The following is a 144,179-nucleotide window of genomic DNA, read 5'->3' as shown; positions in this document are numbered from 1 at the left end:
AGTGCACATATATTACTCAGCACTTTACAGAGAATATTTGGCCATTCACTTCAGTCCCTGCCCCAGTGGAGCTTAAATTTTATATTCCCTATACACAGAAACAGAGTTGCAGATGCACTATGCGATCATTACTGTTTACAATTAAATGTATTAAATAGAATTTCAGAGGTAGTTTGCATATCAATGGCCAATGATACGGGCCTGCCCACCAGCGTCAAGGTCACCTCATTGAGCAGGTCCCTAACACTCTGGGGTTTACATCTGGGACGCAAGGCACCCCAAAAGACAGTCCAGCCAAAGACCTCCCCAGTTCATCACACGAAAAGAAGGGTGACAGTGAAGTGTTAAAGTATCAAGTGTGTAAAAGTAACTGAGTGTTTAGATAATAATAAAAGTAGAATATGTGTAAAAAAATACATAAATAATAAACAGACATGAAAGTGATATACAAAGTGACTATATGTATTAAATGGTGATGCCCTGAAGGGGCCCAGCCAGAACAGCTCAGGGGGCCCCATGTCCAAACGCTCACCCCAAATAAACTGACACTAACAATATAAATAGGACTTACTTAAGGTTATGCCTATTGCCTGGTGCAGTTAAATGCTAGGTCCCTGCTTAAAAACATAGAGTGTGGGGGAAGGGGTGCAAATCTAGACTGGAGCAATCTCAGGCTTCAGATGTGTGTATAAATACACAATATGGAGTATAGCGAGGGGCTCTAGACTGCACACCCTACTGGTAATGAAAGGTGCCATCATGTTGAGATTTAATAAATTTAAATGTAAACAGTAATGATCACATAGTGCATCTGCAACTCTGTTTTTGTGTATGTTACTTTAAAATCTCAGCATGATGGCACCTTTCATTACCAGTAGGGTGTGCAGTCTAGAGCCCCTGCCTATATTCTATATTCCCTACCACATGCTCACACATACACACTAGGGTTAATTTTTGCTGGGAGCCAAGTAACCTACAAGTATATTTTTGGATTGTGGGAAGAAACCGGAGTACCCAGAGGAAACCCATACAAGCACAGGTAGAATATACAAACTCCACAGTTAGAGCCGCAGTGGGAATTGAACCCACAACCTCAGTGCTGTGAGGGAGTAATGCTAACCATTACACCGTCTGTGCTACCAGCAGCGTTTTAGGCAATGATGCAGACTCTCATCTTCATAGGTCTGTCCTGGTTTCCCATAATCTATATAATGCATTGTATGTGGGGGATGTAGTCGGGATGGTCACCGCCGGTCACAATATCGACAACAGAATCCAGACAATGGTCACATCACTGGCAGCAGAATACTAAAGGATCAAAATACAGATGAATCCTGGTGCTGAGGATTAGGGTTAGGTATAGGGTTAGGGTTAGGCACTAGGGTGAGGACCGCCGACCAGGTGACCGATTTTGTAGTGTGTAGACTGTGGAGACTGGAGCTGGTGACAGATCTCTGGTCCCGGCAGCCCAACACACCATCACTGCTGTGGGACGTGGCCGGCATGGTGGCGATGGGAGGCGGCAGCAGGCGATGAACTCTATGCAGGGTTCTGCAGTGGGCAACAGCGTGACTACCCATTTTTTAAATTCAAGATGGCTGTGGTGAGCCAATCACGGCTCACTGTGTCATCGCTCTGTCCCCTTTATGCCGGGTTATATAAGCCAGCGCAAGGCAGCAGGTGTCAGTCCAATGGCGGAGGAGGAGCGATGAAGAGTTCCTGAAGATAGAAGACGCCGGGGAAATCCTGGATGGGCGGCGGCTGTGTAAAAGAGCTTAAAGGCTGCCACCCCCCAGGTGAAGGAGCAGCAAAATAAATTATTAAAACATTCAATATTTCATTTTTATGTTAATATTTCTTTTACAGGGGTACTATAGGTACCAGCGGGCCCTTAATGCTCCGCCTGCTGGTACTTGTGGTTCTCCAAGTACCAGGTTTGCTGAGACCTGTAGTTCCTCCTATAAAAGACAATATTAAACTTTTACTAATGGACTATTGGGCTTCAGTCCTGGCTTTGGGTGCCCTGGAGAGGGTGGACCCCTTTATTGGGGGGTCCCCATTTCCTCAGGAATCCCTGGCCTGGGCTGACTAGTTAGGGGGATGAATGCTTTGGACGGGGGACCCCGTCAAGTGTGTCCCCTGGCTGTGGCATTACCTCCCACTGCTAGTGGAGCCCGGTGCTGGTTTTGACAATAAGGGGGATCCCTACTTGTTTTGTTCCTCGTATTTTTGAACTAATGCTAGCTCCAAGAGCCTGGTACTGGTTCACCAACTATGGGGGACTCCTACATGTTATGCTCCCTGTATTTTTTGAACCAGGGCCAGTTTAAGAGCCAGGGACTGGTTATGTTTCTGTGGGGGAACCCCACGCCATTGTATTTATTTATTTTTGAAAGCCTGAAATCCTGTCTCCATCCAATAAGCAGGTTATTAATTCTCAACCTCCCCCTCTTCACCATTATAATGAATTTAAATCCTCATTAATAAATCCCCTTTCCTGCACAGCCAAATGTATTTTCAACACAGATTGGAGGTCTGGACAAAACTTGGGCAAGTGAGCAGCAAGGATTGGATGTAGAATCTGCAAGCAGGTCTGCAGTAGGGTTGTATAAACAGGCTGATCTACCGTCTGATCTGCCGTGGATCGGACAAGTGTGTACCCAGCAGTAGGGAAGGGTTAGGGTTAGGCTGCCGAATGGGGATGGTTAGTTTTAGGCTACCAAAGTGGAAGGATAGGGTTAGGCTGCAGGAGGGGTTGGTTAGGGTTAGAATATTCATCAAAATTCATCTCGATTGTGACAGTCAGGTTTTGCTGCTGTTATTGTGACTGTCAGAATGGTGCCCGCAGGGATATTGTATCCAACCCACATGTGATATTAGCCACTTTAACTTGCCCATTTTATTGAGGCTGAAAAGTCAGTGGGTTACATACTCTCTACCAGGACTTTAAAATGGAAGAGTTGCACTAATTGCAGATGCTAAGTAATCCAGCAGTCATGATTCTGATCCACAAAATGAGGAATTTGTTTTATGATTGGATAGTTGACACTCAAAGTTTTATATAACGAGGACACAGATTAGTTCAAATAAGTTATAACAGTTAGGGGGAATTATCAAACCTTCTATAGAGGACAAGTGGAGGGGAATCGGTATGAAATAGCGGCAGTTCAAATCCTGACAACGGCATCCTGATATCTGAAGATCCCTACAGGGGTGGTAAGTATTCCAAATTCCAATGAGTCATTGAAAAGCAGGTGCCCAACACTTCTATTGGCAAGAAATGTAACATGCTGCATAGACTAGCTTGTACTTGCCTTCATACAAAAAGCACATTTTAGTTTTACTTTCCTTACCAAATTACCATCCCCAGTTTCAGGGTTACCTATTGGTCACACATACTTTGGATTTCTTCTTCTTTCTCCTTTCTTGGTTTCTTTGACCATGACATGATGAAAGTGAAGCTGTACACAGCACAGCTAGAATCCACAGACAATGCAATAACCCTACAAGTAATATAATAAATATATATCTATACAATTAATGCAGAAGTCCAATATATCCCAGCATTATACATGTTATTGTATATTTGCTCCCACATATCTTTATGAAACATAATTAACATGCAGTAGCTCCAAGTGGGCTAACAATTTTACAATTCTTTTTCACTCCCTTAGGGCTATAATGGGTACTATCCTACCGCAGTGGTCCTTTTCACAATCAGGGGAAAGACTTCCAAATTATGTATGGGTATGTGTCCACGATTACCAGTCTCTGTGTTCATGGCTATAGAGGGCTGGCCGGCCCTCCTCACAAATGAAAAAAGAAACAGTATCTGCGGCGTCGGACGCTCCACTGCATATTTACCGACTTTACCAACCTTTTCTCCAGGCTGCTCCCAGAGAGGAGGTTGGTAAGTATGCACTGATCGCCTGTGAAGCTTCGGGGGGGTGGGGCGAACTGTAGTCATCATTAGGTCCTACCTCTTCATGGGAAAAGGCAGCGATTCATGCCCTCCCTACGGACCCTGCAAATTCCATGTTAAATCTCCCCATCCTGCCCACTTTAATAGGAAGTGGGCAGGATGCGGGAGATCTGCTTACACTTCCGGGGGGTGTGGGGAGCTACCGGTAAAATCGTGAGCCTCCTGCAACTTCCGGGAGAGTAGGCAAGTATGGATCATTACAATTAGAGATGAGCGGGTTCGGTTTCCAGAGATCCGAACCCACCCGAATTTAGCAGAACCGAGTCTGATCCAAGCTGGCTCAGATGTTCCCGCCTTACTCGGATCTCTCAAATCGAGGCAAAACCATAGAGACGAAATCTCGCGGTTCGCAAGCTTTTGTCTCTATGATCAATGTACTGTAGTATTTAAGGGACCACGCGAAGGACGCCATTTCACTCCGGCTGTGGAGACTGAACAGGGGAGGTGGGTAGTGTAGGGCTGGGAGAGGTGCTTTTGCTGTCTGCTGTGTCCTGGGCTGGTGACTGCTGATCCATTCTGGGCTGGTGCCTGTGACAGCTGTCACTGTGTTGTCTGCTGTGTCCATCTGGGCTGTTGCTGACCCATCTGGGCTGTCTGTGCTGTCTGCTGTGTCCTGGGCTGGTGTTTTTCATGTCTGCTGTGTCCATCTGGGCTGGTGCAGAACTGTAGATACATCTGGGCTGGTGCTGTGTCCATCTGGGCCCAAGTTCTGGACACAAACAAAAATATATAGTCAAAATAAAAAATTAAAGTGTCTTTTATATTTTTCTGTGTGTGTGTGTGTGCGTGCGTGTTAGGCTTAACCGCAGTACCGCACAAGATCCAGCCAGCAACGCAAGTTGCCAGCTAGTGCTGCCCGACTCCATTCGTGATCAATCTGTGCTCTGGGAGCAAGTTCTGGAACATAAACAAAATTTAAATCAATTGTCTTTTTTTCTAATAATTGTCTATGTGCCTGTGTGTGTTAGGCTTATCCGCACAAGATCTAGCAAGTTGGCAATGCAACCTAGTGCTGCCCGACTCCAGTCATCACCAATCTGTGCTCTGGGCCCAAGTTCTTGACCCGAAAAAAAAAAAAAGGTAGTCTTTTGTATATTATTTTTCTGTGTGCGCACCACTGCACTTGTGTGAATTTAGTAACCGCACATTGGCTACACTATTGGTGCTTGTGACACTGCTTCAAGACAGCAGAAAATATGGAGGGCTGTCACATGACAGGAGAGCAAGGCCAAGAACCACATGTTGTAGCTGCCGCCAGAAGTCTTCATGATAATGCAAGACCGTCAACTTCCTTGTCCTCTATGAAGGCCCATGCCTTCAATCCTCAAGGGTAACCCAACCATTATCTTTTGCACAGTCCTCAACTCTATTAATAATTATATCAATCAGTTTTGAGTAGGGGTGTGCACCGGCCACTTTTCGTGTTTTGTGTTTTGGTTTTGGATCTGGATCTTTCTTCGTGTTTTGGATCTGGATTGGTTTTGCCAAAACCACCCTTCCGTGTTTTGGGTTCTGGGTTTTGTGTTTTGGATCTGTATTTTTTTAAAAAAAAGCATAAAAACAGCTAAAATCACAGAATTTGTGGGTTTTTCTGCTCCTATGCTATTATTAACCTCAATAACCTTAATTTCCACTCATTTCCAGTCTATTCTGAACACCTCACACCTCACAATAGTGTTTTTATATCCAAAAGGTTGCACCGAGGTAGCTGGATGACTATGCTAAGAGATACGAGTGGGCGGCACAAACACGTGGTCCATCTAGGAGTGACACTGCAGTGGCAGACAGGATGGCAGTTTGAAAAACTAGGCCCAAAACAGTACATAATTCAAAGAAAAAAAAGAGGCGCAAGATGGAATTGTCCTTGGGCCCTCCCACCCACCCTTATGTTGAATAAATAGGACATGCACACTTTAACAAACCAAACATTTCAGCGCCAGGGTGTGCCACACGACTGTGGCTGAAATGATTGGTTCGTCTGGGCCCCCACAAAACAAGCTGGCAATTAATCTGTCCCTGCACAAACTGGCTCTACGGAGGCAAGATGTCGTCCTCATCCTCCTCATCCACCGATTCCTCACCCTCTTCAGTGTTGTGTACATCCTCATCCTCACAGAGTATTAATCCACAACCACAGGTCCCTCTGTACGTTCTGGAGGCTGGTCTCCCTGGAAGAGTTGATAATTCATTTTATGAACATCATCTTCTCGACATTTTGTGGAAGCAACCTCCTACGCCTTTCGTTGACAAGGTTCCCGGCTGCACTAAACACTCTTTCGGAGTACACACTGGAGGGGGGGCAACTCAGGTAAAATAGAGCCAGTTTGTACAGGGACCTCCAAATTGCTTCTTTTTCCTGCCAGTACAGGTACGGACTGTCTGACATGCCTACTTGGATGCTGTCACCGATGTAATCCTTTAACAGACAGACGCACGCTTGTACCTGCTGCTTTAAGGATGCAGGTGCGGCTACAGCCCACACATTTCACAAAGACAGAAAAAAAAAGAAGAATTTTTTTATTGTTTGTGGAGCGCACTTTGAGGGTTACACCACCCTTTAACAGACAGATGCACGCTTGTCGCTGCTGCTTTAAGGATGCAGGTGCAGCTACAGCCAACACATTTCACAAAGACAGAAAAAAAAAGAATATTTTTATTGTTTGTGGAGCACACTTTGAGGGTGTCACCACCCTTTAACAGACAGACGCACGCTTGTCGCTGCTGATTTAAGGATGCAGGTGCGGCTACAGCCCACACATTTCACAAAGACAGAAAAAAAAATAAGAATTTTTTTATTGTTTGTGGAGCGCACTTTGAGGGTTACACCACCCTTTAACAGACAGACACACGCTTGTCGCTGCTGCTTTGCGGATGCAGGTGGAATCTAGACGGGATTTGGAACTGGGGACACACTACCTCCATCAATTGTCTAAATCCCACTGCACTAATGGCGGATACCGGACGCACATCTAACACCAACATAGCAGTCAAGGCCTCAGTTATACGTTTTGCTTCAGGATGACTGCTGTCGTACTTCATCCTCATCGCTAGGGACTGTTGGAGGGTCAATTGTTTAGTAAAAGTGGTGGTGTTCCTACTTCCTCTCTGGGATGATGAACAACTCCCAGCAGCAGCAACAGCACTAGGAGGAAGTGGTTCTTGATCTTTCCCTATTTTATTTTTATCGGAGAACGTTTGGTCCTCCATTTATGTTATATTGATATATACGTGCGGCTAAGGCGCACACAAACACAGAAAATATTTTTTTATTTTTACTGGAGAGTAGTGCACTTTTTGGGTTACACCACCCTTTAAGAAATGAGCCAGCCAGCTCTTTACTTATGGGACACAGGCGCACACTTGGCGCTGCTCCTTTGTTGATGCACGTGCAGCCACAGTGCACACAATTCACAAACACAGAAAATATTTTTTTATTTGGTTTGGAGTGTACTTTGGGGGTTACAGCACCCTTTAACGGTCAAGCCAGCCGGCCCTTTACTTATGACACAGGCGCACACTTGTCATTACTTTGTTGATGCACGTGCGGCTACTGCGCACACAATTCACAAACACAGAAAATATTTTTTTTATTTGGTTTGGAGTGTACTTTGGGGGTTACAGCACCCTTTAACGGTCAAGCCAGCCAACCCTTTACTTATGACACAGGCGCACGCTTGGCACTACTTTGTTGATGCACGTGCGGCTACTGCGCACACAATTCACAAACACAGAAAATATTTTTTTATTTGGTTTGGAGTGTACTTTGGGGGTTACAGCACCCTTTAATGGTCAAGCCAGCCGGCCCTTTACTTATGACACAGGCGCACGCTTGGCACTACTTTGTTGATGCACGTGCGGCTCCTGCACACACAATTCACAAACACAGAAAATATTTTTTTATTTGGTTTGGAGTGTACTTTGGGGGTTACAGCACCCTTTAATGGTCAAGCCAGCCGGCCCTTTACTTATGACACAGGCGCACGCTTGGCACTACTTTGTTGATGCACGTGCGGCTACTGCGCACACAATTCACAAACACAGAAAATATTTTTTTATTTGGTTTGGAGTGTACTTTGGGGGTTACAGCACCCTTTAACGGTCAAGCCAGCCGGCCCTTTACTTATGACACAGGCGCACACTTGGCACTACTTTGTTGATGCACGTGCGGCTACTGCGCACACAATTCACAAACACAGAAAAAAAATATTTTTTTTTAGCACTTGGGGGGAGCACCCCTGACGGACAGAGCACCCCCTGGACAACACTACACACCCCTTTAGGACTGGGACACTGCACAGGACTTTGGAGTGGACACAGCCCCTATGGACAACTGACTGCACAACACAGTCCAGCCAGCCCTTATGGACTTTGAAGTAGTGGACACAGCCCCTATGGACAACAGCAGCACAGCACAACACAGCCAGCCCCTATGGACTTTGAAGTAGTGGACACAGCCCCTATGGACAACAGCAGCACAGCGCAGCACAGCAAAGCACAACACTACTCTGCACTATACTACACTACACAGCCCAGCCAGCCCTAACTCCCACCCTCCCTCTTCACTGCCCACAGCCGAGTGAGAAAATGGCGCCGACGCGTGTACCTTATATAGGATCCAAAACCCGCGAGACTCGGTAGGCAGGATGATGACGTTTTGCCTCGATTTCAGATCCGAGTCAGACGGGAAAGGTCGAACCTGACTCGGATCGGCCTCGGATCGGGGGGGCTCGGGGGGGTTCGGATTTCAGAAATCCGACCCCGCTCACTCCTAGTCATGGCACATGTGACATGGGAGGTTTTTACACTGACATGATCGTAGAGCTTAAGAGAGGGTATGGTCAACCTTAAGCTCTATGACCAGTTCCGATGGTTCCCGATGGTCTTGATTAATCCTTATATGCCCGGAGATGACGTACAATGCGTACGAGAAGTGGGGGTATTTTTTTGTCTTCCGGCCGCTTCCTCCCCTTGGTCGGCCAGCTACCGATCCGAACTTAGGGACGCAACTTGCGAGGGAATCATTTGCATATCCGGCCCCTTTTCCTGTACGACCATGCGGCCGCTTCGACCGACTCTGAATGAGGTCCATAGTGTCCCTGATTCACATTACACCACATAGATGTGTCCCTTATTTATGTTACGACACACAGTAGTGCCCCTTTTACACAATGCCCACAGTAGTGCCCCTTTTACACAATGCCCACAGTAGTATGCCCCCCAGTAGTATGCCCCCCCTGTAGTATGGCCCCCCAAGTAGTATGGCCCCCAGGAGTATGGCCCCCAGTAGCAGTCCCCCCCAGTAGCAGGCCCCCAGTATTATGCCCCCCAGTAGCAGGCCCCCCCAGTAGTATGCCCCCCCAAGTAGCAGCCCCCCCAGTAGCAGCCCCCCCCCCAGTAGCAGGCCCCTCCAGTAGTATGGCCCCCAGTATTATGCACCCCAGTAATATGGCCCCCCAGTAGTATGGCCCCCCCAGTAGTATGGTCCCCCAAGTAGTATGGCCCCCAGGAGTATGGCCCCCAGTAGAGGCCCCCCAGTAGCAGGCCCCCCCAGTAGCAGGCCCTCAGTATTATGCCCCCCCAGTAGTATGCCCCCCAAGTAGCAGACCCCCCAGTAGCAGGCCCCTGCCAGGGCTCAGCCGGGGATCGGCTCCCGCTTACCGTGCCGCCGGCTTCCCCTGTCATCCTGGGTGGTCGGGCAGCTTGCGCGATGGTGGGGGAGAAGCTGAGCATTCTCCCCGCATGCAGTGGCTTCCTGGTGGGCTGGTGTCTGGCATTGCAAGTCCGGACATGGGCGCCGCCATGACAGTCGGCCCATGTGACTGTATCCTCCTTCCTGATAGGTCTGTGATCAGCTGATGCTGTGCACCTGTCTAAGGGTTCCCCTGGGTATATAACTGTTTCACAGGTTACAGGAAGTTGTCTGAACATCGGTTGTCTCCTAGCGTGCCTTAGTGAGTTCCCAGTCCAGGTTCCTATTTTCCTTACAGCAGCAGTGTTACCATCTCTACCTGTGTGCCTTAACGTCTCTGGTGAATATCCATGCAGCAGTGTTACCATCTCTACCTGTGTGCCTTTACGTCTCTGGTGAATATCCGTGCAGCAGTGTTACCATCTCTACCTGTGTGCCTTAACGTCTCTGGTGAATATCCGTGCAGCAGTGTTACCATCTCTACCTGTGTGCCTCTCGTCTCTGGTGAACATCTGTGCTACAGTGTATACCACCTCTACCTGTGTGCCTTCTATCTCTGGTGAATTCTCAAGTAACCGTGAGTCGCTCTCCACTTGAAATCCTTATTGATATTTGGTCCTCGTGTCAAGGTGTATTACTGTACGGTTAGGGTATTGCTTTGTGCCTAAGCAGGCATAACCTCTCTGGGCCACAGGTGTTGTGTCTCTATCCCTGCAGGGCTTGGGTGCCTGGTCAAAGGACTGCGACCTGCTCACGGGGTGCAGCTAAGCCCAAATCCCAATTGGGGGGGTCACTGGTGAACACCATCCTGTGGGTTAGATTCCGCACCTTTGCCCAGGTCTCGCCAACACTCAAGACCTGTGGATGAGGAGAACATATATCCAGGCCCCTCGTCTCCGCTTCCTCCCCCAACTTAGGCCCACCACGTCCTCTACTCCAGTCTCAGACGTGACAGTTTGTTCAGGCCCAATGGAGGCTGCAGGATCCCAAGGTACTGGGTCACTACAAGAGTTGACCTCTCGGATGGACAACCAAGAGGCGCAACAACAACAAGTGGCTCAGTATTTACAGGAGCTCTCGAGGCAACTGGTTTCTATTCAAACCACATTGGCTTCTATTCTCCCGGCTCCTCCGGCTGCAGCCCCTGTATCCTCTCCATCAGTTCCATCACTGGTGGTTCCTACCCCCAAACCCCGACTCCAGTTAGCCACTCCGGAAAGGTTTGACGGTGATCCCAGACGGTGCCGCGGATTCATCAACCAATGTGAGATCCAATTTGAATGTCTTCCCCAGAACTTTCCCACGTCTCGGGCAAAAGTGGCATATGTGATATCACTGTTAACAGGAGCAGCGTTAGACTGGGTCTCCCCTTTATGGGAACCTGCCGACCCCATCGTATCTACCGACGAGGAATTTGTTTCAGCATTTAAGAGAATTTTTGATGAGCCAGGCCGTTCTGCATCTGCATCTTCTGACCTTCTCCGAGTGCGTCAGGGCACATGATCCGTGGGGCAGTATGTAGTCCAGTTTCAGACCCTGGCATCGGAATTAAAATGGAATGAGGAAGCTCTTAAAGTGTCCTTCCTTCATGGACTCTCTGAGAGGATGAAGGATGAACTTGCCTCCAGAGATTTGCCAGAATCTTTCGCTGACGTTATCTCTCTCTGCATCAAAATTGACCTTCGCCACCGGGAAAGATGGGCTAGTAGGGGAAGAGGTGAACACCTACCAGCTCGTTCTACTGCTGTTAATCCGCCTATGCCCACCTTAGCTAGTGAAGAGGAACCGATGCAGGTCAATAGAACCAAACTCACCCCGGCAGAGCGCAATAGACGCTTCCAAAATAAATTGTGTATTTATTGCGCTGCACCTAACCACATTCTGAAAAGTTGTCCTTTACTTGCGGGAAATGCGAGACCCTGACTGAAGTAGTGAGCATTCAGTTGGGGGTTATTCTCAAGCCATCCCAATTATCAGAGAGTCTTCTAGTAGTGTCGCTTTCCCATAAGTCCAGGACAAGAAAGGTCCACGCTTTAATTGATTCTGGAGCCGCTGGTAATTTTATTGCGGAAAAATTGATTCACATCTTGGGTGTTCCAGTCGTTCCCCTACCTAATAAATTGTTACTGTCCGGCCTAGATGGTAAAACTCTGGTAGGGCTACCCATTTCTTCGCTCTCTCATCCTGTGACTGTTCGAGTTGGATGCCTACATCAGGAAATGCTGGAATTTTTTGTTTTACCCGAATCCTCCTATGAGCTGGTATTAGGGCTGCCCTGGTTGAAAAAACACAATCCTGTCTTCGACTGGGATGCTATGCAAATCCTATCCTGGGGTTCACATTGTTTCCAAAATTGTTTGACCAAGGTCGTTCCAGTATGTAACCAAGCGACGGTTTCCAACCCAGCTAAGAAGTTCCTCCGTCCTGAGTCTCCTAAACATTCCCCCCAGCCGGGGTTGCCCGAGGCTTATCAAGACTTTGCTGACGTATTTTGTGAACAAGCCACAGATGAACTTCCTCCGCATCGACCTTGGGATTGTGCTATCGATTTATTTCCCGGGAAAAGCCCTCCACGTGGCCGTGTTTACCCCTTGTCCGTGCCAGAAACCGCGACCATGGAAGAATACATTAAGGAAAACCTTGCTAAAGGATTAATTCGGCCTTCTTCTTCTCCTGCAGGGGCAGGTTTCTTTTTTGTAGGGAAAAAGGATGGTGGACTCCGCCCTTGCATAGACTACCGAGGCTTAAATCAAATCACCATAAAAAATCGGTACCCTTTACCTTTACTTTCGGAACTTTTTGACAAGGTTCAAGGGGCTCAGGTTTTCACCAAGCTGGATCTACGTGGTGCGCATAATTTGATTCGAATTAAAACTGGGGATGAGTGGAAGACCGCGTTCAATACCAGAGATGGACACTTCGAGTACCTCGTAATGCCCTTCGGTCTTTGCAATGCACCAGCTATTTTTCAAGGTTATGTCAACGAGGTCTTCCGGGATATTCTTCATAAATTTGTTGTGATTTATCTCGATGACATCTTAATCTTTTCCAGAAATTTACAGAGCCATCGTCTTCATGTACGGGAGGTATTGTCCCGCCTTCGTACTCATCACCTCTTTGGAAACTTTCCAAATGTATGTTTAACCAAACTTCAGTACCTTTTTTAGGTCATGTAATCTCCAGGAGGAGTCTCCTGTCGAAGCTGAATAATTGAGTAAGACAAGTTCAGTTTAAAATTCAATCACAGCGACGCCATCTTGCGACTGGCCGCAAGACTCCATTTTAGAAATGCGATCGCAAGACGCCATTTCGCGAATGGCCGCCTAAGCGCCATTTTAGATAAACTCACATTTTAGTACATGTGGCGATAATACCATTAGCATCATGCGAAGGCATCTGTGACCATTATCATATGAAGCAAGTGGCCAGGTGACAACTGGCTTGGGTAGATAAGTTTCCTGCATAGTGTTTGTTCACTACGGGTGGTCTGGCTAGAATAAATAAGCAAGCTTCCTGCAATGACACAGGAAAGGTGGGAGGGCCTGCTGACAGGAGATGTAGAACTATCTGGCCCAGCATGCTAAAATGTTAGAGACAAGGCACTTATCCTCACACACACATTAAATATGTCTTTATATCAAACCCCGAATACTCACACATTTCATATTCACATATAAGGTTCCATAAGCATCAAAATGTATGATTCAAGTTGGTTAAGTTAGTTTAAATGCTAAGAAATAAAGGTTTTTGATAACTAAGGTATTATACATGATAAGCAAGGTGTGTTTGGTCTCGTTCTGATGAATACACTTTTTACAGCATCCCGGTGTTATCGGTGGAGAGATCACATCATGCAAACTCAAGTTACGGATCGCAGAACTTACAAGCAACAAAATGTTTAGCTGATTAAATGTTACAGGAGGCGTTACCAGAAAGACTCCGGCTGTTAGAGGCAGGGAAAGTCTATTTGAAACAACCTGTTAAATGTGCCGTAACATATGCTTCTCCTCTGGGAACCAATGATATCAGCAGGAAATTTCCCCTTTAGCCTGGGGGGAATAAATACATGTGCCCATATACTGGTTTAGGAGTCCATGCTGAAGGTTGTATGTACTAGGGGTCTCTAGTCTGAGGTCTATCTCTGGGTCCGGAGGCGCAGCGTATGTATACTGTACTTGGGTCTGTATTATTTCCTTTTTACGCCTAAATTATGTATGTATAGATTGCGTGTAACTGACTGAATTACCTGAATAATAATTATTATTATTATTATTAGTAATTATTATTACCTGAATAATACTTGTGCGTTGGAACCACAGATTCCACTCCTGTCTTTATTTGCGGTCATACTGCATACGCAATTAGCATTGTGTTTAGAGGTTTATAGGAAGGTTTTCAGAAGGTATAGGCAGGGGTATATAGAGGTTCATTTCTAATATTGTTAGTTGGGGGCTCGTGAAGAAGTCACTTACCTGCTCACACGGTACATACGGTCATCGATATTTCAGCAAAGGGTGGAGTGGCCACATACAGGGTTTGCCTGCAACCGCTTTGTGCTGAAAGATCGCTATCCGTCTCCGTGTGAATTAAGGAAGCTGACTAGAATCCAGGGACAAGAGAGGAAAAAGTTTGTTTTCCTCTGTTGATAGAACCTTGTGTTTAGAGGGGTGCCGCATTTTTGCGTACGCAGTTAAAAAGTCATTATACGGTTGTGTGGTAGTCGCACAATAGCGTATACGCACTTCCGGTTCTGCTGCCACGTGTTTGAACAAAGCCATTGAGGTTTACATTTTTTTTTCTATTACCAATATCTGGGTTAAACGTGTATTTTTCTGCACAGGAAAAAGTGTGTAACAGTGAGTGTATTGTTGGTAGGGGTAATTTATTCCCTAAAGTTAAGGGTATCGTATGATCCTTAAGGGCTAGGTGCAAGGGTTAGCCTAGTCGCTCGGTAAGCAGCTTTGCCGTTCTAAACACAGTAGCAGGTGTACATGTTGTCTTTGTTGTATAGAGGTGCGTGAGAGTGGCCGACATATAAACTCTCATAGGTCTGGAAGTTACCTTACTAAAGCTTATCCGGGTGTGGAAGTGGCCTGCTTCAAATCTTATCCAGGTGTGGAAGTGTCTTGAATGTCTTTCACCGGTTTAAATTTTTATTGAAAAGCGTAGGAGTTGTCTCAGAATGGGAGCCACGCAAACAGTAGAGATGTTAAGCAATGATGTGCTGCTAATGGAGGCGCCAATCGGATCGGCCCGTCGTATCATGCATACCAAGTACGGTACTTATGCAATAAGGTATTGTGATATATGGTTTAATATGACGAGGAAGAGTGTTAGATCGTTTCACAGAATTGGTAGTTTTGACAAAAATGTGTTAGATAATGTCCAGGATCACATCAGTATGGTGCGATCCCGAGAGAAAAAGATTAAGTATTTTGAATGTTTAAAACTATGACAGCATGAAGGGGATGCTTGGCTTAAAAATGTGCAAACTACGCAAACTAGCGTTGCGAACGCATTGCCAGAAAATACATCCACAACGCTGAATTGCAATACGAGCGAACCGCAAATTGGCGCACACGTGCGGCAAGGTAGCGTCGTGGAGAGTATTGCCAGCAGTTCACGCTCACCTCCCCCACCTTATGTGGACGGAGGTGCAAGTACAGTTACCAAAAATACCAACAAAAATGTAACAAGTAATTTGTACCCCCTCTTAAGTAACCATAAAGAAAATGTTTATGACGTAGATGATGAGCCTATTGTAATGTCTGCTATTTCCCATGCTGTGCAAATGATAGATGCTGCATCACCACAATCACGGGTGGTGCCGCCATCTCCATCGGTAACAGCAAGGGAAGTGTTAATACACTCTGCACCCATTGAGGAAGTTGTTAATACCATACATAGCAGCAGCAGATTAAACCCCCAGCCAGGTAATCAGGTCAGAGGTAGCAACGCTGCCGGTCTGCATCCCATTCGGACAATAACTGTTCCGAATGGAAATGCGGATGCAAACGGTGTAGTGCCCACTAGGGAAGTAGTAATGCATTGTCCATGGACAAGGGCAGAACTAAATTCCATCATAAATGATTTCCCTGATCCAAAAAAGGAATTAGCCAAATCTCAAAGATTTTTGAGAAATTTGGGTAGTTCTCATGAGCCCACTAATAAAGATTGGCGTGTAGTGTTAAGGGCCTGTCTACCACGCAATACCGACGTGACAAAATTTATCACGGATTGTGTATTGGATGGCGACGTTCCCTTAACAGACCAAGTAAACCAAGGTAACATGTGACTCAATTGGGTATATATTTTCCGGTAGTAGTTAACTGGAACAAAATCTTCACAATCAAACAAAATCTCAACAACAAACACAACTCTATCCTACTAACCCAATGCAACCACAGGTCCCAGGATATCCACCTACTTCTTATCCCCCACAATACCCTTACCCTCCCTATCCTTACCCATATCCACCATCTTTACCCTCTGCTCAAACTCCACAATAACACATGCTTTCACCTGAATCACGGACATGTTTTAATTGCAAACAAACAGGACACTTAAGTAGAAACTGCACAGTAAAAAGAGTATGGACCCCACACCAAGGGAAACCTGGATATCCCCATAAGGGATATGCACAGAGATCAGCAAATATTCAGCAAGCACCAGCTCCAATTGTAGCCGTAAATGCTTTATTGGAGAATGGTAGCCAACGATAGGGGTCAGGTCATACCTGTAGTCTACAGATAGTCAGGTTAATGGGAAGTACTAGGGAAGAACCGGTCTTGATGGTTGATGTAGCTGGTACTGAATATCCTTTTCTTGTAGACACAGGGGCGACCAAGTCAGTGATGAAATCTCCCGTTAATTTACAGGTGACCAACGAGACAATACCAACAATGGGTGTGACAGGTAGAGTGGAACGTTATCCTTTAACAAAGTCCGCAGAGGTTAGTATTGGGCCGTTGCATACCAGACATTCTTTTCTCCTGGCTGCCGCGGCTCCTACTAACCTGCTGGGCAGAGACTTGTTATGTAAAATGGGATGTGTCATATATTGCACCCCTGATGGTGTATATTTAGATATCCCAGAGAGAATGGTATACGAGGTGCGGGATATGTTAGACACTCCTCAAAGGATAATGTATCACTCTACCGTTTTAAAAGAAAATCCATCACAAGTAGGTGAAATGTTGTCCCAAAAGATGGACAGGACACTGGATTAATGGCAAACGTAAGCCCGGTAATGGTAAACTTAAAAAGCGGTAGGCAAGCTCCAAAAATTCCCCAGTACCCACTAAAACAGGAAGTAGAACTAGGGGTGTTTCCTATAATCGAGTGATTATTGCAACAGGGAATTTTAGTTCGTACAGCTAGTGTAGCCAACAGTCCCATCTTTCCAGTAAAGAAGAGTGGTGGGAGGGGTTATAGGCTGGTGCAAGACCTTAGAGGTGTTAATAAGGTAGTAGAGAGCCAATTCCCTGTAGTGCCGAATCCAGCTGTCATCCTGATGCAGATCCCACCAAATGCAACCCATTTCACTGTCATTGACCTCTGTTCTGCTTACTTCTCTGTGCCTCTCCACCCTGACTGTCAGTACCTATTCGCATTCACATACAGAGGTGTGCAATATACATGGACACGATTTCCCCAAGGTTTCATAGACAGCCCCAGTATTTTCTCCCAGGCATTGCATGACTGTTTACAAGCTTTTCAACCTGCCAATGGATCAGTTCTAATTCAATATGTGGACGATTTATTGCTATGTTCTGACTCTTTTATGTCATGTGTGAATGATACTAAACTTTTGTTACTTCATCTCTCGCATACAGGACACAAAGTGGCTAAGGACAAGTTACAGCCGTGCCAGCCCAGAGTAAAATATTTGGAACACTGCCTAACCCAGGGGTTACGACATCTCACAAATGATAGAATCCAGGCCATACAAAACATGACACTGCCGCAGAATCAACAGCAAATTCGTACCTTCTTGGGAATGTGTGGATATTGTCGAACGTGGATCCCTGGTTTTTCTATTTTGGCTTTGCCTTTACAGGAACTAGTCTCTTCCTCAAAGCCCAATAGCGTCACACACACTGAGGAATCAGAACAGGCTTTTCTTAATCTTAAGGATAGTCTGATAAAAACTCCTGCATTGGGAATACCCAATTATGAAAAACCTTTTGATTTATATTGTACGGAAGCCGATGGTTGTGATGCAGGTGTCCTTACACAAAAACATGGTGATGCCAGTAGGCCCGTAGCATACTACAGTGCCCAATTGGACACGGTAGCAAGATCACTCCCCACCTGTTTGAGAAGTGTAGCAGCTACCGCTTTATTGGTGAGTAAAAGTGAGGACGTAGTATTGGGCCATGATATGATTGTCTACACTCCCCATGCTGTATCTGCTCTGTTGAACTCAGCTCAAACCAGACACATCTCCTCGGCTAGGTTCACCAAATGGGAACTAGCCCTAATCGCTCCTGCAAATATTACTGTTAAACGTTGCAGTACGCTGAATCCAGCAACATACCTACCATATGTACAACATGATGTACAAAGGGTGGAAGGAGAGGAGTTGCTGGCGGGAGGTGAGTTCAGCAGACATGATGACACTCACGATTGTATGACATATCTGAATCAGACCTTTACTGCTAGACCTGACATACATGACACACCTTTAGAGAATGTGGATGTGACTTTCTATATGGATGGGAGTTGTCATAGACAAACAGACACAGGTGAATTATGTACAGGTTATGCTGTTGTAAATGACACAGACATCATGGAAGCTAAACCTCTCGGTCCTCCTCACTCAGCCCAAGTGGCAGAGTTAGTAGCACTGACTAGAGCATGTGAACTGGCAGCAGGCAAATCTGCTAACATTTACACTGACTCGAGGTACGCGTTCGGGGTGGTGCACGATTTTGGGGCTCTATGGCGTCTGAGAAATTTTATGACAGCAGCAGGCACACCAGTTGCACACTCCCGACACATAAAACATCTCTTAGAAGCAATCTAACTGCCCAAGGCAGTGGCAGTAATTAAATGCAAAGCCCACACATGTGAGGATGACCCGGTGTCACTGGGCAACAACAGAGCTGATGAAGCTGCAAAATGGGCAGCAGGGTTAAAAATGTCTTCCCCGATTGAAACAATTATGTCATTCCAAACCATTGATATGCTGAAATTAATTGAGATGCAAAATTTGTGTTCAATTCAGGAAAAATCCATATGGAAGTCCAAGGGGTGTGAGCAAGAGTCCTCTGGGCTCTGGAGGGACGGACATGGTAAGCCAGTAGCCCCCAAGGCATATTACCCCAGCCTGGCTGAGGCAGCACACGGTCTGACTCACCTGGGCAAACAGGGTATGTGCAAGTTGGTGAGGGCATACTGGTGCGCACCAGGTTTTTCTTCACAAGCAGAGAAGATAGCAATGTCCTGTCTGACCTGCTTGAGAAAGAACATAGGGAAAGCGATCCCTACCGAACCATCCCACATTCCTCCAACTGATGGACCTTTCCAGGTGATACAAATTGATTTCATCCAATTACCACCCTGCAGGAATCTTAAGTATGTACTAGTGTGCACAGACGTATTTTCTAACTGGGTTGAGGCCTACCCAGCGGCCACTAATACTGCTGTGTTTACTGCCAAGAAAATAGTTCAGGAATTTGTATGCAGGTACGGTATCCCTAGAATCATTGAGAGTGATATGGGTACCCATTTCACAGGTGATGTTTTTCAAAATATGTGTAAGCTGATGGGTATTAATAGCCGACTTCACACCCCCTACCGACCGCAAGCCAGTGCCAAGGTAGAGAGGATGAACGGGACTATTAAAAATAAGCTAAGTAAAATCATGGCAGAGACTGGACTAGGATGGCCAGAAGCGTTACCTTTGGTCCTACATAGCATAAGGACCACTCCTAGGTTTCCTCTGAATCTGTCCCCATTTGAAATACTATTCGGCAGACAACCTCATTTGATTATAAGTCCCGAGGAAGACTTGAAGGGTTACAACGAGGTAACTGTAAAGTATCTTATATCAATGAGTAGGCAGTTAAAGCAACAGCTAAATACTATTCGGCAGACAACCTCATTTGATTATAAGTCCCGAGGAAGACTTGAAGGGTTACAACGAGGTAACTGTAAAGTATCTTATATCAATGAGTAGGCAGTTAAAGCAACAGCAGCAGAAATTGAAATTGTTGTCTAATGATATGCCTGAAACTAACTGTCATGATGTTGAACCAGGAGAATATGTAATGATCAGAAATTTCTTGCGTTCAGGTTGTTTGACTGATCGGTGGGAAGGTCCATACCAGGTGCTGCTGACGAGTACTACATCTTTGAAGGTGGCCGAGAGAGATAACTGGGTCCATTCCACTCACTGCAAAAAGGTCAATCAACTGGTGGAGAAACAAGTCGGAGACAAGGCTGATAGTGTGGACCTGTCGCTCGCGAACTTGTTCCGGGAGATTGAAAAGGTCGTAGTGAGATACCTGAACCGAGAGAAATTTTGCAGGACTTGTTGTTAAAATGGACAGGCCTGCTGTGTTCATTCTCATATTCTCTTTTAGAGTGTTCACCATCCTGGTCAGTTCGGGAATATCCAGTGTCTGTGATGGGGGACCGATTGAGGAAACAGGAGCTGATGGCAGTGCTGATGGAGTGGAGAAAGGAAGAGTGCAATGCCAATCAGGGGAGTGTCTGACCAATCTTAGTACTGTTATTGTTAAGAGAGCTGTCATTCCGGATACTCGGGGAAGGTGTGGAAGTTTATCGTCTGAAGATTCCTGTATTTGTGAGTTTTGTGGGTCCCTAGTTGATGAGAACTGTATCCAACAGTGCCAACCTAAATATAACCCGTACTGGGGAGGGTATCCTTTAGAGGATTATCACAGCATGGTAGGCAAAGTGTTAAATCAAACTGATTGCTGGGTGTGTTCACATGTGCCACAGGTACTGCATAATGTAGGGTTGGTGCCATTTCCGCTGAATACCACGGAAATTTTAGATTTACAAAAAGGGAAAACTTTGGATGGAAAATTCCTCTCATCCAAACCACCTCATTTCAAACTCTATCAATTCCAAGTAGATAGATCACTTTTGTGTTTAAACATAACCAACCCCAATAAACCCGGAGGTTGGGAAGTGACGGGGAATAACCAGATGATGACCTTCTCACAAAGAGCTGATAATAAGTCCATAAACTATGATCTGTTACGCTCAATTAAATCAAGTGGGAAACATTTTAGGTACTGGTATACATTGAGTTCCACCAAAGAAATGATTGGTAAAGTACCAGATGGTTCTTGTGCTAAAATAATACAACCCAAAACTTGCATAAACCAAATGGAAGAGCTTGAGATAGGATTGTTTGCAAGAGAAATGTGTTTAATGATAATGATGCATACTATTCCTTATGTTCTCCCTGATAATGTATATTTTATATGTGGAAGAAAAGCGTATAAATGGCTCTCCCCGAGTTCCGAAGGTTTGTGTTATCTGGGAAGAGTAGTCCCAGAAGTTATGACCCTCACACATGTTGAAATGTTGGGAATACATAAAAACACACCGTCACCATATCTTCACACGCAATATGAACACAGAGGCAAGAGAAATATACCTGGTGATATGCATAAAGCCGCTCAGTTAATCAGTGAGACAACTGGCTTCCAAGTTTTAGTCGCCCTGGATCCCACCAGAATTGCTAGGGGTACATTAAATTTTAGATATATCCAGGAACTTGCTAAATTAATAGATAATATCACCGAGATGTACGATGACACATTCAGGTACACGGGGAGAGAATTGCAAGCGTACAAGAAAGAACTAGTGCAACACAGGCTAGTGTTGAATTATTTAACCGCTGTTACTGGAGGGTATTGCGTAACGTTAGCCACCCAATTTGGAGTAAAATGTTGCACTTATGTCACCAATGATACCAGCGACCCTAAGGAGGTGATAGACCAGAAGATGGATGAGATTCTGCAGCTAAAGTGGGAATTTCGTAAGAACCATAACGCATCAGTGGCTGAAGCAGGGGAAAAGATAGAAGGATGGGTGTCATGGCTGAACCCAGTTAAATGGTTCTCGGGTCTAGGGGAATGGGTCCAGGAAGTGATCGCCAGCATAGGCAAATTCTTGATCCTTATACTGACTGTCATCATAATAATTGGCATATGCGTCCGGTGTGTTCCTATTGTGTTGAAGTGTGGAAAGTGTAAAAACAGAGTAAAACGAAAGAATGAAATTATGATGGTGGTCAGAAATGATAATATGTATACCGAGGTAGATACAGAACTGCATTACAACCCGGAGCTAGGAAGTACCATCATTTAAATGTATAATATTTAGACATGCATAGAAGATATTATTGAAATGTTATTTATAGAACACCTCAGATAATGTAAAGTCTCAAATTCCCCTTCAAGACTGCTGTTATAAGACTGGTGCATTCCCACACCTGTCACATGATCTCCCAAGATCCGCGGTGTGCGTATAATAGTAGTTTTATGTCCCCACCCAGAGACACATTATTGATGGATTAAGGAACACCTTGTGCCATCCCAGAATAACACTAAATAATATGTAAATGTAAGCCTAAAATAAATTTATATAACAGATTGTGATAGCATGTTGTTTGCTATCAAAGGGTGGACTGTCGAAGCTGAATAATTGAGTAAGACAAGTTCAGTTTAAAATTCAATCACAGCGACGCCATCTTGCGACTGGCCGCAAGACTCCATTTTAGAAATGCGATCGCAAGACGCCATTTTGCGAATGGCGCCTAAGCGCCATTTTAGATAAACTCACATTTTAGTACATGTGGCGATAATACCATTAGCATAATGCGAAGGCATCTGTGACCATTATCATATGAAGCAAGTGGCCAGGTGACAACTGGCTTGGGTAGATAAGTTTCCTGCATAGTGTTTGTTCACTATGGGTGGTCTGGCTAGAATAAATAAGCAAGCTCCCTGCAATGACACAGGAAAGGTGGGAGGGCCTGCTGACAGGAGATGTAGAACTATCTGGCCCAGCATGCTAAAATGTTAGAGACAAGGCACTTATCCTCACACACACATTAAATATGTCTTTATATCAAACCCCGAATACTCACACATTTCATATTCACACATAACGTTCCATAAGCATCAAAATGTATGATTCAAGTTGGTTAAGTTAGTTTAAATGCTAAGAAATAAAGGTATTATACATGATAAGCTAAGATAAGCATCATGCAAACTCAAGTTACGGATCGCAGAACTTACAAGCAACAAAATGTTTAGCTGATGAAATGTTACAGGAGGCGTTACCAGAAAGACTCCGGCTGTTAGAGGCAGGGAAAGTCTATTTGAAACAACCTGTTAAATGTGCCGTAACATATGCTTCTCCTCTGGGAACCAATGATATCAGCAGGAAATTTCCCCTTTGTCCTGCTTTAGCCTGGGGGGAATAAATACATGTGCCCATATACTGGTTTAGGAGTCCATGCTGAAGGTTGTATGTACTAGGGGTCTCTAGTCTGAGGTCTATCTCTGGGTCCGGAGGCGCAGCGTATGTATACTGTACTTGGGTCTGTATTATTTCCTTTTTACGCCTAAATTATGTATGTATAGATTGCGTGTAACTGACTGTACTTTTACCTGAATAATACTTGTGCGTTGGAACCACAGATTCCACTCCTGTCTTTATTCGCGGTCATACTGCATACGCAATTAGCGTTGTGTTTAGAGGTTTATAGGAAGGTTTTCAGAAGGTATAGGCAGGGGTATATAGAGGTTCATTTCTAATATTGTTACTCCAGATGGATCCTGATAAACTAAAAGCAATCTCTGAGTGGCCCCTGCCTACTTCTTTAAAAGGTACTCAGCGCTTCTTAGGATTCGCAAACTATTATAGGAGGTTTATTCCACACTTTTCTACGCTGGTAGCACCCATTACCTCCCTCACAAGGAAAGGAGCCAATCCTTCTAAATGGTCTGTTCCAGCAGTACAAGCCTTTCAAAACCTAAAAGGTGCCTTTTCTAGAGCTCCAATTCTCTGCCAGCCTCAAATAGACAAACCATTCATTGTGGATGTGGACGCATCCTCTGTTGGAGTAGGGGCGGTATTATCTCAGTCTGCTGAAGATGGGAAGATGCATCCCTGTGGATTTTTCTCCCGTAAATTTTCTCCTGCAGAAAGGAATTATATTATAGGCGACCAAGAACTTCTAGCTATGCGTTTAGCCTTGGAGGAATGGCGGTATCTTCTTGAAGGGGCTAAATTTCCTGTCACGATTATTACAGACCATAAGAATCTGATCTATCTGCAAACTGCACACCGGTTGAATGCCAGGCAGGCACGATGGTCACTTTTTTTTTCTAGGTTTAATTTAAAACTTCAGTTTTGTCCTGGTGTATTGAACAAGAAAGCCAATGCATTATCTCGCTCCTTTATGACTAACTTGGAGGAGGAGGAGTGTTCTCAAGTTCGTTCCATTTTGGACCCAATTGTATTTGCTCCTACTCAAGTAGTGTCTCTGCCACCTGGGAAAATTTTTGTACCTCCTAATTTACGCAAAAAGCTACTGGTTTGGGCTCATGCATCCTTGTTCGCAGGTCACACTGGAATCACCAAAACCTACCAGTTTTTACTTCGATCTTACTGGTGGCCGACCATGAAGAAGGATGTCACGGAGTTTGTCCGGTCCTGTATCGAATGCGCCCAAAATAAAACTCCGCGTAGACAGATGGTTGGTCCTCTTCGTCCCTTGTCTATCCCAACTGCTCCATGGACCCACATCTCAATGGATTTTATTTCTGAATTACCTCGGTGCAAGGGGCATAACACGGTATGGGCGGTCGTGGATCGCTTTTCTAAAATGGCACACTTTTTCCCGCTCGTTGGCCTTCCTTCTGCTCCTCAATTAGCAAAAATTTTTATTCGAGACATCTTCAGATTACACGGTCTCCCCAAGGAATTAGTCTCTGATCGAGGTGTTCAATTTACAGCCAAATTCTGGAGAGCCCTATTTAATACTTGTGGAATCAAACTGAACATTTCCTCAGCCTACCACCCACAGTCGAATGGTCAAACGGAAAGGGTCAATCAAGAGCTGGAGACCTTCATTAGGCTCTTTGTGTCATCCTCCCAGGATGATTGGGTGGACCTCCTACCATGGGCAGAGTTTTCTCATAATTTTAAAATCCATTCTTCCTCTAAATCCACTCCTTTTTCTACAGTTTTTGGTAGACACCCACGAGTTCCAGATTTCCAGAAGCTTCCATCTATAGATGTTCCGGCTGTGAACCAAGAGATCCAATCCTTTTCAGTTTTATGGAATAAAATTAATCTATCCCTAAAGCAATCTTCAAGGAATTACAAGAAATTTGCGGGCAGAAGACGTTTGGCTGTTCCACTGTTGAGAGTTGGGGACAGGGTTTGGTTATCCTCCAAGAATATTCGCTTAAGAGTCCCGTCCATGAAACTCGCCCCATGTTTTGTTGGGCCATATTGTATCCTTAAGATAATCAGTCCAGTAACTTATAAATTGGAACTTCCTCCTCAAATGAAGATTTCAAATACTTTTCACGTTTCTCTCTTACGACCTCTGGTGCTCAATCATTTTCAGAGTTGTTCTCCTAAATTGCCTCATGTTAAGACATTACAAGGCACTGAATTTGAGGTGGAGAAGATCCTGGATTCTCGGCACAGATTCAACACCCTTCAATATCTCATTGATTGGAAGGGCTACGGCCCCGAGGAAAGGGCCTGGATCAGAGCCTCTGATGTGCACGCTCCGCGACTAATCCAGAGTTTTCATAGGAGATTTCCAGATAAGCCTGATGGGTGTTCAGTGCCCACCCTTAAAGGAGGGGGTACTGTCAGGGCTCAGCCGGGGATCGGCTCCCGCTTACCATGCCGCCGGCTTCCCCTGTCATCCTGGGTGGTCGGGCAGCTTGCGCGACGGTGGGGGAGAAGCTGAGCATTGGCAGTGGCTTCCTGGTGGGCTGGTGTCTGGCATCGCAAGTCCGGACATGGGCGCCGCCATGACAGTCGGCCCATGTGACTGTATCCTCCTTCCTGATAGGTCTGTGATCAGCTGATACTGTGCACCTGTCTAAGGGTTCCCCTGGGTATATAACTGTTCCACAGGTTACAGGAAGTTGCCTGAACATCGGTTGTCTCCTAGCGTGCCTTAGTGAGTTCCCGGTCCAGGTTCCTATTTTCCTTACAGCAGCAGTGTTACCATCACTACCTGTGTGCCTTTACGTCTCTGGTGAATATCCGTGCAGCAGTGTTACCATCTCTACCTGTGTGCCTTAACATCTCTGGTGAATATCCGTGCGGCAGTGTTACCATCTCTACCTGTGTGCCTTAACGTCTCTGGTGAATATCCTGCAGCAGTGTTACCATCTCTACCTGTGTGCCTCTCGTCTCTGGTGAACATCCGTGCTACAGTGTACACCACCTCTACCTGTGTGCCTTCTATCTCTGGTGAATTCTCAAGTAACCGTGAGTCGCTCTCCACTTGAAATCCTTATTGATATTTGGTCCTCGTGTCAAGGTGTATTACTGTACGGTTAGGGTATTGCTTTGTGTCTAAGCAGGCATAACCCCTCTGGGCCACAGGTGTTGTGTCTCTATCCCTGCAGGGCTTGGGTACCTGGTCAAAGGACCGCGACCTGCTCACGGGGTGCAGCTAAGCCCAAATCCCAATTGGGGGGGTCACTGGCGAACACCATCCTGTAGGTTAGATTCCACACCTTTGCCCAGGTCTCGCCAACACTCAAGACCTGTGGATGAGGAGAACATATATCCAGGCCCCTCGTCTCCGCTTCCTCCCCCAACTTAGGCCCACCACATCCTCTACTCCAGTCTCAGACGTGACAGCCCCCCAGTAGTGCCCCCCCCAGTAGCAGGCCCCCCCAAGTAGTATGGCCCCTGAGTAGTATGGCCCCCCCAGTAGCAGGCCCCCCCAGTAATATGGCCCCCCAGTAGTATGCCCCCCCAGTAGCAGGCCCCCTAGTAGAATGGCCCCCCAGTAGTATGCCCCCCCAAGTAGCAGACCCCCCCAGTAGCTGTGCCCCCCAGTAGCGCCCCCGGCCCTTACACACATAAAAAAAAAAACTTACCTGAATCCCCGCTCCCTCGCTGTCCGCTCTGCATCCACGCGCCGAGGAGGGGGCCGGAAGACGGAGCTAATGAGTGAGCTCCAGCCGGCTCCCTCCATGCAGCACACAATGAGAGTTTGTGTGACTCTCATTGGCTGCTGTAACAAACACACAGCTGCCGCTGGCGGCTGTGTGTTTGTATCTGTGTAGGGCAGACTGCTATCACAGCGGTCTGCCCTACACAATAGGAGCCCTGATGTCGGATTCTCTAGCGAGAATCCGACATCAGGCGGCCGCCGTTCGGCCCCGAACGGGGATCCGAGTCAGGCGGGGAACACCCGAACAGCATTCGGGTGGACTCAGATCCCCTATGTTCGGAGCGGTTCGGATTCCACAGAATCCGAACCGCTCATCTCTAATTGTAATGTAATGTTCTATGTACCCTTTACAGTATGTACGGCGCTGCGGACCACTTGTGGCGCCCTATAAATAAAATGTAATAATAATAATAATAGCAACCAATCAGATTCTAGCTATTATCTTCTAGAAGGTGCTAGATAGATGTTAAGTAAAAGCTGATTGGTTGCTATGGGCAACATCTCCACTTCTAAAAACCTGCATGTTACTAAATACATCCTATATTGTGTACATTTTGCTTTTCGACATTTTGACTATCTACATATTTTCTCAATGTCGACAATTTGACTTTGTCTACATTTTAACTGTTGACTTAATGACCATCACACCCATGTCAACAATTTGGTTGCCAAACTTTTGACAATGTCGACATTATGATTGTCCAGATTTTCATTGTTAACATTATGACTAAATACCAGCCAGGCCGCATGCTCTAAGTCACTGAGTCTATGACTGATATGCTGTAAGGTGTATGCTATAACGAATCCGGTCCATCCTACATGTATATGCCAAACTGTAGCAGCGGGCATCTGTTTAGATGATATATAGTAGGTACCAGGAATATGATGACACTTCCATTTTCCATGCGGCTGGCTCTATGCCATCGTAACCCCTCTTCAGTGATTTTCAAACTACAAATTCCAGCAGTAATGCTTTGTGGTTCCACCATGCTGGAGAACCAAGGACACTTACAAAAGTAAATGATAGTCATTAATCAAAATCACACCTACCTTGCTTACAGTTTGTAACTGTGTCCTGTTTCTTCTTCAGTGCAGTGCATCTGCCTAAATGTTTATGCGTCGACCCACATGGTATACAACAGAATACACTAGCTACTGTAAATACACATTAATAAACAAGGTAAGGGAGCTGCCTAGAAACAATATGGCTCCCTGTTTTGTGCTGGGCTGCACTTCGGGATCGGCGGAGAGGTAAGTATAATTACCTATGGGTGCAGGGTGTGCGGTGTGGGTCCTCCTGGACCCAGAGGCCTGTGTGCACCGCACACCTTGCACCCATTATAAAGACGCCTATGTGTGTCAGGCGTTAGGTGGTCAGGCAATAGTTGATACAAAGAATATATATACTCGACGCGTCATATATCTCCAAGGCATTTTCTTTTAGTATCCAACGCATGTGTTAGTTTGTTAAAGGTTTCTTATCAGTATTTAACCAATAGTGTAGTTGGAAACAGAATTATACCCATATTTGTAAGTTGTTTCCAGAGCCCATTAGCTGGATGGTATAAGAGTTTAGGACAAAGCAAATTCTAATCAGACTTTGCTTGGCACTGACCTACATATAGTGCCAAGATTTCCAGCTCCACAGATGTTGGAGGGGGCCTCCTGGAAACAATGAACCATTTATATCCTAAGCAGCTAAGTGACAGTTTTTTTTATATATTTTGTTTTACTTTGTAATGGAGCATACACACGGTCAGATCTGTCAGATGAACGATTGAACGATTTGAACGATTTTACCAAAGATTTGAACGATTTGAACGATTGAACGATTTTTTACTGCATTAAAATGAATAGAATCGTACAAGTCTGACTGCAAACACATCAGATGTCAGATATCGTTATCTGACCATCGGGAACGCGCATCGTTCAGGCATGTCAGATATTTCAGATTTTCCTTCAGATACGAACGATTGACCGATTTTTTAAATCGTTATCGTTCAGATTTGAAGAAAAATCTGACCGTGTGTATGCACCATAATAAATATCTTTTTAACTGCTATATTTGTTTGTGTGGCTTAATTAACGTTTTTGTATCCAAAGTACCTTACAAAGGACGACAGACCAATCTTATAGATGCACTCCAGCCAATAAGATCAAATTCACAATGCAGACCCGATTTCATTGGCTGCTACAAGTCTGCCAGCCGTTAATAATTGGTCCTATCCAGCTTTGATGAGTTTAGCCTGACCCCACTCACCCACCTCATACCCTCCACCAGGTGGAAAATAAATTATATTTAAAATTGGAGGTGAAAAAAAGTGTACCAGCGATCATGGGGGTGGGTTTCTGCGCGACCACAAACCCCCACTAAGAGTTCACCTGTAGAGAACCCCTTGTCATTGCTCTGACCAATGCTAGAAAACAACATGCCATCAACAAATAGAACATGCCACACATTGGCAAAACTGCTGCAAATGCAAACATAACAAAGCCTTTCTCAGGGATATATATGCCTTGTTATGTTCTATAACCCACTAAGGTTATGATTATGAATATACTATGGTTCACATATTTCTAAACCCTGTTTTTTTGTCTGCAAAGTTTGGCTACAAATCTCTTATGGATATTTTTCTTTTCACAGTAGATCCATCACTTTTTTTTATTGTTATGGTATTGCTGGTATAGGTATAATATAACTTTGTGCATCATCCCATGACATTAAAGAGTAAAATGATTACAAACTATTTTAATTACAGGGAAAGTAATATTTTGGGGTATACAAAATGTGAGTTGGTGATGTGTGGCTGTGCATATCACCGCTAATTACGGTAACCAGAGATCTCAGACTTTCCTCTGCACCTTTATAAGGTACAAGGAAATATCTGTGATACTGATGGTCACTAGATGCTGGAGAAGCAGTAGGAACGCCGACACCTCACCGCATCACTGGTAATATCCCTCTAATGATGTTGGGAAACGATATCTACGTGATATAATCAAATATAACACAAAACAAACACACATATTGAGCATCAGTGCATATTCCTCTAGTTGTTTCGTGCTGCATGCAGATATTATGTATTTGAAAAGGAGGTTTCATCAGCCCAAAACTTCATTCTGCTGTTGACAGCTACAGTGGATACTTGCAAGAAACATCCAGCAGAAAGAGATACAAAATTATGGACATTTACATATAAAACAACACAGTTAATAAAAAAACATACATGCATAATTATTCTGTCAGGTGGACATGTGGGTTTTGTGGGTTTCTGATGGGGTATGAATGGTGGAAGTGATTTGGATATGGCAGCTGTCTGTAAAAAGCTACTGTAAGTACAAATTGTGGAGAGTTCCTTAGTACATTAGTGGTGTATCTATCAGTTAATTATCCCCTTCGTCCTAGATTTTGTTTTCATACTCATCTGTGAATTATTTGACTCATTGGTGATCCCACTGTGATGTGTATATGTGTGTGTATTGTTAAAGTGTAAAGATAAATATGATTAATGGAACTTTGACTGTGAAATAATTATTTTTTATTTACCATATCTACATGTATTACAATGAATGTATCTGTCACCAATACTAATGGGCACATAAGTCCATGGGTTGTGCTATGGACAGGATGTTGCTCCATTATAAGACAATTACTTCCTAACATTTCTAGCAGGGGCGGCTCAAGGGGCTGGGGGTATGAGGCTGGAGTGACAGGAGGCTAGAGTAACACAGGGGGTAGCAAGCTGGAGAGACTTGGGGGCAGTGGGCTGTAGAGAAACAGGGCAGGAGGTTGGAGGGGATACGGGGCAGGAGGTGACACAGGGGACATGAGTCTGGTTGAATCTCTGTTGCACGATGATGACATTGGTTATATTCCTACATAAACGGGCATCTTCCGGACCATGTGATCTCCTACATGAAATGAATAGTGAACACTGACTGAAGACACTGTCTGCCTAGGGAGGATCAGTTTCTTCAGAGGTTTCCCGTTGCAGAGAAACCACCATTTAGGTAAGATGTATTTTTATTTAGTACACACACAAAAAAAAACAATAGATTTTTTTTCTTTAAGGAGGGCGCCAAAGGGACTTTTTGCCCTGGGCTCTACTAGGTCTAGAACTGGTCCTGATTTGTAGGTAACAAGATTCAGAGATACACACCTCCCCCCGCACACACACACACACACACACCACACACAACCTTTGCCATAACAGGTGTGCCAACCAGAGAGGATGGATGAGGGTAATAGACATCTCCTGTCTTCAGCAACCTTCATCAACCTCATACAGCAGCAGATTTGCAGATTGCTTATTTGGATGATTCAGAAATTGATTTAATACACTATAACTAGCTAATTGTAATAACATTGTTGGCTATGGTTTTGCAACAGCGAGAAACATTTGCTCATATTAATTAATAAGGTTATGGCATTATAACCAATTATAACTACCCTTTTTATTTACAGATTAGCCAAATAATACCTCTGTATACTGTATTTGTGAACAGCCTGGAACTGACCTGCAATGTCATTAAAACTAGTAGACGCAGTAATCTGCAGGGCGGATTAATACAGTGGATCCCTTACAGTTCCCAGCACAGAGTCCTTGCCAGTGAATGGCATTCTTGTTGTTGAGCTTGGAAGCAAAGCAGGCAGCATACCACCAGGCACCGCCGTAGCTGGCAGCACAGTTGGCGCTGTAAATGTCCTGGTCTTTGTCCTTAGTTGTGAACTTCATGTTGTCATGTGTGGTACCTGCCAGGACTGAAGACATGGCGTCCCCAGCTGTGCCTGTGTAGCTGCCCAGCCTCAGCCTGTAGCCATTAGCTTCATCTTCTACGCCGAAGAAATTGTAATCAGCATATTTTTCCTCATTATTATTGTCAAGGAGGACAAAACGCACCTGATAGACTTTCTGCTTAGTGATGTGGTGAAGATATTCTATACCCAGCCAGTAGTCCTTCTCTACATTCCCAAAGCCATATTTATAAGTGGTCCAGGACTCATCCCAGGTGATCTCTGAGTTGAAGGTGTTACGCTGGATGACAATCCAACCACCGCTATTTGTAGTCATGTCACAGTATACAATGAGGGGGTGTAAATCTTTGGGCTTTATGGCGTAGACTCCACTGTCTTTGTACAGCGGGATTTCACTGCAGTCTTTTGGTAAGTCTAAAAAAGAAGAGATACAGGTTCATTAAATAATTGTTGTATGCAGAAAATACAGAAGGGATTTCAGGGGCCCATAATCAATGTTAGTTTTGCTTATCACAAAATATAAAAACACGGAAAAAATAGAACAAAAACTCAGTGACTACATCGGGTCTATATCACGTCACTGAAATGCAATTTGTGGGGTGATTCATCTCAAAATTAATTTTTTTTAATTGTGCAAGTGCAAATTTCAGCAATCTGCTTTTTTTTCTGTCGACTTGAAACTGTGGGCCTGATTCAGACCTGGTCGCAAGTGCTGAGAGCTCGCAACGAGTCGATGGTGACCCACAGCGCATGCGCACGACGTAGCCGGCTCCGTCGTGCGCATGCGCGAGACCCATGCAGAGATTCGTCTGAAATGCTGCATCCAGCTGATTGGAACGTCCTGTCTCACAGAGTGGAGAGGGGACATTAGTAAGAAATTGAGGGCCTGATTCAGACCCGCTTGCGAGCGCTGAGCGCTCGCAAGCGGGTCGATGTTGGCCCAGTGCGTATGCGCACGACGGAGGTGACTCCATCGTGCGCGAATGCGCGAGACCAGGAAAGCAACGGGCAAACCGTCGCTCCGGGTCTCGCATCAAAGGGGGCGTGCTATCGATGTTGAGTGACAGCTTGCCCCCTTTGGTGGGCGGGCTGGGGGGGTGGCTGCCCAAACGGAGGTGTTCCCATGAGAACACCTGCCATTTGGGGGTGGCCCCACTGACATCACGAGTGATGTCAGTGGAGAGATTCTGGCTCTGTTAGAGCTGAAATCTCTCTGGGGCTTGCGGCCATGAGACCCTACCACAAGGGTCTCGTCGCAAACCCGATGTTCGCGATGGTCTTGACCATCGCGACCATCATCATGGCCGCTCGCAATAGCTGTGGGTGGTCACTCACAGCTATGCGAGGTGCCAAGAGGCCGATCCCAAAAAAAAAAAGCCCTGCCCTGATTCAGAGCGAGCGCTCTGTCAGAGCGAGCGGCTCTGAATCAGGCCCTGTGTGCGACTAGCGGGCCGAGACCAGGGCTGGAATGGGTGTTCAGTCGAGAGAAGTGGGTATTTAATTGCGGGCAGTGGGTGTACAGTAACAGCCAAAATACAGTAGGGTCCCATGTAGTGGCGAAGAGCAACTAAAATTGCAATGAAAAGTCTCAAACTCAATATCCTGTAATGGTCTTATTGTGTGTGTGTTATGACACTAATGTAAGTGTAAACTAAAGTTGATAATGGTGACAATCAGGGCCAAAGGGAGGGGTGTGCAAGTGGTGCCGCAGCCCAGGGCGCAACACCATCACTGCCACATGGCCCCTGCATCTGGCTAGTAGGGTGCCTGGATTGCACCCTGCATTCAGTTGGGCTGCTGAAAGAAAATGCAGGACTAATTAATTATAAAGCTCCTGGAATAGCAAATGTCCAGGAAACAGTTACACCTCTGATTGGAATGAAGTTCTACAGTACATCTAATAGGGGAGATGTATCAAACCTTTGAGAGATAAATTGGAGGTTGCCTATAGAATCTGATTGGTTGCTATGGGCAACTTCTCCACATTATCTGTCTTGAAGGTTTGATACATCTCCCCTACTATCTCCATAGATCCTGACAGTACTGTACTCACCACCTTTAATGACAACTTACATCTGCCACAACACACAGTCCCAAATGGGTCTGGAAAGGATAGCATTTATTCTTGGGCAACTGGATAGAGATACAGTCTAAATCCCAAATGTGGCAGAAGAACAGCCATACAAGTAGGCAAGTCAACAGAGATGCAGGATGTAACATTATTATTATCAGTGGCATAACTAGGGTATTTGGAGCCCAGGACAAGTTGGAAAAATGGGCGTGGTCACATGCCACAAGGGGCGTGGTTACTGAAAAATGGGGTGTGTCAACATGACACACACACACCTTTCTCATCACTCTGGGAACATTCCTTTCCATATGCATCTTAATGTAGTGCCCCTTATACAGTGGCCCCAGTAGTGGTCCCCCTTATGCAGGTGCCCAGTAGTGCCCCTTATACAGTGCCCCCAGTAGTGGCCCCCATTATGCAGGCCCCCATTAGTGCCCCTTGTACAGTGGCCCCAGTAGTGATCTCCCTTATGCAGGCCCCCATTAGTGACCCCAGTGGTGGTCCCCCTTATAAAGGCCCCCAGTAGTGATCCCCCCTATGCAGTGCCCCTTATACAGTGCCCCCTGTAGTGTTCCTCCCTATTCAGTGCCCCCAACAGTGATACAGTGCCAGTAGTGCCCAAAACATAACACAAAAACATAACACACACAGACATTCACACACAAAACAGAAAACACTTTAAATGACTTACCTGAATCCCCGCACCTGCTGCACACGCCGCTGTCTGCTCCTCTGTCCTCCCTCTTGGTCCCGCTCGGTACTATGGGAGAGACGTCATGACATCTCTCCCATCACCCACTGCCGGAGCCGGAAGGCGGAGCTCATGAGTGAGCTCCAGCCCGGCTCTGGCAGTTGGTGCAGCAGCCCATGAGAGTCTGTCTGACTCTCATTGGCTGCTGAAACACACACATTGCTGCAGCGCCTGCGGCAACGTGTGTGTAACTGTGTAGTGCGGACTGCACTCACTGCGGTCTGCACTACACTGGCTGACTAGGGTGGGCCTGTACCGTGGCCGGCAGCACCCCCCCTGCTCCGCCGGTCCCACAGCGCCCAGGGCACAAGCCCCGGTCCTGCCCTCGTTACACCACTTATTATTCTCCTTTATTTATATGGTACCACAAGGGATCCATAGCACCTTACAAAGCACATAGACAGAAACAGTGTGAGCAAAACAAGAACAATGTCAATTACAGTACAGAATACTGCAGGAAATGGACATGGTTTACGAAAATTGCTGCATCAGTGGTCATATTATGCAAGGGATAGGTTTGGTTGTAGGCAGTGCTTGTAAGAACTTACGGTCTAAAAGGATAGTAATGGGAGCTGGGTGGATTTGATAAATAAGTGGGTCTTGAGAGCCCAATTGAAGTATTGTAGAGAGGTGGAGAGTCTGACAGTGAGAGAGTTACAGAGGAAAGGAGAAGCAGGAGCAAAGTCTTGGAGGCGAGAGTGGGAGGAAGTAATCAGTTGGGTAGAGAGGTGGCATTCATTTGTGGATCAAATTGGCCGGGGGATTGTGAAGGGAGATAAGGTCAGAGTTGTAAATAGGAGAGGATTGGGTGAGGGCTTTGTAAGTGAGTGTGAGGAGTTTGAATTGGTTTTTGAATGGTAAGGGGAGCCAATGTAGGGCTTGTTAGATAGGGGAGACAGAAATAGTACCTTTGGAGAGAAAGATGAGCCAGGCAGCAGCATTGAGGGCAGATTAGAGAGAGGTGGGAGTCAGGAAGGCCAGATAAGAGAAAGTTACAGTAGTACAGTAGGGAGATGACCAGTGAGTGGATGAGAGTCTTAGTTGTCTCCAGGGTAAGAAAACATCTGGTCCTGGAGATATTTCTGAGATCCAAATGGCAGGACTGTGAAAGGTACCAAATGTGTGGTTTGATGGAGAGGGAGGTGTGAAGATTAAGACAGCACATTTGATGGTGCCGCTATCAATAGTTAGTGAAATTGTGGGAGGTGAGTTAATTCGGCAGGGTGGGAATATTATCAGTTTAGTCTTAGACGTTTTAAGTTTAAGAAAGTGAAGGGACATTAAAAAAATGGCATAAAGACAGTTGGAGATATGAGTGAGGAGAGACGGGAAAAGGTTAGGGGGCAGAGGTAGATTTGAGTGTCATAAGCATAGAGATGAGATTGGAGTCTAAAGGAGATGATGATTTTACATAAAGACATATAAAGGAAGTATAGGAGAGGTCCAAGAACACAACCTCGGGGGACACCTACTGGTAGAGGAAGTGGTGGAGAAGTGGAGTCATAAGAGAAGACAGAGACAGAATGGTCAGAGAGGTAGGAGGATAGCAAGGAGAGGGCACTATCACGCAGACCAAGGGAAGGAAGGATTTGCAGGAGGAGAGGGTGGTCCACAGTGTCAAAAGAAGCACAGATGTCAAGGAGAATGAGCAGAGAGTAGTGGCCCTTGGATTAGGCAGCAAGAAAGTCATTGCTTACTTTATTGAGGACAATGTCTGTGGAGTGAAGAGGATGAAAACCAGACTGAAATGGGTCAAGCAGGGAGTGGGAAGAAAGAAAGGTGGTAAGATGGTTGTTGACAATCCGCCCAAGAAGTTTGGAAACAAAAGGGAGATGGGGCGGTAATTAGAGAGAGTGTCAGGAACAAGGGTGGGTTTTTTTAAGAATGGGAAAGACAAGGGCGTGCTTGAATACAGAGGGGACAGATTGTGATGAAAGGGAGAGATTGAGGAGGTGGGTAAGATGGGAGCAGGCCTCAGTAGAAAGGGAGCAAAGGAGTCGGGGTTGGGTCAAGGGGGTAGAGGGAGGAAGGGGGTGGGGACCAGATTAGGGCTAGGACTTCATCTCCTGACACTGACTAAAGTCAGAGTTGGCAAAATGGATGGGGAGGATAGGGATAGACAGGCTGGGGAAGAAAGTGATGAAGTGGTGAGGGTCTGGTGGGATTTGATGTCCTGGTGTAAGGATTCAATTTTATATGTGAAGTGGGTGGTGCAGGCAAAGGCAGAGAGTGAGGAGGGGGTGCGAGGAGTCAGGGCAGAGGAGGGAGTTGAAAGTGGCGAAAAGAAGACCGAGGTTGGAGTATAGAAAGAGATAAGGGTCTTGAAATAAGACTGTTTAGAAAGGGAAAGTGTAGAACTGTAAGTCTACAACATACAGTTGAAAAGTCTGCATTGATTTCTCCCAGTGAGACTCGGCGATGTGAGCACATCATTTTGTTGTTGAGAAGTCAAGCAAATGCTGTGGACATGAGAATAACAATTACAGTATTCTTTATTGAAAATATGAGTTTTTGTAGAGATATGAGTAAAAGTCCAAAACCAAAACTATAGACATGGATGCAACAAATTTATAGTCATCAAGGCACATGTTATAGCTGGAACTAGGATGGCCAATGACAGACTGTGGAGGTTTTCTATGCATCAAATCTATCTGGAGTCTCCCCAAGAATCTTGGTGTGTAGATGCTGAATAATGACACAAGACTCCAATTCTATACTCTCCTGTGGATGAAGAATATAAGGTAGAGGAGTATAGGGTTACATTTAGTGAATAATAATTGTAGACAGGACTGAGGCAAGGGCATGAGGTATGGGTAGACACTCATGTGGTTGAACATGGACAAAGGCATGACCCCCTTCCCCATTCTATTAATATGGTATAATTAAGTAAATTATAAACTTATACACATCTTTTTTTATTAAAATACAAGATTAACCAAAACCCCTTCTATAACCATTTATAAAACAAAATTTTCTTACTTCCCCTTGTCATAGTCAGAGGAGAAGTTGCGATCCAGTTGGGAAAAATAACAGACAGAATACAACGCAAGCTGTAAACTGGGGGGTAAATGTAATAAGAGTCTGTGGGGTCTATTTACTAAGCAGTTTTAGGAGACAGAGTGAAAAGTGATATGGTGCCAGCCAATCAGCGTCTAACTGCCATCTCACAGGCTGTGTTTCAAAAATGACAGTTGGGAGCTGATTGGCTGGCACCTTATCACTTTTCACTCTGTCTCCTAACACTGCTTAATAAATAGACCCCTGGGGTGATTGATGACCCCTGAAAAGTGAAGTTCTGCAGTTACTGCTTCCCTTCATGTAATAATGCAGGGAAGCGGGCAGAATGACGCGGCGCAATGCGCCCGTCATTATCGGTGCTTCTATCTTCAAGATAGGGTGTCGATGTGCAGGCAGATGTATGAGCAGTCAGTGGCACTGACCGTTCCGACAACTGCAGCTACTGATTTCAACTGTCGTTGCCACATGCATAGCACTGTCCCTGGCTGACCGTTCCAACAGCCAGGGATTGTGCATTCCATTAACTTCAATGGTGGGATTGAACTTGAATAACTCAGTGGTTCCCACAATTGAAGTCTATGGGAGGAAAGTGTTTTTGGCTGAGAGAGCTGAGGGCTTGCCTCTCTCAGCCAATGAACGGTCAGCCCATACATTTCAATGGAAATGCTGTGGCTGACCCGTCATTCGGTAACTACTGTCCTTAGAGGACAGTATTGTTTCTGTGGGCTCTGCAAAATTGTTTTTTATTTTATTTTACCCAGACCATGGATGCCTCTATGGACCGTAGAGGCAGGGCCGTAGTTAGGGTAGTGCGGCCGGTGCCATCGCACAGGGCACCACAGGTCAGGGGGCGCTGTTTGAGCCTGTCAAATTTCTGTTTATTATCATTCTTGCTTGTAGCTTCCTCTTATTTCATCCACAGCATCTCCTGGCCTCTCCTATCTCTTCCCTGGCTCTTCCCCATGAAGCCATGGCCCTTTTTTGGGTGCATTATGTCCCTTTGAAAAGTGAGGGGGGCGCCAATGCTCTTTCTGGCACAGGGCACCAAAAAGTCTAGTTATGGCTCTGCGTAGAGGACCTGAACCAAGGGCTGGGTAAGTATGGACTTTGGCCCTGATTCAGAGCCGGACGCTCTGACCAGAGCGCTCGCTCTGAATCAGGGCCCACCTCCATTAAAATGGAGCGACCTCCTGGACGCTCGTATAGCTGTGGGTCACCACCCACAGCATATACGAGCGTCCAACAAGATGGTCACGATGGTCTTGACCATCGCGACCATCGGACTTGCGAGTGAAACCCTGTGGTCGGGTTTCTCAACCGCAAGGCCAGGAGTGATTTTGGCTCTATCAGAGCCAAAATCACTCCCACTGACATCACTAGTGATGTCAGTGGGGCCGGCTTCAGACGGTAGGCGTTCCCATAGGAACGCCTCCCTCTGGCAGGCACGCCCCGGGCCCGCCCACCAAAGGGGGCGTGCTGTCAATCAACATCGACAGCACGCCCCCTTTGGTGAGAGACCCGGAGCGATGGAAAGTCCTTCGCTCGCCGGGTCTCGCGCATGCGCACGACGGAGCTCCCTCCGTCATGCGCATGCGCAGTGGGGAACATCGACCCACTTGCGAGCGTACTGCCGCTCGCGAGTGGGTCTGAATGACCCCCTTTGATTTTTACCTCGAACTTGGATTCTGCTGGAAAAGTGGACAGACCGGCGCAAAGGACAAGGTAAGTATGTAGTGTGAGTGCAGGTGAGTGTGAGTGAGTGTATGTGTAATAAAATAATACAACCTATGGTGTGTGTGTTATGATTTTAATATTTCTTTTGCAGGGGGACTAAAGGTACCAATGGACCCTTAATTCTCTGCATGCTGGTACTTGTGGTTCTCCAAGTACCGGCATGCGGGGGAAGCTTGCTGGGACCTCTAGCCCCCCTGTAAAAGACATTATTTGTTTAGATTCATTATTTAACCCTATCAACCCCGCATCCACAGGCCAGAGATGAGAGGGATAGCCCCGGGCTCCAACCCCGGCCTGGGGTGATGAATGCTTTGATCAGTGAAGCGTGTCCCCCGGCTGGGGCATCACTCCCTTGCTAGTAAGAGCCTGGTGCTGGTTTATGAAAATAAGGGGGACCCCCTACGTCTTTTTTCACTCGTATTTTCACAATCAAGACCGGCTCACAAATCCATGTGCTGGTTGTGATTTTTGGGGGGACCCCACGTAATTTTTTATCAGGTCTTTTAACACTCCTTTTCATTCCCTTTTAACACAATGAAGTCTGCACGGATCTCACTGATCTGTGCAGGCTTCTTTAAACTCACACCTTGTAATGAAACTTCACATTACAAGTTGCGAGTTTCACCCACAAAAACTCGCATGGACTCGCATTTGTTTGACACTACAATTTGCAAGCTATTACATAGTGCGACTTTAAGAACAAACTTGCGTCAAGCTCGCTGCAAAATAATCCAAGTCCATAGTCGCACAAAAACTCGGACTTTATTACATTTCCCCTAAGGTGCTGGATAATAGTGAGCTACATTCATCTCGGGGTCTGATTCAGCAGCCGATGCAATGGCGACTATGGATGCAGGCAGAGAGATTGTTTGCCATTGCACATGTGTATAAGCCGCACTGTGCATTTGCAGCGATCTCACTGCGAATCCGGACACAGAGGGGAATGTGAGTGACAGGCAGTCAACGTTGAAAGTGGTGACAGGGGGGTGGCCGGAAAAACACAGGTGTGTCTGTCCGTTTGAACGCCGGTTTATGGGCGTGCATAAATTAGCCACTCCGATTACATACGCAGCATGAGAGATCTCTGAATGCGAGGAGACTTGCAGTGTTTGCGGCTGGTTAGATTTGCTGTAAATGCTGCGTGTCTGGCCGATGTACGTAGATGATACCGATGTCTATGCAGAAGAGCGACATTGGACGGTTATGAGAAAGCAGCAGTGGGCGTCTGTATGCCGGCTGAGCTGTGGCAGGTATTAGCATATTTTCGCAGCTGCGTTCCATGCGTAATTGCAGCTGCGGTCACAGTAGCGTCCTCTGCTGAATCGGGCCCTCAGCCGATTAGCCAGTCACAATGGCATATGAGAAACTGTAAGTGATTGACTGAAGAGTGAAGGATTGTCTGGATCAACTCAGGGCCTGATTCAGAGCCGCTCGTAAGCGGCCGCTCGTTCGCTCCGAGCGATGTTCGCGCAACTGCGCATGCGTATGGGTCGTAATGCGCATGCGCCAACCAGTCATTGCGGTCAGAAATCGAGTGCTCGCAAAACAGCGAGTGCCTGCTAATTTGAGTGACAGGATGAGGCGTCTGTGGGTGGTAACAGGGGACGGTGCTTGAAAACGGGGAGTGGTGATCCGAACGCAGGCATGCCAAACGGTCAAAACGGGCGTTTTAAGGGTGTGCATAATTAACAAAGCAGCGTCATCGACCACGTCACTTGGTTGTTTCTTAGCCTGAACTGTTCACATGATTGCGGTAGGAAAATCCAACCACAAGCACTGCGAGCAGTTCAGACGCCTTTCGATGTACTCGATTAATCAAATAAATAGCGGAGATGACGTAGGATTCGAGCGGCCAGGGGGCGTCTTTACAAAATAGCGAGCGCATGTTTCGTTCGCTCGCTCAGACATAGAGGCGTCAACAGACCGCAAAGAGCGAGCGCTCAATTTAAATATCCAGCCCCTTTTTCTGAACGAGCGAGCGCAAATAGCGTCCGGCTCTGAATCAGGCCCTCAGTTCACAATCCTTCTGTGGTTGGATTCCTAATAGTGAGCAGTTTGCAAAATCTCTTTTTATTTAAAAAAAAAAATAAAAAAAATTAAGATTAGATTTTCAACTTTCCCATTAGACCCATTAGACTACAATGAGACATACTGTAAGAGAGACGGAATGCATTTTACATGCAAGTAGTTAATTTAACCCCCAAGTCTGTTGGTCTGCCTACGGACAATCAGGGGTTAAGGTTTTTAGTGAAATAATGAGGGGTAGGGTTAGGAGGGTTTTCAGCCTATTGAATTCTGTTGGGGGAGGGGTTTCAGGGCCATTTTGTAAAATTATTGCAGCATCCATTTTAGTGTGTTCTGGCTGTGAAATCGGTTCCTGCCCTCCCTCCCTTGTATTTTTGGTTTGGTTGGTGTCGGCTTTGTTTTGGCAGGAAAGAACGGTTGCAGTTGCTATCTGTCTCTTGCAGCTTGAGGTGGTCTTCCTTCCAATACATGGCTTAGGCTGATTCTACCCTACTGGGGTCAGCGGCAACCACCTTACCAGGTGGGCCTTATGTTATGTCATTGGGGTGGGAGGCGGATACCTTGAGGATGGTAATAAAGAGGTTAACAAATGGAATCATTTACTGTATTTTAATAAAAATGTATTTAATGCTTGCATGTCAAGATATAACATACTTGATTATAAAGTATATAATAATATAATAGGGATGTGCGTTAAAGAGTCTCAACATTTTTCAGTGAGGTGCTGGTGTTCTCTAGGAGGTGGAGCCCAATCGTATTCTGTTCCCCCCAGAAGGCCTCCAGCCACACGCTGAACAGCTATGGGGGAGATGTACTAAGCCTTGAAAAGTGATAAAGTGGAGAGTGATAAAGTACCAACCAATCAGCTCATAATTGTCACTTTACATGAAAAATGGCGGTTAAGAGCTGATTGGTTGGTACTTTATCAGTCTAAAATGTATTTCTCTCCACTTTCAAGGCTTAGTACATTTTGAAAGCAAAGCCCACACTATGGGCCTGATTCATTACACAACTGCGATTATACGCACGCAATCGTCAGATTGTTGCATTCTGTGCATGCATCGCAGTGCACGTGTGCGAACTAGCCACTGAGAACGGGACTGCGATCACAGAGACTATGCAGACCCATCGCAGAATGATTGACCTGTGTCATTTGTGGGAGGTGATGGGGGGATAGACGGTGGAAGGCAAGCGTGTCAGGCATGCATAAATTATCCACTGCGATGGCATACGCAGCTCAAGTGCTCAGTACGTGCGATGAGGTTAGCAATTCCTGAGTAAGGTCAGAGCTTGTGTAAGTGTGTGTGAAGCTGCGATGGTACTCGATGTTACCGACGGTTTTGCATTCTTGCTAAGTATTACAGATGTGTGTAAGGTAAGGTGGGCGTTCCTGTGTAGTACTGTGAAGGCATAGCGATCGCAATGGATTAGCATATCATCGCAGTCAGACTGTGTGCGTAATCACAGCCGCGATCGCAGTTGCGATCCGTAGTAAATCAGGCTATATACTGTGTTTCCTTGTTATAATATGATTGGCTCAGCCTGTCCAGTCTGTCTAGTCTGGTGCTGGTTTCTATTCTAGCAGTTTTCCTTCTAACCACTGCACCTGAATGTAAATCTATTATCTACCATACTAAGTTGAAAATAAGAAATGTAAATTATATCAGGTCAAGGTATGGAAAATTGTACATAATGTCTGTCAATGGCTTCCTTATGTAAGGTAACTTGGGCAAAATTTACAAAGCGGCGGTTTGGTGGCGGTTTCTATTCTATTCTAAACCCCGGGTGTTTGGTTTTGCAGCAGTTTCTAAATGACAGCCCTGTTCTATTCTATTCTAAAATGTGTTTTGATGGCAGTTTTGCAGAGGTTTTGGCCTTAGTAAATCTGCAGATAGCAAAACCGCCGCCAAACCACAGTCAAAACACATTTTAGAATAGAATAGAACAGTGCTGTCATTTAGAAACTGCTGCAACACCAAACCCCCGGGGCTTAGAATAGAATAGAAACCGCCACCAAACCCCCGGGGTTTAGAATAGAATAGAAACCGCTACCAAACCGCCGGGGTTTAGAATAGAATAGAAACCGCAACCAAACCGCCGGGGTTTAGAATAGAATAGAAACCGCAACCAAACCGACGGGGTTTAGAATAGAATAGAAACCGCAACCAAACCGCCGGGGTTTAGAATAGAATAGAAACCGCAACCAAACCGCTGAGGTTTAGAATAGAATAGAAAACGCAACCAAACCGCTGGGGTTTAGAATAGAATAGAAACCGCAACCAAACCGCCAAGGTTTAGAATAGAATAAAAACCGCCGTCAAACCGCTGCTTAGTAAATTTTGCCCCTTGTGTTTTACGTTTAGTGGTTTGGAGGTCCATAAAAAAACTAGTTAAAACATATACCCCAATGATTTCAGTTGTTAAATCATAAAAATATATTTTAATTGATTTTTCCTAGAGTACACTAATACACAATACATACGTTTCTGTGCTTCATTGTCCTCATCTCTTGGTTTCCTGTGACTGTGACGTGTTGAAATTGTGCCCACCAAGGCAAAGATCCATAGATAGGGAAAAATATCTAAAAGTCAGACAACAAAAACATGCATGTATAATACAGTATGTGGAAAAGATAAATCAACTTATGAGAAATATGGTTATGTAACGGCATAAACAGTCTCCTTAGTTGTAACAATTGATTCATTATTCACATCTATTATGTCTGACCTTATATATTTTTGCGCTATCTTTCACCAATGAATACAAGGAAACATATGGCTTATGTCACTGTGTAGGCCGTAGAGAATGGGGAGGTAATTTCTTTGATAGGCTCTTCCCTTTCTCGCGGCCTGTCTATCATCCGCCGAATGGAATTATGTGCTATACATGTATTGTTGCATTGAGTTGTTTGAAAAGGAGGGCTGTTTGTGAGACACAAATACTAATTAATGTGGTACAACACAGGCATGGGAGGGAAATGTGTTAGTACAAATGTGAGGGAAGGCAATGTGTTAATACAGAGGTGAGAGAGGAAAATGTGTTACAACAGCAGTGAGAGGGGAATGTGTTACTATAGATAAGAGGGAAGGGAATGTGTTACTAACGAATCGGTATGTAATACCGCCGGCCGCATAGGCGGCAGTTCGAATCCCGGCAGCATAAGGCCGACAGCGCTGGAAATCCCGATCGTCCCCTAGCCTACCCTAACCCTTCCCAAGGGGGTTACTAACCCTAAGTCCCCCCCGGGAGCCCTAAACCTAACCCTCTCCCCCCCCGCAGCTGTCTGCTCGCGGCGCCTGGCATCTCTTTCATCGGGATGCCGGGTGCCGGTCTTCCGGCGTAGGGGTAATGACAGGCGTCTAGATTTCAGACGCCTGTCATGTAACCTTAGCTGGGATTGAGGAGTCGGGAAGCCGGTGGTCGGCTTTGCGGCCGCCGGCTTCCTAAACATATACCGTTACTACACAGATGAGGGAGAGGAATGTGTTACTATAGAGGTGAGGAAAGGGAATGTGTTACTACACAGCTATAGGAGGGGAATGTGCTGATACATAGGTAAGGGAGGGGAATGTTAAATGTGTCACTACGGGCGGAAGGGAATGTGTTACACCACGGGTGAGGGAGGGGAATGTGTTATTACTGGGGTGAGTGGGGGTAATGTGTTACTACAGAGGTAAGGGAGGGGAATGTGTTACTCCAGAGGAGAGGGAGAATAATTTACTGTAGGTATGAGTGAGGGTAATGTGTTACTACCGGTGTGAGGGTGGGATTGTATTTCTACATAGGTGAGAGAGGGGAATGTCAAATGAGTTACAACATGGGCGAGGAGGGAAATGTGTTTTCTACAAAGGTGAGGGAAGTTAATGTGTTACTACAGAGGTGAGGGAGTGGACTATGGGCCTGATTCAGACCCGCTCGCAAGCACATTGCGCTCGCAAGCAGGTCGATGGTGACCCAGTGCGCACGTGAGCCCCGTAGCGAGTGAGACCTTCACTCGCTCCGGAGCTCGCAGCAAATCGGGGCAGCTGTCAATGTTGATCAACAGCTCGCCCGTTTTGTAGGCGGGTAGGTGGAGTGGCTGAAAAATCTGAGGCGTTCCCGAAGGAACGCCTGCCGCTTGTGGGTGTCCCTACTATCATCATTCGTGATGTCAGTAGTGGACTTCCGGCTCTATTAGAGCTGGAAGTCCACTCGGCATTGCGAATGCTGAGACCCTACCTTAGGGTCTCCTTGCAATGCCGATGGTTGCGATAATCACAACCATCTCCTGCCCGCTCGCACTAGCTGTGGGTGGGCACCCACAACGTAGCGAGCAGACAGGAAAAAAAATTAATAAAATACTCCCCGCCCTGATTCAGAGCATGTGCTCGCAAATAGCGAGCGGCTCTGAATCAGGCCCTATGTTAGTAGACAGGTGAGTGAGGGTAATGTCTTACTATAGCAGTGAGGGAGAGGATGCATTACGATACAGGTAAAGGCTTAATGTGTTACTAGAGGGTTGAGATGGAAATGGAATCAGTAAATATCTAAGGTCTACCCGGGTGAAACCGGGTACATCAGCTAGTTAGTAATAAATCTACAATTTTAATATCGGAATAAGTTGGCTGGAAATAATACTATTTATTTCAGGACTTGGCTGGTTGCAGGTGGGAAGGGCGGTGTCTAATTATTAAATGTTCTTTTTAACCTCTTCGCTGCTGATGTTTTTTTTTCTTCCCTTTGCTGAGCATGCTTTTCTACGTCTGCATTCATGAGATTAATCCATCTTTTCAAAAATGTCAAAAAGCAGGATTCTGTGGGGAGGTTTTCACACAAAAAAATCTGCACTTGTATTTTTATTGTCTCGGTTTAAATGCTTACAATGTTGTCAAATAATATGGTAGCCCAACAAAGGCTACCATTTTTTAATGTCTAAAAACTACCACATTCAAAAGAATTAGGGGACCCTTTTTTATTTGACTCAAGATGGGGGAGTTCAGGTAGTTAGATAAACCCCATTTGTGAAAAATATACTGTATATATTTGTTATGTATGGTACTCACCACACAATAACTTCTGTACCAATAAATCACATCATATGAAAGAGGGAATGGTATTCTTTCAAACTAGAGTGCCCCATGTGTCTTGGCATCACGTGGAACATTTCATTATTCTATAGCACAAGTCATCACCAGATCATAGCAAGTAAGGGACCACATTATTTGAAAAAGGGGGCCCCCTACTTTAAATGTCGGTGCCCCTGAATGTACACAATGGATGCCATTTTGGTGGCGGTCTTGCCCCATTTATGGACTCCATTATTTTTGTTTACCGGTCATCGGACATTAGCTTTAATAATAAATACACATATTTTTAGGATATCTTTGTTCTTCTATTTTTTAAAATGTAGCTATATCTTCACGAGCGCAGTTTACTAGTTTAATCCATGATAAAATTATTTCTTTCATTACATAAAACTTGCGTCCCCGTTGGGCTCGTTAGTATATTTTAGTGGCTCCTGATAGATTTCTAGTGAGTACAGTATCACAGATGTGAAACCACAAGAAGGAGGGAACGGCAAGGGGTACAAACATTTACTCTTCCAGATGGGAGGAATAGGGCAGATCAGGTAGTGCTGTCCTTGCATGATGCAGGCTAGGTAACAGAATACACCTCATACTGCACCCATGGGCAAAAAGTGAGATATTTAAATGAGTGTAATGGATAGAAAAATTAACATTTTGAAAGGTTCCTTCTTCCTAAGATACCAGGTGGTTACAGCGTCTCCTACCCCCAAACAACATGTTTTGTGCATTTCCTTAGATGTGCTATGCTATTAATCACATATTAACCTATGTAATGCCTTTGGTACTATACAGAAGCATTTTATGTAGTCCTATAGGGGTCCTGTGGACCATTCTCCATCGGCGCCCACCAACACATGCACAAGCTGACTGCCCATCCCCAAAGGGGCCTTTTACGTTAAATTCAGAATTTTGACCTATTGATGTTAATTATGCCCTAATACATATTTAATGGACACATATTTCTGGTTACAAAAATACTCTCTTTACACTACAGTATACTTATAGCAATCATTGCAGTATGAAATCGCTCTTTGGTTAGTTTATCTCATGCACTCACCCATCTTGCTCTGTGCTGTTGTCTCTCTTCTTTCGCAGGCTGATTAAGCACTAGAAGTCCCAGTGCAGCTCTGTATTCTCCACGCTGCGTTATCAGATAGATATGGGAGCTGTGCCTTAATAAATGAAGTGTAAAGTCCTTATATGTTTTGAAAGTTATTGTGCAAACTGCAAAGTAACATGTTAACTCTTTCGGTTTGCTCTCATGCTGGCAGCCTGTGATTTATAAGCAGGTAAGCTGTTCTCTGACAAGACACATATAAATGTACTTGCTTGCTCCCTAATATGGCCGGGAGACTTCTGAATTTGGGAACATTTTCATGGGCAATTTAGAGGCACCAAAATGAGTATGAGTATCTTGACCCCCCAAACTAAAAACGTTGTGGCGCCTCAGATGGCAAACAGAAACTCTCGTGTGCATTGACAAAATGCACAGTGCAACCTAACCCAGTGTACCTAGTGCAGTGGCGGAACTAGAGAGTTGTGGGCCCAGGTGCAAGAATATGCTTTGCTCCCCCCCCCATTCCTGGCACCCCAACATCTGACACAAACCCACAGAAGAAAAACTGTACGGGACCCCAGGGTCCATGGATGGCACCAACGCAACAGTTATATTTGCAGGGCAGGGGTCGCTATTTGGGCTTGTCAATTTTCTGTATATTACCATTCTGACTTGTAGCTTCCTCTTATTTTATCCCCATCATCTCCTGGCCTCCCCTATCTCTTCCCTGGCCCTTCCCTATGCTGCCAAGCCCCCCTTTTCGGGTGCGTTATGTTCCTATTTGAAAAAGGGGGGGCGCCATTTCTCTTTCTGGCACAGGGCATCAAAGAGTCTAGTCACAGCTCTGTACAGTGGTCGAAGTGGGAATTTTGAAGTGGGGGTATGGAGGAACACTATGTGCGCTGAAGGCACGCCCCAAAATGGGCGTGGTATATGTCATGAGGGGCATGGCCATGTATCATGAGGGGGCATAGCCACTCAAAACGGGTTGTGCCAGCATCCATCTCTTACTCCTTCCTTCCATCTCTCACTCTTTGCACCTCTTACTTTCTCTTTCCTTTCTCTGCTCTGCAACTCTCACTCTCTCCCCTGTAATCTCCTGCATCTCTCACTCCCTGCTTCCTTTTCTTCCTTTGCACCGATAAAAATTAAAAAACAAACACATAGGCCCTCACAGGAAATAAATAAATCACATAGGCCCTCATTTATTAATAATCGCAATTGCAATGCGATCTGGGCATGACATTTACCACATTGCAACCTGCGATCATCCCGCCGGAATGTATCATCTGGCATCCGCAGGTACAGGGGCTCCAAAAGGAGCCCGTCTCTGAAATGTGCCCAGAAAGCTGCGGGGGCTGCTGCGCATGCGCATTCCCGCTGACTACACATGCATGGCCGCCATTTGCCGAGGAGGGTTCCGGAGGGACCCTCTGCCGGCTAATTATGCGCAGTGTAGCCCATAGGCTAAAGCAGCTAGCACCATCTTCAGATGGAGATAGCCGAGGGGCCAATATCCGGAATGCATTGCATTCTGGATGTTGGTAAATTTGGCAGCATTGCATCCCCCATAGAAACCTATGATGGATGCGGCTGCCGGCAGTAATGGAGGGATTGCAGGAGGTATCGGAGATATCTGCTGCGGTCCCTCCTTAATACATCTGGGGGAAACTTAATATTTGCGGTTAATTCAATTGCTGCTCCTATGGGCACCCATTACTGTGGGAGACACGTCTTCTTGCAGCCTCCTGAGGTGGCAAAAACAAAAGTGCGAAAAGTCTGTGGATTGGATACCGAAACAGCAGTTTGAGTGAAACCATGACTAAACCCAGCGCTTCTGGGTGCTTCAAAGTAATGGGCGTCCAAACAATTACATTGCTCCATTGGGCGCACATTACTTTAAATACCACCCAGAGGAATTGAACTCCCCCAATTGGCTTGCATGAAAAAAAATACCCACCCACATATTTGCATGAAAAAAAGCATACATTGTCTATAGGAAAATAAAGAAATACATAGGCACCCACAGGAAAAAAAAACACACATAGGGGCATATTCAATAGGCTGCGAGAATAGCAAAAAACCCGCACCTGCGAGGTTTTTCCTGCAGGTGCGGGTTTTTTGCTATTCTATTAGGTGCGTGTTTTGTTTTAAAACACGCGCCGGGAAGTTTTTATTTATGCACCTCCTGAGCAAGCGTGATTTTTCATGAAATCGTTGATTTTAGGAGAAATCACCGGGACTTGCTCTGACACCCCGGTGGCACCCCCCTGAGGACTAATTAAGCAATTGGAAGTATCCAATTAGCTTAATTAGTCCTTAATTACTTACCTTCTGCAGCGCTGTCTTCTGCATCTACTTCTTCATCCAGCGTCGGAAGTCGGGTCTTCTGCAGCAGCGGTGAGCATGTCAGTGTGTGTACTGGTATACAATCGGGAAGCCGGCTGCCTTAATACCGGCAGCAGGCTTCCCGACTGTCATATCCCGGCGAGGGTAAAATGCTGGGCGTCTATATCTAGATGCCTGACATTTCCCCAACGCCGGGAGATAGGCGCCCGGCATCCCGATCGAAGGGATGCCGGGCGCCGCGAGCGGACAGCCGCGGGGGTGGGATGGTTAGGTTTAGGGCACCCGGGGGGGACTTAGGGTTAGGCACACATCCGGGAGGGTTAGGGTTAGGCTAGGGGGAGGGAGGGTTAGGGTTAGGCACCCCCAGGGGGAGGGTTAGGTTTAGACAGCGGGGAAGGGGGGGTTAGGGTTAGGCACTAAGAGTGGGGATTAGGGTTAGGCACTTGGGGGGGAGGTTAGGGTTAGGCACCCTTAAGGAGGGTTAGGGTTAGAGAGGTTAGGTTAGTAGATACTTACCTTAGGACGATCGGGATTTCCAGCGCTGTCGGGCTTCCGCTGCCGGGCTCTGCTGGTTTGTCGGGCTGCCGCTGTTGGGATTCGACCTCCCGGCCATGCGGCAGCCGGGATATCATACCGATTCCATGTGTGCTGTATGTAAGTGTGTATGAGTGTGTGTGTCTATGAATGTTGTGTGCGTGTGTCCCGGTGTCAGTATGCACCCCCCCCCAGCCTCACTGTGGTCCCCCCGGAATGGGTGCTGGGAAACTACATCTCCCAGCAGCAGTGGCGTAACTTCACCCCAGGTGCCCGGAGGCAAGATATATGTTGGTGCCCCCCCCAAACTAAAATGTACCACCCCCCTCAGCACCTATGCCAGCCCCAGCTGCCGTCGTCCCCCTTATGCAGTTCCTTTTTCATAATGCCCCCAGTGGTGGTCCCCCTATGCAGTACCTGCCTATATAGTGCCCCCCAGTAATGGTCCCCCTATGCAGTACCTCCAGTAGTGAGCCTCCTGTAGTTGCCAACAGTAGTGAGCCCCCAGTAGTGAGCCCCCAGTAGTTGCCCCCAGTAGTGAGCCCCCTGTAGTTGCCCCCAGTAGTGAGGCCCCCGTAGTTGCCCCCAGTAGTGAGCCCCCTGTAGTTGCCCCCAGTAGTGAGCCCCCTGTAGTTTTCCCCCAGTAGTGAGGCCCCTGTAGTTGCCCCCAGTAGTGAGTCCCCTATAGTTGCCCCCAGTAGTGAGCCCCCTGTAGTTGCCCCCAGTAGTGAGGCCCCTGTAGTTGCCCCCAGTAGTAAGCCCCCTGTAGTTTTCCCCCAGTAGTGAGGCCCCTGTAGTTGCCCCCAGTAGTGAGTCCACTGTAGTTGCCCCCAGTAGTGAGCCCCCTGTAGTTGCCCCCAGTAGTGAGGGCCCCCCCCCACACGTGCACACACACACGCAAAAAAAAACCCAAAAACAAATACTTACCTTTATCCCTGCTCCAGTGCTGCTGCCGACCATCCCCGGCGTCCGCTCCTCGGCACTATTGGAAGGACGTTATGACGTCAATCCCATAGTACACTGCGGAACCCGGAAGACGGAGGGAGCTCCGTCCTCCGGCTTCTGCCGGAGGTTTGAATAGGAGCCGTGCGCCCGCGGGTAACACACTAAGCGGGCGCCCGGCTCCCTCCTTAGTTACGCCAATGGAGGTGGAGCGCCGATCAGCGGCACTCCTTCTCCATGCAGCTCCCAGGGACAATGGACCAAGGTGACCCCTTCAGGGCTGGCGGCCGGCGGCAAATGACTCCATTGTCTCCGGGAGTTCCGCCACTGTCCAGCAGCCCTTGCCCCTCCCACCATTCGCCGGGACTCTCAGCAGCCCCCTCTCCAGTAAGAAGAGAGAGGGGAAGCCACCGGGAGCCGTGGAGCAACTAGAAATCCGACTAAAGTCCTGTTCAGGATGCTGTTTTTGAGTTTAGTGTGGCACTAACAGCCTCGCTGCCATCACTTTTGTCAGAGAATGCCGGCTAGCACGACTAAACACCCTGCATTATTCGCCCTAACCGGCATTCTCAACTTAAGTTGCTTTAGCACGACTTACCAGCTCGGTGAATTGAAATGCTCTGGGAACTCCTTTCCGATGCTAATCACATCGCATTGAAATAAATCGCCCCCTATGGGGTGCGCAGGTAAGGGCTTTGTTTTTTTTAAATTAATTTTACGCGGCGGGTATTGCGAAATTGGGCGCAAGGATTTAGCCTTGCTAAACCTCGCGCCCAAATGAATATGTCCCATAGGGGGCATTTTCTAGCTACTTCCCCTGTTACCACCCACAAACGGTACATTCTGTCAATCAAATTAGCAGCCCCTCGCTGTTTTGTGAGCGCAAAATTTTCGACCGCAATGACTGGTTTGCGCATGCTCATTATGACCCATACGCTTGCGCAGTTGTGCGAACATCGCTCAGAGCGAACGAGCGGCCGCTTACGAGCGGCTCTGAATCAGGCCCACTGTCCCCGGCCCCCGGCCACAAGTAGATCCTTTTTTTTCTTCTTTTAAGGGAGCCGAGGCCCGCGATTAAGCCACGCCCCTCCCGGCATTTGGTTCCGCCCCCTTTTAAATGACCCGCGAATCATGCTGTTTTCTGCTGCTGCCTCTGAAACCAGGTAAGCAGTAATGGACGTGTGTATGTATATGTATACATGTGTATATGTATGTATGTGTAATATATATATATATATATATATATATATACAGTCAGGTCCATAAATATTGGGACACCACAAATGGCTTTGAAATGAAACAAACAAGATGTGCTTTAACTGCAGACTTTCAGATTTAATTTGAGGGTAATTACATCCAAATCAGGTGAACAGTGTAGGAATTACAACTGTTTCTATATGTGCCTCCCACTTTTTAAGGGGCCAAAAGTAATGGGACTATCAACTCAAATGCTATTTCATGGACAGGTGTGGGTTATTCCCTCGTTATTTCATTATCAATTAAGCAGGTAAAAGGTCTGGAGTTGATTCTAGGTGTGACATTTGCATTTGGAATCAGTTGCTGTCGACTCTCAATATGATATCCAAAGAGCTGTCACTATCAGTGAAGTAAGCCATTATTAGGCTGAGAAATCAAAACAAACCCATCAGAGAGATAGCAAAAACATTAGGTGTGGCCAAATCAACTGTTTGGAACACTCTTAAAAAGAAAGAACGCATCGGAGAGCTCAGCAACACCAAAAGACCCGGACCACGCAAAACAACTGTGGTGGATGACAGAAGATTATTTCCCTGGTGAAGAAAAACCCCTTCACAACAGTTGGCCAAATCAAGAACACTCTCCAGGAGGTAGGTGTATATGTGTCAAAGTCAACAATCAAGAGAAGACTTCACAAGAGTGAATATAGAGGGTTCACCACAAGATGTAAACCATTGGTGAGCCTCAAAAACAGGAAGACCAGATTAGAGTTTGCCAAACAACATCTAAAAAAGCCATTACAGTTCTGGAACAACATCCTATGGACAGATGAGACATAGATCAACTTGTACCAGAGTGATGGGAAGAAAAGAGTATGGAGAAGGAAAAGAACTGCTCATGATCCAAAACATACCACCTCATCAGTGAAGCATGGTGGTGGTAGTGTCATGGCATGGGCATGTATGGCTGCCAATGGAACCCTTGTATTTATTGATGATGTGACTGCTGACAAAAGCAGAATGAATTCTGAAGTGTTTCGGGCAATATTATATGCTCATATTCAGTCAAATGATTCAGAACTCATTGGACGGCGCTTCACAGTGCAGATGGGCAATGACCCGAAGCATACTGCAAAAGCAACCAAAGAGTTTTTAAGGCTAAAAAGTGGAATGTTATGCAATGGCCAAGTCAATCCCCTGACCTGAATCCGATTGAGCATGCATTTCACTTGATGAAGACAAAACTGAAGGGAAAATGCCCCAAGAACAAGCAGGAACTGAAGACATTTGCAGTAGAGGCCTGGCAGAGCATCACCAGGGATGAAACCCAACGTCTGGTGATGTCTATGCGTTCCAGACTTCAGGCTGTAATTGCCTGCAAAGGATTTGCAACAAAGTATTAGAAAGTGAAAGTTAGATTTAGGATTTTGTAGTTTGTCCCATTACTTTTGGCCCCTTAAAAAGTGGGAGGCATATATAGAAACCGCTGTAATTCCTACACCGTTCACCTAATTTGGATGAAAGTACCCTCAAATTAAATCTGAAAGTCTGCAGTTAAAGCACATCTTGTTTGTTTAATTTCAAATCCATTGTGGTGGTGAATAGAGGCCAAAATATGAAAATTCTGACAATGTCCCAATATTTATGGACCTGACTGTATATGTGCATATATATGTATACAAAACCAGCATATGGCGGCATTCCTTGCAAGAAAGGACGAGCCTGGTTCATTATCTCTTGCATGAAATGCTGCTATATGCTGATATATTATAAAAAAAAAATATTTATATATATATATATATATATATATAATCCGTGTTCACCGGCGGCACTCACAGGACTTGCAGCAATAGTAAATAAGGAGACACTACTCCATGGAAACTATAGACACTACTCCATGGAAACTATATAAGTTTCCATGGAGTAGTGTCTCCTTATTTACTTTTGCTGCAAGTCCTGTGAGTGCCGCCGGTGAACACGGATTGTATTTCTGATTATTGGCAGCCAGCCATTAAACAGCGGGGAGGGCACCCAGGCAAAATACACATTGAGTGCCGGTTTTTGGAGACTATATATATATATATATATATATATATATATATTAGGGGTGTGCACCGGCCACTTTTCGTGTTTTGTGTTTTGGTTTTGGATCTGGATCTTTCTTCGTGTTTTGGATCTGGATTGGTTTTGCCAAAACCACCCTTCCGTGTTTTGGGTTCTGGGTTTTGTGTTTTGGATCTGTATTTTTTTAAAAAAAAGCATAAAAACAGCTAAAATCACAGAATTTGTAGGTTTTTCTGCTCCTATGCTATTATTAACCTCAATAACCTTAATTTCCACTCATTTCCAGTCTATTCTGAACACCTCACACCTCACAATAGTGTTTTTATGTCCAAAAGGTTGCACCGAGGTAGCTGGATGACTATGCTAAGCGACACGAGTGGGCGGCACAAACACGTGACCCATCTAGGAGTGACACTGCAGTGGCAGACAGGATGGCAGTTAGAGAAACTAGGCCCCAAACTGTACATAATGCAAAGAAAAAAAAGAAGTGCAAGATGGAATTGTCCTTGGGCCCTCCCACCCACCCTTATGTTGGACATGCACACTTTAACAAATCAATCATTTCAGTGCCAGGGTCTGCCACACAACTGTGGCTGAAATGATTGGTTCGTTTGGGCCCCCACAAAACAAGCTGGCAATTAATGTGTCCCTGCACAAACTGGCTCTACGGAGGCAAGATGTCATCCTCATCCTCCTCATCCACCGATTCCTCACCCTCTTCAGTGTGTACATCCTCATCCTCACAAAGTATTAACTCGTCCCCACTTGAATCCACCACCACAGGTCCCTCTGTACCTTCTGGAGGCTGGTCTCCCTGGAAGAGCTGATAATTCATTTTGATGAACATCATCTTCTCCACATTCTGTGGAAGCAACCTCCTACGCCTTTCGCTGACAAGGTTCCCGGCTGCACTAAACACTCTTTCGGAGTACACACTGGAGGGGGGGCAACTCAGGTAAAATAGAGCTAGTTTGTACAGGGGCCTCCAAATTGCCTCTTTTTCCTTGCAGTACAGGTATGGACTGTCTGACATGCCTACTTGGATGCTGTCACCGATGTAATCCTCCACCATTCTGTCAATGGTGACAGTATCATATGCAGTGACAGTAGACATGTCAGAAATTGTTGCCAGGTCCTTCAGTCCGGACCAGATGTCCAAACTTGGTCCTGCCTGCCCTGCATCACCGCCAGTGGGTTGCTTAGGATACCTAAGTTTTTTCCTGGCAGCCCCAGTTGCGGGAGAAAATGAAGAAGGAGCCGTTGACGTGTCACGTTCCGCTTCAGCTGACAGTGTGTTCACCAGCAGGTCTTTGCACGTCTGCAGGCTTGTGTCGGCCGGAAAGAGAGACACCACATAGGCTTTAAACCTAGGATCAAGCACGGTGGCCAAAATGTAGTGGTCTGATTTCAACAGATTGACCACCCTGGAATCCTGGCAAAGCGAATGAAGGGCTTCATCCACAAGCCCCACATGCCGAGCGGAATCGCTCCGTCTTAGCTCCTCCTTCACTTTCTCCAGCTGCTTCTGCAAAAGCCTGATGAGGGGAATGACCTGACTCAAGCTGGCAGTGTCTGAACTGACTTCACGTGTGGCAAGTTCGAAGGGCTGGAGAACCTTGCACAACACGGAAATCATTCTCCACTGCGCTTGAGTCAGGTGCATACCCCCTCCTTTGCCTATGTCATAGGTGGATGTATAGGCTTGTATGGCCTTTTGCTGCTCCTCCATCCTCTGAAGCATATAGAGGGTTGAGTTCCACCGCGTCACAACCTCTTGCTTCAGGTGATGGCGGGGCAGGTTCAAGAGTGTTTGCTGGTGCTCCAGTCTTCGGCACGCAGTCGCTGAATGGCGAAAGTGGCCAGAAATTTTTCGGCCCACCCAAAGCGTCTCCTGCACGCCCCTGTCGCTTTTCAGAAAATTCTGCACCACCAAGTTTATTGTGTGAGCAAAACATGGGACGTGCTGGAATTTGCCCAGATGTAATGCCCGCACAATATTGGTGGCGTTGTCAGATATCACAAATCCCCAGGAGAGTCTAAGTGGGGTAAGCCACTGGGCGATGATTTCCCTCAGTTTCTCTAAGAGGTTGTCGGCGGTGTGCCTCTTACTGAAACCGGTGATACACAGCGTAGCCTGCCTTGTAACGAGCTGGCGTTTCTGAGATGCTGCTACTGGTGACGCTGCTGCTGTTGCTACGTAAGGTGATACATCTACCCAGTGGGCTGTCACAGTCATATAGTCCTTAGTCTGCCCTGTTCCACTTGTCCACATGTCCGTGGTTAAGTGGACATTGTGTACAACGGCATTTTTCAGGACACTGAGGACACTTTTTCTGACGTTTCTGTACAGTCTCGGTATCGCCTGCCTAGTGAAGTGGAATCTAGACGGGATTTGGAACCGGGGACACACTACCTCCATCAATTGTCTAAATCCCACTGCACTAATGGCGGATACCGGACGCACGTCTAACACCAACATAGCAGTCAAGGCCTCAGTTATACGTTTTGCTTCAGGATGACTGCTGTCGTACTTCATCCTCCTCGCTAAGGACTGTTGGAGGGTCAATTGTTTAGTAAAAGTAGTGGTGTTCCTACTTCCTCTCTGGGATGATGAACGACTCCCAGCAGCAGCAACAGCAGCAGTAGGCGTAGCAATGCAGGATCCTCCGGAGGAATCCCGGATAGGAGAGTCAGTCATGCCAGTGACATGGCCTGCAGGACTACTTCCGATCCTGACTAAGGAGGAAATTGACGAGGAGGGAGTTGACGGTGTGGTTTGCAGGCGCTTGGATACAACAGGACAACGGGATTTAGGTGTCCCTGGACTGCTTACGGTATTAGCCAAAGTTTCTGAACTTGACAGTAACTTTTTATGAACGTGCTGCAGGTGCCGTATAAGGGAGGATGTTCCTAGGTGGTTGACGTCCCTACCCCTACTTATTTCACCTTTACATATGGTACATATGGCAAGACAGTTGTTGTCCGGATTTGGATAGAAATATTGCCAGACCAAAGAGGTGGAATGTTTGGTCTTCTGCCCAGGCATGACCGTGATGGGCTTTTTCATCCCACGGACAACAACTGTCTCCCCCGGAGCCTGATTTAAACAAACCACATCACCATCAGAATCCTCCTCGCCAACTTCCTCCTCAGCGCCAGCTACACCAGTATCCTCATCCTGTTGTACTTCAACAGTGACATCTTCAATTTGCATATCAGCAAGTGGACTGTGGGTGCTCCTTTCAGCACTTGCAGGGGGCGTGCAAATGGTGGAAAGAGCCACCTCTTCCCGTCCAGTGCTGGGAAGGTCAGGCATCGCAACCACCACCACACTTGGACTCTCCTTGGGGATTTGTGATATCTTCTTAGAAAGCACAGTTCTTCGATGTGCTTTTGCCAGCTTAACTCTTTTGATTTTTTTAGTGGGAGGAGGGCTTCCATCGTCATGTGAAGCTGAACCACTAGTCATGAACATACTAGGGATCGACCTTAGCCGTTCCTTGCCACTCCGTGTCGTAAATGGCATATTGGCAAGTTTACGTTTCTCTTCAGCTGATTTAAATGTCTTTTTCAAGGTCATTTTCCTGAACTTTGCCATTTGGGATTGTATGTGCCCTCTACTATGACATTGGGCATCGGCCTTGGCAGACGACGTTGATGGCATGTTATCGTCTATGTCATGACTAGTGGCAGCAGCTTCAGCACTAGGAGGAAGTGGTTCTTGATCTTTCTCTATTTTATTTTTATCGGAGAAAGTTTGGTCCTCCATTTATGTTATATCGATTTGATATATACGTGCGGCTAAACACAGAAAATAATTTTTTTTTTGGTTTGGACTGGAGTGTACTTTGGGGGTTACAGCACCCTTTAACGGTCAAGCCAGCCGGCCCTTTACTTATGACACAGGCGCACGCTTGGCACTACTTTGTTGATGCACGTGCGGCTACTGCGCACACAATTCACAAACACAGAAAATAATTTTTTTTTTGGTTTGGACTGGAGTGTACTTTCGGGGGTTACAGCACCCTTAACGGTCAAGCCAGCCGGCCCTTTACTTATGACACAGGCGCACGCTTGGCACTACTTTGTTGATGCACGTGCGGCTACTGCGCACACAATTCACAAACACAGAAAATAATTTTTTTTGGGGTTTGGACTGGAGTGTACTTTGGGGGTTACAGCACCCTTTAACGGTCAAGCCAGCCGGCCCTTTACTTATGACACAGGCGCACGCTTGGCACTACTTTGTTGATGCACGTGCGGCTACTGCGCACACAATTCACAAACACAGAAAATAATTTTTTTTTTGGTTTCGACTAGAGTGTACTTTGGGGGTTACAGCACCCTTTAACGGTCAAGCCAGCCGGCCCTTTACTTATGACACAGGCGCACGCTTGGCACTACTTTGTTGATGCACGTGCGGCTACTGCGCACACAATTCACAAACACAGAAAATATTTTTTTTTTGGTTTGGAGTGCACTTTGGGGGTTACAGCACCCTTTAACGGTCAAGCCAGCTGGCCCTTTACTTATGACACAGGCGCACGCTTGGCACTACTTTGTTGATGCACGTGCGGCTACTGCGCACACAATTCACAAACACAGAAAATTTATTTTTTTTTGGTTTGGACTGGAGTGTACTTTGGGGGTTACAGCACCCTTTAACGGTCAAGCCAGCTGGCCCTTTACTTATGACACAGGCGCACGCTTGGCACTACTTTGTTGATGCACGTGCGGCTACTGCGCACACAATTCACAAACACACAAAAAATATAATTTTTTTAGCACTTGGGGGGAGCACCCCTGATGGACAGAGCACCCCCTGGACAACACTACAGCACCCCTTTAGGACTGGGACACTGCACAGGACACAGCCCCTATGGAGAACTGACTGCACAACACAGTCCAGCCAGCCCCTATGGACTTTGAAGTAGTGGACACAGCCCCTATTAACAACAGCAGCACAGCACAACACAGCCAGCCCCTATGGACTTTGAAGTAGTGGACAACAGCAGCACAGCGCAGCACAGCACAGCACAACACTACTCTGCACTACACTACACTACACAACCGAGCCAGCCCTAACTCCCACCCTCCCTCTTCACTGTCCACAGCCGAGTGAGAAAATGGCGCCGACGCGGGTACCTTATATAGGATCCAAAACCCGCGAGACTCGGAAGGCGGGATGATGACGTTTTGCCTCGATTTCAGATCCGAGTCAGGCGGGAAAAGTCGAGCCTGACTCGGATCGGCCTCGGATCGGGGGGGCTCGGGGGGGTTCGGATTTCAGAAATCCAAACCCGCTCTCCCCTAATATATATATATATATATATATATATATATATATATATATATATATATATATTATAGCAGCATATCCAAAGTAGGAAAACCAGCACACAATGATTTGAATGAAAATAGACAAGTTGTATTGTGCATATGTAATGGCTTACAAAAAGTACCTTCAGTCACATATTAAAGTGCATTCAGTGCGTAAGAAGAATACATTACAGACTGTTTGGAGCCAGGATACTGATGAAAATGCGCTGAGCATTGAAACGTCGATTTGTTCTAAATTGCGGTCTGTGTTCATTACCAGTCATCCTTGAGTGCCACCTAAACGCTGCTAAAGCATTAGCGGCACTCAGGTACATAAACTCAAGGCACAGCAGTAGGTATACTACCTACTGCTGTGCCATGAGTTTATTTACCTGAGTGCCGCTGATGCTTGCCTTTATTGTGGGATCCCGCGTTGTGTGATCCCATACAGAGGGCACCTGGGCAGGGGTGTATCTAGGGATCCAAGCGCCCCTTGCTATGTAATGTACTGGTGCCCCCCTACCCCCCTTATGCAGTGCCCCAGTAGTAATCCCCCCTATGCTGCATTGCCCCCAGTAGTAGTCCCCTCTATACAGTGCCCCCAGTAGTAGTCCTCCCTATATAGTGCCCCCAGTAGTAGTCCTCCCTATATAGTGCCCCAGTAGTAGTCCCCCCTATACAGCGCCCCCAGTAGTAGCCCCCCTATACAGTGCCCCCAGTAGTAATCCCCCCCTATGCTGCATTGCCCCCAGTAGTAGCCCCCCTATACAGTGCCCCCAGTAGTAGTCCCCCCCTGTACAGTGCCCCCAGTAGTAGTCCACTCTATACAGTGCCCCCAGTAGTAGTCCCCCCCTGTACAGTGCCCCCAGTAGTAGCCCCCCCTATACAGTGCCCCCATAGTATCCCCCCTATACAGTGCCCCCAGTAGTAGTCCCCTATACAGTGCCCCCAGTAGTAATCCCCCCTATGCTGCATTGCCCCCAGCAGTAGTCCCCCCTATACAGTGCCCCCAGTAGTAGCCCCCCTATACAGTGCCCCCAGTAGTAGTACCCTATACAGTGCTCCCAGTTGTAGACCCCTATACAGTGCTCCCAGTTGTAGACCCCCCTATACAGTGCCCCCAATAGTGGCCACCCCCCCTAAATTGCCCCCAGTAGTGGCCACCCTTATACAGTGCTCCCAGTAGTGGCCACCCCCCATTAATTGCCCCCAGTAGTGGTCACCCCAATACAGTAGTGGGCACCCCCCCTACAAAGTGCCCCCAGTAGCGGACACTCGCTATTTGAGTGCCTCCCCCCCCCCCCCGTATTGCCAGGCTTACACACACACATAGAACAAAAAAAATTAAACTTACCTGGTCTCTGCTCCTGACGCGACCACCGCTGTCCGCTCTGACTCCCGGCCCGCTCTTCTGCATGGGAGAGACGTCATGACGTACGATCCCATCACATGCTGCAGCAGGGGGTCGGAACATGGAGCTCATGAGTGAGCTCCAGCCGGCTCCCTCCGCGGACGACGCAGCAGCTAATGAGAGTCTGTCTGACTCTCAGTAGCTGGCTGCTATTACAAACACACAGCCGCCGCTGGCAGCTGTCTGTTTGTAAACTATGTAGGGCAGACTGCTCTCACTGCGGTCTGCCCTACACTTGTGGGCCGAGGGACTTGTCCACCCCTTAGCTACTGGTGGCACTGCCAGGCGGCGCCCCACCTTTGGTCGGCACCCCTGGCGAGTGCCATCCTGGCCAATGGGTAGATACGCCCCTGCACCTGGGAAGCTGCTATTTGATTATATTGGAGTGCCGCTCACAGGACCTGGTAAATAAGACCCACGACTCCAGAGGGTTTCGAGTCATTAGTCTTATTTACCGGGTTCTGTGAGTGTCGCTGTTTTGCTACATGTGTGTATGTATATATATACATATATATATATATATATATATATATATATTCTGCGGTGCCTTCCTGAAATTAATATATCCAACGAATGTCCATAGGTCATGGAACAGGCGGCACTCCAACAGACTTTTAAATGTGCAAAACGGGTAAAATAAAAGCCGTTTTGCATGAGAGAGAAAAAAAAGGAATCTGCCACTCCGGGATCCCATAGGGACTTACTTGCTCCGGTGCCCTCCTTAGGAGAATGGCATCCCCATAATAAAGTATGAGTAAAGGCAGCACTAAGAAACCGTAACAGGATGAAGCTTTGCTTTATTAAGTCGACGTTTGTGGGATGTGCTCCCCTTCCTCAAGACTTAAGGAAGGGGAGCACGTCCCCCAAATATTGACTTATTAAAGCAAATCTTCACCCTGCATAGGCAAACGCAGGGGGGGTTTCCGTCTGCCTGAAAACCCCCCCTCTCTAGCACATACTATGACCACAATAGTAATATAATAGAATGTTACTAGTGCTGCATGTTCTTCTCAGTATCACAAATGAAATGATTAACACCAACTGTGGATCTTTCAAAATGTGTATTAAATATACCTGTGCACCAACTAGGAGATGTGGAAAACATGCACTGCTATAGACCATCAATAGGGTAAATTATTAATACTGTATAATAATACACTATCCAGTACATAAGGAGACCAATATGTACATATATGTCCAGGGCAGTGCTAGGTTCTTCTGCTGCTCCCCCAGACTCCCAGACTTGCTCCAATGCTCTGGAATGGTGCTCACATCTGAAAAAAAAGCATTCTGCTCAGACAGGATGGACCTTCTGCCGCATATAATAGCTTACTGTGATCGCTGGTCCTGTATATGCTGGAATTATGCAACACAATATACTTTGTATGTAACATATTAAAGCTGGATAAGTGCTAATTATACCCTCTTCATGGACTGGCCACACTCGCTCCAAAATCAGGCATTTGGAAACCCCCCTCTAGAAATCCTGCGTTTGCCACTGCCCTGTTACGGACTCTGAGTGCTGCCTTTACTCATACTTTACACACACACACACACACACGTGAAGAAGCAGCGTTCACGTTTATAGTTCACATTTTTTTCATAGAGTACATACATTTATTTTCATACAGAACATACATTTATTTTCATACAGTACATTTATTTTCATACAGAACGTGGCCATACAGAACATACATTTATTTTCATACAGTACATACATTTTCATATAGTAAATGCATTTTTATTTATATAGTAATTTTTTTAGGAATGTCAGTGGCAGTGCCTCCCCCCTTCCCCTCTGATTGTAGCAGGTTCCTGATCCCTTATATTAATTATTGCACCCTTATACTTATTATTGCACCCATCAGTCAGTGACCTGTTAATTATATGTCAGTGGGCCACTGATAATTTTGTGTATGTGGTTGTGTGTATATATATATATATATATACATATATATATATATGTATATACAATTATCAGTGGCCCACTGACATATAATTAACAGGTCACTGACTAATGGGTGCCGGTGGGCCATATATATATATATATATATATATATATATATATGTGTGTGTATATATATATATATATATATATATATATATATAATTATATATATATTATATATATATTATATTATATGTGGCCCACTGACATATAATTAACAGGTCACTGACTGATGGGTGCAATAATAAGCATAGGGGTGCAATAATTAATATAAGGTATTATGAACCTGCTACAATCAGAGGGGGGGCGGCACTGGGGACTGTTCACTGACCGTCCCTATAAATTGTAAGAAGATACATACTGTATTAGCCTGCGGCTGCCTAATCTAAGGCTATATTGACAGACAGTGCAGCCAGACCCAGAACAGTTTTTATTACCGGAGCGGTGCTGCGCTGCGCGTCCGGGCAGCTCCTTTCTCCACACTCCCGTAAGTCTCCGCCCACCTGACGTCACTCTGCGCTCCTGACCTGAGTGGTGCGTGCGTGTTTACGTCACACACACCACTCGGGAGCGCAGCATGAGGAAGCCTATGCGCGCTCAGGCTGTCATTGTCTGACAGACAGCTGCGGGCGGCCGGGCTTGTAGCAGGTGCCGCGCGGCGCCAGTCAGGCTGCCGTGCGGTGCCAGTCAGGCTGCGGCGCCAGTCAGGCTGCCGCGCCTTCTGTCCTTTTCGACGCCTGGAGCTTGCGCTCCACCGGAGCCGCCCTCCCTACGCCCCTGCAGCAGCGTCATTGACCACGTCACTGGGTTATTTTATAGCCAGAACTGCTTGCAAAATTGTGGTAGCAAAAACCAACCACAAGAATAGCGAGCAATTCATACCCTGGTCGATGTACTCGATTAATCTAATAAATAGCGGACATGACGTAGGATGCGAGCGGCCAGGGGGCGTATTTTTTCAAAAAACGACCGCAAGTTTTGTTCGCTCATTCAGACATAGAGGCGTGAACAGACCGCAAAGAGCAAACGGTTCATTTGAATAGCCACCCCTATTTTCTGAACGAGCGAGCGCAAATAGCGTCCGGCTCTGAATCAGGCCCAATGTCCACTGCACAATATAATGAACGATAACGATATCGTTATTGTTCATTATATCGTGTAGTGGATACGCAGCTTAAGAATGACAGACACCTTACAGATATCGTTTAACCTCCTGGGATATTGAAACATCACATGATCCAGTGCATAACTATATATCTATTTATAGTCAGATTCTTGCAGCAGTAACTTTACCTCAGGAAAATGAACAAGGGATTCTTAGTTTTCACCATCTAAATCTTCACAAACTACAATAAAAGTAAATTGCTACTCAACCTGGGTTTGCACCTTTCAAGTAACCCACATAGCAATACCAATTCTGCAATTACCAGGATTCAGCAGTTATTATAGGAACAGCAACTATACTTTTACGAATTTCTAGTGAAAGGGATTCAAAAGCTTTCTACCTATGTGCACCAACATAAAACATTGTCTGCCCAGAACGAGTAAAACTCATAATAAAACTATAATAGTATGTTAGTAGCAAAATGTGCAAATAGATTGATAGATCAGGACTGCATGATATCAGTAATAAATGCAATAGTGCCTATATTTAATGTGTTTTGCTAACCCCAATTGTTTTGGCAGTACAAGCCCCGAAGAAAATTCCATTACAATAGATATTTTGTTCCTTTTTGAAACTGCGTGATATGTAAGTGCGAAAAGTTTGCCTTCAAATATTGTTGTTTTGTAGAAAATCAATCTATGTTGAATTTAATTTATTTCTTCATTGGCGAACTAACTTATTCTTAAATAAAGAAAACCATTATTTAAAAAAGCGTTGATTATTGTGTTAAGGACCATACTCCTAAACCTTTCTGCTGGAACCAGAAAGAAAAAGTGGAACACAAAAGTTGCAGAGGAATACGCCCTTACTGGGTAACATACGTGATCAATGGGGATTGCACCATTTACCCCCACCTGACAGGGTATCACAAACCTAACCTCCACCCCCCCTGCAGCCTAAACTTAACCCTTCCCCTAGTGCCTAACCCTAAACCTTACTTACCGACATCTGAGACTCCCTTCCTGGAAGAAGGCCGGGGAGGAGAAGTAAGTGGAGGTGGGGCCGGACAGATGGCATCATTAAGCCCCACCCCTCACAGGAATTTGCTATGAACGTTGCATATTTAATTAGGGGGCGGGGCTAAATTACGCGATTCTCATTGAATCGTGTCATAAGAACCCGCCGCCTACGCACGGACTGCCCGCCAATATTCTCCCCATTCTGTTCACTTCACTAGGAAGTGGGCAGAATGCGGGAGAAGTGCTTATACTTCCGGAGGTGTGGGGGGGGGGGGTTACCTGAAAAATCGGGAGAGCCACCCACAACTATGCCCTAACCTACCCCTAGTGTCTAACCCTAATCCCTAACCCTCTCCCTAACCCATACTTGCCTACTCTCCCGATTTGGTCGGGAGCCTCCCGAAAATCGGGTGCCACTCCCGACCTCCCGGGAAGGCAGACAATCCTCCCGGCTGCTGCCCACCCCTCCTATCCCCCCAGCAATTACCTTTGAAACCCCCGTTGCACGGGGGACGGTGACGAGATTCACGCTTAATCGCGTCATTTTGGCCCAACCCCCTGCTTCACAATGCCTGTAATATAGGTATTGTGCAGCAGGGCGGAGCCAAAATAACGTGATTGTGTGGCCCGCCCACAAATGCTCGTAACCTGGCCGGCCCCACCTCCTTGTGCTGGCCATGCCCCACTGTCATGCCGATCTGGCTGCTCCCTCCTGGAAGGGGCAGCCAGAAGGTCGACAAGCCTGCCCTAACCCCACTACTTACCGTTGGGATGCTGGTGCCGGGATTCTGACAGGTGTTGGGATTCCGGCATTTTAAGCCCTGGCATCCTGACTGTCGGCATTATGACTGCATCCCAATAGAGATTGATGCAAACATTGGTGCCCATTTGTTTCCTTACACCAATCTGTGAAAAGGATGTTAGAAGATCATACATGTTTATTCAGACTTTCCAGTCTGTATACTACTGTCCCTTTAAACTTGCATCTGTATTAAATGTTAACCTTAAGCAAAAGGTCAGAAACTCAATGGACTTTGTGACACTGTTTTTGCCAATAGTAATTTGCATTATCTTCTTGCTGTGCTGCTTGGGGTCTGGGAGGAGACTAATTATTTCTATATACTCTGAGAGTAATTTCCCTGGTACGTTTAAAGTCTCAAGAGAAGCAATGGGTGAGATTACTTCAGACCTTCACATTGGGAAGCCCTTACTAGCACTAATACAGCAGATATAAGCAATTATTGTACCTTTCAAGAAAGTGGTCTTTTCATTCCCTGTATCCATGTCTCCTTACTATTTGCAGCAGGTACAGTACAGTCTTTCTCTTTCATACTGACTCGCTATTGTCTGTTGTAGATCCTCGGCCTGCAGCAATGTATTGGTCCCTGGCAGCCTGCATTTTGTGTCTGCCTTTGGTGTTAGCTGCTGAAGATGATCTAGCAGGTCAAAAAGGTGAGCACATCACATATACGGTATAAAGAGCCATATGCTCCCCTCTCTGCTATTTAAAACTGTATTATGGAAACAAACTGTAAATGTATAGAGATTTAACTTCTTGTCCGCCTGGTAAATATAACTATACTTATATATTTTATGTGAAATAATCTCCGACATATTCAGAGTGGAAGCAGGGGCGCGCATTATGGAGTAGTTGGTAGTGAGCGCCATCCTTCTGACATTGTATGTATGTGTACGTGTGTGTGTGTGTGTTATATTTGTGTGTGTGTGTGTTTCTCTCAGTGACTACTAAAAGCTGCTTAGCCTGAATAGCCTGCCAGTGAAACTCAGGTACCGCATTGTTGGTGCAAATATCATTAAGACAGACAGTAAATAAGTATGCTAATACTCTGGTTATGTTTTTTAATTAACACCACAAAGTAAAATGCAACAATTAACTGAGGAACTATACCGATATCTGGGGTCATACACACGGGGTCATCGGTATGGAATCCCGGCTGCCGCATGGCCGGCAGTTCGATTCCCGGTAGTGGCACCGACAGATCAGCAGAGCCCGGCAGCAGAAGCCCGACAGTGCTGGAAATCCCGATCGTCCCTAAGGTAAGTATAAACTAACCTAACCTAAGCCCCTAACCCTAACCCTCCTTAGGGGTGCCTAACCCTAACCTCCCCCCCTGTGCCTAACCCTAATCCCCCCTCTAAGTGCCTAACCCTAACCCCCCCTCCTCGCTGCCTAAACCTAAGTCCCCCGGGGGGGTGCCTAACCCTAAGTCCCCCCCGGGGGTGCCTAACCATAACCCTCCCTCCCCCTAGCTTAACCCTAACCCTCCTGGGGGGGTGCCTGACCCTAAGTCCCCCCTCGGGTGCCCTAAACCTAACCCTCCCCCCCCTGCGGCTATCCGCTCGCAGCGCCCGGCATCCCTTCGATCGGGATGCCGGGCGCCGGTCTCCCGGCGTCGGGGAAATGACAGGCGTCTAGACCCTCGCCGGGATATGACAGTCGGGAAGCCGGCTGTCGGTATTAAGGCAGCCGGTTTTCCGATTGTATACCATACACACAGGGCAACAAGGTGGCCATACACGGCACGATATACGTGCCGATCCGATGGATCGGCGCAATATAGGTGCTATATCGTGTCATGTATGGGCACGATGTCGTACATGATATCGTGCTGCGCGCTCCCGCGGGTCGTACATCGCATCCCCAGATCTTCCTGCAGAACCATCTGATCTGGGATGCGATGTACGATCCCATTCAGGGGGCACTGTGGCAGCGGGTGCCGGGCAGTCAGGAGTAGGTGACCCGGCATATGTAGGGTCACCTAACTAATATATAGTGGCAGCATCGGTGGGTTAGAGGCGGGGGCACGGCAGGACAGATTGGGCAGCAGGCAGTCACATTTAGAGGAGGAGAAACGGCACATGCAAATGCCCTGGGCTCCTCTGATTGGCTGCTGTCCTTGAAGGGGGCAGAGAAACCTGGGAGAAAGCAGGAAGATAGCTGTCTTTCTCTTTCCTAACAAGCATCCATATGCCATCCTGACATGGCAAGTGAATTATGCAAAGCGGAACGGAATGCACATTTCCATACTATCGTATGGTGAATTGCACTCACCTTACAAAGGGCAAGATGTACAAAGGTTCACATTTTTAGCCCAATTATTTTGTGTTAGTTTCATGTGAAATTTGTGTTTTTGTTTTTTCAGGATGCGGTAATATCTCTGAATGTACTATAGTTATTTATTGACAGCTGCAAATGCGGTCACTACTGGCTGGTACGAAGAGTTTCGATTCTCTTCTTACAGACACTGCGCATGCGCTGTGTTGTGGTTGTGATATCCCAGCCTCTGACACACACTCCAACTATTGTAGATATATATATATATATATGCATATAAGTAAATTTTCATATATATACAGTATATATATATTTATATATTTGCATATTTATATATACCCACTAACAAATATATATATGACAAGCTTTCTGGAATATATATGTAAGCATTAAACCTACTTTTGCCTGCAAGTTGCTCTGATGAGTGCCCCTTTATCTACATATTGACTTTTTTTCACATTTATTATGGGCCAACAAACAAGATTTACCTCTGGATTATTATGAGATTTGACTGAAAACTGAATGCGGCTGTTTTATGAATAAAAACAAGATGATATGGATATATATTTATATAAACTTGCCAACTCAATGAGACGAGAAAAATAATCACAGCCTGTCAAGGAAACCACCGTGAAATGTATTGATAGATATGATAATTACAGTCTCTCCACTGCCGCCAATGGACAGAAGTTACGGCACGAAACTATCGTGGAAACAAAGAAATGCGGAAACTGTTTTGTTTTTTTAAAACTTTATTAGTAGATTCGCGAATTGGTAAAAAAAGACAGAAAACACAGATCAAAGCCACGAAAGGTAATAGTTCATACCGCCCAAACTGAGTGTCACTGGAGAAGTAATGAACTTCTCCACAGAAATCCGCTCTGTGAAAGCTGTAAGCAGAGAAAAGTCTTGTTTACCACAAAACAGAGCTTTTCTCTGCTCTATGAATAGACTCTTAAGGAGAATATAAATTAGCATAATTTAGTTAGAATTCACAGACATCCTTTGTGGAAGCAAATGGCTCCATTGGTAAGGTGCTGGGTTCATATCCCAAGTTTGACTATATTTAAAATCACAAAGAATTTGAAGTAGCTTCAATCAGTTAGAATTCACATATTTCTATTCTAGTAGCAATTGGCTCCATTGGTAGGGTGACTGACTGCAAAGTAAGAGGTGATAGGTTTGAATCCCAGGTGTGACTCGGTTTTAAATTAATGAATGTGAAATAGCTTCATACAGTTAGAATTCCCAGGATTTGTTTGTAGGAGCAAATGGCTCTATTGGTAAGCTGTCTGACTACAAAGTGAAAGGAGTGTTTTGAAATATGTTAAGTTAAGGAGAATGGGGTCTATTCATTAAGATCTGTGGTATAGAAGTGTTACTTGTCACTTCAATGCGATCTATAGTTATGATAAGTAGCAATTTATGTGCACTTACCTGTTTAGCAAAGCGGTATATCCAGGTTCAGCGCTCCTGCCTTCACTTTTTTTTCTCTGTGTCTTTGTTTTTCTTTTTTCTTTATTGTTCTGCACATGTGGCGGTATCTGTGTGGATGCTGGCAGCAATGACGAGGGGCTGGGTAGGGGCAGAGTGGAGGGGCGGTAGGGAGGAAGTGTCCTGGCATATGCCTGGTCACCTTACTATAGCGGCGGCAGGGGTAGGAATGGGGGCGGCACAGGGGCAGCAGGCGGTCAGGATGGAGGTGACCCGACATATGCATATGCTGGGTCATCTTACTTATAGCGGCGGCATGTGTTGGAACAGAGTGGGTGTACTGAGTCAATATAAATAACTGCATATATCAAAGCAGTGCCATACCTAGTGCTCCCGGTACCACATCATGTGGAGGGGGCGTGGCCTGCACCCGGCGCCGGGAGCTGGTGATTACAGTAATGCCTGGAGCATCCTCAGGATGCTCCGGTGTGCTGTAAGGGCAGCATTGTCACTATCTGGAACGTCCTAAGGAAACACCAGGCGGCACTGCTGCAGAGATTCTGACAGCAGGGTGCAATAATAGGCAACTAGTTATGGCCCTTTATCAAAGCATACATGCAGATGACTTGTAAATGAAACTTATCACAAGTATTGGTGTTCTAATCTCTCATGCATGATTGCTGTGCATAATACTATAACAGGTAGTACTGAGTGGTTATGCCCTTAGTAGTCCATAGTTGAATTGTGCATTGCAGCCTGATATTAGTAGATCAGTCCAATATAGTTCCAGTGCATCATAGCCAGGGGTTAAAGTAGGCAGGAATGATGTGGAACTTGGTTCCATCACCTCTAATGGTAGATGGAACTAGTTCCACCTCCACCACGTACCTGCACAGAAGTCCCACATACAGAGAGCCACTCTGTCTGGCTGTGGCCGCCTCCCCCTCCTCAGTTTCTGGCTCTATGTTCCTCCTTCGCCCACGGTCCGCCCCTCCTGTTACTCACTTTGTGGGCCTGTGTCCCGGTGGCTCCTTTTGCGGCACATCATGCCGTCACCGCTGCTGCATAGTGCACTAAGGAGCCGTAAAGAGGACAAGGGGCCAGGGCAAGCACGAAGGAGAGCTGCTGCTAGAGGGACATGTAGGGGGGAATAAGCAGCTGGTGGGAGAGAAGACACGGCAGCAGGGAGCTGCTGCTAGAGGGACATGGGGGGGATAAGCTGCTGGCGGGAGCCGCTCTCTGCTGTGTCCTTTCATCCCAGCGTTTGTGTATACTGTATGTATATATGTTTGTGTGTATGTATATATGTGTGTACTATGTATAAGTTTTTTATATATATATATAATCAGTGCCAAGTGCAGAATTTAAGCTTTGATCTCTCAATGCCATTTCAAAGATACAATGTATTTTTTCATGCAACTTTAATTATTTGGTATTTTAGATTTCCCAATAGACTGCGATAAACTGCCAAAGGACAGTCCCAGTGGTGTGTATGTAATCAAGCCCCACAAATCACCTCCCATAGTAGTCTACTGTCATGTGGATGAGGACAGCAAAGGCTGGACTGTAGTGCAGAAGAACTCCATTAATACTGAAATCACTTGGCATGAGTCCTGGACAACCTTCAAATATGGTTTTGGCAATGTGATGCAGGATCATTGGCTGGGTAATGAGTACATTCACCTGCTCACCTCCCAGAGGGTCTACATGGTACGTTTCCTATTAAAAGACAAGGCCAATAAGGAGTGGTATGCAGATTATGAAATCTTCAGCCTTGACAAAGAAGATAATGGCTATGCATTGAGACTTGGGAGGTACTCTGGCACTGCACCGGACAGCCTTACCATCTTTGACACAAATTCTGTGCATGACAACATGAAGTTCTCCACTAAAGACAAAGATCAAGACCGGAGCGCCTCTCACTGTGCAACTTCCTATAGTGGATGGTGGTATGATAATTGCTACCTGGTCCAGCTAAATATCAAAAACTACATCTACTGGAAAAACGTCTGTACTGGAGATTGCTCCCAGTCAATGATCATGGTACGACCTACAGGTATATGCTAAAGACTATACAAAGCAAACATGGATAATCGGGGGGTGGGGAAGAAAAACCAAAAGGTGTGAAATATTTAAACAATGTTTTTCTACTATATGTACGGTTAGTGAAATCAGTACCTTAAGGAGAAAGTTATGGCACTGATAGCATTACTCTTTTCAGGTACTGTAATGTCACTGTTACTCAGTAGTCATAATAGTATTTCAACAGAAAAACTTTAGAATTCAGTAATTAAATGAGTTAGGAATATATCAAGGTGGATAGAATGGCTAAAATTTTCGAGAACATTAAGGGGTCTCATCATCATTGTTTCCGATGGCTTCACACAAATGTTGTATTTGACTGCGACTTGCATATCTCCCAACAGTCAGGATGTTATATTCAGGTCCCCTGTCTGAAAAGAGGGCGTGGCCTTGTCCACTATAGACCACACCCCCTGCATTATGCCGTTTCAGGCATGACCGCATGTCATGCCCCCATTTTCTTGTCACACTGGGGGTGGGATGTACTAAGCCTCGCATCCACGATTCGATACATCCAGCCTCTTATTAGGTACATAACGCGGTTGATTACCGCAGTATGTACTTAGAAATGAAATTTAAATCGCAAAGGACAGGTCTCCCAATAAGAGCAGTTCTTTGCAATATCCTTGGATATTCACCCAGGAACCCAGAAGGACGTGCGCGCCGCGGGGCGAGATGGAGTAGATCCCTTTCAGGGGGCATCCGAATAAGAAGCCCATAGATGGGACAAATCACCAGAAAGCATCACATTTCGGTGCTTATAACATATAGGAAATGCGGTAAAACATGTATTTTTCAGTTTAGTCCAATCTGCCTGGGGGTGAACTCTGGCGGCTGCTGGGCTCCCCCAGCCTCCTCCCTGCATTATACTGATGCCGTGTGCATGGTCTTGGCATCCATTCTCCTTTACCACTGCTCTTTGCATAGCAGAGGGGCAGAGTAGTGGTGGTAACAAAGTCCCCCTCTTTTCGGGCACTGTCCCGCAGTCCCACGCCTGGGACACAGTGTCCCACAGGTGGGACTGCGGGACAGCACCCGAAGAGCAGGACTGTCCCACTGAAATCAGGACGGTTGGGAGGTATGGAGTTGCAGCGGTGGATACTTAAGTACAGGAGTAATTCAACATTGATCTCGAAAACCATCTGCTCCCGCGAGCCCTGACACTACTTCTGTAGCAGTGAAACTTTGCACTGCTGGGTCTGAGCCTAATCATGAACATGTGCATGGAGATACCTGACTGGCCATGGAGGGATCTGAAATGATCCCTCTTTGCAACCAGGACCACCTTCCCATGGGAATGAAAGGGGGTCCGGGAACTGTCGCCATCAGTTTCCGCAGTCAAGTTCTGAACATGTTGTATTTCTGGAGCTTGAGGAATTTAAGTAACCATACTATTGTTATAGGACAGCATGTCACATCGGGACTGATTGGTCAGCAGGAGATACAGATTACACATATATCTCCGGCATTGGTTTCTACAAATCTAGGTAAAAATATTAATTATGGATTTAATTTGAGACCTCTCAATTTATGAGAACAAGGATTTTCCTTCCATGTATAAGAAAACAGATATAATGATAAGATGATGGCAGAACATTGTTATTAAGTTGTCTGCTGATGCACGGGTGGAAACACCATTTATAGTTAGTAGACCTGGCAGCACTGACTGAGAAATGTTTGCAGACTTATCACAGCGATAGCGGCTGCTGACCGGTTCTGATTCTCCAAATATAATCACTGCCTTTTATTTTCCTCTAATTTCAACAGTACACCTGTAGGGAGGGAGCACAAACTTTCACCTATGATCTCCAAGAATGTTTTAAAGACAATGTAATTAACTTTTCATCGGGACCAAAGAGAGGAAATATTTTGCTTTCCTTTTGGAAGCTGTTGAAGCATCCCATCATGCAATGCTCCCTCAGTAAAATGGCGTGGACTATCATTCTGTTCTCTCTTACACATTATCAACTTTGCTTAAAAATACTAAATCTAATACTAAAGAAATGTACTTTTATTCTGCTCCATGTAACTATTAATCTTTATATACCACATGCTACTGTTTTTATTATGCAAATCACTACAGCTATATACTGTAAATGTATAGGTTAACAGAATGTTAAGTAAACACATCTTTTGAAATGGCAGATGTTTCCCTATAGTGCTTTTAAATGTAGAGACTGTAATGATAAGCAGCACTGTTGGACTGAAGCATGAAGGTCCCACCAGGGAATACAGTGGTAGGGGGCCAAACATAAGGGGTGTGGCTAGCTACTAAAGGTGCTGTGGCCAGCAACCACTGAGGGACTTGGCCAAATATTAAAGATTACATGCAGAGAACAGGCCTTCTTTATAAAAGAGGGGACAAGGGTGTGTCAGGATCACTCACTTTGATTGGCAGGAGGGCTAACCTTGGTGTAGTTTCCATAGAAACAAACCAAGTACCCAAGCTCATCCATGATCCTGCTCCACCAAGTTACTGACCCCAAGAGGAGGGGGTGGTGCCACTGGGGATTTTCCCCTGTACACCTGGGGGCCAGTCTGACCCAGATATGCTGTCATCTATCCAAGAATAGAATATCTTCACTGCTTGTTTTGTGAGTTCTCCAATTTAACTGCTTCTCTGAAGCATCTCATTCTAATTTCATTCCTCTTCTCCAATATTTTTGTTAATAACTCTTTTATATGATACATCTTCCTCCATCATTTCATCCTTAAACACTTCGACATCATTTCCTTGTCAATGGCATCCCTAAGGTATATGAGGCATACTTACCTACCGTCCCAGAATGGCCGGGAGGCTTCCAAAACTCTGGGGACAAGTGAAGAAGTCTCCCAGAGCCGCCCCCCCGCTGTCACCCACTTTACCTACAGGAGCAAAAGTGTCCAGTTTGGGCTGATGATGTGATTCTCACTGAATCGCGTCATTGTAGACCCATCCCCTACTTTACATTGCCTGTGATCTCGACACTGTATAGCGTAGAGGGGGTCTCATAATGACGAGATTGGTCCACCATGCTCCCTGCACCACACATCTATACTGCTGCCACGCCCCCTGCTGTGCCAACCTGGCTGCCCCCTCCCGGAGGGGCGGTTTTAAAGTCGGCGAGTATAGCAAGAAACAGACAAGTTATCCAACTCCACATCCCAGTATACAGTATATGGTGCCAAATATAAAAGTCCCATATCAGATAATACACTCAGGGGTTAAAGATGAATGCCTCCAAAACAGTTTTTAAACTTGCAGCGAGTTTAAAACATAATAATCACTAGTGATAATTATGTCATGATGAATAGGCCCCTTTGCCTGGGACAGCTAAGTGCCTGGAACTAGGCAGAAGGGATATGATCTCTTTGCCTGTGTATTTTTCTCAGGAGCATTAGTGACCTGGTGATCATAGGAGGGGCTAGGGCCAGGTGGACAAGAAGGGGAGGGGCTAGGTACATGAGGAGAGGGGTGTGAGGGGAGGAGTGAGGGGCATGAGCGGCTAGTGGGGGGGTGAGTTCCACCACCTCTCTAGGCCCACTTTAAGCACTGAATACACTTAATTCAGCATGAACAGGAGTCTTGAGAAGGATGACAGTCCATATCAAGGGGTACAGGAAAGATTTACAGCAGCGTGTATAACATCCTTGTGGAAGATGACAGTCAGGGTATAAAGGAAAGACTTACAGCAGCATGTACAACAGCCTTGTGGGGGATGATAGTCAGGATGTAAAATAAAGTGTTACTCTGGCTGGAGACAGAACTTTTGCCCTCCTTAAAAAAAAAAAAAGTCAGGTTGTAAAGGGTCTGGGAAAAGGTGCCCTGTTTTTTGGGATAATCTTTATTTTCCCAAGTTGGATGGTTCAGGTTTACTGACAGAGACAGACCTAGTGCCGACCATTTTACTACCAAATGTGTCCAAAACCCACCAGAGGCAGTGGCGTAACTAGTGTATTTGGAGCCCAGGGCAAATGTACAAATGGAGCCTCCCCCCCCCCTATATGTGCGCACACAGAAAAATGGGCGTGGTCACAAGGGGCGTGTGTCACTTAAAATGGGGCGTGTCAACATGACACACAACCCTTTCTCGTCACTCTGAACATTCTTCTTCATTCCATATGCACCTTAATGCAGTGCCCCCTATACAGTCCCCACTATGCAGGGCCCCCGGTAGTGCCCCTTATACAGTACCCCCAGTATGCAATGTCCCCAGTAATGGTCCCTCTTAAGCAAGCCCCCAGTAGTGCCCCTTATACAGTACCCCCAGTAGTGGTCCCCCTTATGCAGCCCCCCATTAGTTCCCCTTATACAGTGCCCCCAGTAGTGGACCCCCTTATGCAGTCCCCCAGTAGTGCCCCTTACATAGTGCCCCAGCAGTGGTCCCCCTTATGCAGGCCCAAAGTAATGATCCCCCTTATGCAGTTCCCCATGTAGTGGTCCCCCCTATGCAGTGCCCCCAGTAGGGCCCCTTATACATTGCCCCGAGTAGTGATCCCCCCTATATAGTGCCCCTGTTGTGGTCTTGCCTATTTAGTGCCCTCAGTAGTGGTCCCCCCAGTGCAGTGCCCCTTGTGCCCCCGTGGTAAACCCCTTATATAATGCACCCAGTAGTAGTCCCCCCTATGCAGTGCTCCCAGTAGGGCCCCTTATACAGTGCCCCCAGAAGTGGTCCCCCTTATGCAGGCCCCCAGTAGTGATTCCTCCTATACAGTGCCTCTTGTAGTGGTCCTGCCTATTCAGTGCCCCCAGTAGTGGTCCCCCCAATGCAGTGCCCCTTGTGCCCCCAGTAGTAAGCCCCTTTCATAGTGTACACAGTAGTAGCCCCCCCATGCAGTGCCCCTGTAGTGGCCCCCCTATGCAGTGCCCCAGTAGTAGCCCCCCCCCAGTGCAGTGCAGTTGTGGTCACCCCCAGGCAGTGCCCTTTATATAGTGCCCCGAGTAGAGGTCCCCCCCCAGTAGTGCCCCCAGTAGAGGTCCCCCCAGTAGTGCCCCCAGGAGAGATCCCACCCAGTAGTGCCCCCAGTCGTAGTCCCACCCCCCCTTCCCAGACAAATACACACAAGTAAAGAAAAAAAAACCACCTGAATCCCCGCTCCGGCTACTGCTCCCGCCATCGTCCACGTGCTCTGCATTATGGGATGGACGTCATGATGTCTCTCCCATTACCCACTGCAGGAGCCGTAAGGCGGAGCTCATGAGCTCTTGCAGTGAGCGCAGCAGCCAATGAGAGTCTGTCTGACTCTCATTGGCTGCTGATTTACACACATCTGTGCAGCAGCAGCCAACGAGAGTCTGTCTGACTCTCATTGGCTGCTGGTTAATACACACATTGCCATTGCGCGGCGGAAATGTGTGTACAGCAGCAGCCAATGAGAGTCAGACAGACTCTCATTGGCTGCTAGTTAACACACACATCGCCGCCACGCGGTGGAGATGTGTTTGCAGCAGCTGCCCTTGGTGCCCAGGGCACAAGCCCCAACGGTCCTGCCCTAGTTATGCCACTGACCAGAGGATTTTGAAATTAGTAGAAATGAGAGTGCGGACACCAGCGCAATAATAGTAATTACTTAATGCATACAAGAAATAATAAATTGGTTGATATGTATTACCCTTCCTAAATATGAGTGACTATGGGGGATATGTATCAAACCTTTTCAGGAGGGCAAGTAGAGAAGTTTCCTATACAGTAGCTGTTGGATGAGAAGCGCTCTGTGCTACCTCGGTCCACAAAGTAAAGTGCACATCCACTAGGCGATGGGGTAACGACAGTACGATTAGAACATTGTAATCGTACAGTCAGGGCCGTAGCTAGGGTAGTGTGGCCGGTGCCAACGCACAGGGCACCACAGGTGAGGGGGCGCTGTTTGGGCCTGTCAAATGTCTGTTTATTATCATTCTTGCTTGTAGCTTCCTCTTATTTCATCCCCAGCATCTCCTGGCCTTTCCTATCTCTTCCCTGGCCCTTCCCCATGAAGCCATGGCCCTTTTTTGGGTGCATTATGTCCCAGTGAAAAATGAGGGGGGCGCCAATGCTCTTTCTGGCACAGGGCACCAAAAAGTCTAGTTACGGCTCTGCGTACAGTCGTTCCCCATCCCCTGTAGTACCTACACTGGACGATTTGTCGTTGGGCACCCTCCCTCATCCCTGCACGGGGCCAATCTGTCATCGGCAGATTGACTGGCATGTTCAGGCGATGATTGATGTCCGAAACGACCAGAGGGAGCACGCATCGTTGTCCGTTTCTGGCATTGTACTGCACTATTTGTGCACGATTAACGAGCGATTGAACGATTAGGATGTCGTAATCGTTCAACCGCTCATTAAAAATTGCCTAGTGCAATGGTTCCCAAACTGTGCGCCGTGGGGACACTTGCAGGGGTGCCTCAGGTTGGTGGTCCAGCACCAAATCAAATTATTTATGGTCAATGTAATGTAAACATGTGGACAAACAGAAGCACAAACCTGTCCACCACCAAATAACTGAACCTAAGGATGACAGGTAAGCAGGGGCGTAGGGAGGGCGGCTCCGGTGGAGCGCTAGCTCCAGGCTCTGAAGTTAAGAGGGCGTGCCGTTGCCTGTTTCTGGTGCCGCGCGGCACCTACAGCCCCGGTCGCCCATGAAATGTAAAGTACGGGCCAAACACACTGAAACATCAATAGAAGAGAAAATATCACAGAGTAGAAAACATTAGTAGGACCATGGTATATTAGATCAAAGAAAAAACATAAAATACACATCTAGAAAATATATAATAGAAAATATCAAATGAGAAATAAAAAAAAGAAACAGAAAAGCAGAAAAATTGAAAGAGAGAACGACCAGCCAAGATAGAAAGAGAAGGGAGATAGAGAGGGTAGTGGAGGGGAGGGGAGGTTAGGGGGTTACCCCCAGGGGCTAGGACATTGGAAACTGACCCCACATAGCATAACAGAGAGTAAGGAGTATATTTACTAAAGTGAGAGTTTTTAGTAGTGGAGATGTTGCCCATAGCAACCAATCAGATTCTATTTAACATTTAACTAGCACCTTCTAGAAGATAATAGCTCAAATCTGATTGGCTGCTATGGGTAACATCTCCACTTTAGTAAATATACCACTAGGAATTAAGTTACACATGTCAGGGTTTTATATTTTTTTAAACTTATCAGGAGAAGACCTGAAAATTTCATCCATAGACCTATACATTTCAATTCTTTGAAATCATTCAAGGGATGGGGAGGAGTAGATTTCCAATGCACAGGAATAACAGCCTTGACTGCACTATTAAGATATTTCAATAGCGATTTTGTTATCCACAGATAATGGAGAATTATGCAGCCAAACAGAAATTTAAATTGCAATGTAAAAATAAAGGTATCCACCATTTGTAGCCTACATGCAAAAGCATCCAGTATTTACGTTAAATGCCAAAAAATTTATGTATTTGCACTAGAGATGTGTGTTTTGGATTTGGTATTGGATCTGTATCTCCTTCGGTTTTTGGATCAGGATTTGGTTTTGCCAAAACCGCCCTTGCATGTTTTGGTTTTGGATCTGTATTTTTTTTCTAAAAAATCATAAAAACAACTGAAATCACATAATTTGGGCCTGTTTTTGTTCCTACAGTAATTTCCAGTCAATTTTGACCGCCTCACAACTCACAATATTGATTTCATCCAGTTTAGGTTAAAAGGTCGTATCAAGCTAGTTTTCTGACTAAGCTAAGCGACAACAGTGGGTGTCACAAACATGTGGCAGTTTAGCTTCCAACATGGCACAACTATGAAACAGAGTGGCACTGCATTGGCAGAGAGGATCGCAGTTTAATAAACTATACAACTCCATAGGAAGTTAAAACCAAGAATGTTTTCATTAACCAAGAACTAGGTCAGAGGACCAAGGGAGTTGGAGTAAGTTTATGGAGTAGTTGAGGACAGGGAAAGGATGGAAGGATTGATTATTTTGTACATTTATTTATTTTAATTTTCTGATTCTCAAAAAAATGTATGAGGGAGGATCAATGTAGGATCAAGTTCTTCAGATCCTGAAAGACATCTTTGATGTGGAGCAGGTTCAGTATTCGTGCGTGGATAGTATGTCAGAAGATATTATGTAGTGCCTGCATCATCGCACAGAGATTCTTGGGGCATATATGGGAGCAGGCTCACTGAAGCCCACTTGTGTCCTATGTGAACCAACCACCTAAAACCTGATCACCTTAGTGAAATCTGCAGAGCACTTGTCGCTAACAGAAGGGCAGCCCTTTTTCTGCAACATCCTGAATGAATATTGATTCAGCCCATATATGCTGTATGTTGTTTATACGTCTGATAGAAATGCGGGGGCCTTGCTTGTGGAGGTACTGCTAAATAGTACACACTGTAAACAGACATATACTTTGTGATCAGGTAGGTTGTTGTGGGTAATGGGACCAATATTTGCTGTTTACATCAGAGGAAAGCAGCCTGTAGTTCTGTGGCTGAACTACAACTCCCAGCATCTGTGCTGTTTGCCAGGTGCTGCAATCTTCTACATGCACCTGCTGAATGGCGAAACTGTCCAGAAATTTTTCGGGCCACAGAGAGCATCTCCTGCACCACCAAGCCGATTATGTGAGCAAAACATGGGATGTGCTGGAAGTCACCCAGCTGTAATGTTCTCACAATATTGATGGTGTTGTTAGAAATCACAAATCCTGAGGAGAGTCCAAGCAGGGTAAGCCATTTTGTAATGATGTCCCTGAGTTTTTCTAAGAGGTTATCAGCACTATGTCTCTTAGTGAAACTAGTGATACACAGAAATAGCCTGCCTCTGAATAAGCTGCTGTTTCTTAGATGCTGCTGCTGCTGCTGGTGCCACTGAAAGCAATACACCCACCCAGTGGGCTGTTACAGTCATGTAATCTTTAGTTTGCCTTGTTCCACTTGTCCACATATCTGTGGTTAAGTGGACAGTGGGTCCAATGGCATTTTGGAAGATACTAATTAAGTTTTTTTGAACGTCCCTGTACAGGCTGGGAATTGCTTTTTTAGTGAAATGGAATCTAGATGGGATTTGGTAGCTGGGACAAAGAACCTCAATTAACTGTCTAAAACCCACTGCATTAATGACGGCTATTGAACGTACATCTAATACCAGCATAGATGTTATAGCGTCAGTGATCCGTTGTGTAACTGGGTGACTGCTATCATACTTGCTCCCCTAACAAAGCATTGTTTAACAGTCATTTTTTTTTAACTACTACTCGTAGTCTTCCTGGTCCCCATCTGTGATAAAGATACACTCCCAGCAGCAGCAGGTGTAGTGCTCAAGGATTCCTCTGAGGATAGGGGAGGACTCAGTTAGCCTTATCAAATTGGATGCAGCACTACTTCCGATCATGATTGAGGATATTGTTGATGAAGGTGTTGGTAGTGGAAATGGCAGGTGCTTGGATGTAGCAGAGAGAAGGGAGCTACTGATGCTGGACTGCTTGTTACTTTTTTAGGCAAAGTTTCTGAATTTGGCAAAAACTTTTAATGAATGCGATTTGTGATGTTTCTGAGTACACAGTTGGTTCCCGTGCCTTAGTGGTTTTCTTTTTTTGACACCTCTTCTAGAGTGAGAAGGGCTTACATTGTCATAATAAGAAACAGAAGAACATGCCTCACTGACAGTTGCAGAACCACCACTCATAAACAAAGTCCAAGGCCTTAGACTTTCCTTGTAACAGGGAAGAGATTCCTAGATGGTTAAGGTCCCAACCTCTACTTACTCTGGCTTTACAAATGCTACAAATGGCTTGACAATTGTTGTCCAGATTTGGGTAGAAATAATTCCACACATTAGAGGTGGATTATTTTGTCTTATGCCCAGGCATGACAATGGGCTTTTCCTTATGGGCAACAACTGTTTCCACTGGTGCTTGATTTACATCAACACCATCCTCATCATCAACATCCTTATTAGCGTCAGCTACACAAATATCCTCCTCATCCTGGTGCACTTCCACAGCAGCATCCTCAATTTCTATGTCAGCATGTTGACTTGTGCTGCTCATCTCCACATTTGCAGAGGGCGCACAAATGGTGGAAGGAGGTTCCTCTTTGAGTACAGTACTGGGAAAGACAGGCTCACATATTGCACCTGCAGACACACTTAGACTTTCCTCAGGGATTTGTGGTGTTTCTGAGTACACAGTTGTTTCCTGTGCCTTAGTGGTTTTCATTTGTTTGACATCTCCTCTAGTGTGAGAAGGGCTTACATCGTCATAAGAGGCAGAAGAACATGCCTCACTGACAGTTGCAGAACCACCACTCATAAATAAAGTCCAAGGCCTTAGCCTTTCCTTGCCACTTTGTGTGGTCAATGGCATATTGGCAATTTTATATCTTTCTGCAGCCAACTTTGATTGTTTCTTTACTACTGTATTTTGGTTCTTTGATTTTAGATGACCTGACTTTAACCCTCTATGCTTGGTTTTAGATAATGTTGAAAGACTAGTATCATCATGACTGGTGGCATCAAAAGTCTTTGGTTGTTGCTCCTGCTCTTCTCTTCTAAACTGATCATTATGCATTTTTCAATTCGCAGCTCAGCCCACACTGCGGGGATGCAAAGGGCGTTGTTGTACGTGAACAAACTCACTGTGGTACAGCACACAGATTAGTACAAGTAACAACAGAACCAAATCTATTTTTTTAAACTTTATTTTACACTTTTTTTTTTTACAATTGACACTGCTTGGAGTTGCAGTGCTTATGCGAAGTTAGTGAACACAGTGGGCTATGGCCTGTGGTATCACTGCAGCACCAGTCTGTGACAGGACAGGGAGTGGTTGGACACAGCCACTAGATGGACAACATAGCACAGCCACTGTATGGAACAGTACAACAACAAATATATATTTTTTAATTTTTATAACTTTTTTAATCTGTTTGCAAATGACACTGCGGTGTTACACCACTTATTTGAATGCAGTTGTATACAGCCTGAAGCATCACAATGTTTATATGGATACACTGGGGTACGGCCTGCAGCATCACAGTGTTTATGCGGATACACTGGAGTACGGCCTGCACCATCACAGTGCTTATAAGGATACACTGGGGTACGGAAGCATACACTGGGGTACGGCCTGCAATGTCACAGTGCTTATACGTATACAATGGGGTAGGCCTGCAGCGTCACAGTGCTTATACGGATACACTGGGGGTATGGATGCAGCGTCACAGTGCTTATACAGTTACACTGAGGTACGGCCTGCAGCATCACAGTGCTTATATGGATACACTGGGGTATGGCCTGCAGCGTCACAGTGCTTATAGGGATACACTGGGGTACGGAAGCATACACTGGGGTACGGCCTGCAATGTCACAGTGCTTATACGTATACAATGGGGTAGGCCTGCAGCGTCACAGTGCTTATACGGATACACTGGGGGTATGGATGCAGCGTCACAGTGCTTATACAGTTACACTGAGGTACGGCCTGCAGCATCACAGTGCTTATATGGATACACTGGGCTACGGCCTGCAGCGTCACAGTGCTTATACGGATCAGTGGCAAACGCAGGATTTCTAGAGAGGGGTTTCCAAATGCTTGATCTTAAAGTGAGTGTGGCCAGTCCATGAAGAGAGCAGAATTAGCACTTAACCAGCTTTATTATGCATCATACACAGTGGCAAACGCAGGATTTCTAGAGGGGGGTTTCCAAATGCTTGATTTTAGGGTGAGTGTGGCCAGTCCATGAAGAGGGCATAATTAGCACTTATCCAGCTTTAATATGTTACATACAAAGTATATTGTGTTGCATAATTCAAACATACAGTATACAGGACCAGTGATCACAGTATGCCATTAGATGTGGCAGTAGGTCCATCCTGTCTGAGCATAATGTTTTTTTCAGATGTGGGCACCATTCCTGAGCATTGGAGCAAATCCGGGAGTCTGAGAGAGCAGCAGAAGAACTTAGCACTGCCCTTGACATACAGTCAGGTGCATAAATATTGGGACATTGACAAAATTTTCATATTTTGGCCTCTATTCACCACCACAATGGCTTTGAAATGAAACAAACATGATGTGCTTTAACTGCAGACTTTCACATTTAATTTGAGGGTAATTACATCCAAATCAGGTGAACGGTGAAGGAATTACAACAGTTTCTATATGTGCCTCCCACTTTTTAAGGGGCCAAAAGTAATGGGACAAACTAAACAATCCTAAATCTAACTTTCACTTTTTAATACTTTGTTGCAAATCCTTTGCAGGCAATTACAGCCTGAAGTCTGGAACGCATAGACATCACCCAACGCTGGGTTTCATCCCTGGTGATGCTCTGCCAGGCCTCTACTGCAAATGTCTTCAGTTCCTGCTTGTTCTTGGGGCATTTTCCCTTCAGTTTTGTCTTCATCAAGTGAAATGCGTGCTCAATCAGATTCAGGTTAGGGGATTGACTTGGCCATTGCATTACATTCCACTTTTTAGCCTTAAAAAACTCTTTGGTTACTTTTGCAGTATGCTTCGGGTCATTGTCCATCTGCACTGTGAAGCACTGTCCAATGAGTTCTGAAGCATTTGACTGAATATAAGCATATAATATTGCCTGAAACACTTCAGAATTAATTCTGCTGCTTTTGTCAGCAGTCACATCATCAATAAATACAAGGGAACCAATTCCATTGGCAGCCATACATGCCCACGCCATGACACTACCACCACCATGCTTCACTGATGAGGTGGTATGTTTTGGATCATGAGCAGTTCCTTTCCTTCTCCATACTCTTCTCTTCCCATCACTCTGGTACAAGTTGATCTTTGTCTCATCTGTCCATAGGATGTTGTTCCAGAACTGTAATGGCTTTTTTAGATGTTGTTTGGCAAACTCTAATCTGATCTTCCTGTTTTTGAGGCTCACCAATGGTTTACATCTTGTGGTGAACCCTCTATATTCACTCTTGTGAAGTCTTCTCTTGATTGTTGACTTTGACACATATACACCTACCTCCTGGAGAGTGTTCTTGATTTGGCCAACTGTTGTGAAGGGGTTTTTCTTCACCAGGGAAATAATTCTTCTGTCATCCACCACAGTTGTTCTCCGTGGTCTTCCGGGTCTTTTGGTGTTGCTGAGCTCTCCGGTGCGTTCTTTCTTTTTAAGAATGTCCCAAACAGTTGATTTGGCCACACCTAATGTTTTTGCTATCTCTCTGATGGGTTTGTTTTGATTTTTCAGCCTAATGATGGCTTGCTTCACTGATAGTGACAGCTCTTTGGATCTCATATTGAGAGTCGACAGCAACTGATTCCAAATGCAAATGTCACACCTAGAAACAACTCCAGGCCTTTTACCTGCTTAATTGATAATGAAATAACGAGGGAATAGCCCACACCTGTCCATGAAATAGCTTTTGAGTTGATAGTCCCATTACTTTTGGCCCCTTAAAAAGTGGGAGGCACATATAGAAACCGTTGTAATTCCTATACCGTTCACCTGATTTGGATGTAATTACCCTCAAATTAAATCTGAAAGTCTGCAGTTAAAGCACATCTTGTTTGTTTCATTTCAAAGCCATTGTGGTGGTGAATAGAGGCCAAAATATGAAAATTCTGTCAATGTCCCAATATTTATGCACCTGACTGTATATGTACATATTGGTCTCCTTATGTACTGGATAGTGTATTATTATACAATATTAATAATTAACCCTATTGATGGTCTATAGCAGTGCACCCCTAACAGTGCATATTTTCCACATATTCTAGTTGGTGCACAAGTGTATTTATTTATTTTAAAAGATCCATAGGTGGTGCTAATCATTTCATTTGTGATACTGAGAAGAGCATGCAGCACTATTAACATTCTGTTACATTGCTATTTCTATTGTGGTCATGGTGTGTGCTGGGGAGGGGGGTTTCCAGGCAGACGGAAACCCCCCCTGCGTTTGCCTATGCGGATACACTGAAGTATGACCTGCAGCGTCACAGTACTTAAATAGATACACTGTGGTACGGAATCATACACTGGGGTACACTCTGCAGTGTCACAGTGTTTATATGGATACACTGAGGTATGAAAGCATACCCTGGGGTACAGCATCACAATACTTATATGGATATACTGGGGTACGGCCTGCAGCGTCAAAGTGCTTATACGGATACACTGAAGTATGGCCTGCAGCAGACAGTACTTCTATAGATACAATGTGGTACAGAAGCATACTCTGGGGTACATCCTGCAGTGTCATGGTGTTTATATGGATACACTGAGGTATGAGAGCATATACTGGGGTACAGCATCACAAAACTTATATGGATACACTGAGATACGGCCTGCAGCGTCACAGTGCTTATACGGATACACTGGGGTACGGCCTGCAGCATCACAATGCTTACATGGATACACTGAGATACGGCCTGCAGCGTCACAGTGCTTATACGGATACACTGAAGTATGGTCTGCAGCATCACAGTACTTATATAGATACAATGTGGTACAGAAGCATACTCTGGGGTACACTCTGCAGTGTCACAGTGTTTATATGGATACACTGAGGTATGAAAGCATACACTGGGGTACAGCATCACAATGCTTATATGGATACACTGAGATACGGCCTGCAGCGTCACAGTGCTTATACGGATACACTGGGGTACGGCCTGCAGCATCACGATGCTTACATGGATACACTGAGATACGGCCTACAGCGTCACAGTGCTTATACGGATACACTGGGGTACGGCCTGCAGCGTCACAGTGCTTATACGGATACACTGGGGTACGGCCTGCAGCATCACAATGCTTATACGGATACACTGGGGTATGGCCTGCAGCGTCACAGTGCTTATACAGATACACTGGGGTACGGCCTGCAGCGTCACAGTGCTTATACGGATACACTGGGGTACGGCCTGCAGCGTCACAGTGCTTATACGGATACACTGGGGTACAGCACAAAAAAAATCTACTTTTCTTGAATTTTTTTTTTTACAACCCCCTAATGGACTGCACAGCACACCTCTGGATGGACAGCACACTCCTGGATGAACAGCACAGCCCACCAGCCCGCCCTCCCTGCATGGAGACTCAGCAGCACATGGTGCCGATCATCGCGGGGAAAGACTTATCTGCAATCCAAAGCCTGCGAGAATCCGACGCGGGATTGATGACGTTTTGCCTCATTTTATATTCTGTCAGGCAGGAAAACCAGAGCCTGACTTGGATACTGCTTGGATTTACTATGTTCAGAAGGGTCCGGTTCTCTGAGAACCGAACCCGCTCATCTCTAATTTGCACCCCTTGCATTGCAACATGGTTTGTCCAGGTTCACAGTTACTTGCTATATCTTACGCTATTCACAAAGCTGAATGAGGCCCTCTGCAAATAACAGCAACCAATCAGCTTCTACTTATTTATTTATTATAAAAGGTAATATCTAGAAGTTGCTATGGGCAACTTCTCCACTTCTCCTTTTTAGAAGATTTGATACATCTCCCCCTATATTTTATGCAAGAGGAAGATCAAAGGGACAAATTAGAGGGACACCTATCATGACTAATAATCAAATCAGGATAAAGAATGAGGAGTATGCTTAGATAAAAGAAAACACAATGGGAGAAAAAAGGTTCAGCAACATTCAAATAATGTATTTTAATTAGGGGTGAGCGGGTTCGGATTTCTGAAATCCGAACCCCCCCGAGCCCCGCCGATCCGAGTCCGATCCGAGTCAGGCTCGACTTTTCCCGCCTGACTCGGATCTGAAATCGAGGCAAAACGTCATCATCCCGCCTTCCGAGTCTCGCGGGTTTTGGATCCTATATAAGGTACCCGCGTCGGCGCCATTTTCTCACTCGGCTGTGGACAGTGAAGAGGGAGGGTGGGAGTTAGGGCTGGCTGGGCTGTGTAGTGTAGTGTAGTGCTGCTGTTGTCCACTACTTCAAAGTCCATAGGGGCTGGCTGTGTTGTGCTGTGCTGCTGTTGTTAATAGGGGCTGTGTCCACTACTTCAAAGTCCATAGGGGCTGGCTGGACTGTGTTGTGCAGTCAGTTCTCCATAGGGGCTGTGTCCACTCCAAAGTCCTGTGCAGTGTCCCAGTCCTAAAGGGGTGCTGTAGTGTTGTCCAGGGGGTGCTCTGTCCATCAGGGGTGCTCCCCCCAAGTGCTAAAAAAATAATATATTTTCTGTGTTTGTGAATTGTGTGTGCAGTAGCCGCACGTGCATCAACAAAGTAGTGCCAAGCGTGCGCCTGTGTCATAAGTAAAGGGCCGGCTGGCTTGACCGTTAAAGGGTGCTGTAACCCCCAAAGTACACTCCAGTCCAAACCAAAAAAATATATATTTTCTGTGTTTGTGAAATGTGTGCGCAATAGCCACACGTGCATCAACAAAGTAGTGCCAAGCGTGCGCCTGTGTCATAAGTAAAGGGTCGGCTGGCTTGACCGTTAAAGGGTGCTGTAACCCCCAAAGTACACTCCAGTCCAAACCAAAAAAATATATATTTTCTGTGTTTGTGAATTGTGTGCGCAGTAGCCGCACGTGCATCAACAAAGTAGTGCCAAGCGTGCGCCTGTGTCATAAGTAAAGGGCCGGCTGGCTTGACCATTAAAGGGTGCTGTAACCCCCAAAGTACACTCCAGTCCAAACCAAAAAAAAAAATATTTTCTGTGTTTGTGAATTGTGTGCGCAGTAGCCGCACGTGCATCAACAAAGTAGTGCCAAGCGTGCGCCTGTGTCATAAGTAAAGGGCCGGCTGGCTTGACCGTTAAAGGGTGCTGTAACCCCCAAAGTACACTCCAGTCCAAACCAAAAAAAAAATTATTTTCTGTGTTTGTGAATTGTGTGCGCAGTAGCCGCACGTGCATCAACAAAGTAGTGCTAAGCGTGCGCCTGTGTCATAAGTAAAGGGCCGGCTGGCTTGACCGTTAAAGGGTGCTGTAACCCCCAAAGTACACTCCAAACCAAAAAAATATATATTTTCTGTGTTTGTGAATTGTGTGCGCAGTAGCCGCATGTGCATCAACAAAGTAGTGCCAAGCGTGCGCCTGTGTCATAAGTAAAGGGCCGGCTGGCTTGACCGTTAAAGGGTGCTGTAACCCCCAAAGTACACTCCAGTCCAAACCAAAAAAATATATATTTTCTGTGTTTGTGACTTGTGTGCACTGTGGCTGCACGTGCATCAACAAAGGAGCAGCGCGAAGCGTGCGCCTGTGTCCCATAAGTAAAGAGCCGGCTGGCTCATTTCTTAAAGGGTGGTGTAACCCACAAAGTGCACTACTCTCCAGCAAAAATAAAAAAATATTTTCTGTGTTTGTGTGCGCTTTAGCCGCACGTATATATCAATATAACATAAATGGAGGACCAAACTTTCTCCGATAAAAATAAAATAGGGAAAGATCAAGAACCACTTCCTCCTAGTGCTGTTGCTGCTGCTGGGAGTTGTTCATCATCCCAGAGAGGAAGTAGGAACATCACTACTTTTACTAAACAATTGACCCTCCAACAGTCCCTAGCGATGAGGATGAAGTACGACAGCAGTCATCCTGAAGCAAAACGTATAACTGAGGCCTTGACTGCTATGTTGGTGTTAGACGTGCGTCGGGTATCCGCCATTAGTGCAGTGGGATTTAGACAGTTGATGGAGGTAGTGTGTCCCCGGTTCCAAATCCCGTCTAGATTCCACCTGCATCCTCAAAGCAGCAGCGACAAGCGTGCGTCTGTCTGTTAAAGGGTGGTGACACCCTCAAAGTGTGCTACACAAACAATAAAAATATTGTTCTTTTTTTTTCGGTCTTTGTGAAATGTGTGGGCTGTAGCCGCACCTGCATCCTTAAAGCAGCAGCGACAAGCGTGCGTCTGTCTGTTAAAGGGTGGTGACACCCTCAAAGTGTGCTACACAAACAATAAAAATATTGTTCTTTTTTTTTCTGTCTTTGTGAATTGTGTGGGCTGTAGCCGCACTTGCATCCTCAAAGCAGCAGCGACAAGCGTGCGTCTGTCTGTTAAAGGGTGGTGACACCCTCAAAGTGTGCTACACAAACAATAAAAATATTCTTCTTTTTTCTGTCTTTGTGAATTGTGTGGGCTGTAGCCGCACTTGCATCCTCAAAGCAGCAGTGACAAGCGTGCGTCTGTCTGTTAAAGGGTGGTGTAACTCTCAAAGTGCTCCAAAAAATAAAAAACTATTTTTTTAATGTGTTTGTGACTTGTGTGCAATGTAGCCGCACTTGCATCTTCAAAGCAGCAGCGACAAGCGTGCGTCTGTCTGTTAAAGGGTGGTGACACCCTCAAAGTGTGCTACACAAACAATAAAAATATTCTTCTGCTTTTTTCTGTCTTTGTGAATTGTGTGGGCTGTAGCCGCACTTGCATCCTCAAAGCAGCAGCGACAAGCGTGCGTCTGTCTGTTAAAGGATTACATCGGTGACAGCATCCAAGTAGGCATGTCAGACAGTCCGTACCTGTACTGGCAGGAAATAGAAGCAATTTGGAGGTCCCTGTACAAACTGGCTCTATTTTACCTGAGTTGCCCCCCCTCCAGTGTGTACTCCGAAAGAGTGTTTAGTGCAGCCGGGAACCTTGTCAGCGAAAGGCGTAGGAGGTTGCTTCCACAAAATGTGGAGAAGATGATGTTCATAAAATGAATTATCAACTCTTCCAGGGAGACCAGCCTCCAGAACGTACAGAGGGACCTGTGGTTGTGGATTCCAGCGGGGACGAATTAATACTCTGTGAGGATGAGGATGTACACAACACTGAAGAGGGTGAGGAATCGGTGGATGAGGAGGATGAGGATGACATCTTGCCTCCGTAGAGCCAGTTTGTGCAGGGACAGATTAATTGCCAGCTTTTTTTGTGGGGGCCCAAACGAACCAATCATTTCAGCCACAGTCGTGTGGCAGACCCTGGCGCTGAAATGTTTGGTTTGTTAAAGTGTGCATGTCCTGTTTATACAACATAAGGGTGGGTGGGAGGGCCCAAGGACAATTCCATCTTGCACCTCTTTTTTTTCTTTGCATTATGTATAGTTTGGGGCCTAGTTTTTCAAACTGCCATCCTGTCTGCCACTGCAGTGCCACTCCTAGATGGACCACGTGTTTGTGCCGCCCACTCGTATCTCTTAGCATAGTCATCCAGCTACCTCGGTGCAACCTTTTGGATATAAAAACACTATTGTGAGGTGTGAGGTGTTCAGAATAGACTGGAAATGAGTGGAAATTAAGGTTATTGAGGTTAATAATAGCATAGGAGCAGAAAAACCCACAAATTCTGTGATTTTAGCTGTTTTTATGCTTTTTTTAAAAAAAATACAGATCCAAAACACAAAACCCAGAACCCAAAACACAGAAGGGTGGTTTTGGCAAAACCAATCCAGATCCAAAACACGAAGAAAGATCCAGATCCAAAACCAAAACACAAAACACGAAAAGTGGCCGGTGCACACCCCTAATTTTAATGAAAAGACCTAATAAGTTACTAATCTTAAATTGTGCTCCAACCAAGCAGCTCCTGACTGATTTTGCAAACACATGAGCTGATTGATTGTAGCACCATTTAAGATTAGTAACGAGATATAACAAGAATATCACATGTTGGTAAATCTGGGCCATAAGCTGGCTACACACTGATAGATATATCGCACGTTCCATTGAACAGGCGATATATCTATAGTGCATCGCCAGGTGTGTACAGTGGATATGTCTGTGAACAACATCATTCACAGACATATCCTACAGTATCTGCCGTGCAGCACAGCAGATGGACGATATACTGCATCTGAAAAATATATCGGTCATCTGCTGATGTGTACGGGAGACTCGCCGATCGCCCATACTCATTGTATGGTGATTGACAGCTCAACTGGGCGGACGGTTTAAATGCTCATCAGTCAGACAATTGGTAAGTGTATACAAGTGCAAACGGCCGACCTGTCGACCTACTGTGTACCCAGCTTAAGACTGACAACTGTGAAAAAGAACATGTTCCTGACCTGCCCACCTTGCGCTGCTGTTCCGATATGCCTGCTGGTATACCTGGATGTTAGTAATTTCCAAGCCTCGCTTTCTGTGGTGATTACTTCACTCCGTCTATTTCTCTGCAAACGCACCCAAAAGCGTTTTGTCACCAAATGGGTGTGTCCAACTTGAACTCACCAACATCTGTGTATACCAGCAGGAATATCAGAACAGCAGCGTGAGTGACTACAAGCTTAGTCTATTCATATATTTGATTTTTACTTGTGAGTGTTTTAAATCCTTCAGTAAAATTGCCATCTTGAACTTACTTCACTATTGTGTGCCCCTTTTCTTCTTCACTCCTTATCCCTTCCACGCATCGATGTTGATAAATCAATTAACATCCACCTTTAGTAAATATGCCTTGAAAAACTATTCAGTTCTAAAACAATTTTTACCATTTCTAAATTTGAAAATAGAACTGATATTGATCCACAAATTACTGAGTACCATGTCAAATAAAGGTAAATATTATCTGACATGGGGTCTGATTTAGCATGGATCGCAGTTGCAACAGCGTATGCAAATCGGGTGAAGGGGCGTACTATGCATGAGTATGTACCGCACGTGCGCTGCAATCACACTGCGTTCACGCATGCACATAGGAATCTATCACAGAGTGAGTGACAGGCCGTGAGCATTTGCGTGTGATAACAGGGGAGTGGTCGGAGAAACGCAGGCCTGCCTGTCCATTTGAACACTGTTGCATGGGCGTGCATAAATTAGCCACTGCGACGGCATATGCAGCTTCTGTACTCACTGCGTGTGATGAGACTTGCAACTTCTGAGACAGGTCAGAGCTGCTGTAAGTGAGTGTGATGGGCCGATGTTACTCGATGTTCCTGATGTATACACATGATTGCAATGTATTACAGATGTGCGAAAGCGGTAGTGGGTGTCTCTATGCTGGCTTTGGGCATCTCTATAAAAGTTTAGTGACCTGCGTGCATAATCGCAGCTGCAATCGCAATAGCGATCTGTAATGAATAAAGCCCCAAGTTCCCTTGGCTGACCACTGCATCTACGGTCCTCAACGTTGCCCTTTGGTAGAGGTCTCATTAATTGTAACAATTCTTATAGACCCGACCAGATGTCAAAACTTAGTTGTGTTGACTCTTCTGCATCACCAGTGGATCTTTTGGGAAAGTTTAGTTTTTTCTTGGCAGCTGCACTTGCTGGAGAAACTGAAGGAGGAGCTATCGCTGCATTAAGTGCTACTTGAGCTAACAATTTGCTTACCAACAGCTCTTTGCATCTCTTTAGATGTGTGTCCATTGGGAAGAAAGACACGACATATGACTTAAATCTAGGATTGAGCACAGTCGCCAAAATGTATTGATCTGATTAGAAGATCCTGACAACCTTTGGATTAATTCCAGGTGGATAAATTACAGGTAAGTAATAGACAAACATATATTACAAAAATAAACACAAATGGCAAAAATATGATAAATATAATGGATCTCGCACTCTAATTATTCTGATGAGAATCCCAGAGAGAGAACTGTAGAACATCAATAGGTAAAGGACTACAGTGCTTAAATGCATTCATCCAGAGACATAATAAAGAATGATAATAATATACTGCAGGTAGATATATAAGGTCTGAAAAAATTAATACAATATTGTCCTCAAGGCTATAATAAATCTGAAAACAAATGATTATTCTGTCTCACCCACACTTTACTTTATTTTATTTTTTAACTAGCTCTGCACTATATTTTCTTCCACTATTCACATCATTTTTTATTCCACTCTTTCTTGTTATCTTACAGTTTATGTCAATTCCTTTTAGGACACATCCACACTTTACATTTCCCATTTGCTTCCTAATATAGTAATAATATTTCACTTTTATAATATTTTACTAGTCTTTTCTTTCTCTGTTTATCACTCATTTTTTTATTACATTAAACAACTCTTATCATATATTGTAGTTCATACTACCACCTGGAATTAAATTAACCTGGTCATTTTTGTTTATAACACATTGTGTGATGGATAGATATATATGCTATACACACCACACTTATATTGTGATGGTCAGCAATTTGCCATTTGTGTTTAATACATTGAGGGAGATATGCATATATTGTATATCCTACATTGTTATTTTCTCATTCAACAAAAATTTATATATATCCCGCTCTTTTTGTTTGCATTTATGATTGTGTACTTTTTCGGTACTATTTATCTATGTCTTTATTAGTTACCTATAAGAGAGAATTTAGTTTCAAGTTTTATCTCATTATTCATTCGCCATATACAAAATTAATTAATGATTTGTTCTCTAAGAGTGCCCCAACAAAGGCATATTTGTCTTTAACTTTTATTTTTTGTGTCTTTGCAAAAAATTCTGACTCTTATTGTGTATTGCACAAATCCTGTGGGTGCACCACCAATCTAGTGTCATCTCACTATGTTAAATATACGATAGACCTTTTATGTTGGTTTTTCTTTCATTTCTATTAACCATAGTGGATTAGAAATGTAATCAGATTAATTTTTTCTATTTAGTCTGTGAACCTGTGCGGACTCTACCCCCCTTTTTCTTGTACCTATAACAATTTTATAAGTTTCTTCATCTCTTGAGTCCTGCATGGCTTACATGGGATTCACCTCTCTATCTTTTTACACTGAACTACATTCTCTCTTAATGTTCATCGTGACAATACTCCTGCTTGCTATTTAAAGTTATTTTTTGTACCTTTTATCTATTCACCTCATCCTCTCAAATATTTACCATTTTAGGCTCCCTTATTGATCTCTATAACATGACTAGTTTTAATCTTAAAACTGAACTCAATAATAGACACCATGTAGAAGATTTTGAGGGCATTTTTTCTACAGAGACTGACAATATTGGATTAAATTCTGGCTGGGAAGATGACCTTATTATTCTAAAACAGACTTCACAAAAACAAACCCGCATTAACTGGGATGTGATCAGCCTTGAAAACTACGTTAAGCAAAAAATCACCCCCAGAGGCCTACGGTCCAAGCTTTTTCCCACATTTGAACTCTGCACTGATAATTTACGAAAAGAATGGGAGAGTACCTTACTTAAATGTTCCCATGAATTAATGGGAATTTTGATTAAACATGACCATCTGATCTTAGACGAATGTAATAAAGAGGTTGAGAGTTTAGGTCTATTATTGGAACAGTGGGAACAAAACTCAATATTCCAAAACTCATTTAATAAAATCAAAAAGGAGTTAGAAGATTACGATAAAACAATAATAGACCGCAAATGGAATAAATTTAACAGAGATAAACATGATTTTGCAACAGGTAACATCTTCCGTTGGAATAGAAAAAGAAATATTGGACCCTTAGACCATACCCCATCTTCATCAGAGACTGATATACCTGACATGGATGACTTTGGAGAATTGAGCTTTCATTCCAAAAATCAACTTGCTCATAGAGGGGATAAGTCTTCAAATTTCCCTATTTTTTTAGAGGAAACCAGGGGCACCCGCGGATGCCCCACACATCCAAAATGAGGCGGGGGCAAGAGGAGAAGACAGATGGGAGACACAATCCCCGAGTCGATATTCCACCAGGACAAACAAGAAGTAGGAATTTCCACATTTTAAGATTATCAATTTGTCCGAACATACCCTCAGTGGTGCCCAAAATCATGTTTTGAGTAAGGGCCTTTCCTTTTCTCCTACCCATCTATTTGATAGGTTCAAATGGGAAACTAATTTGAGACTGTTTGTTAGGAAACTCTTACTTACCAAATTTCACAAATCTAAACAGAATAGGTCTGAAGATATGCCTACTAGTCCAGATATTGATAATATCCTCCAACTCGAACAAGAGGCACTTGAAGCCTTAATTGAATTAGATCAGGAAACTACTCTACCACCTTCCCACCAGAGACCAATTTGTAAGAAACGTTCTACCTTCTTCCCTTCTGAGACTTTATGTCCTGAAGTTGGTGTCTTTTTGAGACTTGTTTCCCGTGAGTTTGATAATATCTATAAACATCAACGAAAATGTAAACCTAATCATAATCTTACTTTCTCACACAGACAAGCTTTGGAACAGATTAAGAACTGGGAAGTTGTTGTAATTAAACCTTCAGATAAGGGTGGGAATATTGTCATTTGGCCACTAAAACAATATCTTAAAGAAGCTAACAGACAGCTACAGGATGTCTCTTGTTACCAGACAACCCTATTCGATCCCACAGAAAATTTTAAAACACGTTATTTGAGGATCATTGATAGGGCCTTCTATAATGGTACAATCACTAAAATGGAGTATGATTATTTGTGGGTAACATATCCTAGAACCCCGACATTATACTTCCTACCTAAGGTTCACAAAAACCTTGAGAATCCACCAGGGAGGTCAATAGTCTCGGACAATGGGGGACTCCTGGAAAAGGCCAGCATCTTTTTGGACATCCATCTACGACAACATGTTCTGAGCCTTCCATCCTATACCAAGGATACAACCGATGTCCTTAGAAAAATACACAACATCACTTTGGATAATACTCACCTTCTTGTCAGTCTGGATGTAGAATCACTCTATACGTCTATTATTCATGATCTAGGCATTCAAGCGGTGAGATATTTTCTCAGCATGGAAGGATTGGGTGATTTCCAAGAATTTCTCTTGAAACTCTTAGATTTTGTTTTACATTCCAACTATTTCACCTTTAATAACTGTTTTCATATTCAAATAAGAGGAACAGCGATGGGGGCTGCGTGCGCACCCACATACCTTAATCTCTTTTTAGGATGGTGGGAGTGGGAGCACGTATTTCAAGATTGTAATGAAATCCATACCCGACATATCATCAGTTGGATGCGCTATATAGACGACATCTTAATGATTTGGGATGGATCCAAGAATGAATTGGATCTCTTTGTTGAATATCTCAACAATAACAACATCAACTTGAAATGTACATGCAACAGTAGTAGTACAAGTATTGCTTTTCTGGACTTGCGGATCTGTAAAGGAGCCAATGACAAAATTTGCTCAGACATTTACAGGAAAGAAACTTCCACGAATAGTCTACTACACAACAGTAGTTCTCATTTCCCTTCCACTGTCAATAACATCCCGAAAGGTGAATTTTTGAGATTACGTCGCAATTGTTCAGATGATTCATCTTTTGTGACTCAGAGTAAAAATCTTACATCCAGACTTCAGGAGAGGGGTTACAGTAAAAGATTAATTAAAAAAGCTTATAATGAAATTTCAAGAACTCAGCGAGAAACTTTGATCTTTGGTGAGAAACCTCCAAAAGAAGAAACCAATTTGATTCGATTCATTGGTGACTTCTGTAATAACTGGCAAGAAGCCCGTAACTCCCTGCAAAAACACTGGCATGTTTTATTATCAGATAATGATCTAGCTGCCAGTCTGGAGGATAGGGTTAAGATGAGTTGGCACAGAGCACCCAATCTTAAAGATCACCTAGTCAGAAGCCATCTTGCCACACACCAAGATAGAATACCCACTACAGTTGGTAGCTATCCGTGTGGCAAGTGCAATATATGATCACATATTATCAATATGGATGTGATCACTGATAAATTTGGCCAAAAGATCAATATCAAGGAGTTTTTCAACTGTAGGACCTCTAATGTTATCTATTGCATCACTTGTTCATGTGACAAGAGATACATAGGCATGACATCTAGGATGATGAAAGTCAGGATTTTGGAACACCTAGGCAACATACGTAATGCTGAAACAGCTCTTAAAAAAATGAAACAGTTAACCTCTGTGGCCAGACACTTTCATAGAGTACATCTCGGTCGGATACAGGATCTTAAAGTTTTCTGTTTAGACAAAATTAAACTCGGGCTGAGAGGAGGTGATCTGAATAAGACCCTCCAGAGAACGGAGACTGAGTGGATCTTCCGCTTGGGGACTCTAATGCCCGAAGGCCTTAATGAAAATATAAATTATGGTGCTTTTCTCACAGATTGATAAATATTTTGCTTAGTTCTCAATCACCAATACTGCTGTTTTTGGTGTATATTATTATTTTTTATCTATTTTCACTTTTTTAAGTTGGTTGCATTATCTTATTCTTCTGTTCATTTTCACGTCGATATGTGATTATAATATTTATATTTTTTAATTTATATTTAATTTATTTTAATTCTGTCTCACCCACACTATACTTTATTTTATTTTTTAACTAGCTGTGCACTATATTTTCTTCCACTATTCACATAATTTTTTATTCCACTCTTTCTTGTTATCTTATAGTTTATGTCAATTCCTTTTAGGACACATCCACACTTTACATTTCCCATTTGCTCCCTAATATAGTACTAATATTTTACTTTACCAGTATTTTACTAGTCTTTTCTTTCTCTGTTTATCACTCACTTCTTTATTACATTAAACAACTCTTATCATATATTGTAGTTCATACTACTTTCACAACTCACTTTTATTATATCCTCTCACTTAATCTTTGCTTCCATTGTTTTATAGGACATCCTATACTCTTTAGCTACTTCACTGACTTTCCTTACATTTTTCCTACATTTGTTTTACATATACATTTTTTCTTTTTCTTCTGATTCCTTTTTATTTATAAACCTGATTTTTTTTCCCATTATTATTTATTATTATATTTTGCTCTCTGTTATGCTTGATTTCTTACTCCGTGTATTTTGTCCCCAGACATCAACATATTACTAAGTACCTTTGTTCCTGTGAAATTCTAAGTGTTTACCATCTAGTTTTATTTACTAACACATGTTACTGATCATTTTCCCCTTTTTCTGTTTGCATATATACATATATAATTCTTGTGCAATTGCACATTGTCTCTGGTTTTAACAAGCATTTGTGTTTGTTTACGTATGCTAATTTCTTCCCTCTGGACCTATGTGGCGGCCGTGACTGGCTATTTTGCTTCCACCTTAGGATTGGCTCTTCCTCCTGTCAATTTCAGACACATCCCCATGATTGGGTGAATGTCCTTTATCTTACAGCAAGCCGTAGTAACCTCCGATGATCAGGTGACCAAGCTCCGTCAGCGAAATGTGCATCCTTCTCTCATTGCTGCAGACAGCAGCCGGATCTCTACTCTACACTTACTTTACTTCCACTCTGATTACACCCATTGTCAGGTACTTTTCTTACTCTCTGGGCGCTCTCTCATCTGAGCCCCTGGCTGATGACTCCTCCTGCAATGCCTCTTTGGTAACAGGGGAGAGACTCAGCCCTATCTCAGACAGCAGAAGTGCTGGCTGTTGTTTCTTCTGGGATAACATTGTGCTTGCACTCTCTCATCCCCCGTTTGACTTTGATGGGGGAAAGTAGAAGTGCTAACACAGTATCTATACCCCAGACTTGCTTCCTTCATCTTGTGATAATATCTCTATTTACATTAATTGGGTATACTTTGAAGCAGCTCAAATGCTATGCACACTAATATATTTGCACAGTGTTTATTATTTATTTCTTCTGTGATTTGGTGTATTTAGTTTGCCAATACTGACTGCTATTGCGTTAAATCTTTGATTTACAGTTTGAGCTCAAATGCAATGCACACTAAAATATGAACTTGCACATGTCACTTTATATATTATCCTGGATTCACTTTTATATTTCATCTATTGTGGATGTCATTAAGTGTATATTATTTATTTATTTTTCCTGTGAATTGGTGCATTTAGTTTGCTATTACTGACTGTTTTTGCATTAATTCTTTGATTTACAGTTTTTGATTTGGATATAGGTTATTTAAATTTTGCTCTATGAATTTTCATAAATTCATCTTTACTATAATCATTTGTTTTCATATTTATTATAGCCTTGAGGACAATATTGTATTAATTTTTTCAGACCTTATATATCTATCTGCAGTATATTATTATCATTCTTTATTATGTCTACAGATGAATGCATTTAAGCACTGTAGTCCTTTACCTATTGATGTTCTACAGTTCTCTCTCTGGGATTCTCATCAGAATAATTAGAGTGCGAGATCCATTATATTTATCATATTTTTGCCATTTGTGTTTATTTTTGTAATATATGTTTGTCTATTACTTACCTGTAATTTGTCCACCTGGAATTAAGTTACCCTGGTAATTTTTGTTTATAACACATTGTGTGATAGATATATATATATGTTATACATGCCACACTTATATTGTGATGGTCAGTAATTTGCCATTTGTGTTTAATAAATTGAGGGAGATATGCATATATTGTATATCCTACATTGATATTTTCTCATTCAACAAAAATCTATATATATCCCCCTCTTTTTGTTTGCATTTATGATTGTGTACTTTTTCGGTACTATTTATCTTTGTCTTTATTAGTTACCTATAAGAGAGAATTTATTTTAGGTTGTATATTAAACGCTAAGTTTTATCTCATTATTCATTTGCCATATACAAAATTAACTAATGATTTGTTCTCTAAGAGTACCCCAACAAAGGCATATTTGTCTTTAACTTTTATTTTTTGTGTCTTTGCAAAAAATTCTGACTCTTATTGTGTATTGCACAAATCCCGTGGGCGCACCACCAATCTAGTGTCATCTCACTATGTTAAATATACGATAGACCTTTTATGTTGGTTTTTCTTTAATTTCTATTAACCATAGTGGATTAGAAATGTAATCAGATTAATTTTTTCTATTTAGTCTGTGAACCTGTGCGGACTCTACCCCCTTTTTCCTGTATCTTTTCGTATAAGTCCGTATTTATCCTTTTATATTGAATGAACTTGTACATTCAAATAGCCAAATAAGAAATTAGTTTTGCAAGCCACAGTTCTTAACTACATTGCAAGCCATAGTTTTTAGTTATTAGTATGCGGAAGGCAAGGGAGACATTTGCTGCACCACTAATCTCTGTAGATTCTAAACAGCGTCCCAATGGGAGGTCAGTTACCTCGGTGCGTTCATGCACCAGTCCCCGGATACAGCAGCCAGTGGTCTCTGCTCCTCCAACTGTCAAACTGTCAGGAGGAAGCCACCGACACACAGAAGGCGGAGAAATGCATAGAGAAGTGCCTGTTTGACAGTTGGTGGGGTGGAGACCATTGGCTGCTGTAACCGTGGACTGGTGCATGAACACACCGAGGTAACTGACTGTCTGTATACTTTGGCAACATAGCAAAACAATCGGTAACATCAAGTAACATCGAACCCAGACACACAGCTAAGGCAGGTCAGACCTCACTCAGGAATTGCTTACCAGAGAATAATTTATGCACGCCCATGCAATGCCGCCCTAACGCACAGGAACGCCTGCATTTGCCCGACCACCCCATCCCGTCAGCACACACAAATGGCACTTCCTGTCAATCACTCAGCTCTGGGTCTGCGTACACACTGCAAATGCTGTTTCCATCGCACTTGCTAGTTTGCGCACACACACTGCGATGCATATGCATGCGCAGAACGCAATAATCAGCCGATTGTGTGCGCCTTTGCAACTCTGATCTTTGCGCCTTTGCAACTTGGCCTGAATCAGGCCCTGTGCCTGAGATTAGTGGTACAGTGAATGTCCCATTGGAGTCTAAGCAGTACAAATGGATCCCGTTAGGGATTGAGTTCAATTATAAGCATGCATGAACTCTTTCAAACTCTCCCTTGGCTTCTGCATACTAATCACTAAAAAAATATGTTTTGCAACGTATATTAAGAACTGTGGCTTGCAAAACTAAGTGCTTCTTTGGCTATTTTAATGGACAAGTTCATTATAATATAAGAGGATAAATACGGACTTATACGAAAACAACCTGATGAACGAAAACAATCTTTCATTTTTTGAAGTGTTTTACATAGTACCTGCTTAAAAATAACAAACATGCCATTTTATCAGCACAGCTTGATTTTTCTCCTGCAAACCAGGGCTCGAAGTGAGCCGGTATACGGCGGTATGCCATACCGCCACTTCAGCCAGCAACCCCTGCTGCAGCGATGGAAACATGGAAACAAAAGAGAAGCTTCCTCCGTATTATGTTGAGATGTGTCCCTCTGGGGACACATCATTAAGCAGCGCTGGGCAGGCATCGAGTGACAGGTACCGGCGGGCCGACAGCAGAAATGATGCAGCGCCCGGCGACAGTACACAATCCCCGGCCCCGGTCGTGAACCAATCACGGACCGGCAGCCAAGTAAAGAGATTAATTGGCGGTGGCCGTTAGCCAATCACGGCTTGCGGACCAGCAGCCAATCAGAATCAGCCATGTGGCTGTTCCTGATTGGCTGCCGGTCCGTGCTGTGATTGGTTCACAGCCGGCACTATGTACAAATTGCCCTCGCAACTTCCCCAGCGCTCCATCCCAGCGCTAATCAATAGTGTCCCTGCCTGATGATGCAACGCCTGCGAGAGCCCACTGCCAGCTGGTGGACAGGGAGAAGAAGCCGGACTCTGCCAACTCCGGACATGGAAATAAAGGTACAGGGGGGAGGAGAAAGAATAAGGCAGTATTAGGTGCAGCGTGTGGGAGAGTGAAGCAGGTAGTGAGGGAGAGGGAAGCAGGTAGTGTAGTGTGGTGTGCAGGGTGTGGGAGTGGGGAGTAGGCAATGTTAGGTATAGCAGTGGGAAGCAGGTAGTGTGGAGTGCAGGGTGTGGGAGTGGGGAGTAGGCAATGTTAGGTGTAGCAGTGGGAAGCAGGTAGTGTGGAGTGCAGGGTGTGGGAGTGGGGAGTAGGCAATGTTAGGTGCAGGGTGTAGCAGTGGGAAGCAGGTAGTGCGGAGTGCAGGGTGTGGGAGTGGGGAGTAGGCAATGTTAGGTGCAGGGTGTAGCAGTGGAAAGCAGGTAGTGTGGAGTGCAGGGAGTGGGAGTGGGGGGAGTAAGCAATGTTAGGTATAGGAGTGGGAAGCAGGTAGTGCGGAGTGCAGGGTGTGGGAGTAGGCAATGTTAGGTGCAGGGTGTGAGTGAGGGAAGTAGGCAGTGTGAGATGCAGGAGGGTGGGAGAAGGCACTACGCAGTGAGAGATGCAGGGGTTTATATAGAAGCAGAGACTGAATCTTATTATCAAAATCCCTAAAGCTTGGGGAGTGGGGTTCAATTAAAATTTCCATACCCCCACTTCAAAATTTCCACTTCGAGCACTGCTGCAAACTAACTTGAAACAAGTAGCTACATCAGAGTATAAAGTCATACAAGTATCATACCAAGCTGTACTAAGCAGTGTGTGTTTCCAATTAATATATATATATAATAGATATATATATATAAAGATCAGCAAATCCTGCACACTCTTACTATTTTATAAAAATATCATAGGGTGCCAGATCATAAATATTAATAGTCTCAAAAGTCCAGAACACCAGACGACCGGCACACCTTTTTCATATGCAAAAAATAGTTTTAATCCATAAAAACCATCAAAAGGTACATAGCCCAATAGCTACCAACGTCCGTTCATATAAGCCAAAAAATATGACATGCAGTCAAGTAATGTAATTCCAGCTTGATACTCATCGTTAGTTGAACCATCGTTGTAGCAATAACGTGTGGCACGGCCCGACAGCTGTTTCGGTACCCTCCGGTACCTTCTTCCAAGGGCACTGCCACATACACTAAAGCTGGCCACACATCTAAAGATTATCTGTCCAACCAGCCAACTAGTTTATTGGTTGGAATGAAAATCTGGTAAGGAATACAATCAGCAATTTGCTCCCAAACGCTGGAAAATTCACCAAAACTGTTGTTTGAACAAATAGTTTATATCAAACATTTAACAAACTTGTCTGAACGACTAATTTCATCTGTTTTCTGGCATTTAAGAGCAAATTGCTGATCATCATTTACTCACATACGTTACCAGATTTTCATTCCAACCAATCAACAAGTTGGCTGGTTGGATGTAAGTTGGTCTAGTGTGTGGCCAGCTTAAGGCCTCATGTCTTATAGCACCCTGATGACCTGCACCTGAAAGCAAACGGCATCAATCAACAACGCTCACCTGTACATGGCCTCCCCTATCTCTTCCCTGGCCCTTCCCCATGAGGCCATGGCCCTTTTTTGGGTGCGTATTTCCCAATTTGAAAAATAGGAGGGGCCCCAATGATCTTTCTGGCACAGGGCACCAAAAAGTCTAGTTACGGCTCTGCCGATGGTCATCCGATATATTGGCGATCATTTGATCGCCCAATATATCTGCCAGTGTGTACCCAGCATTACTCACCTTTCTCAATCTTCTAGTGTTTGCAGTCTTATGACTTGGATAAATTGTAAATATATTTTGATGAGATTAGGACAAGCTACAGGCAATAACATTACCATGTGCTGAATAGGCAAGTATTCCAGATGAAAGTGATCCTCCGCCCTCACCTTCAGCAATATACTGAAAAACTGCCAGGTTTTCCTATTTATCTTATCATAGAAGTTATTTTGTGCTTTGGAAATTTAGTTTCTATTTTCCACTGTAGCCATGACTCCTCTCTCAGTTGTATCACAGAACTAATAAGTGTGTTTCATGTCCAGCTCCATGGAATGTTCTTACCTCTGTAATTGTCTTGCCCCCAGATTTGTGGCTCTGTGTAATCATATCTCTGACATGGATTGCTCTTCCAACTTCTTTTAAAATATATAAATGCTGCAAAGTAAGAATGCTTTCAAAAATAGAAGTGTTAATAGTTTATTTTTATCAATTAACAAAGTGAATGAACAGAAGATAAATCTAAATCAAATCAATATTTGGTGTGACCACCCTTTGCCTTCAGTTTTTCTAGGTACACTTGCACACAGTTTTGGGGGGAACTCGGCAGGAAGGTTGTTCCAAACATCTTGGAGAACTAACAAAAACAAAACAATATCAGGCGCTAGTCAGTTAAAAGATTTATTTAACAGCACCAAGACTAATATGAAGGCACTAAAATTATACATAATAAACATCACATTATTATATGAAAATAAAATAAATATAGATATAAAAAGGTAAATAAATATTAAACATTAAACCACAAACACCAAACACCTTTACACATATAATTGCACCTTCTTTCTATAAAGCTGAGAGCAATTCAGCAAGGTTATACACTGAAGTAACTGACCACCCATTGCCTTCAAAACAGCATCAATTCTTCTAGGTACACTTGCACACTGTTTTTGAAGGAACTTGGCAGGGAGGTTGTTCCAAACATCTTGGAGAACTACCAGAAACAAAATAATATCAGGCGCTAGTCAGTTACAAGATTTATTTAACAGCACCAAGACTAAAATGAAGGCATTAAAACTATGCAGAATAAACAATGCATAATCATATAAAAATAAAATAAAAACAAAAAAGGTAAATAAATAAATATTAAACATAAAACCACAAACACCCTTACACATATAATTGCACCTACTTTCTATAAAGCTGAGAGCAATTCAGCAAAGTTATGCACTCATACAGTATATACATATATATATATATATATATATATATATATATATATATAGAAACGAAGGAGACAGCGGCACTCACGGGACTAATGCCGCTGTCTCCTTCGTTTCTACATATCAGGTCTCCCCTACCTTGGATAGCACCTGGGCAAGTATCTTTTGTTTTTTGTGGAGTGCCGACTTCAGTGACTTTGGCTATATATATATATATATATATATATATATATATATAAACATATATATATATATATAGTCTCAAAAGTCCAGAACACCAGACGACCGGCACACCTTTTTAATATGCAAAAAATAGTTTTAATCCATAAAACCCTTCAAAAGTTACATAGCCCAATAGCTACCAACGTCCGTTCATATGAGCCAAAAAATATGACATGCAGTCAAGTAATGTAATTCCAGCATGATAATCATCGTTAGTTGAACCATCGTTGTAGCAATAATGTGTGGTCCGGCCCAACAGCTGTTTCGGTACCCTCCGGTACCTTTTTCCAAGGGCACTGCCACAGACACTAAGGCTTCATGTCTTATAGCACTCTGACGACCTGCACCTGAAAGCAAACGGCATCAATCAACAACGCTCACCTGTACATGATCTTCTCACCTGGAACCTCCGGAAAGTGGAACCACGCGTCCAACGAGAAGCCGGAAGTGACGCGTGCGTTCCAACAACCGGAAATAGTATTCCAGTTGTACTGTGCTATATCTAGATACATAATATCAGTATTAAATTACCATAAGTGTATTGTATTGATGCCTATGAGTTCAGAACTGGCTATAAAGGTGCTACAAGGACAAACACACACAGATTAGATAATAACAACAAAAAACATCCAAGCAAATCCGGAAGATGCATAGAAAAAAGGCATGTCAGAATATATGGAAATTAGTTATAAAAAGCAGTTCAAATTAAGTTCTTCATTTAGTCCACCAGGTGAAGTTGTATGGAGATCATATATCCAGCGACACTCCTTTTGCAGTAAAAGTTTGTTACGATCGCCCCCTCTTATCAAAGGTGGTACATGGTCAATGGGCATTACTTTAAAGTCCAGCAGGCTATGGCCCTTTTCAATAAAGTGTTTAGCAACTGGTGGAGTATTACTGTCTATTCCAACAGACGTTTTGCGTATTGAAGATCTGTGTAAAGCTATTCGCTCCTTCAGCATACGTACAGTTTTACCTACATATAGTAGGTTACAAGGACATTTTATCGCATACACAACACATTTGCTTTCGCAATTCAATCAATGTTGTATCTTATATTCTTTGTTGGTATGTGGATCTTTGAAAATATCGCCAGTTGTCATAAATCTACAGTTGATGCATCCTGAGCATCTAAACACGCCATTATTCAAAGTAAGCCAAGTATTTTGTTTTTTGATCCTAACATCAGATCTTGTTACAATGTCCTTGATATTATTGCTACGCTTGTAGCTAATTAATGGAGGATCTTGACAGCTAGTTGACAGGGCTGGGTCCAACTGCACAATGTGCCAATGGCGTAAAATTGCCTTTTTGATGGTTTGTGAACAAACTGAATATGTCGTGTTAAATATTAACCTCTCAGGTGTTTTATTTTTTATTTCGTTCTTTTTTTAACAAAGCCAGTCTGTCGATTTGTAGACATTTATCCGTTGCTTATTAATATAATGTAACCAGCGCTAGTCGAATATTATGTAAAAAATATACTATTAATATACAAACGAATGTGTCAGAAAATGACCATTTTATTCAATCTTAAAAAGACATTTGTATAAAAGCTAATAAAAATAAATATTCAATCAAATCCAAACATCCTGTGGGTAATTAATGTCTCTCCTATATGAAGATGGTATAGGACTGGCTCCCAAACTGACTGAATAACTGAACACAGCGATAATTACCAATTGATGGATTGAAGTGATAACAGTCCTCTTAGCATGTCCTGTGCAAATTCCTGGGGCTGTATAGATTAGTCCACTTGTATTTGCTGGTCCAAAGTCCAAGATGGAAGCCTATTTAGTTGTCCAAAAAATGGTGTTTGTCCAAAGGAGAGTTCAAAGTGTCCTGAAGTCATTAATGACCTCACAGGTGTTGGTAAAAGAAGTCTGAGTCTCTGCTTAATGCGTTTCACTGGATCAGTAGTCTCCAGCTTCATCAGAAGCATAATGTGGTAGAGCTAGAGGTGCTCTTTTATACTCTGTAAATTACAGGGATCTACAACACCTGTTCATAATCATTATCTGACACATCCGTTTTTTGTGAATAATACCTTTAAAATTTGAAGGAGACAATCTTACCTGAAAGGGGTATACAATACATGTACAATCATACCATTTCTCTTTATATTTTTCACTTTTATTAGTGCTAAACATTTGTATATATCCCAGCCATGTGATCATACTGCGGTCACATGGTGCGCAAAGGACCAATCCTGGGCTTTGTTTATCCACATCCAGGTGACCTAGCCCCAAATATAATGATGGTCTCCACATTTATCCGTTGCGTCTTTAATTTCTTTAGGGTCATAGCCTCTTTCAATAAATTTCTTGCCCATTTGTTGTAGAGCTTTAGGTAGCTCAGTGTTATCAGAAGTAATACGTGTTACTCGCAATAGTTGTGAATACGGTAAACCTTTTTTAAGGGGCCATGGATGGAAACTATCTGCCGCCAATAATGTGTTTTTATCAGTTACCTTAGTGTAAACCGATGTTTTAAACAGACCATTTATATTTTCAATCGTAACATCAAGATAATTAATGTTTACTTTACTAAAATTAAGTGTAAACCTTATCGTGCTATTAATAGCATTCAAATAATCTACCATTTCCAAGAGACTTTTCTCACCTCCAGTCCACACCATGAATACATCATCGATATATCGTATGTAAAATAAAATTTATTTAGCCAAAAGATGACTCATAATGTTCTTTTTTTCATAGACATGTATGAATAAATTAGCATACGCAGGGGCCATATTCGAACCCATCGCGGTGCCCCAGCATTGCAAAAAAAATGAATTATCAAATAAAAAGTAATTTTTATGTAATATGATGTCAATTAATAAAGTAACAAAATCGACTGGTGGTCCCTCATAGTGTGGGCTGGAGGTGATCATCTCTTTAACTGCTTGCATTCCATCAATATGTGGAATGTTGGTATATAAGTTAACAATATCCATTGTAACAAGTACAACTTCCTTAGATGGACAGACAAAATTTCTCAACATATTTAGAAAATGTGTTGTATCACGTACATAATAATCAGTATCCTGAACAATAGGTTGTAATAAATAGTCTACATATTGAGAGACTTGTGTACAAGTCTCTCTCTAGACCACCAGGTAGACCTATAATTTCCTCTCAAGGGTCTTTGTGTCAACCAATCTCTCAATATACTACTTCAAAGGTGTACTGTGATTTATAACCAGTCCCGGAGTGCCGTTCAAACTTTTACTTGCTATTTATGAGTGTACCTCAGGACGGGCACCTGGGCCAGCTGTTTTTCAGAATCATTTGGAGTGCCGGACTATTACTTATTTATATATATATATATATATATATATATATATATATAGTCAAAGTCACTGAAGTCGGCACTCCACAAAAAACAAAAGATACTTGCCCAGGTGCTATCCAAGGTAGGGGAGACCTGATATGTAGAACGAAGGAGACAGCGGCATTAGCCCCATGAGTGCCGCTGTCTCGTTCGTTTCTATATATATATATATATGTATATACTGTATGAGTGCATAACATTGCTGAATTGCTCTCAGCTTTATAGAAAGTAGGTGCAATTATATGTGTAAGGGTGTTTGTGGTTTTATGTTTAATATTTATTTATTTACCTTTTTTGTTTTTATTTTATTTTTATATGATTATGCATTGTTTATTCTGCATAGTTTTAATGCCTTCATTTTAGTCTTGGTGCTGTTAAATAAATCTTGTAACTGACTAGCGCCTGATATTATTTTGTTTTTGGTAGTTCTCCAAGATGTTTGGAACAACCTCCCTGCCAAGTTCCTTCAAAAACTGTGTGCAAGTGTACCTAGAAGAATTGATGCTGTTTTGAAGGCAATGGGTGGTCAGTTACTTCAGTGTATAACCTTGCTGAATTGCTCTCAGCTTTATAGAAAGAAGGTGCAATTATATGTGTAAAGGTGTTTGGTGTTTGTGGTTTAATGTTTAATATTTATTTACCTTTTTATATCTATATTTATTTTATTTTCATATAATAATGTGATGTTTATTATGTATAATTTTAGTGCCTTCATTTTAGTCTTGGTGCTGTTAAATAAATCTTTTAACTGACTAGCGGCTGATATTGTTTTGTTTTTGTTAGTTCTCCAAGATGTTTGGAACAACCTTCCTGCCAAGTTCCCCCCAAAACTGTGTGCAAGTGTACCTAGAAAAACTAATGCTATTCTGAAGGCAAAGGGTGGTCACACCAAATATTGATTTGATTTAGATTTCTCTTCTGTTCATTCACTTTGCATTTTGTTAATTGATAAAAATAAACTATTAACACTTCTATTTTTGAAAGCATTCTTACTTTGCAGCATTTATATATTTTAAAAGAAGTTGGAAGAGCAATCCATGTCAGAGATATGATTACACAGAGCCACAAATCTGGGGGCAAGACAACTACAGAGGTAAGAACATTCCATGGAGCTGGACATGAAACACACTTATTAGTTCTGTGACACAACTGAGAGAGGAGTCATGGCTACAGTGGAAAATAGAAACGAAATTTCCAAAGCACAAAATAACTTCTATGATAAGATAAATAGGAAAACCTGGCAGTTTTTCAGTATATTGCTGAAGGTGAGGGCGGAGGATCACTTTCATCTGGAATACTTGCCTATTCAGCACATGGTAATGTTATTGCCTGTAGCTTGTCCTAATCTCATCAAAATATATTTACAATTTATCCAAGTCATAAGACTGCAAACACTAGAAGATTGAGAAAGGTGAGTAATGCTGGGTACACACTGGCAGATATATTGGCCGATCAAATGATCGCCCAATATATCGGATGCCCATCGGCAGAGCCGTAACTAGACTTTTTGGTGCCCTGTGCCAGAAAGATCATTGGGGTCCCTCCTATTTTTCAAATTGGGAAATACGCACCCAAAAAAGGGCCATGGCCTCATGGGGAAGGGCCAGGGAAGAGATAGGGGAGGCCAGGAGATGCTGAGGATAAAATAAGAGGAAGCTACAAGTGAGAATGATAATAAATAGGAAAATTGACAGACCCGAACAGCGCTCCCTGTCTTGCGATGCCCTGTGCCATGGCACTGGTCACACTACCCTAGTTACAGCCCTGTCCATCGGCCAGTGTGTACCAGCGATTTGTCTGTGAACAAATTGACATCAACCTCTACTGCACAGCTGATGGCAGATATATCTGTCCATCATGCTGTGTGTACGGGCGGCCTGCCGAACACCTGTACACTTGCAGCAGAGGCCAGGGGGAGGGGGTCATGTTGCAACCCCCGGCCAGTGGGACCCGCGGCCAAGAGTAAAGATGATGGCTGTTCAGTGTGTATGAACAACCATCATCTGCAGAAATACCAGCTTTAGACATTCAATATTATTATTATTATTTTTATATTTTATTTGTTAGAAACCACAAAATGTATGCAGCACCGTACAATAGATCACACAAAAAAACATAAACAGTAAAGAGCATAAATACATTACATAACAGTATAATATATACAAACATTGTAATAAAATCACGAACAGGGAGTGATATGTATAAGGTAAGGAGAAGGTTATCCGATATAGCTAGAGTTCGCTGGCAGTGGTGAGTTGAAAGGGAAGGCACAGCAGCTCTCAATCATCCTTTACCCAGTGCCGGCCCTGGGCACAGGCGACCTAGGCACTTGTCTAGGGTGATCCATCTCAAGGCAGTGCTGGGCAGAGGCTGCTACACTAATGGAGCAGGAGCAGCACCACAGCACCAGACGGGTCTGTTCATCCATTGGAGCCTGTGCTGAGCCCTGATTAAAGGAGCTCAACACATGCCCCTCTGACCTCTGGTGCGCTGCTCCCCTTAAAGGCTCACTCTCTATCTCACCACACACCTTGCATCACCGCTGTGCATCCACTGCACAGTAACCCAGCTTCCTGCAGAAAGAACACTGTCTGGAAGGAGCTCCTCCAAGGAGAGAGAGCCTCAAGTCATTCTGAGGCAAGTTTGAGTTTCTGTTATAAATTGAAGTTCTTAATTTTATCTCAGGAACTACTTTAGTACCGCAGCACTAATATAAAGGAAAAATGGAACTGCTTCAATTATACAATACTTTTATAGACAAAAGTAATGGGTGGTCTGGGTGTGCACCGGACCACCCATTAGGCAGATCGCCAGTAATTAAATCCTGGTCAGGAACGGATTTACCTGCCCACCCTGGATCGGTTGGACTACCCAGCAGGGCAGCAGCTCACAAACTCCACCTCCTCTGCCTCCTAATCAATGGTTCTTTGACTGGTAACGCACGTGATATGATGCAATGACGTCATGCAGTACGACCTGTGTGTGTGTGTGAAGGACTGAGCACCGACAATGATGAGGAACTGCACAGTGCCCACCACTAGCACAAGGAGGACGCTGAGAGTGAGAGACCCACAGTGTGACTGACAGCTGGCTTCCCCAGACGGATAGAGAGCCAGTCAGATTTGAGCACTGCATTAAGCTAACAGGTAAGTAATTTTTTTCAAGGGTGGGGAAGAGGGTGACTTCGTAGAGCTAAATATCTGGAAACTACATTGTCTTCAATCAGTAGCATAACTGACGGGGTTGGCCGGGGCACGCGGCCTGGGCGCCGTCAGACCAGCGGCAAGTCAGTGGTTTCAGTCAGTGTAATGCAGACCGCACTGAGGGCCTGATTCAGCAAGGACCGCAAATGCTAAGATGCACGCAGTCGGTCAATTTTCACATTCTGCGCATGCGTCTGCATCATAGTGCACGTGTGCGAACTAGCCACTGTGATAGGGAATGAGAGCGCAGTGTGTACGCAGACCCATCGCAGAGTGATTGACAGGAAGTACAGTTTGTGGGTGGTGATGGAGGGGGGGTAGGGCGACTCAGGCATGCCAGTGCGTTGGGATGGCATTGCAGGGGCATGCATAAGTTAGTCACTGCAATACCATACGCAGCCTGAGGCCTCATAGCGTGCGCTGAAGTTAGCAATTCCTGATTGAGGTCTGACCTGCCTTAACTGTGTGTATGGGTCCGATGTTACCGATTGTTTAACATGTTGTACAAGTGTACAGATGTGAGTAAGGCGAAGTGGGCGTCCTTATGTTAGGCTGAGATCGCATTGCAAATGCAAACATTTGCATATCCCCGCTGATATTAGCAACTGCATTTCATGCGTATAAGCAGGATTGCGATCCTTGCTGAATCAGGCCCTGAGTGCTGTCCGCACTACACAGTAAAACAAACTCCCTCTGACCTAGTTCTTGATTAATTAACACATTCTTGGTTTTAACTTCCTATGGGGTCATATAGTTTATTAAACTGATATCCTGTCTACCACTGCAGTGCCACTCTGTTTCCTAGATGTGGCATGTTGGATACTGAACTGCTACATGTTAACTGGCTGATTAAGCTGCTGTCGCTTAGCTTAGTCAGCCAGCTAGCTCGATGCAACTTTTTGGCCTAAACTGGATGAAATCAATATTGTGAGCTGTGAGGTGGTCAAAATTGACTGGAAATGACTGGAAATAAATGTTATTGAGGTTAATAATATGGTAGGAACAAAAATAGACCCAAATTATGTTATTTCAGATGTTTTTATGATTTTTTTAGAAAAAATAAAAATCCAAAACACGAAAGGGCAGTTTTGGCAAAACAAATCCAGATTCAAAACACGAAGGAGTTACAGATACAAAACCAAAACACGGGGGTCGCGCACATCTCTAATATATAAATATATATATATATATATATATATTTTAAATGAGCTTGGAAGAGCACTCCAAGTCAGAGATATGTTTACACAGAGGCAGAAATCTGGGGACAAGCCTACATCCATAGAAGATACTGTATGTGCTTAGTTCTCCAAGATATGTGGAACAACCTCCCTGCTGAGTTCCTCCAAAAACTGTGTGCAAGTGTACCTAGAACAATTGTTGCTGTTTTAAAGGCAAAGGGTGGTCACACCAAATATTGATTTGATTTAGATTTCTCTTCTGTTCATTCACTTTGCATTTTGTTCATTGATAAAAATAAACTATTAACACTTCTATTTTTGAAAGCATTCTTACTTTGCAGCATTTATATATATTTGAAAAGAAGTTGGAAGAGCAATCCATGTCAGAGATATGATTACACAGAGCCACAAATCTGGGGGCAAGACAATTACAGAGGTAAGAACATTCCATGGAGCTGGACATGAAAGACACTTATTAGTTCTGTGACACAACTGAGAGAGGAGTCATGGCTACAGTGGAAAATAGAAACTAAATTTCCAAAGCACAAAATAACTTCTATGATAAGATAAATAGGAAAACCTGGCAGTTTTTCAGTATATTGCTAAAGGTGAGGGCGGAGGATCACTTTCACCTGGAATACTTGCCTATTCAGCACATGGTAATGTTATTGCCTGTAGATTGTCCTAATCTCATCAAAATATATTTACAATTTATCCAAGTCATAAGACTGCAAACACTAGAAGATTGAAAAGATGAGTAATGCTGGGTACACACTGGCAGATATATTGGCCGATCAAATGATTGCCCAATACATCGGGTGCCTGTCGGCCAGTGTGTACCAGCGGTTTGTCTGTGAACTCATTGACGTCGTCCTCTGCTGCACAGCCAATGGCAGATATATCTGTAGGTATATCTTCACATCATGCTGTGTGTACGGGCGGTCTGCCAAACACCCGTACACTTGCAGCAGAGGCCGGGGGAAGGGGTCGCATTGCGACCCCCGGCCAGCGGGACCCGCGGCCAAGAGTAAAGATGATGGTTGTTCAGTGTGTATGAACAACCATCTTCTGCAGATATACTGTATGTCAGGTGTGTACCCAGCTTTAGACATTCAATATTCTTATTATTATTATCTTTTATTTGTTAGACACCACAAAATGTATGCAACACTATACAAGAGATCACACAAAAAAAATAAACAGTAAAGAGCATAAATAAATAAATAAATAACATAACAGTATAATAAATGCAAACATTGTAATAAAATCACACACAGGGAGTGATAAATATAAGGTAAGGAGAAGGTTACCCGATATAGCTAGAGTCAGCTGGCAGTGGTGAGTTGCAGGGGAAGGCACAATAGCTCTCATTGATCCTTTACCCAGTGCCTACCCTGGGTACTGGTGACCTAGGCACTTGTCTAGGGTGACCCATCTCAAGACAGGGCATCCAGATCTGGACAGAGGCTGCTACACTAATGGAGCAGGAGCAGCACCACAGCACCAGACGGGTCTGTTCATCCATTGGAGCCTGTGCTGAGCCCTGATTAAAGGAGCTCAACACATGCCCCTCTGACCTCTGGTGCGCTGCTCCCCTTAAAGGCTCACTCTCTATCTCACCACACACCTTGCATCACCGCTGTGCATGCACTGCACAGTAACCCAGCTTCCTACAGAAAGAACACTGTCTGGAAGGAGCTCCTCCAAGGATAGAGAGCCTCAAGTCACTCTGAGGCAAGTTTGAGTTTATGTTATAAATTGAAGTTCTTAATTCTATCTCAGGAACTACTTTAGTACCGCAGCACTAATATAAAGGAAAAAATGGAACTGCTTCAATTATACAATACTTTTATAGACAAAAGTAATGGGTGGTCTGGGTGTGCACCGGACCACCCATTAGGCAGATCGCCAGTAATTAAATCCTGGTCAGGAACGGATTTACCTGCCCGCCCTGGATCGGTTGGACTACCCAGCAGGGCAGCAGCTCACAAACTCCACCTCCTCTGCCTCCTAATCAATGGTTCTTTGACTGGTAACGCACGTGATATGACGCAATGACGTCATGCAGTACGACCTGTGTGTGTGTGAAGAACTGAGCACCGACAATGATGAGGAACTGCGCAGTGCCCACCACTAGCACAAGGAGTACGCTGAGAGTGAGAGACCCACAGTGTGACTGACAGCTGGCTTCCCCAGACGGATAGAGAGCCAGTCAGATTTGAGCACTGCATTAAGCTACCAGGTAAGAAATTTTTTTCAAGGGTGGGGAAGAGGGTGACTTCGTAGAGCTAAATATCTGGAAACTACATTGTCTTCAATCAGTAGCATAACTGGGGGGGTTGGCCGGGGCACGCGGCCTGGGCGCCGTCAGACCAGCGGTATGGGTGGGGGCCCTGCCAGCTGCAGGCCAGGTCAGTGATTCCAGTCAGTGTAATGCAGACCGCACTGAGGGCCTGATTCAGCAAGGACCGCAAATGCTTAGATGCACGCAGTCGGCCAATTTTCACATTCTGCGCATGTGGCTGCATCACAGTGCACGTGTGCGAACTAGCCACTGTGATAGGGAATGAGAGCGCAGTGTGTACGCAGACCCATCGCAGAGTGATTGACAGGAAGTACAGTTTGTGGGTGGTGATGGAGGGGTGGTAGGGCGAACTCAGGCATGCCAGTGCGCTGGGACGGCATTGCAGGGGCATGCATAAGTTAGTCACTGTAATACCATACGCAGCCTGAGGCCTCATAGCGTACGCTGAAGTTAGCAATTCCTGATTGAGGTCTGACCTGCCTTAACTGTGCGTATGGGTCCGATGTTACCGATTGTTTAACTATGTTGTACAAGTGTACAGATGTGAGTAAGGCGAAGTGGGCGTCCTTATGTTAGGCTGAGATCGCATTGCAAATGCAAACATTTGCATATCCCCGCTGATATTAGCAACTGCATTGCATGCGTATAAGCAGGATTGCGATCCTTGCTGAATCAGGCCCTGAGTGCTGTCCGCACTACACAGTAAAACAAACTCTCTCTGACCTAGTTCTTGATTAATTAACACATTCTTGGTTTTATCTTCCTATGGGGTTGTATAGTTTATTAAACTGATATCCTGTCTACCACTGCAGTGCCACTCTGTTTCCTAGATGTGGCATGTTGGATGCTGAACTGCTACATGTTAACTGGCTGATTAAGCTGCTGTCGCTTAGCTTAGTCAGCCAGCTAGCTCGATGCAATTTTTTGGCCTAAACTGGATGAAACCAATATTGTGAGCTGTGAGGTGGTCAAAATTGACTGGAAATGACTGGAAATAAATGTTATTGAGGTTAATAATACGGTAGGAACAAAAAGAGACCCAAATTATGTTATTTCAGATGTTTTTATGATTTTTTTTTGAAAAAATAAAAATCCAAAACATGAAAGGGCGGTTTTGGCAAAACGAATCCAGATCCAAAACACGAAGGAGTTACAGATACAAAACCAAAACACGGGGGTCGCGCACATCTCTAATATATAAATATATATATATATATATATATATATATTTTAAATGAGGTTGGAAGAGCACTCCAAGTCAGAGATATATTTACACAGAGGCACAAATCTGGGGACAAGCCTACATCCATAGAAGATACTGTATGTGGTTAGTTCTCCAAGATGTTTGGAACAACCTCCCTGCCGAGTTCCTCCAAAAACTGTGTGCAAGTGTACCTAGAACAATTGTTGCTGTTTTGAAGGCAAAGGGTGGTCACACCAAATATTGATTTGATTTAGATTTCTCTTCTGTTCATTCACTTTGCACTTTGCATTTTGCTAATTGATAAAAATAAACTATTAACACTATTTTTGAAAGCATTCTTACTTTGCAGCATTTATATATATTTGAAAAGAAGTTGGAAGAGCAATCCAAGTCAGAGATATGATTACACAGAGCCACAAATCTGGGGGCAAGACAATTACAGAGGTAAGAACATTCCATGGAGCTGGACATGAAACACACTTATTAGTTCTGTGATACAACTGAGAGAGGAGTCATGGCTACAGTGGAAAATAGAAACTAAATTTCCAAAGCACAAAATAACTTCTATGATAAGATAAATAGGAAAACCTGGCAGTTTTTCAGTATATTGCTAAAGGTGAGGGCGGAGGATCACTTTCACCTGGAATACTTGCCTATTCAGCACATGGTAATGTTATTGCCTGTAGCTTGTCCTAATCTCATCAAAATATATTTACAATTTATCCAAATCATAAGACTGCAAACACTAGAGGATTGAAAAAGATGAGTAATGCTGGGTACACACTGGCAGATATATTGGCTGATCAAATGATTGCCCAATACATCGGGTGCCTGTCGGCCAGTGTGTACAAGCGGTTTGTCTGTGAACTCATTGACGTCGACCTCTGCTGCACAGCCAATGGCAGATATATCCGTAGGTATATCTTCACATCATGCTGTGTACGGGCGGTCTGCCAAACACCCGTACACTTGCAGCAGAGGCCGGGGGAAGGGGTCGCATTGCGACCCCCGGCCAGCGGGACCCGCGGCCAAGAGTAAAGATGATGGTTGTTCAGTGTGTATGAACAACCATCTTCTGCAGATATACTGTATGTCAGGTGTGTACCCAGCTTTAGACATTCAATCTTCTTATTATTATTATCTTTTATTTGTTAGACACCACAAAATGTATGCAACACTATACAAGAGATCACACAAAAAAACATAAACAGTAAAGAGCATAAATACATTACATGACAGTATAATAAATGCAAACATTGTAATAAAATCACACACAGGGAGTGATAAATATAAGGTAAGGAGAAGGTTACCCGATATAGCTAGAGTCAGCTGGTAGTGGTGAGTTGCAGGGGAAGGCACAATAACTCTCATTGATCCTTTACCCAGTGCCTACCCTGGGTACTGGTGACCTAGGCACTTGTCTAGGGTGACCCATCTCAAGACAGGGCATCCAGATCTGGACAGAGGCTGCTACACTAATGGAGCAGGAGCAGTGCCACAGCACCAGACGGGTCTGTTCATCCATTGGAGCCTGTGCTGAGCCCTGATTAAAGGAGCTCAACACATGGCCCTCTGACCTCTGGTGCGCTGCTCCCCTTAAAGGCTCACTCTCTATCTCACCACACACCTTGCATCACCGCTGTGCATGCACTGCACAGTAACCCAGCTTCCTGCAGAAAGAACACTGTCTGGAAGGAGCTCCTCCAAGGATAGAGAGCCTCAAGTCACTCTGAGGCAAGTTTGAGTTTCTGTTATAAATTGAAGTTCTTAATTCTATCTCAGGAACTACTTTAGTACCACAGCACTAATATAAAGGAAAAAATGGAACTGCTTCAATTATACAATACTTTTATAGACAAAAGTAATGGGTGGTCTGGGTGTGCACCGGACCACCCATTAGGCAGATCGCCAGTAATTAAATCCTGGTCAGGAACGGATTTACCTGCCCGCCCTGGATCGGTTGGACTACCCAGCAGGGCAGCAGCTCACAAACTCCACCTCCTCTGCCTCCTAATCAATGGTTCTTTGACTGGTAACGCACGTGATATGACGCAATGACGTCATGCAGTACGACCTGTGTGTGTGTGAAGAACTGAGCACCGACAATGATGAGGAACTGCGCAGTGCCCACCACTAGCACAAGGAGGACGCTGAGAGTGAGAGACCCACAGTGTGACTGACACCTGGCTTCCCCAGACGGATAGAGAGCCAGTCAGATTTGAGCACTGCATTAAGCTACCAAGTAAGAAATTTTTTTCAAGGGTGGGGAAGAGGGTGACTTCGTAGAGCTAAATATCTGGAAACTACATTGTCTTCAATCAGTAGCATAACTGGGGGGGTTGGCCGGGGCACGCGGCCTGGGCGCCGTCAGACCAGCAGCATGGGTGGGGGCCCTGCCAGCTGCAGGCCAGGTCAGTGATTCCAGTCAGTGTAATGCAGACCACACTGAGGGCCTGATTCAGCAAGGACCGCAAATGCTAAGATGCACGCAGTCGGCCAATTTTCACATTCTGCGCATGTGGCTGCATCACAGTGCACGTGTGCGAACTAGCCACTGTGATAGGGAATGAGAGCGCAGTGTGTACGCAGACCCATCGCAGAGTGATTGACAGGAAGTACAGTTTGTGGGTGGTGATGGAGGGGTGGTAGGGCGACTCAGGCATGCCAGTGCGTTGGGATGGCATTGCAGGGGCATGCATAAGTTAGTCACTGCAATACCATACGCAGCCTGAGGCCTCATAGCGTACGCTGAAGTTAGCAATTCCTGATTGAGGTCTGACCTGCCTAATGGAGCATACACACGGTCAGATTTGTCAGACTTGTCAGATGAACGACTGAACGATTGGACGATTTGAACGATTTGAACGATTTTACCAAAGTTTTGAACGATTTGAACGATTGAACGATTTTTGACTGCATTAAAATGAATGGAATCGTCCAAGTCTGACTGCAAACCCATCAGATGTCAGATATCGTTATCTGACAAACGGGAACGCGCATCGTTGATCGTCCAGGCATGTCAGATATGAACGATTTTCCTTCAGATATGAACGACTGAACGATTTTTAAATCGTTATCGTTCATATCTGAAGGAAAAATCTGATCGTGTGTATGCACCATTAACTGTGTGTATGGGTCCGATGTTACCGATTGTTTAACTATGTTGTACAAGTGTACAGATGTGAGTAAGGCGAAGTGGGCGTCCTTATGTTAGGCTGAGATCGCATTGCGAATGCAAACATTTGCATATCCCCGCTGATATTAGCAACTGCATTGCATGCGTATAAGCAGGATTGCGATCCTTGCTGAATCAGGCCCTGAGTGCTGTGTGTACGGGCGGTCTGCCAAACACCCGTACACTTGCAGCAAAGGCCGGGGGAAGGGGTCGCATTGCGACCCCCGGCCAGTGGGACCCGCGGCCAAGAGTAAAGATGATGGTTGTTCAGTGTGTATGGACAACCATCTTCTGCAGATATACTGTATGTCAGGTGTGTACCCAGCTTTAAACATTCAATATTCTTATTATTATTATCTTTTATTTGTTAGACACCACAAAATGTATGCAACACTATACAAGAGATCACACAAAAAAACATAAACAGTGAAGAGCATAAATAAATAACATAACAGTATAATAAATGCAAACATTGTAATAAAATCACACACAGGGAGTGATAAATATAAGGTAAGGAGAAGGTTACCCGATATAGCTAGAGTCAGCTGGCAGTGGTGAGTTGCAGGGGAAGGCACAATAGCTCTCATTGATCCTTTACCCAGTGCCTACCCTGGGTACTGATGACCTAGGCACTTGTCTAGGGTGACCCATCTCAAGACAGGGCGTCCTGATCTGGACAGAGGCTGCTACACTAATGGAGCAGGAGCAGTGCCACAGCGCACGGTGGGTCTGATCATCCAGTGGAGCCTGTGCTGAGCCCTGATTGAAGGAGCTCAACACATGCCCCTCTGACTTGAACCTCTGGTGCGCCGCCCCACTCAACGGCTCACTCTCTATCTCACCACATGCCTTACATCACTGCTGTACATGCACTGCACAGATACCCAGCTTCCAGCAGAAAGAACATTGGCCCTCATTCACAGGCGGTCGCAAGAAGCGAGCGCTCGCTCTGAATGAGGGCGGCCGCTTGCCTTTTCAAGTGCGGCCTCCTGGTCACTAGCTAAGCTGTGACCCTCCTCCCCAGGTTGCTGTAAGCAGCAGAGCCAGCGCCGCATCATCGGCTCGGCTGCCTGCTGCTGTGTCCCTTCTCCCGGCACTGTGGCTGTTTCATTGTTCCCGTTCACCTACTCTCTCCTCTTCCAGCGTCCCGGGCCGGCCACCTCCTCGCTTCTCCTCTCAGTGCGGCGGTAATGGCGGTGGCTCCTCTGTCCCCTGGCCAGACACCTCCTCGCTTCTCCTCTCAGTGCAGCGGCGACGGATCCTGTATACCCTGGCCGGACACCTCCTCCCTTCTTCTCCCAGAGCGGCAGCAACGGCGGTCCTGTATCGATCAAGACTCGATGCGCAGGGGCAAACGCAGGAGTTTTAAAGGGGGGTTTCCAAACGGTTGATTTAAAAAAAAAAAAAAGCAACTACATATATATTTTTCCACTGTTGCCACTTCTTACAGTGGAGACTCCAGGCTGCATGCTGGCACCCAGGTCATATTGTAACCCCAGCAGCACAAACAGAGATGGTGGCTATCTGTGACTCCAACCAGGAGGGTTTTACAGCACATAAATAAACAACAAAGCAATTATATTCCCCAATCATTCCTTTCCCTGTCACACATAGCAGCAGCACACACACTGTGTCACACACTGGAAGCACACACACCGTGTCACACACTGGAAGCACACACACCGTGTCACACATAACGGCAGCACACACACTGGAAGCACACACACTGTGTCACACACACCGTGTCACACATAGCAGCAGCACACACACTGGAAGCACACACACCGTGTCACACACTGGAAGCACACACACCGTGTCACACACTGGAAGCACACACACTGTATCACACACTGGAAGCACACACACCGTGTCACACATAGCAGCAGCACACACACTGGAAGCACACACACCGTGTCACACACTGGAAGCACACACACTGTGTCACACACTGGAAGCACACACACCGTGTCACACATAACGGCAGCACACACACTGGAAGCACACACACTGTGTCACACACACCGTGTCACACATAGCAGCAGCACACACACTGGAAGCACACACACCGTGTCACACACTGGAAGCACACACACTGTGTCACACACACCGTATCACACACTGGAAGCACACACACCGTGTCACACATAGCAGCAGCACACACACTGGAAGCACACACACCGTGTCACACACTGGAAGCACACACACTGTGTCACACACTGGAAGCACACACACCGTGTCACACATAGCCGCAGCACATACCCTGTCACACACACCCTGCCAATCACACCACCCTGTCAGTCACACACAGCAGCAGCACACACCTCTCTATACTGTGAAGTACAAATGCCTACTTCCTGCATCCAATGGGTTAATCATCACGAGTCAGTTTGCCGGCAGAACGGGACTTTGGAGGAGTGTTGGGGTGAGGAATGCAGGCTGCCGCTGCCTATGTTACTACTTCAGACATAGGAACACACACTATTGCACTTTTGAATTTGCCGCGTTTAGCTGCCCCGGCTGTAAATTCTCTGACATCCGCCTCTGGCACTGCACGCATGGACCCAATTACACTGTTTATAAAGAGCGGTGCCAGGGCTTTTAATCTGCCAGAATGCCACCTCAAGCCCTAGAACACCCTGTACCTTTCTGATGGTGTCATCCTTTCTTTTATTCTTTCCGGCTATATGAGCTGCCTGTCACTCCGTTGGGGTGCCATTTTAGACCACCCCCTCTGTATGATGATGCCCTGGTGCACTACACAGTGCCTATGCCATCCAAGGTGAAGTGCACCTTCCTCGGGGCTACTCCACTGCAGCATCCCCATAGGGAGGTTTCACCGTTCTCAGTCAAGGTGTCCTCCTCTGCTCTGCTGCTAGCTGCGGAGTTCCTTCGAGGTGCCGGGCTGCTTGGTGATCCTCTAACTCCCACGCTACCTCTGGGAGGACTGCAGTCAGTGCCTGGGCAGCTCTAATCGTGGTGGGTGGCCTGTGACTGCTACAGAGACAGAGACAAGGCTGTCTCTGTCACTGGAAAAAAATAATTTTGGTCCATCAGGGGGGGTTTCTGGGTACTCAGAAACCCCCCCTGCGTGCGCTACTGATGCGGTTCCTCCGATTAGGGATGGTATACTATACAGTATACTAGGGATGGTCACCGACCATCGATGGTTTGCAAACCATCGATAGTCTATGACAAGTGGTTTTGCCATCGCTGATGCACCTACGATGTGGCAGCCTCCCAACAGATATTATGGAAACATCGGCGGCTGCAGTCTCAAATAATCGATAGTTTATATCGATAGTTGACAATGCCCATCACTACAGTATACCATAAAAATTGCTATTTTTATGGTTTACGGTGTTTATAAAAAAAGTTTTATATAAAGTCGTGTTAGAAAAGTTTTTAAAAGATGGTCTTGACATAATTCAATCATAAAAAACCTGACAATTTCTGAGCAGTTTTTAGGAAAAAAAATTGTCAGTTAAGTGGTTAAGGTGTATATGGAATGGATATCTGCTATAATGTGATGCCACATTGTCATTGATTGTTGGAATAAAGGCATTCTTCATTGCCTGCATTATCTATGGTACAGTGCAATAATATCATGATACGTGTTTAGTTAAAGCTCCATAATTCGGGCCTGTGTTCTGAGGTGTTGCCATGTGTTTGCAATAGAGCAGCTTAGGCGTTGTCTCCTCTGGGAGGAGCGCAACAGTTGCTTTATGTGGTATCAGGGTCACGTTGTGGAGGACTGCCTATGGGCCTCTCTGGGAATATTTAGGGGCTGGTTAAAGTCAGTAACAAGCTTTGGAGTATTTGTCTCAATATGGATGATGCAGCACTTCAGGTTATGTGTTCCACTGTGGAACGCACGCTATTATATTAAAGATTATATTTACCTTGTTAATAAATTCAGTTGCTGAGGGTGAGTTATAGCTTTGGTGAATATATGATTTATATGTATTAGAGATGAGCGGTTCGGATTACCTTAAATCCGAGCCGCCCCGAACTTCCATTTTCCGAGTCATTCTAAGCCCTGGCTCAGGTTTTCCCACCAGGCTCGGATTCCAAATCAAGGCAAATCGTCATCCTCCCGGCATCGCATTCTCAAGGGTTTTGGATTTGATATAATGGTACCCCGGCCCGGGACTCTGCGCCATTTTACTCCAGTCACTCTGCTGTGTGCTGCGCAGTGCTCTGCTTTGTCCATCCACAAGTGGATGTGCGGAATACGTATAAGTGGCTGTGTTGTATAATTTGTTTGTACTGTTCTGTGCGCTTTACAGTTATAAAAACAAAACAAAAACACCTCTATTAAAGGGAAAGTTTAGTGCAGAAAAAATATAAATTGGCAACATGACAATCACCACACGCTGTGGCAAGAAAAGGCTCAGGCCTTTGCCTTTATTTATGATAGTTCTGAAACTGTCAGTGAGGCTTCTTCTTCTGCCTCTCATGACACATAGTGCAAGACCTATTCACTCAGTCTAGAAGAGGTGTACAAAATTAAAACCAGTAGAAAAAACAGAAATGTCTCAAATCCTTGAGGGTATTGTAAGTGTGTCCGCAAGTGCTATGTGTGAGCCTGACCTTTCAGATACTTGCAGAGAAGCCGCCTGAGGGGGATATTTGTGTAGCTAAAGCTGGCGCTAATGAGGATGAGGATTTTTATGTATGTCAGGCACAAGTAGAAGCAGCTCTTGACCATGATAACAAAACCATTGTCATGAATGGGCATGGGACCAACAAATCTACCTCTTGTGTGTGGAATTATTTTTACCTAAATCCTGACAATTGTCATGCCATCTGTAGCGTTTGTAAAACCACAGTTCGTAGAGGTTGGGACATTAACCATCTAGGAACCTCCTCACTGTTACGTCATTTGCAGCAAGCTCATGAAGTTTTTGACAACATCAGAAACTGGTGCTAAAAAAAATAGCAACAAACAGTCCACTATCACCTAGCTCCCTGCTCTCAACTAGATCTTAGCACCTGCAATCTCTACCGCCAACACCTTCATCCTCAATATCCTCAGTAATGATCAGACGTAGTCCTGCTTGGTGACTACTCCCTATCCAGGATTAAAAAAAAAAAAAAACTAATTATTGGCCTACAAAATGTCTATGGCCCTGATTCAGAGCCGGACGCTCTGACCAGAGCGCTCGCTCTGAATCAGGGCCCACCTCCATTAATATGGAGCGTCCTCCTGGATGCTCGTATAGCTGTGGGTCACCACCCACAGCATATACGAGCGTGCAGGATGATGGTCGCAATGGTCTTGACCATCGCGACCATCGCCACTGCGAGCAGAAGCCTGCGGTTGAGTTTCTCAACCGCAAGGCCAGGAGTGATTTTGGCTCTATCAGAGCCAAAATCACTCCCACTGACATCACTAGTGATGTCAGTGGGGCCGGCTTCTGACGGTAGGCGTTCCCTTGGGAACGCCTCCGTCTGGCAGGCACGCCCCCGGCACGCCCACCAAAGGGGGCGTGCTGTCAATCAACATCGACAGCACGCCCCCTTTGATCAGACACTATGAGCGAAGGAAAGTCCTTCGCTCGTCGCGTCTCGCGCATGCGCACGACGGAGCTCCCTCCGTCGTGCGCATGCGCAGTGCAGACCATCGACCCACTTGCGAGCGGACAGCCGCTCACGAGTGGGTCTGAATGAGGGCCTATGTACCCACTGTCCACTTAACAAATGTGGACAAGCGTAGTGGGCAAACTAAAGATTACGTGACTGTGACAGCCCACTTGGTGGGTGAATTGCCTTCAGCACTAGCAGCAGTATTTAACAAGCAATGCCAGCTCATTCAGAGGCAGGCTACTCTGTGTATCACCAGCTTCACTAAGAGGCATACCTCTTAGAAAAACTAAGGGATTTCATAGTATCAGGGTGTAATAAATATTTTGCAAGGTGTGTGTGTCCTGACATTTTTTTACTATTGAATTTACAGTGGGGGTACCGATGCTGGCCTCCTACTGGCACTTGTAGTTCCACAAGTGCCAAAGGGCAGGCACGTTGGCACCTGTGGCCCCACTGTAAAAAAACAATAGAAGCCATTAAATATTATGACTATTACCCCTGCACCCACAGGCCAGGTGTGCAGGGAAGAACCCCGTGCTTCCTGTGCTCAGGAATGAAGGGACCCCTTTGTTGGGGAGTACCCATCTCCCCTGGGACCCCTGGCCTCGGCTGACTAGTTTGGGGTGTTAATGCTTTAGCCAGGGTGACCTGGTGAAAGGGTCCCCTGGCTGTGTCATTACACTCGAGCTGGTTTGAGCCCGGTGCTGGCTTAAAAAATCCGGGGAACCTCACGCAATTTTTTCCCTATATTTTTAAAACTAGGACCGGATCACAGAGCCTAGTGCTGGTGTATAAAATATGGTGGACACCTACATATCTTGTCCCCTGTATTTTTTAGAATCAGGACTGGCTCACTGAGCCCAGGGCTGGTTATGCTTTTGGGGAGGGAATCCAAAGTAATTTTTTTTTAACCCTTTTTTTTGGTTAGTTACATGCAAAATTTCACCAGTGTGATTTGCCTACACAAATCACACTGAACTATTTAAAACTTCTATTTTGGACCAAGTTTGCTAAAATTACACAAGATTATAATCACGATTCTTAGGAAATTCCCGTGTTGTTTTTCTATCCATGGGAAAGTACCTGCAAGTTTGGCCGATGGTGGATTTATTTATTTATTTGTATTTTCACAAGTGATTTGCAAAGAGTTTCATGATTTCTCACACGAGTTTGCCTTTAGTAAATTTGTGAGTTGTAAAAAATGGCCCAACACACCCGTTATTGTCATGGTATTGCTGGTATATGTAGTTATACTATAACTTTGTGCATCATCCCATGACATTAAAGAGTACAATTAAAAATCATTTTAATTATAGGGAAAAGTAATATTTTGGGGTATACAATTAGCTGAGATGTGAGTTTGCGATGTGTGGCTGCGCATATCACCGCTAATTACGGTAACCCGAGATCACAGATCTTCCTCTGCACCTTTATGGGGTATAAGGAAATATCTGCGATGCTGGTGGTCACTAGATGCTGGAGAAGCAGTAGGAACGCCGACACCTCACCGCATCACTGGTAATATCCCTCTAATGATGTTGGGAAAAGATATATACGCAATATAATTACCATAATCAAATCTAGTAATAATATAACAGTAAACAAGTAGATAAATACACATAGCGAGTATATATGCATATTCCTCCGGTTGTTTTGTGCTGCATGCAGACATTACACATGGACATCCATAAAGGTTAGAAAGGAGATTTCATCAGCTGTTCACTTTACTTCATACTTGCCTACCCTCCCGATTTGGTCGGAAGCCTCCCGGGAAGGCAGGTAATTCTCTCCAGGCTGCCGCCCACCCCTCCTATCCCCCCCCCCCCCGCAATAACCCCCGCAGCAGGGGGGCGGTGACGCGATTTGTGTCATTTTGGCCCCGCCCCCTGCTTCACAATGCCTACTTTATCGGCATTGTGTATTGGGGGCGGGCCAAACTGCCGCAATCACGTGACACCGCCCCGCCACGTCCACAAGTGTTGTCACCCACCCGGCCACCCCCCCTTGTCCCAGCCACGCCCCCCTGTCATGCCGGTCTGGCTGCTCCCTCCCGGAAGGAGCAGCCAGAAAGTCGGCAGGTATGCCATACTTCACTTCACTTCAGTCTGCTGTTTACTGCTACAGTGGATACTTGCAAGAAACATCTTGGTATTATGATTATACAGCAGAAAGCTATACAAAATTATGGCCACTTACAAATAAAACAGCATTCGATTATACGACAATGTCAAGGTACAAATTTGAGATTGATGGCCTGATTCACCAAGGAGCGCACACTAGCAGACGCACGCACCCATCCGCTGTGTGAATACGCTAATCAATGCATACACAAGGAGACCACAGCACAAGATGCAAACGCCCAGCCCCATACTATGCCGCCCATCTCCCTTAACTCACAGACTCATCAGTATGCAAGATAGCGTAAACATCGGTAGCTTCAAGAACCATTGGACCCACAATAGTGGCTGACCTGACCTGCCGCAGGATTTGGGCCGCTTCCTGTGTACAGCTTACGGTATGGCTGCGTATGCAATCACATTGCCTTAATTATGCCCCTATAATGGCGTTATGACGTCTGCGTTCGCCTGACCGCCCCCCGGCACCACCCACAAACGGCACTTCCTGTCAATCAATATCAGATGTATGTAGTCTGCGTGCCATAACCTGATCGCACTGGCTAGTTCACGCTTGCGCAGTGCGATGCATACACATGCGCAATGCAAAAACATCAGCTGAGTGCGTGCGTTTTCTCCTGTGCGTTCCTTGCAGAATGAGGCCCTTGGTTTGTTGCTTTATTTGTACATGTTTTATTATTGTTTCTTACTGTATTGTTTTTTCTTTTGTCAACTATTTCACTAAATAAAGAAATTACAACAAAAAAACAACAGCAAAGAAAATGGAAAAACATACATGCATAATTATTCTGTCATGTGTGTTATTTTGTGGGTTTCTGATGGTGCATGAATGCTGGAAGTGATTTGGATATGGCAGCTGTCAGGAAACACTGCGGCATATTCAATTGGGAGCATGAATATCAAAAATCCTGCGCTGCATTTAGAGCCCCGGGTGGGTTTTTTCACGCACCACCTGAGCAAGTGTGATTTTTCACAAAATCATTACTTTTAGGGAAAATCACTGGGACTTGCTCAGGGACCCCGGCGGCACCCCCCCTGAGGACTAATTATGCAATTGGAAGTTTCCAATTAGTTTAATTAGCCCATAATTACTTACCTTCTGCAGCGCTATCTTCTGCATCCAGCAGCGGAAGCCGGGTCCTCTGCTGCAGGGTGAGTATGTCAGTGTGCGTGAGTGTTTGTTTGTGTGTGTGTATGAGTGTTGTGTGTGGCCCCCCTGAATGGGTGCTGGGAGAACTACATCTCCCAGCAGCTCTTGCCCCTCCCACCAGCCCCCGTGACTCCCAGCAGCCCTCTCCAGTGTGAAAATAGAGGGGAGGCCATCGGGAGCCGCAGAGACCACCGGAGACCCCCGAGCAGGTAAGTGCAATGTTTTATTTTTTTACGCGTCGTAGGGTTTTACAGAGCTGAAAACCCAGCGACTACATTTTTTTAAATTGGATACCGCGAGTATCGGGAGCGCACATACCCGTGGTAAACCAAAATTGGGCGCGAAGGGCGTGAGGTTTATTACCTCGCTAAACCTCGCACCCAATTGAATATGCCCCTAAGTATAGCTTGTGGAGAAGAGTTCCTTGGTACAGAATATTAGTGGTGTATCTATCAGTTAATTATTCCCTTCATCCTGGGTTTTGTTTTCAAATTCATCTGTGAATTGTTTCACTCTTTGGTGATCTGACTGTGATGTGTATATGTGTGTGTATTGTTAAAGTGTAAAGCTAAATATGGTTAATGGGACTGTGGTGATTGTGAAATAATATTTTTTTATTTACCTTATATCTACATGTATTACAAAGAAGTCTGTGAAGGACTGTTTCTGTCGCCAATAGTGATGTGGCGGATATTTCCATGGGTTGTGGTACAGAAAGGATGTTGCCTCATTGTTGCCTCAAATAATTACTTTCTAACATTTGTAGCAGGGACAGAGTCTGGAAAGACAGGAGGCTGGAGTTACAGGGGGCAGGAGGCTGGAGTTACAGGGGGCAGGAGGCTGGAGTGACACAGAGAGCAGGAGGCTGTAGAGTCAAAGGGCAGGAGACTGGAGAGATGCAAGGGGCAGGAGGCTGGAGGGAATACGGGGCAGGAGGTGACACAGGGGGCACAAGTTTGGTTGAACCTCTGTTGTATGATGATGACATTGGTTCATTCCTGTGATCTCCTACATGAATACTGACTGAACACACTGTCTGCCCAGGGAGGATCATTCTCTTTAGATGTTTCCCGTTGCAGAGAAACCACCATTTAAGTAATATTCAGTTTTATTTAGTATACACAAAAAACAGTATAGATTTTTTTTCACAACTTTTCACCCTGGTCTACAATGGGACCTTATTTGTAGGTAAAAAGATTCAGAGATACACACCACCCTCCACCCCACTCACCACCTTTGTTTTTAATTGGATGCCTGTAGTTGTAAATTGCCATAACAGATGTTCCAGCCAGAGAGGATGGATGAGGGTCATAGACATCTCCTGTCTTCAGCAACTTTCATCAACCTCTTATAGCAACATATTTGCAGATTCCTTATTTGGATGATTCAGAAATTGATGTAATACACTATAACTAGCTAATTGTTATAACATTTCTGGCTATGGTTTTGCAACAGCAAGAAACATTTGTTCATATTAATTAATAAGGCCATGGCAGTATAACCAATTATAACTACCCTTTTTATTTACAGATTAGCCAAATAATACCTCTCCTATACTGCATTTATTTGTGAACAGCCTGGAACTGACCTGCAATGTCATTAAATCTAGTAGACGCAGTAATCTGCAGGGCGGATTAATACAGTGGATCCCTTACAGTTCCCAGCACAGAGTCCTTGCCACTGAATGGCATTCTTGTTGTTGAGCTTGGAGGCAAAGCAGGCAGCATACCACCAGGCACCGCCGTAGCTGGCAGCACAGTTGGCGCCGTAAATATCTTGGTCTTTGTCCTTAGCTGTGAACTTCATGTTGTCATGTGTGGTACCTGCCAGGATTGAAGACATGGCGTCCCCAGCAGTGCCTGTAGCCATTAGCTTCATCTTCTACGCTGAAGAAATTGTAATCAGCATATTTTTCCTCATTATTACTGTCAAGGATGACAAAACGCACCTGACAGACTTTCTGCTTAGTGATGTGGTGAAGATATTCTATACCCAGCCAGTAGTCCTTCTCTACATTCCCAAAGCCGTATTTATAAGTGGTCCAAGACTCATCCCAGGTGATCTCTGAGTTGAAGGTGTTACGCTGGATGACAATCCAACCACCGCTATTTGTAGTCATGTCACAGTACACAATGAGGGGGTGCACATCTTTGGGCTGGATGGCGTAGACTCCACTGTCTTTGTACAGCGGGATTTCACTGCAATCTTTTGGTAAATCTAAAAAAGAAGAGATACAGGTTAATTAAATCATAGTCGTAAGCAAAAAATGCAGAATGGACTTCAGGGGCCCATAATCAATAACATGTTGGTTCTGCTGATCACAAAATATAAAAAATGGAAAAAATAGGACAAAACTCAGTGACTACATCAGATCTACATCAAATTTTTGAAATCTGCTTTTTATTCTGTCTTAAACACGACTTGAAACTGTGTACGATTAGGGGGCCGAGACCAGAGCTGCAATGGGTGTTCAGTCGAGAAAAGTAGGCATTTTATTGAAGGCATTGGGTGTGCAGTCACAGTCAAAATACAGTAAGGGTCTGTCGTGGGAGTGTAGTTGCGAAGTGCAACTACAATGGCCACAAATAGTAACGCAGTATCCTGTAAAGATCTGAGTTGTGTGTACTGATTGGATACAGTCAATATCCTGGCACATGGATTCCTGCACTTAGAATACCGGCACTGGAATCCCAACACCTGTCAGAATCTCGGCGCCTGCATACCGAAGGTAAGTAGCGGGGTTAGCCCTGATTGTCACCTTTATCAACTTTACAGTTCTGACTCTAATGTAAGTGTAAAGTTGATAAAGGTGACAATCAGGGCTATAGGGAAGGGTGTGCGAGTGGTACCGTTGTCCAGGATGCAGGGCCCTGGGGGCAACACCATCACCTCTCCATGGCCCGGCACTGCCCCTGCATCTGGCTAGCAGGGTGCCTGGAATCAGATGCAGGACTGATTAACTATAAAGCTCCTGGAATAGCAAAACTCCAGGAAACAGCTGCACCTCTGATTGGAATGAAGTTCTACAGTTCGAAGATCTAATAGGGGAGATGTATCAAACCTTTGAGAGAGATAAATTGGAGGTTGCCTATAGAATCTAATTGGTTGCTATGGGCAGCTTCTCCACAGTATCTATCTCGAAGGTTTGATACATCTCCCCTACTATCTGCAGAGATCCTGACAGTACTGTACATACCACCTTTAATGACAAGTTACATCTGCCACAACACACAGTCCCAGTGGGTCTGGAAAGGATAGTAATTATTCTTGGGCAACTGGATAGAGCTACATTCTAAAGCCAGGTGTGGCGGAGGAACAGCCATACAAGTAGGCAAGTCAACAGAGATGCAGGATGTAACATTATTGTTATTATTCCTTATTTATATAGGGTTCTGAAGTGCCTTACAGAGTCAAAAATAGTATGAACAAAACAAGAACAACATCACTTACAGTACAGAACACTGCAGGACACAGACATGGTTTATAAATATTGCTGCCTCAGCAGTCATAATCAGGGGCGTTTCTAGAGAGGAGGGGGCTCCGACATGGGCCCCCTCCTCTCCGCCCGGCAGCGCACTGAGCTGTGCGCGGCCAGCGCCAGAGTTATAGACTCTGGGCACTAGAGTGTGCCCAGAGTCTATAGTGTCTGCACAGATCACCGGGAAAATGGCTGCGGCGGCCATTTTCCATGTACTGCGCATGTGCAAACGATGGGAAAATGGCCACCACGGCCATTTTCCAGTCATTTTACAGCGCCGGACCCCTGCGCCAACATGGGACTCCGGAGAGGAAAGTAATATTATGGGTGCAGGGTGTGCGTTGTGGGGCTCCCCTGGACCCAGGGGCCCGTGTTCCCCGCACACCCTGCACCCATTATAGATACGCCCCTGGTCATAATGCCCAAGGGGTAGGTACCGTGTTAGGCAGGAAAGAGGAAATTATGGTATAAGTGAGTGGAGGCAAAGCACATGAGAGAAGAGGACCCATTTTCATGAGAGCTTACAATTTAAAGAGGAGGAGCAGACAGACACAGAGGGGAGAGACAGCAAGCAAGGAACATGGGGCAGTGGGTTAGGTTGAGGCTTTGATAAAGAAGAGGATCTTGGGAACCCCATAGAAATTTTGTAGAGAGGTGGAGAGTAAGATAGAAAGAGAGAGATAGTTCCAGATGAAAGGAGCAGCACGGACAAAGGGCCTGAGAGATTTACGCAAGGCCAATATTTACATTGATTGAGCAATTGTTTGTCATTGCGCATGCATCAAAGCCGCAGCAATTGTATTGTGATCACGCTCATGAAGAGGACAGGTAGTCAGCGTTTGGGGGAGGTAACAGGAGATGGTTAGAAGAACGCCATTTTATGGGTGTACATAAATTAGCCATTGCGATCTCCTTCGCAGCATGAGAGCTCTCAGTGTATCAGGAGAGTCGTAGTGTTTGAGGCTGGTAAGGACGGACTTACAAGATGCAGGACTTCCCAATTTATGTAGATGTTACCGATGTTTGTGTTGTTTCACTTTGTCGGACAGATATGAGAAGGCAGCAGTGGGCGACCCTATGCTTGGTAGGCTTTGGAAAGCATCAGCATATTTTAGCAATTGTGATCCGTGAGAGATAGCAGTTGCAATTGCATTAGCGTAAATCTCAGAATCAGACCCAAAGTCTTGGAGACGAGAGTGGGAGGGTATGGGGTGGTGAGCGCTGGTGGCATGTGATGTCCTGGCGTATGGATTCAAGTTTACATGTGAAGTGTGTAGTGAAGTCAAGGGCAGAATAAGGAGGGGGTGCGAGGAGTGGGGGGAGGCAGTGGAGGGAGTTGAAAGTAGCAAAGAGATGACGAGGGTTGTAGAACATAAGGGTCCTGAAATAAGACTGTTTAGAGATGGAAAGAGCAGAACTGTAGGTTGACAGCAAACATTTGAAATGGAGTAAGTCTGCATTGGAGCACAATTTCCTCCACTGTCGCTCTGCGGGTCGTGAGCACGACATTCTGTTGTTGAGAAGACATCGGGGGTCATTCAGACCCGTTCGCGAGTAAAGGACGCTCGCAAACGGGTCGATGTTGCCCCACTGTACATGCGCACGACGGAGGGAGCTCCGTCGTGCGCATGCGCGAGACCCGGACTGCGACAGCCAAGCTGTCGCTCCGGGTCTCCCACCAAAGGGGGCGTGCTGTCAATTTGGTGGGCGTGCCGGGGGCGTGCCTGCCAGACGGAGGCCAGATAGAGCCAAAATCACTCCAGGGCTTGCGGCAGCGAGACCCTACCGCAGGGTCTCCGTCGCAAGCCCGATGGTCACGATGGTCAAGACCATCGCGACCATCATCATGGATGCTCGCTATAGCTGTGGGTGGTAACCCACAGCTATGCGAGTGTCCATGAGGACGCTCCAAAAAAAGTTAGGAGGGCCCTGATTCAGAGCGAGCGCTCTGGTCAGAGCGTTCAGCTCTGAATCAGGCCCATCATCCAAATGCTGTGGACTTGAGAATAACAATTCTAGTATTCTTTATTGCAATAAGAGTTTCTGTGGAGATATGAGCTAAAGTCCAAACAAAAACTGTAGACTTGGATGCGACAAGCTTATGGTCATCAAAGTCAAGGTAAATGACATAGCTGGAACTAGGATGGTCAATGACAGACTGGTGATAAAGCACCTGGAGTATCCCCAAGATCTTGGTGTGCAGATGCTGAATAATGACACAATTCTGCAATTCTATCCTCTCCTTGAATGAAGACTAGAAGGTAGATGAATATAGGGTTGCATTTAGTAAAAGTGTGGAATCTGATATCACCCGCTCTGGAGGTAGTATAGAGGTTTTGAGTCTGAAGATTTGATGTCTGATAATGATGTCACTCTGGAAGAGTCTTTGTAGTATGTCAACCTGATTAAGGTGCTAAACAGATTTAGGAGGCAAAAAGGAATCTTCTCCAGCTATCAATCTTGTAAATGAGTTTTGCAATGATTGGGATTACAGAGACAGATGCAGGAGCACTGGATATCATTAATGATGCAGAGGCAAGCATACAGTAACTAGATCAAGCTCAGAAGCTATAGTAAGTATGGTAAGACAACAGGTTTTTTCCTCTCAAAGGCAGAGCAGAATAATTGTCCACAAGACTTAGAAAAGGGCAAGAGCAACAATTATACACTTATGCGGTTGAACATGGACAAAGAATGACTACTTCCCCATTTATACTACAGTAATATGATATATTTAAGTAAATTATACACTGACATACAACTTTTTTTATTGAAATAAAAAGATTAACCAAAACCCCCTCTATAACCACTTTTTATATAAAATAAAATCTTCTTTTTTTATCTTGTCATAGCCAGTGGGAAAGTTGCAATCCAGCTGGGAAAAATAACAGAGTAGAACACAAACTCTTTGTAGACTTGGTGCTGAATAATATTGAGCTACAATCATCTGGAATCAGCTGGTTAGCCAGTCACAATGGTATATGAGAAACTGCATGTGATTGGCTGAGGAGTGAAGGATTGTCTGGATCAATTCTGTTCACAATCCTTCTGTGGTCAGATTCATAATAGTGAGCAGTTTCTTATTTTAAATTTAAGATTAGATTTTAACTTTCCCATTAGACTACAATGAGATAAAAAGAGGTTAACAAAGGGAGTTGTTTATTTTACTAAAAATGTTTTTAATGCTTGCATGCCAATATATTACTTACATGTTTATATACAGTATATATAAGTATAATAGGGATGTGCGGGAAAGAGTCTCAACATTTGACAGTGAGGTGCTGGTGGTACTCTAGGAGGGAATCCGTATGTAATCCCGGTGACTGAATAGCCGCTGGATCAAATACCGACAGTGGAAGACCGACAGATCAAAATTCTGACTGGGGCTGGTAAACCCTAACCCTCCCCTCTCCCTACCCTAACCCTACTTTAGTGGTGCCTAACCCTAACCTCACCCCCTAGTGCCTAACCCTAACCTCCTCCCATTGGTGCCTAGCCCTAACCCCCCCTTCCCGCACCTAACCCTCTCGGGGGGGGTGTGCCTATCCCTAACCTCTCCCTAGTCGTGTCTAACCCTAACCCCTCCTTTCCCTAGCCTAGCCCTAACCTTCCCCAGCGGGGTGCCTAACCCTAAGTCCCCCTGGGGGTTGCTAAACCTAACCCTCCCCCCCACGGCTACAAACTGAGACAACCGGCTTACCTTCGTTCGGTATGCGGGGTCACAGGATTTCGGCATGGGCCTAATGATAGGCATCAGGATTTCAAAGCTTATCTTTAGTCCCATGCTGGACTTTCAGTGTCAAGATTCCGGCGGCCGGGTAACCTGACTACATCACCTCTAGGAGGTGGGGCCCAAACGTATTCTGCTCCCTCAGCCGCATGCTGACAAGGCTTGGTCTGGTACACATTTTGACGGCAAAGCCCACACTGTTTCTTCTTGTTATAATATGAACCTGTCTAGTCTGTTGCTGGTTTCTATTCTAGCAGTTTTCCTTCTTACCACTGTACCTGAATGTAAATCTATTATCTAAACTGAAAATATGAAATGTAAAATATCTCAGGTCAAGGTATGGAAAATTGTACATAATGTCTGTCAATAGCTTCCTTATGTAAGTAAGGCACCTTGTGTTTTAGGTTTAGTGGTTTGGAGGACCTTACAAAATACTAGTAAAAACATATACCACAATGATTTCAGTTATTAAATCATAAAAATATATTTTCATTTGATTTTCCCTAGAGTACACTAATACACAATACATACGTTTCTGTGCTTCATTTTCCTCATCTCTTTGTTTTCTGTGACTGTGACGTGTTGAAATTGTGCCCACCAAGGCAAAGATCGATAGATAGGGATAAATATCTAAAAGTCAGACAACAAAAACATGCATGTATAATACAGTATGCGGAAAAGATAAATCAACTTATGAGAAATATGGTTATGTAACAGCATAAACAGTCTCATTAGATGTAGCAATTGACAGTCTTATTAGATATAGCAATTGATTAATTACTTACTGTAAACCTACAAAGTCATTTACAAACTTGCAGTGACCTTTTGCAAACGCAATGTAATTTTGTGATGTCATGCATATTGGCGCTATCTTGCACCAATGAATAGGGAACAGGGCCGGCTCCAGGGATCAGAGCACCCTGTGCCGGCACATCTTATGCCGCCCTCTCATCGCGCGCGGCAAAGCCGACCGAATTTTGGGGCGTGGCCTAATTACCATAGGCCACTCCCCCTATGTGACGTTATTTGGAGGCGTGCCCGCATGGCACGCCTCCAAATAACGTCAGGCTGGGGGTAAAGCCCAGCAATCCGTCACTGGCTGGGCTTCCCCCAGCCCTCTTCCGTCAGTGAATGATGCCGCGCGCATGCGCGCGGCATCCATTCACACTCCGAGGGTCCGGCACCACCACACAGCTGCGGCGGTGGGGGTCCCCAACCTCCCAATTAGATCACCCGCGGGCCACTTCGGCCCGCGGGTGGAGCAGCGGGACAGTACTGCTGGGGAAGGGCGCCGCCCTCTAGGGGTGGCGCCCTTGTGCGACCACACTGGTTGAAAACCCCTAGAGCCGGCCCTGATAGGGAAGCATATAGCTTAAAGCAGCATTCCTCACTACCAAATATAGGATTGGACTTTCCCTAATATGGCTACAATGCGACCCACTGATTGAGTCACTACTACAGCCGATCACACATCACTGGAACGGATATATTTCTATCCATATAAAATCAAGATCTATAGAGAGAGTTGCAAACTAATGACAGACACATGTATCTGTCTACCCAGGAATCTTTTAAGTAACCTATTTTGTCACCATACCCAGCACCTGGATTTTCATTCTAGTCTCATTTTATATCTATAAATATCATTGTTGCAATTTGTATCTTGTATTGGGATACAATATTCTTATAGGAGTCTGATCAACTCCATTGTTTCAGATATTTATTGTATGTTCATGCTTTATTTTTCTTTATTGTTTTAATTAAGTGTAATATACACTATTTATTTACTTAAGTATTAGAGCGCATTTCATTTAAGATAATATGGTAGCCCAATAGAGACTACCATTTTATCACCGTCGGATGCGATTGCAGCACTTGAGGATGACTATACCTTGCAGCAAGCACTGCGATCACTTCAGTGTGAAATACAACCAGGTGACGTGTACTATGACGCTGCCTGTTAATTATGCACGCCTCTGAAACGGTGTTGAGACGTTCAGGAACGCCTGCGTTCGCACCTCTACTCCCCCGTTTCTAGTGGTCAGCCCCTGTTACCACCCACAAATGGCTTCTCCTGTCACTCACTCTGCTGGGCTGTCTATGCACAGCGAGCGAGCGCTTCCTGATCTCTCGCACTGGTTCTCGCACGCGCATTGTGATACATACGCATGCACAGATTGCAAAAATCGGCCAGCTACAAGTGAACGCATCCTAGCGAGCGGGTCTGAATCAGCTCCTTAGATACTTCCCATCCGTGAAAAAATATATTTATTATTTATGTATGGGTTTCACCAGACAATAACTACTGTACAAAGAGGTCACATCATTTGAAAGAGGAGATGCCATTCTTTCAAACAAGAGTGCCCATGTCTCTAGAGGTCAGTATTGGGCCCTTCCCCCATCTATGGAAATGTAATTTTTCCATAGAACAGGTCATCACCACCGCCCACATAACCTTCATAGCATGTTTAATTACATCCCCTTTCACAGTCCACACATAACCTCACACATTGTCTGTCTTTCACATCCTCCTGATATTTGCCCAACATTCCTGTGTGACTGGATCATGCAGCCCACCAAGAAAGTCTCCATTCTGGCTGGACCAAAATTGCAATATATAGCACCTATCCTTGTGTATCAATGCCTATTTCCCTATAGATTGTAAGCTTACGAGCAGGGCCTTCCTACCTATATATCTGTGTGTTACTACCCAGTTTTGTTCTATTTATGCTTGCAATTGTAAAGCGCAACGGAAAATGCTGCGCTATATAAGAAACTGTTAATAAATAAATAAATCTCCAGACAATAGCAAGTAGGGGGACATATAATTTGAAAGAGGGGGCCCACTCCTTCAAATGCCGGTGCCCCATTTTGATGTATTTTTCTTTACTGATCACTAGGCATTAGCTTTAATAATATATATATATATTTTCAGGACATCTCAGTTCTTTTAATTCTTGTTGTATTTTAGATATATCTTTGTGAGCACAGTTTACTTGTTTAATCCATGATAAAATTATTATATCTTTCATTACATAAAACTAGCGTCCCACTCGTCAGTATATTTATGTGGCTCTAGAAAGATTTCTAGTGAGTACCATAGGTGGGAACCCTCATGAAGGAGGGAATGGCAAGGGGTACAAATATTTACTCTTCCACATGGGAGGAATTAGCCAGATCAGGTAGAGCGGTCCTTGCATGATGCAGGCTAGGTAACGCAATACACCTCATACTGTACTCATGGGCAGGTCCAGCAACAGGGGGGTACTAAGGGGCTCAAAGGGCCCTGGAGTTTAGAGGGGCAAAAATGCGTCTGTGGCGCCTAATTGTAGTCTCTTAACTAACGGGTGACTAGAACAGCTGCCCACATATTCCCGTCCCCCTGGCTCCCTTACCCCGGGCCCTGTCACCCGGACTGGGCCATTCACATATGAATGACATCGCAATGTCATAACGCTGACACTGCGCCCTCCGCTGTTGTGTTCCTGCCTTCCTCCCCACAACCGCGGCGCGGTCCACTTAAGAGGCTGCTGAGGAGCAGGAAGTTGGAACAGGCAGCAGGCGATGGAACCATCGGGCAGATGGTGGCACAAACAAGCAGCAACTTTCAGCTCAGCTCTCTGCGGACACATGAGGCAGCTGCAGCAGAGTCTGGTAAGTGACAATGACAGTGTACCAGAGTACTTTTACTGTCTCTTATAAGAGGGAGAGGCCGACTAACTGGTGGCCCCGCTTTTACCTTGCGCTATGCAATAACTTAGACCAAGCATTTGTTTTAGACAAACGGTCACAGTTTTTATTAAATCACTGCACACTTAAACACACAACAGAGATCACTGGAAATGAAGAGTTGATGAGCAAGGCCTACAAGTTGCACGTCTGTACGTGCACGGGGTAGGGATGTGCAGGCTCGGTTCTACTCGGTTACGTTCGTTTTTTTTTCCCGAATCTTATTGGGTTTCAGCTGTCACGAGTTTTGGATAGCCAATAAGATTCGGTAAAAAAAAACGAACGGAACCGAGTAGAACCGATCCTGCACATCCCTAGCACGGGGGCGTGTCTGGCCCAACCTTGTAGGCCGCGACAAACCACACCCCATTTCCACCACATGGGGGGCGTGTTGGGCCCAACCTTTTACGCCGCAAAAAACGGCACCCCCTTCTCACAGGGGGCGTGCTCGGCCCCACCTTGGAGGCCACAGCAAACCACACCCCCTTTCTCAACCTGGGGACCAGCTACCATGCGTGTACCCCCTTTTGCTTGGCACGCCTCCTGTAAGGCCTAGCCGCCTCCAGCTGACGCCAGGTGTACGGCCTATTTACTGGCGAGTATGCCTGGCCCTCTGAAATCCCCCTACATACCATGCTCACCATCTCCTCCCGCCACATGAGGTCATCTGCTAGCTGGGGACCGAAGCCCCTCTACCATCTGATACACTCCAATGCCTCCTGCAACGCATTGTTAAACAAATCTAAACCTACATCCGACAGCTGCACCCCGTCATTCCTGTAAAACCCTTTGCAATGCGCTTAAATGTCTCTGTGCTAAATGACACTCCCACCACTAGTGGCTATCATCTTTGCCATTGCTGCGTTCACCTTTTTCCTGGCCCTCTCGATACCAGCCCCACTCCTTGCCTCCTTCCATGCCAACCTTGGAATGATGTTTGACCAAATAATGTGAGTGTCACCCGCCACCTCTTAAGCCACGCTAAGTCTTCCCTCATGCTCCTCAAGAGGTCTAGGAACTTTATTTTACCCAAATCGTTGCCCCCCAGGTGTAACACCAATGCATCCGGGGCCTGCCATGCTCCCTTTTCCGCTTTCAATAAAACCTTCCCCACCTGGCTCCACAACATTCCCCTATTACCGAACCAGTAAACTGATCCTGCCTCCGGTGGCAAAATCAATACCCGCCCAAATGACCTAGCAGCCCTGCGGACCTCTGTCCAATGGATATAAGAATGTCCCACAATCCACACTTGCTTGGAACCCGCCATGTCTGTGGAAAATAAATCAAATTAACACCATTGGATAGGGATCGGGATGGGGGGGAGGGGCGTGGGTTATTGTAGCACAAATTCCCCGCCCGCAGCCCCTTCAGTGACCACATGCCTGATATATCTTTGTAGCAGCCCGATCTCCAACCCTGCTGTCGCTCCGGGCCTCGCACCAAAGGCGGCGTGCTGTCGATGGTGAGTGACAGCACGTCCCCTTTGGTGGGCGTGCCGGGGGCATGGCTGCCAGACAGAGGCGTTCCCTTGGGAACGCCTACCGTCTGGGTCCGGCCCCACTGACATCACTAGTCACATCACTAGTCACAGACATCACTAGTGACATCACTAGTCACTAGTGATGTCAGTGGGAGTGATTTTGGCTCTGATAGAGCCAAAATCACCCCAGGGCATGCGGTCACCGAGACCCTACTGCAGGGTCTCGTCGCAAGCCCGATGGTCACGATGGTCTTGACCATCGCGACCATCATCATGGACGCTCGCATAAGCTGTGGGTGGTAACCCACAGCTATGCGAGCGTCCCACCCTGATTCAGAGCGGGCGCTCGTTCAGAGCGTCCGGCTCTGAATCAGGCCCAGAAACCCATGAGCCTGAAACTATCCGGGTGAAGAGGAAGCAGCCTAAATGCCAACTCCACATCCAGTTTCGCCATCAAGGCACCCCTCTCTTGCTTCCTGACCATTTTGATTGCCTGATCAAATGACTGATACTGCACCGAACATTGTTCTTCATCCAAGGCGTTATTTACTGACGCCCCTTCCGGGAAAGATAGGTGCTGGATTAGCCTGAATTTTCCTGGGGCCTTCTTTGGTACTAAACCTAGAGGTGAGATCACCAAATTTAGTAGCGGGGGGGCCGTAAAAGGTCCCGCCATCCTGCCCAAGGCCACTTCCTTCACATTTTTTCTCCCTTGCTGCCACTGGTCTCGCCTTAATTGATTTCAAGTTACTGCCACACGCTGTAGGTTGTACGTTCTTATTTACTGGGATCCAGCTCTGAATCAGGGCCTTATTCCCTTGCGACTTTGCTCTAAAGGTTTCATCATACACGTGCCAAATGTACAACTTATAAACTGAATGTATGAACTTCATGTATTTCATCATGTTAACAGCCATATCTGGATAAGCGTCTATGTAACACCCGGCATAAACAAACGGAATCGGTATGATATCCCGGCTGCCGCATGGCCTGGAGTTCGAATCCCAGCAGCGGCAGCCCGACAAACCAGCAGAGCCCGGCAGCGGAAGCCCGACAGCGCTGGAAATCCCAATCGTCCTAAGGTAAGTATCTACTAACCTAACCCCCCTAACTCTCCTTAGGGGTGCCTAACCCTAACCTCCCCCCCTGTGCCTAACACTAATCCCCCCTCTAAGTGCCTAACCCTAATCCCCCCTCTAAGTGCCTAACCCTAACCTGCCCCTTCCCCGCTGCCTAAACCTAAGTCCCCCGGGGGGTGCCTAACCCTAAGTCCCCCCTGGGGGTGCCTAACCCTAACTCTCCCTCCCCCTAGCCTAACCCTAACCCTCCCGGGGGGGTGCCTAACCCTAAGCCCCCCCCCGGGTGCCCTAAACCTAACCCTCCCCCCCGCGGCTGTCCGCTCGCGGCGCCCGGCATGCCTTCGATCGGGAGGCTGGGCGCCTGTCTCCTGGCGTCGGGGAAATGACAGGCGTCTAGATATAGACGCCTGGCATTTCACCCTCGCCGGGATATGACAGCCGGGAAGCCAGCTGCCGGTATTAAGGCAGCCGGCTTCCCGATTGTATACCAAACAAACATGCCCTCAATCCAATTATCCATTGTCTTGTAATCCTCTGCTTGTGCCTTACCGCGTCCGCTGCATCTGTCTTTAAGTCCTGCCTCCGTCAGTGTGCAAATATCGACTAACGCCCCCTTCTCAATCTCCTTCCTAATCTGTTTGGGTAACTGCTCTGCCAATGCACCTAACTCGTGAGGCAAGAACCCTCCTGATTTTTCTTCTACCATCCCTAGCTGACTAATAATTGTGTCTACACCTGGCCCATTCACTTTCTTCTTCCTGTTAGCGACCCTGGCTGCACAAAGTTGCTCTCTAAGCACCTGCACACTGCATCATCCTCTGAATCAGAGGAGCCGTGACCATCCCTGCTATGTGAACTAGTAGCCTGTGCACTATGATTCCCAGCAATACTACCTAATGCTTCCCCACACTCATTTATTTGCACTCTCCCGATAACTCCCCTCAATAACATTATAATTCTCACCATTTTTGCGTTCCTCTGAAGTATGCCCCTGGGCTGCGCTGGACATGGCGACACCCGGCTGCACAATCCTGTCTGTTCCGGCTGCGCTGGACGTGACAACAGCCGACTGCCGAATTGCCGCTATTCTGGCTGCGCTGGACGTGGCGACAGCCCCTGCTGTGCTGGGCATGGCAACAGCTATAGCTAACTCTTCTGCTGCACTGGCCGTGTGACGCATACTGGCTCGATTTCCCCTGTTGCGCTGGGTGATGCGAATACCCTCGGAGAAGCTCCACCCTGTGCCTCCCTTGAGAAGTGGGATTGCAGCGGTGCAATCCCCGAGTGCTCCGCTCGCCCCTCCCCCCTGCGTTCTACCCTTGCCATGGCCTGTACTTCAACCAACTCCTGGCTCCTCCGCGCTGATGAGCCGGGCGTGGCTTGCCGCTCACTGATACCCCAGGGTAAGTGTTGCCACCCGCCCCCCCCAGACGAGGCCATTTGAACTTGTCGTCGCGGTGGTGATGCACACTTGCCGACTTCTAGCTCCCTCCTTCCGGGAGGGAGCTGTCGGGCGTCCTCAGCAGGGGGGCGTGCCGCATCAAAAGGGGGCGTGGCCCAGAAAAATGACTCGACAATGGGGGCGGGGCATGGGCGTGACAGCGCGATCGCGTCATCGCGGCCCCGCCCCCTCCTCACAATGCCGAGATAAATGGCATTGTGAAGCAGGGGGTGGGGCCACGATGACGCGATCCAGCGCGAATCGCGTCACCGTCTCCCCCCCGCGCTGCCGCGGATTATACTATATTCGTGGGGGGGGGCAGATAGATCGCCGTGGACCGGGAGGCTTGCCTACCTTTCCGGGAGGGCGGGAGCGGCACCCGATTTTCGGGAGGCTCCCGACCAAATCGGGAGGGTAGGCAAGTATGTGGTGATGTAAACTGTGGGGTGCGGCCCAAGCGGTCTTGCAGTGTCCTTGTAAAGTGTCCATCCATCTCAAGTGCCCCTCCCCCATCCTGCCTTCTAGGGGTAAACCTGGGCTGCTGATACGGACTGCTGCAATGTTGTGTTGCCACTATAAACACCCATGATCCTTGCGGCTCCT

At 45.2% G+C, this 144,179-nt stretch overlaps 1 protein-coding gene and 1 pseudogene across 3 annotated transcripts; both read right to left on the bottom strand.

Moving 5' to 3' along the window:
- Window positions 1–30,848: 30,848 nt before the first annotated feature.
- LOC148538496 (fibrinogen-like protein 1-like protein) lies at window positions 30,849–122,776 on the bottom strand. Of its 2 annotated transcripts, none has more exons than XM_088454079.1 (4): window positions 122,408–122,776; window positions 47,362–47,476; window positions 43,721–43,819; window positions 30,849–32,053 (listed from the first exon to the last, which is right to left on the bottom strand). In XM_088454079.1, the coding sequence occupies exons 2-4, from the start codon at window positions 47,363–47,365 to the stop codon at window positions 31,419–31,421; spliced, it is 738 nt and encodes a 245-aa protein (XP_088310205.1). In that variant the 5' UTR covers window positions 47,366–47,476; window positions 122,408–122,776; the 3' UTR covers window positions 30,849–31,418. The 2 variants fall into 2 exon arrangements, with proteins under 2 accessions (XP_088310205.1, XP_088310212.1); XM_088454086.1 differs by lacking the exon at window positions 122,408–122,776 and adding an exon at window positions 66,013–66,051.
- A 6,972-nt stretch (window positions 122,777–129,748) lies between these two features.
- On the bottom strand, window positions 129,749–143,648 carry LOC148538495 (fibrinogen-like protein 1-like protein; annotated as a pseudogene). Its single transcript, XR_015871955.1, has 3 exons — window positions 143,099–143,648; window positions 136,376–136,474; window positions 129,749–130,853 (listed from the first exon to the last, which is right to left on the bottom strand). The product of XR_015871955.1 is annotated as a fibrinogen-like protein 1-like protein (transcript).
- Between the last annotated feature and the right edge of the window lie 531 nt (window positions 143,649–144,179).

Source organism: Taudactylus pleione, unplaced genomic scaffold, assembly GCF_031769625.1.
Source record: "Taudactylus pleione unplaced genomic scaffold, aTauple2 ptg000040l, whole genome shotgun sequence".
Lineage (NCBI taxonomy): Eukaryota > Metazoa > Chordata > Amphibia > Anura > Myobatrachidae > Taudactylus > Taudactylus pleione.
This window is presented reverse-complemented; position numbering and strand designations above follow the sequence as displayed.

Excerpts from the sequence above, each read along its gene's own strand:
- LOC148538496 (XM_088454079.1), bottom strand. Across the intron at positions 32,054-43,720 it reads GGACAATGAAGCACAGAAAC|ACTTACCAAAAGACTGCAGT; the intron begins GTATGTATTGTG and ends CTTCTTTTTTAG.